This window comes from Lepidochelys kempii, chromosome 9 (genome assembly GCF_965140285.1).
Source record: "Lepidochelys kempii isolate rLepKem1 chromosome 9, rLepKem1.hap1, whole genome shotgun sequence".
Lineage (NCBI taxonomy): Eukaryota > Metazoa > Chordata > Testudines > Cheloniidae > Lepidochelys > Lepidochelys kempii.
In genome coordinates this window covers 27,707,621-27,845,939 of record NC_136388.1, presented here as the reverse complement: position 1 = coordinate 27,845,939, position 138,319 = coordinate 27,707,621, and the positions used below count along the sequence as shown (strand labels likewise).

The following is a 138,319-nucleotide window of genomic DNA, read 5'->3' as shown; positions in this document are numbered from 1 at the left end:
AAAAATTGACTCAGGTGTACCTTAAAGGGTCAAAACTTGGGCTGTTAATTAATCGCAGTTAACTCACATGATTAACTCAAAAAAATTAATCACGATTAATTGCACTTGTAACAATAGAATACCAAATGAAATTTATTAAATATTTTTGGATGTTTTTCCACATTTTCAGTATTGATTTCAATTACAACACAGAATACAAAGTGCAGTGCTCACTTTATTTTTGATTACAAATATATGCACTGTAAAAATGATAGACAAAAGAAATACTAATTTTCAATTCATGTCATACAAGTACTGAAGTGCAATCTCTTTATCGTGAAAGTGTAACAAATGCAGATTTTTTTTTTTTTGGTTGCGTAACTGCACTCAAAACCAAAACGGTGTAAAACTTTAGAGCCTACCAGTCCACGCAATTCTCCTACTTATTCTGCCTATCGCTAAGACAAACAAGTTTGTTTACATTAATGGGAGATGCTGCTTCCTGCTTCTTATTTACAATGTCACCTGAAAGTGAGAACAGGCGTTGCAAGATATACTAAACATTTGTATGCCCTTTCCATGCTTCAACCACCATTCCAGAGGCCATGGTTCCATGCTGATGCTCATTTAAAAAAAAAAAAAAGCTTCAATTAAATTTGTGACTGAACTCCTTGGGGGGAGAATTGTATGTCTCCTGCTCTGTTTTACCTGCATTCTGCCATATATTTCATGTTATAGTAGTCTCAGATGACAACCCAGCACAGGTTCGTTTCACAGCAGATTTGACAAAATGCAAAGAAGGTACCGATGTGAGATTTCTAAAAATAGCTACAGCACTCTACTCAAGGTTTATGAATCTGAATTGCCATCCAAAATCTGAGAGGGACGAGGTGTGGAGCATGCTTTTAGAAGTCTTAAAAAAGCAACACTGATGTGGACACTACAGAACCCAAACCACCAAAAAAGAAAATCAACCTTCTGCTGGTGGCATCTGACTCAGATGAGGAAAATGAACATGCATCGGTCCGCATTGCTTTGGATCGTTGTTGAGCAGAACCCATCATCAGCATGGAAGCATGCCTTCTAGAATGGTAGTTGAAGCATGAAGGGACATATGAATCTTTAGTGCATCTGGCACATAAATATCTTGCAACACCAGCTACAGCAGTGCCATGCAAAGGACTGTTCTGACTTTCAGGTGACATTGTAAACAAGAAGCAGGCAGCATTATCTCCTGCAAATTGTAACCAACTTTGTTTATCTGAGTGATTAGGTAGGACCAAGAAGTAGACTGAGTGGACTTGTAGGCTCTAAAATTTTAGATTTTTATTTTTAATGCAGGTTTTTTTGTACATAATTCTACATTGGTAAGTTCAAAAAAGATAGAGATTGCACCACAGTATTTCGTATTAGGTGAATTGAAAATGTTTGGGGTTTTTTTAGTACAAATATTTGTAATAAAAATAAATATAAAGTTAGCACTGTACACTTTGTATTCTGTGTTGTAATTTAAAATAATATATTTGAAAATGTAGTAAACATCCAAAAATATTTAAAATAAATGGTATTCTATTAACAGCACGATAAATCGTGATTACGTTTTTTTAATTGCTTGACAGCCCTAGTCAAAACCCAAAGGCAAATAAAAATTATTTTTTTTAAAATCATGTCTTTTATGGTCCCTGACTCATGATTTTTGAATACTTGGGATTGGAAATACTGGAGAAGCCTTAATGTGTGTTTCTGTATTGAGGTAGGGCTACCTAGGGGGAAAGAGGTTCCTTCTCCTCAGGTTGTAGTAAGCAGGAAAGGTCTCTGCTTTTAAATGTATTAATTACTTTGAATCTTGTGCATCATCTGTTTGTTAATATACCTGCTCTGAGATAAGGGACATGGAACTGACCTTGAGCATTTAGGTTTTATTTGGAATGCACTGGTTGGTGAATCTGCTGGTTCAAGGTATATCTGCACTGCAAAGAAAAGCCTGTGGTACCGAGTCTCAGAGCCCGGGTCATTTGACATGGGCTTGGGCTATGGGGCTAAAAATAGCAGGTCAGACATAGAATCATAGAATATCAGGGTTGGAAGGGACCTCAGGAGGTCATCTAGTCCAACTCCCGGCTCAAAGCAGGACCAATCCCCAACTAAATCATCCTAGCCAGGGCTTTGTCAAGCCTGACCTTAAACTTCTAAGGAAGGAGATTCCACCACCTTCCTGGGTAACGCATTCCAGTGTTTCACCACCCTCCTAGTGAAAAAGTTTTTCCTAATATCCAATCTAAACCTCCCCCACTGTAATTTGAGACCATTACTCCTCGTTCTGTCATCTGCTACCACTGAGAACAGTCTAGAGCCATCCTCTTTGGACACAGTACTCCAGATGAGGCCTCACCAATGTCGAATAGAGGGGAGCAATCACGTCCCTCGATCTGCTGGCAGTGCCCCTACTTATACGTCCCAAAATGCCATTGGCCTTCTTGGCAACAAGGGCACACTGTTGACTCATATCCAGCTTCTCATCCACTGTAACCCCTAGGTCCTTTTCTGCAGAACTGCTGCCGAGCCATTCAGTCCCTAGTCTGTAGCGGTTCATGGGATTCTTCTGTCCTAAGTGCAGGACTCTGCACTTGTCCTTGTTGAACCTAATCAGATTTCTTTTGGCCCAGTCCTCTACTTTGTCTAGGTCCCTCTGTATCCTATCCCTACCCTCCAGCGTATCTACCTCTCCTCCCAATTTAGTGTTCCCTGCTTGCTGGTTTCAGAGACCCATCTCCAGCCTCAGCCTGAATGTCTACACCACTAATTTTAGCCCTGCAGTCTGAGTCAATTGACCCAGACTCTGAGACTTGGTACCATAGGTTTTTCTTTGCAGAGTAGACATACCCTTACAGACCTGGAGTATATGCAGCCCATCACTAAGGTTAATCTCTGCATTGGAAGAGCCCTCAGGCCTGTGGTGGTATCACAATTATTTTTCTAAGGCTATAGTCATTTGGAGAGTTCATTGTCAAGTTCACATTTAGGGAATGCATTCCCCACTTCACTGGTTAAAACGTCATAAGGAGGCAAGAAACATGTTGGATTTAGTACAGGGAACACTGGAAATCCTAAGTGGGGATGAAGCATTTCAAATGCGGAAAGATGAGTTGAAATGATTCAGGGGGAAAAAAGCAATAATTAGTAGAATGTTCTGAAGGCCCCAAATAACAAGGGGAAGAGGGACCCCTATGATTGGCAGAAGCACTAACTGTGCCCTCAAGTGGGGATGTGAACTGTGGAGCTGATACTCGGGGCAGGAGGTGCAATACCACTGGACTTCTTCATGTACTCATGGCCAGAAGAATCTTTATAGGATCCGTGCTAGGTGTCCTCCAAAAAGGTGACTGTGGGCAAGGCTAAACACTGCCCTCTGATGCTTTTGTGGCACCAGGAGCTGTTGTACTTCCTGTCCCTGCATCACCCGGTACAGGAGATCCGTCTTGATCATGAAGTAGGGTCCTGGTGCCTGGGCTTTTCTGTCTATGGATACCCCATCTATTTCAGCCACCTCCTTCCTGATGTTATAATATCTCAGGTCTTCTGCCTGAAATTCTCCCTCCTGGGACTAGCCTGTCCAAGTTCCAGGGGGCCTGTCTCTGCCCTCTCTGCCAGTTCGGTGGCATTGTGATTGGGACCAGCCTCAGGTCCTTCTTGTGCCGTGACAGCCTCTGTATCCGCCGCCCATGTCTGCCTGCCTATGAGGGCGGCCTTCTGGCCCTGGGTCAGGATCCAGGTTTCCAAGGCCTTAGCTGGCCCTCCTTTCCCGCTTGGTCTTCCTGACCCTCCCAGGAATGGGGAACAGATCCTGAGATATTTCAGAGAAAGTTGGGAGGGGGGTGGCATTCTGCTGTGGACAACTCATTAACTTTGGGATCCTCCCTTTCTTCCTATCCCTCTGGTGGGAGCAAGCTTCCAAATCCCGGGAAATTCCTCCATGTGAGTATGAGGTATGGGAATTTAGGGACCACTCCTGCTGTTACCCCAGTAAAGTTCCCCTGTATCTCAATCTTCACCAGGATGGTGGGGTAATAATTGACCACCCCATGGATGCATGTTACCCCCAGTATGTTTGGGCTGCATTAGCTGGCTCTGGCTACTTTTTCACTAGCTTCCCCGAGATGAGTGTGATAGAATTCCCGGAGTCCACAAGTGCCATGGTCTCTACCCCATTCAGTCTCACTGGCCTTGTGTGTTTATGTGGAGTCACTGCCTCTTTGCCCAGGTTGCTCCATCCCTTCGTGGCTCCTGGCTGGTCCTTGGCTCCTCTCGACTTTCACCTAGACTTCCCTGGCTCAATCGTCCGAACACCCAGGATAGGGGCTGGTCGTTTGATTCAGATGTTGTGGTTGGGATAGTTCCTTGGTCATTATTCATCTTTCCACCAGCACGACCACCTCCATCGTCGTAGAAGGAGGGGTCATTCTAGCAAACCGATGCGCAAAGCTCTGGTGGCAGTTTCCTCATGTACTGGTCTGTAGCCAAAATATCCTCTGGTCTATGGGCCTTAGATCACAGCCGCTTCCATGCGAGGTTAGTAAGGTTAAATAGTTGGGACCACAGAGGCTTTGTTCTGTTGGTATCTCCACATGTGATACCTCTGGGGCTGCACTGCTGCAGTCACCCCTGATCGGGCCAGGATCTCCACTTTCAACTGGGGATAATCGGTTGCGGCTTCTGCAGACATGTCATGGTAAGCTTTCTGAGCCTCCCCACATAAAAAGGGGGTGAGGATGCTGGATCACTGGTCCTGGGGCCAGGCCTCGGACAACATGATCCTTTCAAATGTAAGGAGCTATGCCTCGACATTGTCTTCTGCAGCATCTTTGGTGGATAACCAGTAGCCCTCAGTGCTTGTGTCCCGTCAGGCCCATGGGCTAGGGGTGGTCAGAGCTTTTGGCTGGTCCATCACCTCTCACAGCAGGGCTAGGTCCTGGGTCGCCTGACTCATAAGTAATTGGTTGGTCTTGTGCTGCACTGCATTGATTCCTGCTGGGCTGTCACTTGGGCCCAAGTGGCCTCCTGCTGGGCCACCGGGGCCTGTTCTAGTGCCCTCACCACATCGTCAGTTGTGTTGAGGACAAGAAAAATTCCCTCCCCCCCTTTTTCTTTAGCTTAGTCCACTGAGCTGTCACAATCCCATCTCTCACACCAGTTGTGACAGAGCTCCTTCTCCACCTCGGTAGTTTCTGCACTTCCTCTTAGCAGCAAGCCAGGGTATTCCTCTCTCCCTCAGAATTTCCCCACGTCCCTGGGCTTACTGTCCACACCTTGCCTGAGCAGGGTTCCTCCCAGCCTCCTTGATGGGAAGGGGGAGGGGAGACCCTTAGTCTCTGTTAGCCCCTATGGGCATGGTGACAACAGGCCAGACATCCATTCAGTCTCTCACCTCTGGTGGGGTTTCTTCCCTCAGACCTTGGGACCCTGCTGGGCAGGGTTTCCCTTGCCCTTCGCCTCTGTACCTGTGGAGTTTCCCTTGCCCTTCGCCTCTGTACCTGTGGAGTTTCCCTCCTCGTGCTTGTCAGCATCTGCACTGCCCAGCTCTTCAGTAGCGCACCTTCCTCCCACAGCTCTTATCATGCCCTTATCTGGTTGGAAGGGAGGCTCTTAACAGGTTCTGGCAGGCCCCTTGATTGGCCCCAAGTGTCCTAATTAACCTGGAGTAACCCCTGTTCACTTACCAGGGTAAAAGGGACCTGCTTATCCTGGGGCTAATATACCTACTTTCTACCACTCTCCTGTAGCCATCTGGCCTGACCCCATCTCACACACACACTCTCTCTCTCTCTCTCTCTCTTTATATATATATATATATATATATATATATATATATATATATATATATATATATATGTGTGTGTGTGTAGACAAAGCTCTGTCCTTGCCTCCGTAGGTCCCGCATTCTTGGCGGATTTCGGTAGCCTCAGAGGCTCACTGTGATCCTCCATGTAACCCTTCTCTCTCTAGAGACGAGGGTCACAGTCTACTGAGCCATTTTCATCATGAGCCAGTGAGGGAGGTGAGGAGAAGTTATCCTTCCTTGCACAGTCTCTGTTGTCTCCCAGTCTCAGTGATTAATCAGGGGGCAAAGCATGGGGGAGCCCGGGCCTACCCTTTACTCTGGGCTCCAGCCCAGGGACCCTAATAGCATCAGCTATGGTAGCTGACCTTTTAGAAATATAACATGTACAATTCCCTGGGCTCCTTCCCCCACAGCAGCCCTCACTTTCTCAAGCTCCACTTCACCCTTACCTCAGGGCCTCCTTCCTTGTGCCTGATATGGTGTGTACTACTCAGTCTCTCCAACAGCGCAACTTCCTCCCACAGCTCCTGACATGCACGCCCACCTGACTAACTGGGAGGCTTTTAACTAGTTTCAGCCCACCCTTGACTGGATTCAGGTGTCCCAATCAACCTAGCATTCTCCCTGCCTTCTGGAAAGTTCTTAATTGGCCCCAGGTGTCTTAATTGACCTGGAGCAGCTGCCATTTCACTTATCCTGGTACCAGGGATTTGGTTAGCCTGGAGCTAATATATCTATCTCCCACTACTTTTCTATAGCCATCTGGCCTTGCCCCGTCACTAATATATATAGATCAGAACACACATTAACAGAAGGGTCAATTCTTCAATTTCTTATTTATGTGAAGCCAATGTGAAGCTTACATGACTAAATACCACTCACATGAATAAAGGATTACAGTATAGGGGCCTTAGAAAGATCACCAAAAGGAATTCTTTCTTTCTTACTCTGGCATTAGTTTATGCTAGATAAAGGAAATCAGAAAAATCTCTCTGCCTGATTGTTTGGGGGAAAGTAGCTCTTACAGAAGAAAATGTGTTCCAAACTAGATAGGATAACAGAGTTTGAATTACAGATTGTACAACTTTACATTGTTTATGGAAAAAATAAAATCTGACTCACTCATCTCAGTTTGTATCGTGCTGGGACCACACATAGCCTTTAGTTTCTGGGTCACTGTGTTAATTCAGAATAACCTAAGACTGCTGAGCAGAATATTTCTTGTTGGGTCAACTACACAGTTTGTACAAATGAATGTAATTAGCTGTCTCTGAATTAAACAGTTTTCAGATTAATTGCTGCCTCAGTTTATGTTTAATGCTCTGGATACATGGAATAAAAGCAACAGGGCCTCTGAAATGAAATAAATATACATACCTCTTTTTTGTTTTCTTACGGGTCATAGATTTTTACTACTCCAAGGCAGTGATTCTTTGGTTTGCACTAAAGTCAGTTTTCCCTCCTACACCTTTCATGTTAGGCTCCGCATCCCATTCTGCTTCTGTCATAGATGGATAGTTATACCTAAGTACCCATAACACATTGGCAGGTACATTAAAATATCATAGGGGATAGATTAGATTGCAGATACTGCACTCACCCTGAGAGTGACAAGCTCCTTTGCAGTTGCAATGCAACTTCATAACCAGCCATGTGATAGTACCGGAGAAAGTTTAATATGTGTTAACTAGTAAGTTTGAAGCAGCATTATTTGGGATTTGAAAATAGTTGTGAGGATGGATTCTTTAAAAAGGAGTCTATCTGGCTGATAGATTGGTAGTGTCATATACATGATGATCTCCGCTCCTTCCACACAGTGAAATGAGGCTCTCAACATTAACCCTTTATTATCAGCTGATACCCATCCACCTCCCTTCCCTTCAAATGTGCATTGACATAACTGAAATATAGCCTTAACTATAAAGGCACCACTGTTGCCTTTGTAATATATATAATGTATATTAGAAATGAAATAACTTCAGCACCTAAATGCTGTTATTTGCATAGAATCATAGAAATAGAGGGCTCGAAAAACCTCAAGAGGTCATCTAGTTCAGTCCCTGGCACTGAGGCAGGACCAAAGCATACCTATATCACCCTGACAGGTGTTTGTGTAACCTGTTCTTAAAAACCTCCAATAATGCAGATTCCACAACCTTCCTTGGAAGCCTATTTAACTACTCTTATAGTTAGAAAGTTTTTCCTAAATCTCTGTTGCTGCTGATTAAGTACATTACTACTTGTCCTACCTTCAGGGGACATGGAAACCATCTGAGCACCATCCTCTTTAAAACAGCCCTTAACAGCCATATTTGAAGACTGTTATCAGCTCCCCCCCTTCAGTGTTCTTTTCTCCAAACTAAATATGCCCATTTTTTTAATCTTTCCCCATAGGCCACGTTTTTAAGCCTTTTCTCACTTTTGTTGCTCTCCTCTGGTCTCTCTCCAATTTGTCCAGTTGTTTCCTAAAGTGTGGTGCCCAGCACGCACTACTCCAGCTGAGACCTCACTGGTGCTGAGTAGCATTGTACAAATTACCTCCCATGTCTTAAATGACACTCCTGTTAGTATAGTTCAAAATACTAGCCTTTTTCGCAACTGCATCATATTGTTGACTCATATTCAATTTGTGATCCTCTAGAACCCCTTTTCAGAAGAATATCATGTAGCCAGTAATTCCCCATTGTATAGTTGTGAATTTGATTGTTCCTTCCTAAGTGTAGGACTTTAAACTTGTCTATATTGAATTTCATCTTGTAATTTCAGACCACTTCTCCAATTTATCAAGGTCATTTTGAATGCTGATCCTGTACTCCAAAGTGCCAGCAACCTCTCCTAGCTTGGTCATCTACAAATGTTATAAGCATATTCTCCACGCCTGTATTTAAGTCATGAATGAAAATATTGAATAGTACCTGACCCACTTGATATGTCCTTTCAGTTTGAAAGAGAATCATTGATAACTTCTCTGTGTAGTTTTTCAGCCAGTTGTGCATGTATCTTATAGTAATTTAATCTAGACCATATTTCCCTAGTTTGCTTATGAGAACGTCATGTGGGACTGTGTCAGAAGGCTTAGTAAAATCAGGATCTATCACGTCTACCTCTGTCAAGGTTCCTTCCCCACTCTGAACGCTAGGGTACAGATGTGGGGACCTGCATGAAAACCTCCTAAGCTTATCTTTACCAGCTTAGGTCAAAACTTCCCCAAGGTACAAAATATTCCACCCTTTGTCCTTGGATTGGCCGCTACCACCACCAAACAAATACTGGTTACTGAGGAAGAGCTGTTTGGAAACGTCTTTCCCCCCAAATACTTCCCAAAACCTTGCACCCCACTTCCTGGACAAGGTTTGGTAAAAAGCCTCACCAATTTGCATAGGTGGCCACAGACCCAAACCCTGGGATCTGAGAACAATGAAAAAAGCATTCAGTTTTCTTACAAGAAGACTTTTAATAGAAATAGGAGTAAATAGAAGTAAAGAAATCCCCTCTGTAAAATCAGGATGGTAGATACCTTACAGGGTAATTAGATTCAAAACACAGAGAATCCCTCTAGGCAAAACCTTAAGTTACAAAAAAGATACACAGACAGAAATAGTTATTCTATTCAGCACAATTCTTTTCTCAGCCATTTAAAGAAATCATAATCGAACACATACCTAGCTAGATTACTTACTAAAAGTTCTAAGACTCCATTCCTGGTCTATCCCCGGCAAAAGCAGCATATAGACAGACAGAGACCCTTTGTTTCTCTCCCTCCTCCCAGCTTTTGAAAGTATCTTGTCTCCTCATTGGTCATTTTGGTCAGGTGCCAGCGAGGTTACCTTTAGCTTCTTAACCCTTTACAGGTGAGAGGAGTTTTCCTCTGGCCAGGAGGGATTTTAAAGGGGTTTACCCTTCCCTTTATATTTATGACAACCTCTTACCCCCATCCACTAGGCCAGTAACCCCTTCAAAAAAGGAAATTAGGTTGGTTTGACATGATTCGTTCTTGACAAATCCATACTGGCTATTGCTTATAAACCTATTATTCTCTAGGTACTTACAAATTGATTTGTTTAATAATTTGTTCCAGATATCAAAGTTAGGCTGACTGGGCTATAATTTCTTAGGTCTTCTTTGTTCCCCTTTTCATCATACTTGTCATATACTGATGAACCTCAAATATGCCTAAATTATTTTAACTGCCAGTGGTTAGAGCAAGGGCCTGTGAGACCAGACTTCTAGGTTCTGCAATGAGTAAAGTAATTTCTGAAAGGTATATAAATCTGTTTGTAAAGTTGATAGAGCACTTTGGGATCTCTGGAGGAAAGGCACTAAATAAGACCCCAATCCTGTGGAGACTTATGCACATGCTTAACTTTATGCACATGAGTATTCCTAAGAAGAGATTGAGTTCAATATGACTATTCACATACATAAGTCTTTACATGATAAGGTGCTAAGTGCTGTTTAACATCAGAGATGTAAATATGAATTCAACATCTCAGCCTTAACTTTGCCTTTTCTGTTTTTTATGGGGTGGGAATATATGGATTTATTTATGCACCATGAAATCCAAATAGGAGCCAAATCCTGCCACTGGAGCAATGTGGATTGCCCCCCAGTCTGTATGGAGTTCCTGTTCCCATGCAGAGTCCTATTGAAATCATTGCAGCTGTGCAAGTATTCAAAGATCTGCCTGTGTGCATGCAGTTGCAGTAACTGGCCCTAAATCTGTAGAAGTAGATGGGAAGTAGGGATGGGTAGCAAACCGTTTTGAAGGGGATGTAGTAACAGAGCCTTCTGTCACCTTTCATCTTATTAGCCAAATAGACGATAGCCAATTCCTATTCTATTTTTCGTGAGTGCATTATGCTCATGTTCCAGTCACTCCCCACACACATGGTTTATTGAAAGTAATGTAATCTGCTGATGGGGGCAAAACTGACAGATTCCAGGCTTGGCAAAGTTAAATTATGCTTGTGTTTGACAATAAAAAATAACTAAGGGCTTGCGCACAGCAGAAAATGTTTGTGGTCTTCTGAGCTGCACGAAGCCTACCAGGCAATGACAGGTGGCTCCACAGCAGGCCAGTCTCGTCAGGGAAAAGACTGATCTGCTATAGAAGCCCAAAAGGAAAACCTTGAGTGTAAGGTAGGGAGGTTCCATGGTGTGAGGTACTGAAACGTGTGAGAGAGCTCCCTCTGGTGATGTTTCTGTATATATTCCCACAGAATGCCCCCCTCCCCGCTTAATTTTGAGCTACAGTTGCTAGACTTCATATCCAAACAACCCAAACAATAATCAAAAGCAAATCAACAATCAGCACCCCCATCCTTCCACTCATTAGTTCCTCTTTTAAACCTAAAACTATCTCCTTCTCAATACTAGGGTTGCCAACTTTCTAATTGCACAAAACTGAACACCCTTTCCCTGCCTCTTTCATGAGGCCCCGCCCCCTGCTCACTGCATCCCCCCCTTACTCCATCGCTCGTTCTTCCCCACCCTCACTCATTTTCATTGGGCTGGTTCAGGGCACTGGGGCGCGGGAGGGGGTGCAGGCTCTGGCTGGGGGTGTGGGCTCTGGGGTGGGGCTGGGGATGAGGGGTTTAGGGTGCAGGAGAGGGCTCCAGGCTGGGACAGGGGGTCAGGGTGCAGAGGGATATAGGCTCTGGGCTGGGAGTGCAAGATCCAGGTGGGCAAGAAATGAGGGGTTCAGGGTGTGGGGGACGGCTCTGGGCTGGGGCAGGGGGTTGGAGGGTGGGGGGTTGAGGGCTCCTGCTGGCAGTGCTGTAGGGGGTTTTTCCTGTCATATTAGCCCCTATGTGCCATCTTGGATTTCCTGTAACAACAACCTGGAATCTGTGTTTGGTACCCTTCTTCCCCCTCCCCCTGTTGGGTTTGGCACACTTTTCCCTCAGAGGTGGGAAATTGGCAGGTCCCTGACTGGTAATCTGCCCAGCAACTGGGCAGTGTATAGGTCCAGGTTGTCAGGAAGCCAGGGCTGCCCATCTTGGAGGTAGCATATGCTGCTGTTCTAGGAAATAGCTAATGCTGCTGTCTGCATCAGAGGTAGGCCATAGCACCACACTAGGATTGTTGGAAGGGTAGCTTACCTTGCACGCGAGGATGGCTGCCATCCGCTGTCCTGATTCTTCAGCTCACATCCACCTACAATGACACAGGGAGGAAGACCTATAAAGGAGGAAGACAGAGTGATCATCTACCTGTCTGAGTTCCTGCTACCAGTACCTGACCGTGTCACCTGGATCCAGAGGTCAGCCAGTCGTGACAGTGGAGCTGCTCCTCAAGCTGCAAGAGATGGTAAAGAAGCAACATATTGTTCTTTACTGGACCTGATCTGGGTTTATTCTTGGGTCAGGGCTGCAAGCCCTCTACCTTGTCGTAGATAAAGCCTGTCATATTTGATCCCTTTTTCTGTTGCAGCCAGGGGTCCTTAGTGTTTTACCTATGTTTTTTACCTTGTTTATCTTACTTGTTTAACTGTTGTCTGTTAATAAATCTGTCCCTTTTTTTGCACCTTATCCCTTGTAAGTTTTCTTTGGGGGTAAAGACAAACCAGTTGAGAGATGTGGGGTAGGAGATGAACCTCAGACTGGTTCCCCTGGCCAAGATATAAAATCCAGTCAACAGTGTGGGCTCTGGGGTGTGGCTGGGGATGAGGGGTTTGGGGTGCAGGAGGGGACTCAGGGCTGGGGCAGGGGGTTGGGATGTGGTGGAGTGTGGGCTCCGGGAAGGAGTTTGGGTGTGGGAGGGGACTCCAGGTTGCAGTAGGGGTTGGCATGAAGGAGGGGGTTCGGGGTGCAGGGTCCCAGCGGCAGCTACTGTGGCTCCCAGGAAGCAGCCGCCAGGTCCCTGTGGCCCCTAGGTGCATGGATGGCCAGGGAGGCTCCACATGCTGCCCTCGCACCCGCAGGCGCTGTCCCCACAGCTCCCATTGGTTGCAATTCCCAGCCAATGGGAGCTGCGGAGCCAGCACTCAGGGTGGGGACCTGGCAGCCGCTTGCAGGAGTCATGTGGAGCCGGGGCAGGCAGGGAGCCTGCCTTAGCCCCAGACCCCCACTGCACTGCTTACCAGACTTTTAATGGCCCGGTCAGTGGTGCTGACTGGAGCCGCGAGGGTCCCTTTTCGACCGGGTGTTCCAGTCAAAAACCATATGCCTGGCAACCCTACTTAATACCAGAATATCTCTAGCATTATCCTGAACAACCAACAGGTTCCCTTGAAATATCTGAATAGATGATTTGTGCCTTCAGCAATTATTTTAGTGCTGCTATTTAATTTTTTTCGTAGAAATTATGGAAATGAAATCTGCATATATGTTAATCTGACTTTGAGTGGCATAACTCCACCTGAGAGAGGCTTATTTTGTTAAAACCCCCATCCTCCATATTGTGTATTTTTTTCCTCTAACAAACCCAAGTCCTGATACAGAGAAGCAGCCAGGAGATTAGGAGAAGGTAAGCAACTTAAACTTCTTCCTTAAAAATTAGATGGGAAAAAGGTGAGGGATTTGGTAGCTGCTGGACCAAAGGATTACTTGTCTTCTGCTTAGCCTGACTACTTTCAGGTGAGTATGAAGATTGTGTTGATTGTGACAAAATGGGAATTTTCTGTAATATATAATGCTGTGTGTGCTTTGGTTTCCCTCTGTAATTTGTAAAAGAGACCGTAGCCTAGGAAAGCAGCAGGCACTGCAAGTCAGTGCATCATATGTAGCAAACACAGATGCCTACTAGCATTGGAACCACAGCACTTCACTCCCATGCAGGGCACCAAACATTACTGGTGGCTTTCAGCATCAAATTGCTCTCTCAAGGCATCCCTAATCCTTACAGCCCCACGCTCGGCCCCTCTAATAGCCCTGCTCTCTGGCTGTTCAAATTCAGCTTCCAGGTGTTGAACCTCCGTGGTCCATGCCTGAGTGAAGCCTTAACCTCTCCTGTGACAAATGTTATGGAGGGTACAGCATCTGGCTATAACCGTGAGGATGTTGTCATCGGCCAGGTCCAGCTTCCCATACAGACAGTGCCAGCGGCCCTTTAAACAGCCAAAAGCACACTCAACAGTCATTTTGCACCGACTTGGCCTGTTGTTGATGGCCTGTTGTTGAACCGCTCCTTGCTGCTGTCAAGGCTCCCTGTGTAGGGTTTCATGAGCCACAGCATTAAAGGGTAAGCAGGGTCTCCAAGGATCACAATGGGCACTTTGACTTCCCCTACAGTGATCTTCTGGTCTGGAAAGAAAGTCCTGGCTTGCAGCTTCCTGAACAGGCCTGTGTTCCGAAAGATGCATGTGTCATGCATCTTTCCGGGCCAGCCTGCATTAATGTCCATGAAAAGCCCATGGTGATCCACAAGCGCCTGGAGAACCATAGAGAAATACCCCTTCCGATTTATGTACTCGGAGGCTAGGTGGTCAGGTGCCAGAATTGGAATATGCGTCCCATCTATCGCCCCTCTGCAGTTAGGGAAACCCATTTGTGCAAAGCCAGCCACAATCTCATGCACATTGCCCAGAGTCACAGTTCTTCTGAGCAGGATGAAATTAATGGCCCTGCAAACTTGCATCAACCTGATTCCAACGGTCGATTTTCCCACTCCAAATTGGTTAGCAACCGATCGGTAGCTGTCTGGAGTTTCCAGCTTCTAGATTGCAATAGCCTCTTCTCCACCGCAAGGCAGCTCTCAATGTCATGTCCTTGCGCCTCAGGGTGGGGGCGAGCTCAGCACACAGTCCCATGAAAGTGGCTTTTCTCATCCAAAAGTTCTGCAGCCACTGCTCATCATTCCAAACTTGCATAATGATGTGATCCCACCACTCAATGCTTGTTTCCTGAGCCCAAAAGCAGCGTTCCACTGTAGTGAGCATGTCCGTGAATGCCACAAGCAATCTTGTGTCATATGCATTATGCGAGTCGACATCATTGTCAGACTCCTCACTGTCACTTTGTAGCTTAAGGAGTAACTCGACTGCAATTCGTGACATGCTGGCGAGACCCATCAGCGTATTCCTCACAAGTTCAGGATCCATTCCTGCAGACCAAAAGGGAAGACAGAGCGTGCAGTATAAAAAACGTTGAAAGATGGCACCAAATGTGGACAGAAGCAGAGGGATTGCTGGGATGTGAAGCGGTGCATCACGGGGCATTGGGACAGGACCCAGAATGCCCCACACCCTTCCCTCCCCCTTCCCACAAGCCATGGTGCCAGAATGGGAAGATGTGCTCTGTGGGATAGCTGCCCATAATGCACCACTCCCAATGCTGCTGCAAGTGCTATAAACGTGGCCACGCCACTGCGCTTGCAGCTGACATTGTGAACACACAGCAGTGCTTTCCCTGCTGTGGTCTCCGAGGGCTGGGCTCTACATCTGCAAGTGTAGCCATGCCCCCATTGTTCCCTGTCTGGCTGCTGCAATTGCCTGTTGTCTCTTGGTTTAGATTGTAGGCTCTTCAGCTTCATTGACTGGCACCTTCTTTTGTTGGGTGTGTGGCTGGTGCGTGGCACACTGGGGCCATCAGCCACTACCCCAATCCACAGCAATAATAACCAATCCCGCCCTGAAGCGCCAGCGGGCAGCGCTCAGCCCTGCTGCAACTATCTCCTTGGCAAGCCTGCCCCAGGACTGCTGGCAAGCAGCAGAAGGTGCTGCTGGGTCATTTTTAGCGCCCTACCAAATTCACAGTCCATTTTGGTCAATTTCATGGTCATGGGATTTAAAAAATTGTAAATTTAATGATTTCAGCTATTTAAATCTGAAATTTCACAGTATTGCAATTGTAGGAGTCCTGACCCAAATAGGGTCGGGGTTGCAAGGTTATTGGGGGGGGGGGGCTGCAGTACTGCTACTTGTACTTCTGTACTGCTCCTGGCAGCAGCACTGCTTTCAGAGCTGGGCAGCTGGAGAGCGGCGGCTGTTGGCCAGGAGCCCAGTCTGAAGGCAGAACTGCAGCCAGCAGCAGCGCAGAAGTAAGGCTGACATGGCATGGAATTGCCACCCTTACTTCTGCACCGCGCTGCCTTCAGAGCTGGGCTCCTGGCCAACAGCTGCTGCTCTCCAGCCGCCCAGCTCTGGAGGCAGCACAGAAGTAAGGGTGGCAATACTGTGGCCCCCAAAAATAACCTTGCGACTCCCCCTGCAACTCCCTTTCTGGTCAGGACCCCCCCCCCCAGTTTGAGAAACGCTGGTTTCCCCGGTGAAATCTGGTCTTTTGTGTGCTCTTACCTTATACTATACAGATTTCACGAGGGGAGACCACACCAGATTCCACGGTCTGTGAGGCATTTTTCATGGCCATGAATTTGGTAGGGCCATTGTTTATGCACCAGACATGCTAGCCCCACCCCCACCGACCCCCCCCGTCCAGCAGTGGCTGGAGCAGAAACCTCTGGCCTCAGCCAGTTCTGTCCCAGCTCTGTGCGCAGAACGCCTCCCTCGCGCGCGCCCCCGCGCGGGCAGGGTCTCGCGCCCAGCGGCGTGTGTGAGAGAGAAGGGGGGGGGGCCTCCAGTGACTGTCACCTCACGTGTCCTGCCCTGCGCGTGCGCGCTTCGTTTCCTGCTCCCGTGACCTTGCGGTGGGGGTTCGCTCGCCTCGCGGCCGGTGCGTGCTCAGCCTCCATTTGCCGGTGCCGGGGCTGTTGCTGAGGGACGATGCGGGCGCTGGTGCTGCTGTTCCTCCTGGCGGCGGGGCTGGGCCGGGCCGCGGCGGAGCAGGGGGCCCTGCCGGCTAAGAAGCTGCGCATGGCCTACGCCACGGGGCCGCTGCTCAAGTTCCAGATCTGGTAAGTGCGCGCTCGCTCGCTCGCTCGGGCTGCGGCCGGCAGCGTCCGCCACCCCCGCCCCGGGCTCGGTTCCGGGAGCGCCGGTCCTCGGCGGGGCGCTGGCGCAGGGGCCTCCAGCCGCTTCTTCCCCCGCTCTGTACGCAGGCGGGGCTCCCTGTGCCAAGCCCGAGACCCGCTGGGGGCGAGCGCGGGCGGCGAATGGGCCTCACCTCCCTCCCCGAGAGTTTCCCGGGTCGTGCGGAGCCCTGGGCCCGGTGATTGAGCCCCGGTCCCGAAGGCGGGTGGCCGGAGAAGCCCTGCTCGCTGCGGCTCTAGGGGGCTGCAGACTGCGCCGGGCGGTCGCTGTCAGGGCGGGATTGCCAAGCTTTTTGGGTGGCCAGCCTGCTGCTGGGAAGGTTTGCCAGGCGGGGGCTAGTCAAACCGGACTCGGTCAGGCTCTCTTGTGTTGGGGGGGAGGGGTTGTGAGTTCCGTATCTCCCCCCCCCCCCCCGTGCTGAGGTTGCCGAATTGTGTAATATTTTAACTTGTGTTTGTGTGTAGCGTCTAATGTCTCCTTCCCGTTCTCGTTGTAGTTGTTCTTTACAGTAGTGAGACTCAAATAAGAACTTGGTTTAGATCATAACATGGATAAAGTTGAGATCTGCAGTGTAGTTTGTGTTGGGACCCAGAATGACTTGCATTTCTTTAATCAGGGTGTCAGTCATGGATTTGGGTAAGTGATACCTAGAAGAAATCAGAAGACTACAGAGAAGCAATTAATACTTTAGGTCTTAAAACCGTAGCAGTACCTCTTTTGAACATTAAATGTTTAATGATGAATTTTTCTGATAACCGAATCAGTGTTGAATACATTTTTGTCCTTACCTTTATGATCTCTGCTTCTTTAAAATATACCAGAGATTCATGTAACAAGGAAGAACTCGTATCTTTTAACGTGGGTTTTTTTGGTTAATCTTTAGTAGTAGTCTTTTAACCCCTTTCACAGCAAGTGTTAATTTAAAAAAAAATGTTTCTGCTTTTCAGGACTATTTTTAAGCTGCTCTTGTGTACTGTGGTTACATTCGCATAGCAACCCATCACAACTGGGACTCAGAGACAGAACAGTAAATAATTAAACAACAACAAAAAACCCCTTCCCAGCTGCCTTAGTGTTTTAAAATAACATAGAGGCACTTTCAGTTTTTTAATGCTATTGCTGGAACTTTATCATTTATAAAATTAATATTGAAAGGAGAAAATATCTTACTCTCTCTAGTCCTTGATAGAAATTGAGCAATAGTTTGGAAGTTACGTATGATATAATAGCTAACTTTTGGTTTAATAGAAGACACATTTCTCTAGAAAGGGTTCATAGGGCACTGTAAGGTTAAAACAGAGCTATTAAACAACCACCTCAAGGGGAGAATCCAGCCCCACTTCTTGGTTGTCATCTGTAGGGCATAACTGGATTCTGCAGGATCTGAGCTTTCATTTTTCAAAAGTAAGTTACTAGCCCTCATGATTGTGGAGAAAACCTTTCAAATATGAACAGAGTTTAGACAGCTGTGGTTTTGTCTTGAGTCTGCAGACAATGACTGTGAGGTGTGCACTTACCTGGCTCAATTATTCTTATTGGATGTAGGCTCTAAAGATTAATGATGACCCTTCATTTTAGTAACTGTCTAATTGCGGATCATTTTATCTGACGGGGAGGTGGGAATTGTGAGTTGATGCAGGAGAGAAAATGCTGAGTGAAGATAAGAGGGGGTACATAAAAACAGGGAATGAGGAGAAGTGTGAGGATGGGGAAAGTAGAGAAAGGGCAGAAGCAGTGGTGGTCCTGAAGGTGAGCATAGTTTCCTTCTGAGTGATGTTGAAGAAGGTTTAGCAAATAGCTAAAAGTTTAGTTACTACATAAAGGACATTATACCTTTGGGCTTATGTTATTAGGAGCTCTGCTGTGAATTGATGGTAGTATATAGCATATATGTAATACTAATGCTCATAGACAATAATTTTAAGGAGTCTGACCATTTCCAAAAAATGAGATTTCCGCCTTTGAAACTAACTTTTTATCCTATCGCTTTTTTGTACATACTGGGGACGTGTCATCAATTAATTGTTATATTTGATGAGCAGCTGAGTTTCTAGCCAAACTTCTTTTTTTAAAAAAGTCACATCATTAACAGAATATTTAGACTTAATTTTAACATGATATTGTGATGTATCTGTAAGTATTTGTAAAAGTGGTAGCTGTTGAAAGGGAAAACATGTCTTGACAGGATATCAAGGAATAATTTTGAAATACTTGGTTTTAAAACAGATGTGAAGTGTCTAAGTTTATACAACTTTGTGAAAGATACATTTTATCAGCATACAAAATGGTTTCCCACAAATCAGCAAAGGGTTAGTAACAGAAATAGTACTTCATCTAATATTTAAATAACAGATACATCTATTAAATACAGTATTCCATACTGATGTGTTCCATAGTGCTTCAAACCCAAACAAAAGCTATACTCGGGATCAGAAATAGAGCTGTCCTACATCACCACCAAAATTATGCAGGAAAGAGTGTATGTTACCTTTGTGTAGTATTGATCATCTCTGATAGGAGAAGATAAATCTAGCTACATGTCATAAGTTTTATCAGAACTAGTTATTTTGTCTGCTGTCTCTGGTATAATTTTCCACAAGTGCTGCCAGTCTTTGTGAACAATGTTCACAGCAGTAGACATCTGATGTCATTAGCATGGCGAGCATTCCCTACTGCGCAGTGGTCCCCAAACGTTTTGTTTTGTGCTCCCCACCCAGTAATAGAATGTGTCCACGCTCCCCTGGGCTGGGACCGGAGTGGCAGCTGGGGTGGGAGTGGGGGCTGAAGACCAAGAGTGGGGGCCTGGAGCAGAGCCAAGGCCGCAGCTTGGGGCTGGGTGGCACTGTCTTCCTGCCCCCTCGTGGGGGCTGGCCTAGGCCCCACCGCACCACCCCACCCCAACAGTCCTGTGTGCCCCACAGTTTGGGGACCACTGCCTGACTGAGACAGCGTGCAATGCCATTTCAGCAGGAAGAAAATATTCCATGTTGGAGCAAGAATGTGCACCCCAAGCCCATAAAAATTAATGGAGTCGTTTCATATTGGTACTAGTGATTCTATAAAACACTACAAGTAACAAACTTCAGTCAAGCTAATATAGCTCTTCATTTTCTTACTTACTATTTCTATATATTTTCATATATTAATGAGACATGCAATCAGATTTTACCTGAAACAGTTTTTACATTTACAAGACATAGGTGAGCATCTTCATAGTTTACTAGAATAAACTAGCATGTTTGACCCTGTATTCATTATCTAAATTCTTCTCTCCATAATAATTTTTAATGGACATTTGTTTTGACATCAGTCTATTCACTTTTAGAATAATATAACTAAAATTACCTATCCTTGACAGTCTGTGAAACGTGCTTAATTGAAATTACTGGAAATGCAACAGTATATCACAGTTCTATAGGAAAGTTCTTTTGTTCAAAGTAAAATCTCAGAGTAAAATTGTGTGCATGCAAATACAATTTTCCTGTTATGACAAATTTTCTTGGTTTGTCAAACAAATAGTTTAATTGCCTTTTTAAACTATTTTAAATAGTTACTTAGTTTTATGAAGCAAATACCATTAGACCTAGCTTATATATGTTTCAAGGCCAAATTGCAGTTCAAAATATTTAAAACTGTCGTTATTTCAATAATATGTTTTGAGTGCTCCTGCTAGCCAATGATTGGGGCATTCCATACAAGTAAAAATAGAGGGTCTTTCTACTTGGGTCCTGTGACTCCTTTACAGTGGCTCCATCTATGCTGTGACAGTTCAGAATGTCCGTGACAACTACTGTGGAAGCTTCCCCAACTCCCAACTTGGTGCTAGATTTAGAAAAGATCCTCTTTAATATATTTCATAGTGTTGTAACATTTATTTATTTCAAAGGATATAAAATGGGAAAACTTCATTTAAACATGCAGTACTGCATATTTTTTTTTAAAAGGAACTTCTGATTCCTTATGGGTTGATTCCATGCTCCAACAAGAGCATTTCTTGGCACCTGTGGTGTCTCAGGTGTGTGCTCTGGAGTGTTTCAGTGAACAAAAACAAACATAAAAGAGTCTAAAGTGTGTGTGTGGGAGGGGTGTCATAATTTGTGCTAAATAATCTCCTTACTATTTGATGAGGAGGCATTCATTGCATGTTTAATGAAGTTGATGTAATTTTTGTATTTTGTTGGCAGTTCACTGCTAAAAACATCTTTTTTCAGAGCTCCCCCCATACTGTCTGTCATCTTCATTTTCACTACTGTGTCTGAGCATAGATAATTTCATTTGTAGAAGGTACAGCTGTTTATAATAGGCTAGACTGTCCAAGACAATAACAAAACCATGGCCTTTCCAACAATGTTTGAGATTTAATGAGAATGATTGTAGTACACTTCTCACTAAAAAGAAACTTTATTGAGAGCACTTTCCTTCAAGTACTGTCAGTCAAAAAAAAAAAAAAGAAGTTGCTTATTTTTACCTCAGCAATGGATATTCTCTTTATGCTGGTAGTATGAAGCTCATGACTGTTAGAGATTGTAGTATTAAATAGCTAGACAGCTTTTTATAGATGTCTTCATTCAAGATTTTTGGCTGAAATCTGAAAGTAGAAAACAATCTTTGTCTTCCTTAACCCCTTTAACCATATTTCTGCTTAAATTGACTGATGAGAGCAGGATAAAGTATCAATTTAGGATTTTGCTGTAGCCTCAGCTGAATGAATGATAATTGTCTTGATTGGTATGACTGTCTGATGAAGGTGATCCAGTATAAGGCTCTTAAGTGAACGTTTAAGAACATTGATTTCTGAGTTCATTTGTAAGGTGTAAATACCTTTTTTGCTGTGGCGCAGTCTATTAATTGGTCAAAAATTGTTAAAGTAGTATTTCACTCTAAATGATCATGAGAACTTATGGAGAGTTTGTATATCTATATTACCAAAAAAAGAGATATCAAATCTATGCCTCACGATCTGTCAGTATAAACATTTGTCCAAAGTTACATTGTTGTTAATTTTTTTTTTTCCCTCTAGTGTTTCCTGAGGCTACAGGCGGGTGTTTGAGGAGTACATGCGGGTTATTAGCCAGCGGTACCCAGACATCCGCATTGAAGGGGAAAACTACCTTCCGCAACCTATATATAGGTAAGTATATGGCTTATCTGCTTATAAACTAGCAGAATGAACCTGTAATGGCTGTATGTGTAATTTGTACATATCTCTCAAAGTAGAACAACAGTTTAAAAAGTGTGGGTTAATTTTTTAAGGTATTAAAATAGTCTCTTGTAAAGTCTTTCAGTTTCCATATGAAGGTATTTCCCTTCTCATTTCTAAATCAGATTTAAAGAAAAGAAACGGAGATATATTTTCCCTTGGCAGATGATCCTTATGTGAATATTTGACAAAAACAAAAAAAATTACATCTGTCTGTATCATAATATTTGAGGGCAGGTTAAATTAATTGTAGCCAAAATTCACCTTTGTTCCCTGGACATTAGTTCACATCATCTATCTCTTTTGTAGCTCACTGTTCATATTTACATAATGTTGCATAATATATATATATATATATAAAGGCTACACTAGGAATGGAGAAGTAGATTTTAAAATTAGTTTTCTTGTGACTTGATCATAAACTGGAGAATTTCTTTAAACATAATTTAAAACCTGGTGATGAAGGGTGAGAAAATAAATGAAAATGGAATGATTTTTATTTTTGTATTCAGTAATTTACAGGCTAGAAAACTAATGTTGGTGTAAAGGTACTGCAGTGGTTACTGGACCACTTACTTGTCTAATTGCCTCTTGCAGAAATGTTACCAGTTGTAATGAGGCAAAATAAACATTGCAGAAGATTTTTAAAAGCTTTAGTGACTTTACACACAGAATTTTAAAGTTAAATTGTTCTCTGATGTGGGTTTAACCCCTTCATGATGAGTTATAGGGATTTATGTACTCACTGAGAGAACACAGTTCAAGTGGATGTATTTGCACATCGATCATTGAGGATATTATTCTGAAATACGATAAAAGACTGAGTACATTTGCAAGCCTAAGATATTAGGCAAAGTGTCAAATACAAATATCAGTTGTATTTATCCTTGTACTTTGTTAAATATATCTTTAAAATGACATCCAGACAGTATGCTATGTCTGTTTTATGTTTTTGTTAAATGAAAAACATTCTAATTCTGCTCTTCTGGATGATCTTAAAAGCCATATATTTTACAAATGGGTGTGGTATTACTTTCTATAAAATTTCTGATTATACAGTGTGAAAATAATTCTAATTGGAGTGATTTCGGCTCTAACATGGTGCGGTATTAACTAAAAATCTCCTTAGTGACTGTTATGTCTTTGCTTTTGATAGACACATAGCATCCTTCCTGTCAGTCTTCAAACTAGTATTAATAGGCTTAATAATTATCGGCAAGGATCCCTTCGCTTTCTTTGGCATGCAAGCTCCAAGTATCTGGCAGTGGGGCCAAGAAAATAAGGTACACCATTTCCTTTCCTTTAAAAGTAACTTTTTGGTGGTAGGGGCTGACTTTATTGTGACTTGTATAGAAACTGATGCAATATCTGTATTCAGAGTGTTTGTATACTGCTGGTGTTTTTTAAGATACAAATATCTAAAATCTTTATTAGGGAGTATCTAAATTTACTTGACAAATGGAAGGATATTCTAATTGCTCTTAACAATGGTGTCATAAATATAAAGGGAAGGGTAACCACCTTTCTGTATACAGTGCTATAAAATCCCTCCTGGCCAGAGGCAACATCCTGCTACCTGTAAAGGGTTAAGAAGCTTAGCTAACCTGGCTGGCACCTAACCCAAAGGACCAATAAGGGGACAAGATGCTTTCAAATCTTGGAGGGGTGGAGTTGGGGAAGGCTTTTGTTTGTGCTCTTTGTTTATGTGGTTGTTCTCTCTTGGGACTGAAAGAGGCCAGACAGAAATCCATCTTCTCCAACCCATCCTAATCCAAGTCTCCAATATTGCAACCAGTATACGTAAGCCAGGCAAGGCGGATTAGTTTTTTATTTTATGTGAATTTTCACTATGTTAAGAGGGAGGTTTATTCCTGTTTTCTGTAACTTTAAGGTTTTGCCAAGAGGGAGATCCTCTGTGTTTTGAATCTGAATACCCTGTAAAGTATTTTCCATCCTGATTTTACAGAGATGATTTTTACCTTTCTTTTTTTAATAAAATCTCTCTTTTAAGAACCTGAGTGATTTTTTTCCATTGTTCCAAGATCCAGGAGTTTGGGTCTTTGATGATTTTGTAACCAATTGGTTAGGATATTATTCTCAAGCCTCCCCAGGAAAGGGGGTGTGTAGGGCTTGGGGGGAAATTTTGGGAGGAAGATGTCTCCAAGTGGTCTCTTTCCCTGTTCTTTGTTTTAAAACTCCTGGTGGTAGCAGCATACTGTTCAAGGACAAGACAAAGTGTGTACCTTGTGGAAGTTTTTAACCTAAGCTGGTAAGAATAAGCTTAGGGGGTCTTTCTTGCGGGTCCCCCACCTCTGTACCCTAGAGTGCAGAGTGGGGAAGGAACCTTGACAAATGGTTACGGTCCTACCAAATTCACAGCCATGAAAAACGCATCACGGGTGGTGAAATCTGATCTTTTGTGTGCTTTTACCCCTTTCTGTACAGATTTAATGGGGAGACCAGCGTTTCTGAAATTGGGGGTCCTGACCCAAAAGGGAGTTGCAGGGGGGTCGCAAGGTTATTTTAGGGGGGTCGTGGAGTTGCCACCCTTACTTCTGTACTGCCTTCAGATCTGGGTGGCTGGAGAGCGGTGGCTGCTGACTGAGGGCCAAGTTCTGCAGGCAGCAGTGCAGAAGAAAGGGTGGCAATACCATACCATGCCATCCTTCTGCGCTGCTGCTGGCCGTGGCTCTGCCTTCAGAGCTGGGCTCCCAGCCAGCAGCCGCTGCTTTCCAGCTACTCAGCTCTGAAAGCAGTGCCACTGCCAGCACCAGCATAGAAGTAAGGGTAGCGCAACCCCCACTACAATAACCTTGCAGCCCATCCCCCACTCCTTTTTGGGTCAGGATCCCTACAATTACAGCACCGTGAAATTTCAGATTTAAGTAGCTGAAATCATGAAAATTATGATTTTAAAAATCCTATGACTGTTAAATTGACCAAAATGGACCATGAATTTGGTAGGGCCCTATCAATGGTGCTTGGGTTTTTTGTCATAGATCCAGATTTGATTGCTGGTCTTTTGCTTTCCAGACTGATAATATGGTAAAAGGAGCACCAAAAGATAAAGCTGTAGCATTGACGGGCTACAAAGGGAGTCTTTACCAGTCAGTAGGGAGTAATTTTTACATAGTCACTGAGAGTAGAGTCACAGTTTTTAAATGTATGGATTAATTTTTTTAAGGTGTTACTCCTGTCTTTCCTTTAGCATGAACTCCTGGCTATTTGTTAGTTATTTCTTATTAACCCTTTTATTCATTTTTTAGAAAAGCAAGATATCTATTTGAACTTCAGAATATTCTTTCTTCTTTTGTAGAATATGCCCTGCATGCCTTAAGGGAAACTTTCGTTACTGATGAGATGAATATCCCGTAAAATCAATCCTAAAATGACACTGTTCTTTTCGTAATAGTTCTGTTCTTAAACTGGCTGTTCTTGGAAGTGATTGATTAACTCCAACTCTGAAGAGTCCCTCTAATTTAAAAAAAATAATAATTGACAAACTTTATCTGGTTTATGCTTTTAAGGGCTAGTCTACACTGGCAACGCTAAAGTGTTGCCATAGCAGCTCTTTAACATGCCTTGTGTAGTCACGGCAGAGCGCTGGGAGGGAGCTCTCCCAGCACTTTAAAAAAACCACCTCCACGAGAGGCGTAGCTACCAGTGCTGAGAGCATGGCTCCCAGTGCTGGTGCACTGTTTATACTGGTGCTTTACAGTGCGGAAACTTGCTGTACCCAGGGGCATGTTTTTTCACACCCCTGAGTGAGAAAGTTGCAGCACTGTAAATTGCCAATGTAGACAAGCCCTAAGGCTGTTGTAATTTGACACATCTTTAAATATTGAGTTTATTATGGGTGCAGCAAACCTCAAACTTAACTACCTGTGAGGTAGGTGTGCATTAGCAGTCAATTGAAACATATGGAAATACTAGAGTACTTGATTGACAAAACAAGCTGAACCAACAAAGTAGTGGATACAGCTGTCCTGCACAATACCCTGACCTTGCTAATGACTTCACTAAGAAATGGCTGGGAGTTTTATTGGTCTGAATATTTCTCATGCTAAGTCCATTGGTTCCTGGATACCAATGTGAACAGACTGGTGTTTAATACTTAATATGAAAAGTTAAAACTATAAATAAATGTACTAGCTATGAAATCTCCAAATGCTATGTTACTGAAGATTGCATCACTTGATCCTTGGTGTATAATGCCATAAGAGAATTTAAAAGAATGGTGTGGAAGGAAAATGCTAGTAGGATTTGCCAGGGGGAAAAAAAGTACAATGACTAACTTACATTTATCAAAGGTACCATATATTTAGGCAGAGAATATTTGTTTCTGGCTACTCAGATTATTGTGGAGAGTACTTCGATAAATCCTTTCACTGGTTTTTCATGTAAACACTGTTAAAATTGTACATCTGCCTTCTGGCTCTGCAGAATGTGAATGGTTTTCTTAAAGTGGATACATCTTAGTTTACAGTATACTTGAAAATGAAACCTTAAGAATCAAGTGGTTCAATATTACTTCAATATTGAACAATATTGAACAGAGTAGCAAGAAAATGTTTTACAAACTACTGTTTAGATTAGGAAGCAAGGAAGATACTAAACAATTATGTGACTATAAACTTGTTTGAGAAAGTGCAAATTAACAATTGAAAAGGCTTTGATCACAATTGAAAAGATTTTAGTTTGTAAAGATGTAGCATGGTTCACAAGACCTCATTGTCTCTGAAATTCACACTAATTCTTAATTGGTTCTAGGTCTATGCTTGTATGATGGTTTTCTTCCTGAGCAATATGATTGAGAACCAGTGTATGTCAACAGGTGCATTTGAAATAACTTTGAATGGTGAGTTTTGAATGTTATTTGAAGGAATTGCTTTGTGTATGCTATACGTATGCTATATACTACAAGAGTTCTCCAAGGCTACCAGCCTCTCCTAAATGAACTAATGAGGGAGCAAATAAGATAAAGCAGTTACCTGTGAAATTTGTAGATGTTAACTCTTTGACATATTGGATAACTACTGTCTGTAGGTTGTATAAGGTGGTTCTTATTTGCCTTTCATCTTGAAGCTCACCTGGGGGAAACTTATTATTACTTAAAAGTGAACTAAATGCTGCTTATAACTAAACATAAAGAAGAGAGGTACTAGATTACTAACAAGACATACATGTAGACTTCAAACTGCTTATTTAAAAACACAATAATAAAAACTTAAGCTTTCCTTTAGTGGTGCCTCATTACTCTGAAATCCCCTTTGGGAGTGGTGAGTGCTCTTTCTTACGTAAGCACTGTGTCACAAGACATAGGTGATACTGGTCAGCCAAGGAAGAAATAGGGAGGGAGTTGTCTGCTTTCTCTTCTGTGGGTTTATGTCCCTTCTCTTGGCTAATATGTCTCAGAGCTGAGCTATTTCTACTTCTGGAATCTTAGCAACTACTACTGGATTAATAGTGCCAATTTTCATCTGCAGCAGTCCTGGAACTTGTAATCTTTCTTGTAATCTTTCCTTTCTGATTTGGACCTCCAAATAATTATCTATTCCTTTCTATTACATTAATCCAACCAGGAGGTGACATTCTACTGACAGCTGCCATTGCAGGCCTGCCACAAGCTTAATGCAGTGCAGAATGCAGTGGCCTGTTTCTTTTGTGGCTCTGGCCACTATAATCATGTAACTCAAGGCTGTGTGGTTTTATACTGGCTTTATAACTGCATCAGAATGAAGTTCGGGGTTATTTAAGTTTTGAGTGCACTGGAACATTTCTGCTTGAGACTGCTTACATGTAATGTATCATGATGGCTAAAATTGACTGTGTACTATTCTAGAATATTCTGTGTGGGACAGTCTGGGTGCAGGCAGCTCAGTTTGGGGGGGGGGTGTCTATGTGGGGGGGGGGGATCTGGGTGCTCAGAGGCTCATTGAGGGGGTTCCAGGTGCAGGGGCAATGGGATTCTGCAGGGGCTTCCAGGTGAAGGTTGTTGGGGTTCAGTGGAGTGGTCTGGGTATCGGGGTCTCAGCGGGGGGGACACGGGTGCAGCTAGTTGGCAGTCAGTGGCGTGGGGGTCTGGATGTGGTGGTGCAGGGGGTGGGGCATCAGGGTCAGAGTTTGAGTGCAGGGATCTCAGTGGAGGGCGGTCTGGGTGCAGGGGTGGGGGTCTGGAAGCAGGGTGTCTGGATGCAGGGGTTGAGATTCAGTGGGGTGGGGTCTGGGTATGGAGGGCTAGGGGGTTCTGGATGTACTGGGTTGGGCTTGGCTGTTATGGGAGGTCCAGATGTACAGGTGTTGGGTGGATGCGGGGAGCAGCTCTCTGTACAGTGACCTCTCCCCCCACAGCTAAGGAGTGATGGAAGCAGGGGAGGATGCTGAGCTTCGTGCAGCTGGGGGAGGTTTCTGGGGGTGGGTCTGGCACAGCACAGGCCTCTTCTTGCAGGGGAAGAGGAAGTCCTGTTCTCTCCAGCCCAGCAGGGACTAGTAGCTGATCCCAGCTCAGGGTACTTCACCCTGCAGTGATTTACCTCTCCACCAGCTGCTCTGGTATCTGTGCTGCTAGGGAGTGGTACGTGACTGCTCTTATCGCTTCCCTGTCAGAAAGTAATTTTTCTACGAGGAAGTAAAGAAATCTGTGGGGAACATGAATTCTGCACACGTGCAGTGGCGCAGAATTCCCCCCAGGAGTAAATATGAGGGCATTGCTGACCACGAAAACTATTCAGGAAATGTGCCAAGTGTTACAGGATAAACAGCCTTCTGTCTTGGTCTTGGCAAGTACAGACCTTTTTCATTCAGCCTTAAACAGATTACAGGTGGATAGAAATGAGTTGAAAGCTGATCAGACCAACAAGATTTAAGCCTTAGCTATGGTTAAAAGACCCAAAAATCTAGACTGCACCCATGTCTGGGGGAGGGAGGGAATCTGTTAGTAGCTGAGGACAGCAAGGGTATGGATATTTTTGACTCTGAATCCTTATGGTGCCTTTTAAGCAAGGAGCTTAGTGCTTACCCATAATCATTTGGGATGCAGGGTGCTGTACTTCATTTTAATACATTCAAAGGCTTGCAGAGATTCTTGTTCCAGATAACTTCCTGAATATAAGACCAAACTGTTGTTAAACTTCTTGGTTCTAATTAGATGACTACAGGTTTTCCTACTACACCTCTATCCCGATATAATGCTGTCCTTGGGAGCCAAAAAAATCTTACTGCGTTATAGGTGAAACAGTGTTATATCGAACTTGCTTTGATCCACTGGAGCGTGCAGCCTTCCCCCGCGCCCCCCCCTCCCCCCGAAGGACTGCTTTACCGCGTTACATCTGAATTCGTGTTACATTGGGGTAGAGGTGTACTTCTAATTGTGTGCTTTTTTCCTTTTTTGTGTTAGATGTTCCAGTGTGGTCTAAGCTGGAGTCTGGTCACCTTCCTTCCATGCAGCAGCTTGTCCAAATTCTTGATAATGAAATGAAACTCAATGTGCACATGGAGTCAATGCACCATCATCGATCATAGCCCCATCTAGCAGCACTGAAAACTTCTTGTAAGTGTGTGGGTGAATGGGAGGTGGTTTTTGTTTGCTTGTGCTGCAGTCACTAGCTACCGTATTAATTAGCAATGCAAAGGATTGTATGGTAAATGGCTGTTCAAGCCAAAGATCCAATTGAGCAGAATAGTCAGGCCACTGTTCAGGAGTTTCTGATCCAAAAACTATTTAGGTGAGTTGTAATTTAGCATTTAAGTAGAGCTGTCAAGCGATTAAAAAAATTAATCATGATTAATCCTGCTATTAAACAATACTAGAATACCATTTATTTAAATATTTTTGGATGTTTTCAACATTTTCAAATATATTGATTTCAATTATAACATAGAATACAAAGTGTACAGAGTTCATTTTATATTTTTGATTACAAATATTTGTGCTGTAAAAAACAAAATAAATAGTATTTTTAATTCACCTAATACAAGTACTGTAGTACAATCTCTTTATCGTGAAAGTTGAACTTACAAATGTAGAGTTATGTACAAAAAAATAACTGCATTCAGAAATACAACCATGTAAAACTGTAGAGCCTTCAAGTCCACTCAGTCTTATTTCTTGTTCAGCCAGTTGCTCAGACAAACAAGTTCGTTTATGTTTGCAGGAGATAATGCTGCCTGCTTCTTGTCCACAATCTCACCTGAAAGTGAGAACAGGCCTTTGCATGGCACTGCTGTAGCTGGTGTTGCAAGATATTTATGTGCCAGATGCACTAAAGATTCATATGTCCCTTCATGCTTCAACCGCCATTCCAGAGAACGTGTCCATGCTGATGACAGGTTCTGCTTGAAAACAGTCCAAAGCAGTGCAGACCAACGCATGTTCATTTTCATCTCCTGAGTCAGATGCCACCAACAGAAGGATGATTTTTATTTTTGGTAGTTTGGGTTCTGTAGTTTCCTCAGCGGAGTGTTGCTCTTTTAAGACTTCTGAAAGCATGTGCCATACCTCATCCCTCTCAGACTTCGGAAGGCACTTCAGGTTCTTAAATCTTGGGTTGAGTGCTGTAGCTGTCTTTAGAAATCTCACATTGGTACCTTCTTTGCGTTTTGTCAAATCTGCAGCGAAACTGTTCTTAAAATGAACAAGTGTTGAGTCATCATCCAAGACTGCTAGAACATGAAATTTATGGCAGAATGCGGGTAAAATAGAGCCAGAGACCTACAATTCTTCCCTAAGGAGTTCAGTCACAAATTTTAAAAATGTGTTAATTGAGTGTCATCAGCATGGAAGCATGTCCTTTGAAATGGTGGCCAAAGCATGAAGGGGCATACAAATGTTTAGTATATCTGGCACGCAAATACCTTGCAGTGCCAGCAACAAAAGTGCCATGCGAATACCTGTTCTCACTTTCTGGTGACATTGTAAATAACAAGTGAGCAGCATTCCTGTAAAAGTAAACAAACTTGTTTGTCTTAGCGATTGGCTGAACGAGAAGTAGGACTGAGTGGACTTTAAGTTTTTTGCATCGTTTTGTTAATGCAGTTATGTAACAAAAAGCCCCTCATTTGTAAGTTGCACTTTCATGATAAAGAGATTGCACTACAGTACTTGTATGAAGTGAATTGAAAAATACTGTTTCTTGTTTTTATAGTGCAAATATCTGTAATCAAAAACATAAAGTGAGCAGTGTACACATTGTATTCTGTGTTGTAATTAAAATCAATATATTTGAAAATGTAGAAAAACATCCAGAAATATTTAATACGTTTCAGTTGGTATTCTGTTTAACACGGCGATTAAAACTGTGATTAATTGCGATTAATTTTTTTCATAGCGATTAATTTTGAGTTAATCACGTGAGTTAACTGATTATTTGACAGCCCTACATTTTAGTGTAATATAACTTTTACATAACACTTCATGATAATGCAAGCTAAAGATTTACCTTATGACAGTATGTGGAAAAACGCCTATAAAATGAAGGAAATTACACAGACTCAGGAAATGTTGCCCTTGATGTGAAAATCATTGTCCATTTAAGTCTATTGCCAAAAGCTTTAGAGAGTACCTAGCACTCATTCAGTTTGGTGGTTGACCCAGGCCAACTCCATCTCCTCTTGCTATTGCACTGAGTGAATCCTGCCAGCCAGCCTATTGATCAGATCATGGTGGAGATCAAACTTCAAAGGGATTGACACCTCTATTTTTTATATGAAGCCATTGACTTAGGTTCTGCAAAACCACTTAAGCCTGACTTTAACCCATACTTATCCTTTAGCAAGCAACACAATAACCAGAGGGATACATAATGTTAAAAAAAAATCAGATATCTTCCACATTATTCAGAGACGCATCTTAATCCCTGTATAATGTTTTGCATATTGGATATGTGCTGCAGGATTCTGGAAAGTGTTCTCTTACTGCTGGGAACATAGATTGTAAACTTTGGTTTTGGAATAGCATAGAACTTTTTCTTTGTTGATTTAACATAACAGGATTCTAAATCTGATAATACAGTAAAACCTCCCAAGAACGACCACTCATGGGGGTTAGCAAAAGTGATTGCTTGTAAGAGATAATCGCTCTTCAAAGGTTTGTACAGCAACACTAATCTGGTGGTCCATGGCCTCTGCAGGTAGTTGCTCATGACAGGTGGTCTCTCTTCAGAGGTGGTCCCCAAGGGCTTGTCTACACTACAAAATTAGCTCGACTTAAATTAAGTTGGCCTACAGCTACTGCAGTAATTAAATCAGCTTGTTAGTATCCACAGTACCCTCCTTCTGCCAGTGGTGTATGTCCTCACCAGAAGTACTTGCACCGACTGCAGTGGGGCATTATGGGGCACTCACAGCTGGACTCCCTTCACACCAGGGCTGACCACCCTAGCTGTGAGCCAGGCACTAGGCTCAATTTCAGAGCAGGGAGCCTACCAGCCGTGAAAATGACATTCTTGTCAATTTAACGGCTGCTGCTATTTCACATTTCTTCTCTGGGTCCAGCCTGGGAGGGGTTCACAGCTGGAACCAGAGACCAAATGTGAAATAATAGCAGCCCTGAAACTGACAAGAACGAAATTTCATGCTGTGAAATTGGCTACGGCTGATTGTCAGCCCTCAGGAAGGGGAGGGTTCCCACTATGAACATGTGCGGGGGACTTGGGCTGTCGGGCATGGGGCTGACAGGAGCCCTGCCTCCTAGCTCAGGCTCTCCTTCATCACTGCCCCCCGATACGGTATGAAACTGCAGAAAAACCTGAGTGTCTCTGTATTAAGTTTAGAAGTGTGAGCAACAAGAGTGATGTAGTGGTGGGAGTCTGCTATAGATCACCGGACCAGGGGGATGAGGTGGATGAGGCTTTCTTCCGGCAGCTCGCAGAAGCAACTAGATCGCACGCCCTGGTTCTCATGGGTGACTAATTTTCCTGATATCTGCTGGGAGAGCAATACAGCGATGCATAGACAATCCAGGAAGTTTTTGGAAAGCGTAGGGGACAATTTCCTGGTGCAAGTGCTAGAGGAGCCGACTGGGGGGGAGCTTTTCTTGACCTGCTGCTCACAAACCAGGAAGAATTAGTAGGGGAAACAAAAGTGGATGGGAATCTGGGAGGCAGTGACCATGAGTTGGTTGAGTTCAGGATCCTGACACAGGGAAGAAAGGTAAGCAGCAGGATACGGACCCTGGACTTCAGGAAAGCAGACTTCGACTCCCTCAGGGAATAGATGGGTAGGATCCCCTGGGGGACTAACATGAAGGGGAAAGGAGTCCAGGAGAGCTGGCTGTATTGTAAGGAATCCCTGTTGAGGTTACAGGGACAAACCATCCTGATGTGTCAAAAGAATAGTAAATATGGCAGGCGACCAGCTTGGCTTAATGGTGAAATCCTAGCGGATCTTAAACATAAAAAAGAAGCTTACAAGAAGTGGAAGGTTGGACATATGACCAGAGAAGAGTATAAAAATATTGCTCGGGCATGTAGGAATGAAATCAGGAGGGCCAAATCGCACCTGGAGCTGCAGCTAGCGAGAGATGTCAAGAGTAACAAGAAGGGTTTCTTCAGGTTTGTTGGCAACAAGAAGAAAGCCAAGGAAAGTGTGGGCCCCTTAATGAATGAGGGAGGCAACCTAGTGACAGAGGATGTGGAAAAAGCTAATGTACTCAATGCTTTTTTTGCCTCTGTCTTCACGAACAAGGTCAGCTCCCAGACTGCTGCGCTGGGCATCACAACATGGGGAATAGATGGCCAGCCCTCTGTGGAGAAAGAGGTGGTTAGGGACTATTTAGAAAAGCTGGACGTGCACAAGTCCATGGGGCTGGACGAGTTGCATCCGAGAGTGCTGAAGGAATTGGCGGCTGTGATTGCAGAGCCTTTGGCCATTATCTTTGAAAACTTGTGGCGAATGGGGGAAGTCCCGGATGACTGGAAAAAGGCTAATGTAGTGCCAATCTTTAAAAAAGGGAAGGAGGAGGATCCTGGGAACTACAGGCCAGTCAGCCTCACCTCAGTCCCCGGAAAAATCATGGAGCAGGTCCTCAAAGAATCAATCCTGAAGCACTTACATGAGAGGAAAGTGATCAGGAACAGTCAGCATGGATTCACCAAGGGAAGGTCATGCCTGACTAATCTAATCGCCTTCTATGATGAGATTACTGGTTCTGTGGATGAAGGGAAAGCAGTGGATGTATTCTTTCCTGACTTTAGCAAAGCTTTTGACACGGTCTCCCACAGTATTCTTGTCAGCAAGTTAAAAAAGTATGGGCTGGATGAATGGACGATAAGGTGGATAGAACGCTGGCTAGATTGTTGGGCTCAACGGGTAGTGATCAATGGCTCCATGTCTAGTTGGCAGCCGGTGTCAAGTGGAGTGCACCAGGGGTCGGTCCTGGGGCCGATTTTGTTCAATATCTTCATAAATGATCTGGAGGATGGTGTGGATTGCACTCTCAGCAAATTTGCGGATGATACTAAACTGGGAGGAGTGGTAGATACGCTGGAGGGTAGGGATAGGATACAGAGGGACCTAGACAAATTGGAGGATTGGGCCAAAAGAAATCTGATGAGGTTCAATAAGGATAAGTGCAGGGTCCTGCACTTAGGATGGAAGAACCCAATGCACAGCTACAGACTAGGGACCGAATGGCTAGGCAGCAGTTCTGCGGAAAAGGACCTAGGGGTGACAGTGGACGAGAAGCTGGATATGAGTCAGCAGTGTGCCCTTGTTGCCAAGAAGGCCAATGGCATTTTGGGATGTATAAGTAGGGGCATAGCGAGCAGATCGAGGGACGTGATCGTCCCCCTCTATTCGACATTGGTGAGGCCTCATCTGGAGTACTGTGTCCAGTTTTGGGCCCCACACTACAAGAAGGATGTGGATAAATTGGAGAGAGTCCAGCGAAGGGCAACAAAAATGATTAGGGATCTGGAACACATGACTTATGAGGAGAGGCTGGGGGAACTGGGATTGTTTAGTCTGCAGAAGAGAAGAATGAGGGGGGATTTGATAGCTGCTTTCAACTACCTGTTAGCCGACGGCCAAGGATGTTTGGTGAGGTGCCAGCTATGCCCGTTTATACCATCCGTGACTTTAACCGCTAGGACGCACTGTCCCTTCGCGGCGGGCAGCCCGGGCTAGGCTGACGGATGCCCCAAAGTCCTAACCACCCGTGACTTTAACTGCTAGAGCTCAGAGCTCCTTCGCAGCGGGCAGTCAATACTGACTGACAGGTGCCCCAATGGCAGCACTAAGAGCCTCTCCACACCCGTGACTTTAACTGCTAGAGCTCAGAGCTCCTTCGCAGCGGGCAGCCAGGATTGACTGACAGGTGCCCCAAGAGTTTGCCCCGTGGAGGTGGCACAACTCAACGCTAGGCTCTTAGTACTCTCACCTAATGGCCAGGCTTTAGAGCCAAAACGGCTGAGGTTCTTTAATTGTGTTGGCTGCTTTACAGTAAACCAGAGAAAACAAGTCAGGCTTATGCATAAATGGTTACCAAAATTTATTAAGCTAGATTCTAATCATGTGGTTACAAAATTGCTAGTGCCTACTTATTTAAATGTAGAGATGTTACACACACAAACAAGTTACAAAACTGAAGCCACAATCCCAAAGAAAGAAAACAAAGTATAGAGCTCTATTTCAAAATATGTGTACACTAAAGATAGGAGATCAGGTGTGGGTGCTTCTTACCCTCCTTGCATCTCTCGATTCCAGCGGTGCCAAACCAGGATCGGTCACTCAATTCCGCGGAAAGACGAATAAGGGACAAGGCTTAGGGACCCTCTTAGCTGCACAAGCCTTGGGAGGCTGTCACTTATCTGACCAGCAGATAGATAGTGAAAAGCACTCAAAAATCATGGTGCTGTAGGTCCCATACTTATACCTCTGTACTCCTTTATTCTCTTTCTCCTTTCTTATGCCAAATTGGGGCTGGTCTGTCTGGGTGACGCCAGCTTTCACAAGAGTAGTTTACACTTGCAAGGGAGAGAAACAATAAGTTTCGACTACTGGACATTTCTTTTATCAGGGTAAATATTTTCCCACCTAGGATGTTGGTGCGTGTGCATCACGCTATTTAGTAGGGGCTAAGAGCCATGTCTGTCACAGGGCCTCTGCCTGCTGTGAGCTTAATCGTCGTATCTGTTCCCAGAGGCACATTGTAGCAGCACACCTGTGCTTTCACAGCTTCAAAGGCTGTGCTGGAATATATGTTAAGTGCCCTGTTCCGGCTTCCTCCTGTGTTTCCAGCAATGCTGGTCTGAGAGGGGGGGCGGTGTCTGTCTGGCTACACTACCTGAGAGGTGGTTCCAGAGAGCATGGTTCTAGACTGTTCTCAATGGTAGAAGAGGACAGGACAAGGAGTAATGGTCTCAAGTTGCAGTGGGGGAGGTTTAGGTTGGATATTAGGAAAAACTTTTTCATTAGGAGGGTGGTGAAACACTGGAATGCATTACCTAGGGAGGTGGTAGAATCTCCTTCCTTAGAAGTTTTTAAGATCAGGCTTGACAAAGCCCTGGCTGGGATGATTTGGTTGGGGATTGGTCCTGCATTAAGCAGGGGGTTGGACTAGATGACCTCCTGAGGTCCCTTCCAACCCTGATATTCTATGATTCTAATCCTTCACTGGGAGGTGGCAGCAGAGCTCCCAGCTGTCAGCCAACAGGTGATGTAAGTAACATGGTATCTACACAGAAACTGTCTCACCCTAGCTACGTTTACCTAAGCACTATGTTTCTCACCGAGGTGGAGTTAGGTCGATGTAGTGGGTGACCTGCATCGGCAGGAGCGCTATTGTAGTGTAGACACTTACATAGGTTGATGTAAGCTGCCTTCCGTCAATCTAACTCTTCTGTAGACCAGGCCGAAGGCAGGTTTTATTGTACTATACTGTTTCTGGCTATGCACTTTTTTTCGTCTAGTTCTTTAACTAGATTTTGGCTAAATGTCCCAATTAAAGATCTTCCATAACTACCCTCTGGAGATGATTCTGCAGCAAATTCCTCTGTTAGAAAGACTCTGCTTTTCAGCCGTAATTTTTCCTTTCCTCAACTTAATCCCAGTACTCCTAGTTATAGCTCCTGTACCTTCCTATGTAGTTCCTTTCCCTTTTTAGTGTTTACATGCATAATATATTTATGGACAATGTCCCCCTCACACCCATTAGTTGTCACTTAACTGAATTATACGTATATATTTCTAATATAGGTGGAGTAGGCTATGGAGTCACATAGGTTTTCTCCATAGTTCAGGATTGAAGATGTTCAGACTTGCAACAGTGTGTACAAATACATCATAGAAACAACTTACTGTGGTTTTTATTGTTTTGACCTAATTGTCCACTGATACAATGTTTTTGTCTCACTGTATTTTCAGCCATTAAGTGACACTTTCCCAAAGGCAGCGTGACTGAAACCTATGAAGGCCTGTACTGAAGACAGCAAGCTGTTAGTGCAGACTGGATGCTTTCTTTTCAGTCATGTTGTACCTCCTGAAAAAACCTTAATGCAAGACATCTTTCGGTGCTGGCATGTTTCCAAATACTGCACAGTCATGGAGTGCAATAATACTGTATAGTGGTTTTTTTAAGAGTTAAGTCAACCAGTTCATAGCTAAACAATGCAGGCATTACTAACTGTAACTTTTGTTTTATATTCATGTGTCACACAATGGAAGATTGAGTTGATATCTTTTTTTCTTGGAAAAAGTTTGTCTAATCTGTTGTAATTTTATATGAATTTGTTCTTTTTGTAGTTTAAAATAGAATTGTAGGAATACTGATTTATTCCCAAACTGTTTTAAAGAGACAATTGCCTATCAAACATCTCTAATTTGGTTATGTTAGATTTGTATATTTTTTAGAATATATTGCAGAGTGAACAGTGCATTATAAATTATATGAACAAAGCTATATGCAGAGTAATTACCACTTTTGTGATTTCAGGAAAAACTGAAAGACCAACTGCTTCTCAAATTGTATTGGCCAGCTCAAGAGCTTTCCCTTGACCAGTCTATAGAATTGAAAAGCTGGGCCTTTATATGTCCTAAATATAAAGTAAGCAAATTAATTTAAATAAAGAGTTTTCATTTACTGTGTAAAGTATTGGTGTACTTTTATTACTTGTGAAAGTATGACCACACAGAATAATCAAACTGGATTCTTCCAGTTAGAGCTGAAAACAAACCTAGAAGAGGTACACTTCACAGGAGCGCTATTAGTCTTGTATTGACTTCTTGTTACTATTCCATCTCAGTGAATTCTCAGAGATACAAGACTGTTATCCAAATATGTTTAACTTAGCCTTGGGAAGTTCATACTGTAATATGTGGTGTTTTTTTTAAAATTGCTGAGTGCTATGTGTTCTTGACATTTTGGACATATGAGGCATGTAGGAGAGGGGAGAGAATGCAGTGTCACAGTAGTTAAAAAAAAGTTATTGAACGTATTGTAAGATACGGATTTCAGGAAACAGGTGCAGTTTAACGAAGACATACAATAGTTCTGTCATATGGAAATGACTAGTGCAAAGGACTGTATGCCCAGTCAAGTTCTGTGAACGCTGACAAAGTGAATTCAGACTAGGTAAGGATGTGGATGTGCTCAGTTAGATGTAAGTGGATGATAAGCCAATTCTAAGGTTCTTTGGGTGCCATGCTGAGGAGAAAGGTAGCATTATAGCTGTTGCAACATGACCACTTCTACCTGAAGGGAGTCCTGTGTTTTCTGTTTGCTTGTCTCAGGAGCTACTCCTTTACTTAGATGACAGTCTCCGTGACCACTGGATACCAGCACCTGCATTAGTTACAGAATCCTGACTGAGGTTGGCGTAGTGGCATATGCACTGGAATTCACAGCCATAAAGTCCAGAGCAAGCAGTACACAGAAGACCAAGAAAGCTCTTAACAGGTGTTGCTTAGCTACATGGGACACCTCTTCAAATGGTCATAACAGGTGCAGGGAGAAGGGTAGGAAGTGGGAGGAAGGTTTATTCAAATAGTTCCCTCCCCACTTTCTGGAATAGAGTTCTTCTAGGAGGGAAATTTAGGGGTCAATAGGCTCTCACTCTTTTGTGCTCAGTGAACTTCCTGAGAGAGATTTATCTAAGGGTTTTTTCAAGATGACATTGTAGATCACCAAAGTTTGCCTTTAAGACGTATGGGAGCTGGCCTTTGGGATCTGGACCAAACATAACGGTAGATCTCTTTGAGAAGACCCCAGATCGGTTCACAGCTATAGAGAGTAATGCCCCAACCCTCCTTCTGATGGCTTTACGGCCACTATTTCCTCCTTAGCTCAGTCACAGGAAGGCAGTTATATCCAGTGCTGAGATGTGATTGAAACTACTGGCTACAAAGATGCAGAAGTTCAGTAATGTGCCTGGCCCTTGTCACATCCAAAAATCCAGAATTGTCAAACTTAAAATTGGACACCTAACTCCCAGAGTGCTGAGCACCTGCAGGTCCTGTTGCCTTCATATGTTACCACTGGATATTAAGACCTGGTGCTTCTGACACTATTTAACAGTTTGGCAGTCTGAATAGAAACAAAGTGAGTTCCATAATCAACTGGAGGCATCTGTCACCTTAAATAGGAATTATTTTAGGCCCTTCCTCAAAGATTTTTAGGGACTAATTTGAATAGTGCAGTAACATCAAGACATTCCACCCAGCCACTCTTCAGTGAAACCACATGTATGCCTTTCAGCATACAATAACCTGAATTTGAAATTCTCCTTGCTTGCTTTTTAAAGGATAGCTATGTATTTCTGATGATCCATAAGCATGGCCACCCCATAGCATCCCATGTGAAACACAATTTCATGTGAAATAGATGAATCAAAATGTTTTCTAGTGTCATTACTTACATATTTCAGCCAGGTTTGGTGAAATTACTTGTTTTCCATCTATGTATATGACTGCTTAGGTGTGTTGCTAGGCTATGAATTTCCATACACCGTTATCAAGCAAAAAAATTCTGATATTTACCTAGTCTTCCCACTTTGATATTAAAATAATTGTTGATCTCTTTCCAAAGAGAATCTTAGAGCTCAGCAGTTTTCTTATCAGATCAAGACTATAAACAATGTTAGGTAAAGTGTATGGGTAACTATGCTGGTGTTTATTAAGTATGCAAAGAGTATAACCCTCTTTTACTGGCTTTTGTTATGGGACACACAGCTTTTCCATTGCCTCAATCCTGTATTTAATTTTGGGTCATAGAGTTCACCACATAGGTTTCAGTATAAATCATAAAAACAAAACTATTAAACAGTAATTCTATAGAATGTTTTCAATCAGAAAAAGGTGGTTGAAAAGAGATGTTGGCAGTCATTTAAAGGAAGTGTCACATGCACACCCTCTTAAGAGACAGTTGTACAGTGTTATCAGAATCCTTAATAGTTTGTGGTACTTTAATCAGGGTGACTTGTTTTACTCAGAAGATAGTTCTGTGAAACGGTTCTAATTTTCAGTCATATCTTCAGTTTTTGTGGTGGTCTTTGCAGTATTTTCCCCCCTACAGATCCTAATTATTTGCTGTCAAAAACATGAACACTCAATATGGTTTATCTATGCGTTATCTTAACATTGGAACTACAGTTTTAGTTCATCTTTCATGTGAAACCGGTTATTCTGACATAATGTTTCTCCAAAATGTTCAATTTTATAGGATCTAATTTTTAGTTCTCCTAGAAATCTTTATCAGTTATCATGAATCCACATGCAAAGAGCATGTAGAATTCTAATAGCACTATAAGAGGCAAACTCTAATTTCGTAATCTTTTTACTCGGTGTTCACTTAGCACAAGTGTAAATGAGGATACAAAACATCACATAGTGGTGAATCAGGCCCATTTATTCTAATGTTATGTGGATGTAGCTTCACTGACTTATGGGAGTTACTCTGGATTTATACCAGTGTGAATATCAGAAGCTGGCACTTATTGTGTAAACTGCTTGAGGTACAAATCAAGTCTCATTCTCATCTCAGAATGGTGTAAATCAGGAGTAAATCCATTGAAGTCAAAGTTGCAGTACTGAGTGAAATCTTTGTCTCTGTCTCTGAAACACCAAGGCCCAGATTTTCAAAGGTATTTACATGAATCTTTTCCAATTCTAATATCTTTTTTGAGATGGAGTGGCCGCATCTGCATGCAGTATTCAAGATGTGGGCATATGATGGTTTTATATAGAGGCAATATGATCTTTTCTGTCTCATTATCTATCCCTTTCTTAATGATTCCCGACATTCTGTTTGCTTTTTTTGACTGCCACTGCACACTGCGTCGATGTTTTCAGAGAATTATCCACAATGACTTCCAAGATCTTTCTTGAGTGGTAACAGTTAATTTAGACCCCATCATTTTATATGCATAGTTGGGATTGTTTTCCAATGTGCATTACTTTTGCATTTGTCAACATTGAATTTCATCTGCCATTTTGTTACCCAGTTTTGAGAGATCCTTTTGTAGCTCTTCACAGTCTGCCTGGGACATACAAAACACCTCAAGATAGTTATCTGCAAATTTTGCCACCTCACTGTTTGCCCCTTTTTCCAGATCATTTGTGAATATGTTGAATAGCACTGGTACCAAGTACAGACCCCTGAGGGACACCGCTATTCAACTCTCTCCATTCTGAAAACTGGCCATTTATTCCTACCCTTTGTTTCCTTTATTTTAACCAGTTACGAGTCCATGAGGACCTTGCCTCTTATCCCATGACAGCTTACTTTGCTTAAGAGTCTTTGGTGATGAACCTTGTCAAAGGCTTTCTGAAAAGCCTTTTGTGCCTTTAAATACGTCTCCATCCCAATTCTTATCTGTGCCTGGTTTTTGCCCAAATCATGGGAGCTGTAACCCCTGAGGGAGCAAGCGACTGAGATGGATCATGTGCTAGGAGACTGATAGCAGGGCCTGGTGTGAAAGCAGTAACCTTAGAGGGAAGAGACTGGGGGTGAGGGAAGACCTGAGGTCTGACTTGGCTCTGTAGGGTGATCTGGGGAAAAGACTACTGTAAAGTGATTAGGGAGAAGGCCTCAATATAGAGATTTTGGGGGGAGGGTGGCGGAATGTTATCCTGTGAAATGGGAAGACACACATTCTGGGAAGAAGGTGGTAGTCCTTGAGAGTTTAGTGTCCCAGAGCTGCAGTCTGTAGCAGAGGGAGGACTTATAATGCATTTTGAGGGTTGGTGTGGAACCTCTGTAACTCAGAGGAGAAGGGCTTATGATGCTAGCACTGAGGAATAAAAGAACAAGGATCTAACTAACCTGGGAAAGGCCAAGCAACTGTTTAGCGTGGTGAAAGCAACTGGTGAAGCCACAGAGATAAAGTTCCATGGCCTAAGGAGGGTCAAGGATGTATTTTGCTTTTGGGACTCTTATTACCCTGAAAATGGGGGGTGGAGGGCATTGTTGTAACAGAAGAGCTAAAGTATTAAAATTACCCAACCACCAAGAGAAGGAACTGTGAGTGGATGCATCCTGATGCTGTATCAGGTAAGCCACTTCTACTGCTTTTAGTATGTGATGGTGCTCTATGGATTACATGGTAGATAAATATTTGGCTCAGATTCATATCTCAATTAAACTGCTGAAAATTTGGATTTACTTCCATTACTTCAGTATTCAGAGTAGCAGCCGTGTTAGTCTGTATTCGCAAAAGGAAAAGGAGTACTTGTATTCGATGAAGTGACCTGTAGCTCACGAAAGCTTATGCTCAAATAAATTTGTTAGTCTCTAAGGTGCCACAGGTACTCCTTTTCTTATTACTTCAGTAATTTCTCCTGATTTACATCATTGTAAATGAAATCCAAATCAGATCCTTTATCTTAGTTTATTGAACGTGAACAATACTTAGTTTAACCATGAAAAAGCAATACTATTTTCTCAAGATAGATAGAAGCTTTAGTCCCTAAAAGGTTGACAAACACTGTATGTGAACTACCTAGATAAAATGGAACGGTACAAATCCCATTAAAACGGTGTTTGCAAAGCTGTTAGTGGATCTCTCATACTGGTCATTAACAAGGGCTGAAAATAATATCTTTCTTGGATTGGTTGACTTAGCATCAAAATCTGTAATAAAGGCGAGCTAAATGATTATAGAATGTTTGGCAAGAGGCTTAATTGACTAATTATTGGATTTTTTTTAGGTGAACCAGTTCACTCTGTGAAGGTGAAGTATAGGCATACAGAAGTGAAGATGACTATATATAAAATGATTTCTAATCCATAACAAGATATGAACCTCGTATAAATGATTTGATGAGTGCAAACTGTTCAGTAAATGAGGCCACAACTTTAATGAACATCACAACTAATCAACTCTAGCAAATTGCTAATAGTCCTTCAGCCAACCTGGGACCACACCTGCACTTGTCCCCTGCGCTGTTATAAATGAATACTCCCCATTTCCTTCTAGTCTCTACCATATTAAGAAATTGCCACATGTGGTTATTGCGGGTATATATGCACTGAAGCAAACAGCCAGATACTGCTTCTAATTCCCCCTGCAAATATTAAAGATACCTTCACCTGATGTCACAGATGTATGTTAGCTAGAGCATGGGAAGGAGCTGAACCCAGTCCTATCTCTTGCCCCTACGGCTCTTGTAATTAAGCCCCCTGGTATCTAGACCAAAGCCCATCTGTGACCCATGATTGGTGCCAGCTACATCAACCAGAGTGAAAACCAGGCCCCTCTGAGGTTGGGCACACACAGGATCAGAGGTGTAGCTTGGGCAAGTTCCAGCAGGTGAGGAAGTGGTGAAAGAAGGGATACAAATTCTGTCTCCCTCAGGGATCTTTCCTGCCACCCTGGTTAAAGTACAGGTGCAGAATTGGGTATCTCATGCAGAGGGAAAAGGAAGGTTTTCACACAGGTTTCATTCAGGCACATACATCTTCATCCATCACTTTCTTACCTCACATGACCAGACTGCAGTCCAGACTCCAGTATTACAAAATACTGGTTTATGTAAGAACCAAACAGGTGTGCTCCTAATTTCTGGGGACAGATAGCAGGAACCATCCTTTTGTTCTGTGTTTGTACAGCATCTAGCACAATGGAATCCTGGTCCATGACTAGGGCTTCTAAGCACGAGAGTAATACAAATAATACATCATAATACTCTCAGCTGTTCTATTCCTAGCTTAATGCATGCTGCTGGATAGCTATGCAGATCTGAAAGCAATGATTTAGGCAATGAGAGTCCTAGGAAGAGAGGTGCTGTGGCTGATTAATTTACTGGGCCAGAGGAAGCATAGCACTTTGGAGCTCAATAAAAATGTGTTTTTTTTTCCTGTATAAAAAGAAAACAAGGTTCAGTTAACTATGACATGACTGGGAGCATCCTGCAGCCACATTTCTTATTCTGAAGGTGATTCAAAATACTGTGAATTTGGAGTGTTCGAAAGTGTGTGGGCCAGAGTCAGGAAAGCTGTAAACAAAACCAGCTGCCAGGGTTATGCAGTACACATGCTGACAATGTTTGCTTGAGGCATGGGGCAAAAGGGTTTCTGTAAATGATACCATGTCACATCTGTGACACATGTATCAGACATATGGCCCATTCCTTGTCTCAGGCCAAAATACCATATGTTTTCATGGAGATTTCAAAATGCTTTTATATCTTAACTGCACTGGAGGGGATATTTGTTTAATTTCCTTCTCTGAGTTGTTTCCCTATAAATAAGGTCATTTTCTGTAATCTCACTGTGCAAAAACATTAAATGAGGACAATTTGGCTTCTGTTCATTGATTTTATAGTTCGTTCTAAGAGGTCACCCTGCATTTATACATATATATATATATTATAGTGCAGGTGATACATAATGCTGTTTCCTTGCTTGCATCTATATATAACCATGAATATTCATATGCTAGTTCTGATTTAGTACGGGGATAAATCACAATGCAATTATACATACCCCTCAGATGTGGTATGCTGGTGATGGTTGTGATAGGTATTTATCACCTGATTCCACTATTTATCCTGTTCTTTTAATCACTGCTCCTGCACTCTGGCTACCAACTCTTCTCCCCTAGCAATGATTTTACCAATCAGACCTTCTGAGCAGGTACCCCAGAAATGCTTTCTCTTCCCCTCCAATTGTGGAATTCCTCACAACTTCAGAGGTTCTCTTTCCCCCTGCCACCTGTAGGAATCTTCAGTCCTGAGTTAGCCACCTGGGCTCCTCATATAACATGTGGAGAGAGCGAGAAAGGGATCCCCAGATGCCAGCAAGCCAAGTGTGGAGCTGCCAAAGCTAGCCAGGAACTAAATGCCAAGGAGAGGGGAATTGGAGCCTACGCAGCTAACCTGGCTGAGCCGTCTGCTCAGGATCCTTAGCTGCAAATGCTCTCCTGCAGTTAGGCATCTAAGCTAGGTCAGACACTTTAGGTAGCACATGCCCTAGCAGTTGAAACAGTCTTATCTCCTGATCACACTCAATACCTTTCTCATATTTGCCCTACATTTCCCTGTGCCTACTGTGTGAGTGCTGGTCTGCCCCCTGTGACGGGTTGGACCCCCTGGGATGTCACCTGGTTTGCTGGGATGCCCCTGAGGCAGACTATTCTGCCAGCCTGAGCCCCCTTTTACCTGGTCTTGCTGGACTAGGCTCCCCTGCCTTTTCCAGCTAAGCACACAGGCAGGGCCACACCCAGTTTCACAGAGAGACAGAGATCCTCTCTGAGAAGGCTCACCTTAAGGGGCTTGCCACAGCACCCAGATGACCACCTACCACACACACACACACACGGAGTATAAACCCAAAATTATATGAAATTCATCTCCTCCCTCAATGTGGAGGAGGGTATGCACAACTTCTCTTCCTGCCCCCAACCCCATTAGAAATCGCATAAACTGGGTTATATTGTAAACCATAAATACATTTCTGAGCTATAACAGGTGTATTTTAAGTAGTTGAGGTAGCAGACAGAACAAGACTGATTACTAAGAAACTAGAGCACGCAAACTCAGCTTAATACACTAAAGAAACTGGTTACATGAAAGTTCTTATCCTAAATGTGGTTCTAATAATCTTCACAGGTCAGTCGCCCTTCCAACCTGGGTCCAGTTCTTTCCCCCAGTTCAGTCTTAGTTGTTTCCAGCAGTCATTTTGGGTGGGATAGCAGGGGAGAATTGATGACCTGGATTACCTCACTCCCCACCCTTAAACAGGATTTGCATGAGGTGGGAGTCCTTTGTTTCCTAGTTGCCCCTCCCCCCAACTTCTCATGGAAAAGTACAGAATTCAAGATGGGTTCCAGTATCAGGTGACGTGGTCACATGCCTCTGTAGGGCCCCTGTAGCCATTCTTCACAGGCTGACCCACATGTTCACGGGGAGACTAGGCTCTTTTACAGTCCATTGTCTCTCGCTGATGGGCCATCAGCACTATTGGGCTTTTCATTGTTGTACCTGAAGGGTTAGCAGGGGGTGTCACCCAAAGTAACATATTTGAAACATAGTCAATATTCCTAATTTCAGATACAGAAATGATATATGCATACAAATAGGATAATCACATTCAGTAAATCATAGCCTTTCCAATGATATCTCACATGATCCTCTTGCATGAAGTATATCTCAGTTATGGCATATTCATATCATAAGCATGTTGTCATAAAGAATATGGAATGACATGTCAGACCCCTCACTGGTGGCCTGCATCCAGGCCTTTGGGTGTGGGGTCTGACAGGTCTCTGTGCTCCGAGCACACCTACAGGATGGGGCCTGTGGGTGAGATAAGTGTTACTCATCCTTGTTTGAAAAGCCTGCTTTGGGGCCTCCATGATTTCCACTTGAACTAGGGCTCTGTGCTGCACATCAGCTGTGGGGTGGGATTAGGGGCATGTGGGGCATTAGGACTTTCGTGGCTTTGTGAATGGTGATCAGCAGAAACCTAGGTGCCTGGAGTCCTATTCGGTTAAGTGGCACAAAAATGTCAATGGTGAATGGTGAATTCAAGAGTCCTAGCGTGCGGTAGTGCAGCCTAGCTGATAGATCACTGGACTGGGCCTCAGGAGACCTAAGTTCTAGTCCTGGCTCTACCACTGGCCTGTTGGGTGGCCTTGAGCAAGTCTCTTCCCCTTGTTGTGCCTCAGTTTCCCCATCAGTAAAATGGTGATGATATCGATCTCCTTTGTAAAGCACTTTGAGATCTAGTGATGAGTTAGGGATTATTACTAGTGATTAGTCTCATTGCTAGATAACACTTTCCTGTTACTTGGCTAAAATTAGCCTGCTATACAAAGGTGAATTATTTTACACTGAAGCTTCTTTTTATCATTCCAGTCAGTGTTACATGCAAGATCTGAAACAACAATATGCTGTGCTGGGCACTTCTTCCTAGTGCTAGGCTGCTGTCCTTGGTGTTTTTAGCTGGGATTTTGGTGCTGTGTCTCAATTTAGAAGCACTGTGTTTAATGTTCATTGGTTACCATAGTTCCAAGAGTTTCTCACAGTCGATAGAAGAGAGATTTCTGAGAAAGCCATTTAACTGATAACCTTAGTCTGGTGTTCGGCACATAGCACTCACTGAGCATATTTTGTGAGTCTCTGTAGTAACTGAGATACATTTCCCTCTTTGGAACAAATCCTGGTCTCTCTATTATTAGCACTGTGTGTTTAACAATAGCAGTTATACATGGGGGATCATTTCCTGTATGGGTCAGGAGACTCTTCTAGTTTGCACTTATTCTAGACACCTGTCAGGGGTTATAATTTATCTTTGCTTTATTTGATAAAGACCTTTCTTATCTTTCTGCGTCAAAGACACATACAGGAACTGATTGAACAAGCAAACATCCCCAATCACTTTCTCTTCCCACCCACTGAGTTTATTCTGCCAGTAGCCTCCTGCTGCCAGCAGCTGAGGACTTCGGGTTTTTTTTTCACTCCCAGCACATCTCTGCCAGCAAAGAGAAAAATCTGAAAGATCTGGAAACTGCAGCAGACTGATGGCGGCTTGAAGAACAGAGTATGGCCATTCCAAGAGAACAACCTGTCTCTTGAAGAATCAGCCAAGAGTTAAAGGCACCAGGTCTTATTTTTTTTCTGCTGAAACCCCAGAAAGCATTGGGTCCTGCTCTTTTAGTCCAGACTTCAGCTGCACATTTCCTTCCAGCTTGGCTTTCTCTGTGATGGAGTCAATATAGACTGTGGAGTCAGTTACGCCTCTTGGAGCCAATGTGTCTCCCATCCTCACCTCCTAAGGAAGATGAGCCACATCTTTTATGCAGTGTTACATTCTCTCCTGGGCTTCTTCATCCCCTCAGCCAACCTGCTGGTAATCGTGATTGTCTACAGACTAATGAAGAAGCAGCAGGGAAGAAGCTACATCTTCATCCTCAACCTGGCTGCTGCAGACCTGCTAGTGGGAGTGATGTGCATTGCAGAGGCACTTGATGATATTCTGGATGGAGACTTTGACAAGAATTTATCCTTTTGTCTCTTGCGGACCTGCATGAGCATGACACCTTGCATTGGCTCCATTCTCACCTTGCTTTTGATTTCCCTGGATAGATACTTGGCAGTGAAGCGCCCCCTTTATTATCCTACCCTCTTGAACAAAAAACCTGTGGTCTTCTCTCTCACCATCCTGTGGGCCGTCTCCATCTTGTTTGGGCACATGCCTTTGATTTCTTCCTCCCTGCAGCAAAGCAACTACACAGGTTACTGTGGGCTCCTGTATGCAGCCAAGAGTGACTACCTATATGTGACCTGCTTTGGGATCTTCATCCCTTCCTTGTTGGTCATGATCTGCCTGCACATCTCAATGGGGAGGATTGCCTACTCGCAGCACAAGCGAATCAGGCGCATCTGCCTGCAAGCAGAACCCTTCACTGCTCACCTCCGCCACTTCAAGGCACTGCGGACAGTACTTATAATGATTGTCAGCTTCACCACCTGCTGGGGACCTTATTACCTGGCAGGCTTTGTGCAAGCTACTTGTGACTCCTGCAACCTGGCTGACCCGATTACAGATGTCTTATTCCTGCTGGGAGAAATCAACTCCCTCATCAACCCCCTCATCTATGCTCTGTACTGCAAAGATATAAGAAGCCAGCTGCCCAAACTGATGAAGTTCAAGAAGAAAGGCCAAGTAAAGCCTCTGGCTGTGGTTCACTTTAATATCCAAGCCCTTGATGGTTTATCCAATGGAGAGGCTAAAAGACCCAATTCATCTGGGGTTCAAGTCCCCAGTACTACTTCCTTCAACAGTTCTAGCCCCTGCAAAATAGTCTTCTCAGTGTCATGATCCAAAGCAGAAGAGAAGTTCTGCATGAACCACCAGTGAAGTGGAATGTGAGACTGACAGTTTTCTAGCGTAACAACCAACCAACCACCTGGACCTGGAGCACGTTGACTGGTATCCAGATTTACTACTTTCCCTTTTGTCCTTCTCTGTGTAAAAGGTAGCTGAGCTGGCTGGGAAAAAAAATCAAAACTTTGACACAAAATGGTGGGGGTATTGTTTTTTAAAAATAGCCTGTAACAGTTCTGTTTGGACAATTAAACTCTGCAATACTTTACTACCAGTTTTGTAAACCTGAACATACTCTGAGCTGCTGTGCACTCTTGCTCAGACCTGGGTAAATCAGGAGTAACTTCTTTTGAAGTTATGTATTCATCAAGGGCAGTTACGCACAGGATCATTTCCTGTGTGGGCCAAAGAGACTCTATCTGCACTTGTTTAGAAACCCAGCGGCAGCAGGTTATTACTTTATCTTTACTTTGTTTGGTGAAGTCCTTTCGTATCTTTCTGTGCCAGCCACATTCTGTGAATGAGTGAACCCGTCATCCTACCCAGCTGCTGTCACCAAGTGAAAGCCAGATCAGTCAGGCTCTGTATTTCCTCTGTATCAAAATATATTGTGCATTAGCTAAACAACACAATTCTGCTTTACCATATGTAAATATATATTCCTGAGCTTTTAAAATATAGCGGTGGTCAGAGGGCAGTGGCCCAAAGTTGCGGCCACCTATCAAGTGACTGGCTGATGGTTTATGTGACTTCAGCTTGAGCCAAGTAGTGCTCAGTGGATTGGTGTCCATATCACACAGGCCACCAGAATGAATACCATTTGGCAATCTTTGTTGGTCATCTCAGCAGTGGGAGCAAGAATCAGGTGGATATGGAGTTTGAACCATCCCTATAAGAAATCCCTTCTAGTTAAGGGTAGGAATGCACTTGAAGGACAAAATAGGAAAGCCTGCAGTGTTGCTAGCGGTGTGCAGAGAATGTGGTTAAGGCACTGGACTAGAACTTAAGGGAGCTGGATTCAGTTCCTTGCTCTTTCATTGACATTTTGTGTACAAGAGACCTTGGTCAAGTCACTTAATCTCTCTGTGCCTCATTCCCCAGCTGTAAAATGGGGATATTAATGCTTCCCTTCTGCATGCTGCTGATAGGGGAGTGAAGATAAGTCCACAAAATCCTTGTGTGGATTCAGCCACTACAGTGAGGAGGGAACAAAACAAACAAGACCTCTAGCCCCGGCCAACTTTTCTCTTTTTAACACAAGGTGAGTGTAATTCCTACTCAATACAGCACACTTATGTGCGCCTCTCTACTAATACTGATGTTAACTAGTCACAACCTTGAACATACACTGTATTGTTTGCACACCTCCTTCTAGTTGTGACTTAGCATTAAATATACTATTCTAATATAGGCGACACACACACTGGAATTTTACATTTCTGAAAATGAACAGATTAAAAACATTATTTTTATAGTTTGGGGGCAGTTGTTCTTTTTTTAAATATAGATCAAATGGTTCTACTCTCAACCACTATTAGAAATGAGCAAAGGCAGCATCTCTGACTCATGCCCCAATAGTGCATGCTTTGACTCAGTTAACATAAATCAGTGCATCCCGAAGGGCACCATTCCATAACCACTTACCACTAGGTATAATGCATGAATAATCCCACTTATACTAATGGGACTACTAAAGGTAGAAAGCACTGTCTTTGGTGGACGGTGGGTTACTGGCCTCCTGGATAGGTGTTGAAGTAAGAGAAGGAAAAAAACTACTTTTTTTGAATGTGTATCAACAATGCAATTCTTCAATACACACACAGCTGCAAATATTTCTCAGAATAATTAAACTAATATTGTCTTTATGCAACACACACACTGCTAGAGACTTCAGACAGGTGCATTTATTACAGCTCTTATTGAACAGTCAACATCATCACTTACATCAGAATTCTTACAAAGGTACATTAATTTTAAAGCCTGTGTTGCAAGGTAGGAAGGGGGTTTGATTTTGTCCCACTGCTCAGTAGAAGGGAAGTTTAAACATCCATGTAGTCTATCAAACAGACGCTGAATCTTTATTTTGCATGCAAACAGCAGCAGGTCTTCTTCGCGTACATGTTTTGGTGGTGGACGTTCATCAGGCTGCCTTACCTTTGAAGGAAAGAAGGTGTGGGGGAAGAGTTATAAAATGTTTATATTTAGAACAGCAATCAACAGTTCCTCGAGGATCAAAACTCACAGGAGCAGAGAGAAACACGAGAGCAAAACTTGCAAGCTACAGGTGCCCATAAGCAAAGCTACACCCAGCAATGGGAGCATAAGCCTGGTTCTCCCATCCAAACCTGTGAGGGGGAGGTGCTCTCTTTCTCGTAGTAGTAGGTTGCATGTCCGGTACTCCTGCTAATTAAAGATTTAATTTGCTGTTCTCATTGCTGGCTTGTGATATTAGAAACAATGTGAACCAGGTAAAATGCTCAGTGATTGAAATAAAATATTTGAAATAAATTAAGATGGAGATGCCCCTCTGCATGCATCTTTCCTGACTCCAACAAACAAGGTGCTCTGAAGAATTTAATCCATTCCCCATCTCTCTACAATCTAAATAGCTCCCAGTGCAGATTACTGGTGCTTCTGACAGGAATAATCTGTACAGAGGGGCTGCGTTTGGCTGCTGCAGATCAATATATTGACTATTGACAAACTTGCAGACAGACTAATTTCTGCATAGAGGGACAGAATGATCTCTATTTTGAAACATATCACATGTCCCTTTGAGTTCAATCTCCTTCTCTGAAATTGTAAGTTTCATTTTATATAAAGATGTTTGCTGAAAGTTGTAAGGCTATTTGTAAAGAGCAGGGCCAACAGGGTCCAGATCAATTACTTCCTGAGAAGAAGAAGAAATCTAAAAAATGTGAGAGACTGTAAAGTGATCCTAAGAGAGAACATTGCAGAGCAACACAGATTGCTTGTAATGGATTCCTGTGTGAAAAGGCTAGTGCGGAACAGAAGCTGAGTTGTTGCGGTTTGTGGACAGGGAAGATAGTTTGACACTTAAGGATGAGGTTCTACGGAGGTTCGACAACGAACAAATTGACCATGATGATACCAGTGAGGTGTGGGGGAAATGGCCAAACATATTACAGAAAATGCCCAAGCTGCCTGTGGCCAAACAAAAGGAGACAAGTTTAAGGGCAAGGCGACGTGCGGGTGATCCAATGGGGATGGGGGGGTGTGTGTATGCTAAAGTACCTGCACTTTTGTTCCCACGTTGAATTTGGCTTGTTCCCCCTTGGCAAGAAAAGAAACCGCAATCTTGTCTTGTCCAACTATCCTGACACCAACATATTGGTTCAAGGATATAAATATGGGTTTAAATGAAACGCGGGGTACAGAGTCCATCAAACTGCTTGGCCAGGTCCACATTCGCACCCTGTTGCCTGCTTGGTCTGAATAATGTCCTCCCTGAATATTTATGTTTATCCTAAACAAGAAGGAAATAAATTAGTGCTTTACATAACAGATCATGCCTTGCTGTTACTAATACAATGTAGACCCACTCCTGCAAACTTTTTACTGTCCTGCAATCAAGGGACTACTCACGAGTAATGGTCTGGAGGTACAGGCCCTTACTAAACCTAGTCCACAGTCAGTGGGAGTCTTTCTCCTGCTGAGGTAGGTCATAAAACAGAGCCCTAAGGGCTTGACTTCACACAGTGTTGAAAGCACTCAGCACCTCTAAGCCCTGGTCTACACTAGGACTTTAGGTCAAATTTAGCAGCGTTAAATCGATGTAATCCTGCACCCGTCCACACGATGAAGCCCTTTTTTTCGACTTAAAGGGCTCTTAAAATCGATTTCCTTACTCCACCCCTGACAAGTGGATTAGCGCTTAAATCGGCCTTGCCGGGTCGAATTTGGGGTACTGTGGACACAATTCGACGGTATTGGCCTCCAGGAGCTATCCCAGAGTGCTCTATTGTGACCGCTCTGGACAGCACTCTCAACTCAAATGCACTGGCCAGGTAGACAGAAAAAGAACCGCGAACTTTTGAATCTCATTTCCGGAGACTGCGGGAACTGTGGGATAGCTACCCACAGTGCAACACTCCAGAAGTCGACGCTTGCCTCAGTACTGTGGAAGCACTCCGCCGAGTTAATGCACTTAGAGCATTTTCTGTGGGGACACACACACTTGAATATATAAAACCGATTTCTAAAAAACTGACTTCTATAAATTCGACCTTATTCCATAGTGTAGACATACCCTAAGAGATGCTCAACTCCTATTCAAGTCAAAAGTTGCTCACGGGGGTTTTGGTCCCTTGCAGAGTTGAAACCCAAATACCCAGAAGTAGAAAAAGGAGAGGCTTTCACCCCACTGTTTTCTCTTCTCTTTAATTCACTGCAAAGTTTCCAGGGCTTTACAGTTACTGACTTTGCTGTATGGTATTTTAGGCAAATTTATTGCTTGTGTGGGTGGGGAGTAAAAAGTGGAATTGGTGTTAACCGTTTCCCCCACACATCATCCCCCTCGAAGGCTTCTCAGCTCCCAGGGAAGAGTCCCCGGTGCACAAAATGCAGCTCTGCAAATACTGTACATTTCAGGGGTTGTTACACGTCTAGTTCAGAGGGATTTACAGTTTTCATCTTAAGTCTTCACCTGTGATTTAGGTTGGCTTTGTATGTTTTACAACAATGGGCCCTGATCCTGCAAACATTTCATATGTGCTTAACTTTAAGCATAAGAGTGGTTCCATTCACCTCAATGGGCTTGCTTATGCACAACATTACTGGGCTGCATGATCATGGCCTCGGAACATAAATAAAACTTCAAGTTGGAAAGCACCCAACCTATGCTATAGCTTGGCATTTGAATTTATTTAAAAGGTGCTATTAAAATGCTCATTTTTAAACAAAGGGGGAAAATAACCCTGCTGAGCTACAGCTGTGTCAGCACATGCTAACCAGACAACCAGGGTGATGTGATTTACATGGACATACCATACAGTTCCGTTTGGATGATAGCAAGTACCTTTGCCACTGGACTCAAACACTGCTTGGATGTCTGCATTTTTTGGTTTGTCTTCCTGTACTATACAAATATAACCTCTCCGCTTTTGCACAATGATAATGGCCAGATTGCCAGATGGATAGCTGTGCTCAGATAAGGTGTTCAAAGCCTCATTGTTTGGCGAGTAGAACTGCCCTTTTATCAAGCATTCAATAGTTTTGATAAGTGTTTTATAATACAAAAGTTATCACATCAGCTAGAATATTGTTTAAAGCCTGTGAGACTGAGCTGCCAACATTTTAACCAAAGGGCTCTGTCTCAGGCTGGCCTTTTAAGGTAAGCTGGGCTCAGCCTTGCCTGGGCCCTGGCAGCTATCCCCCAGCTGAGTATGATGATGACTTAATTATAACAACTGACCCCAGCTGTAAGGGGGTGAGAGACAACTGCTTACACAGAACTGTCAGCTCAACAGAGGGAGACCTAGGAGAGGTGTTTTCTTTCGGGGAAGGCCCTGGGGGAGTTAGGTTGCAAGAGATCCCCAAGGAAAAGGTAAGGCTCCTGTGGGGGCAGTCCTGAGACAGGGCCTGTTGAAGCAGGGCTATCCTTGGGGGAAGCTACCACACTTCCTAGGGAAGGGAAGGAGTGGAGGGAAAACTTACTGGGCGGAAGCCAGCCTGGGAGATGCTTTTCAGGACCTGGGCTTAGTGGCCAAGAAGAGAGAACTCCAGTGCAACCCAACTGGGCAAAATAATTATTAGTTTCAATATTTATGTGGAATTATAGTTGGGAGAGGACTGAACTTTTAAGTGGCTTTTAACCTGGGGATACGACCATGTTAGGAAGAAGACTCTGACAGAGAGAGGCCATTTTTGGGCCAAGGAAATGGCCACCAGGGGGTGTTAGAGGCCAAGTCCCTTGCAACAATGTGTCTTGATGTCAGAGGATGAATGGTGGTAAGAGCAATTGCTTACAGGTTTCCAGAAAAATGTCTCGCTGTAGCCTGTGAGGAGTCCTGTGTACAGGTGGTCTGTATGCAACCAGCAAGGAGTGGTGAGGGATGGAGGACTCTATTAACGTGTTCCCTCATTTAAACAGAAATGATTCCTTACAACAGTAACCAAAGAGGCAGGTAATGCCATTTAACAAATATACACTAAAAACACATACATGGGCACCGACTCCGGGACTGGAGCACCCATGGGAATAAAATAGTGGGTGCTCAGCACCCACCTGCCACAGCTGTTCAGCAGCACCCCAATCAGATAGGCTGGGGGCACCGCCAAACAGCTGATTGGCTGCTGAGGCAGGGGTTTGGGGGAGGGTGGAGAGCAGCAAGTGGCAGGTGGGCAGGGCCTTGGGGAGGGGGTGGAGCAGGGGTGGGAAGAGGCAGAGCGAGGGCAAGGTCGAGAGGGGCTGGAGCACCTCCAGAGGAAAATAAAAGTCAGTGCTTATGGACACATCTGGAAAAATGTTCTGGGTATACTGAATCAACTTGTGTAATTGTAATGGAAGCAGTGAAACCCTGTAAGGAAATCTGGGTCAGGATGTATCCTCCCCATAGAAATAATCATGCAAATAAAAAACCAACCCCCCCCCCCCCAAAAAAAAAACAACAACAACAACCCCAAACACTTGGTGCAATCTGAAAACACTTGCTCTTTAGGAGTATCTTTATGAGCCCAGGGATAAGCTATCTCTGGTAGACTTGATTTAACATGCATCATACACATTTATGGCATCTTGTCATTTGACAATATTAATTAATAGCTCTATCCCTGGAACTGAGTAGGCGTGGGGGTGGTAGCAAAGGCAGGGAAGTTATCTCAAACCCATGTTCACTTTGGGAGCAGTATTTTAATAAATCCTCTCTGGTGTGTCACTGAGTCAGAAAAATGTTACTGCAAAGGAAAAACAACAAGAGGATCTTAGAGGTAACAATGGACAATGGCAAAGCTAGTTTCAGGACTAGACAGTCACTTGGAGATGTTCTATTTCTGTTGGGTTTAAACAGGTCTTGATGTCTTGTAAATTCATGGCTTGTAACTGTCTCTAGTATCTTTTACATGCTCCTTCTTAAACATAGGACACTTTTCCAAAAGGTTAATCTTAGATCTACCATTTGAAAGTCATTTTCAAGAATGGACACCCATGGGTGGGGGTATATCAGCATAGCTCAGGTTATAAAGTGCTTGCGCCTCCTGAAGAAGCTTGCGGGTGAACTTGGCCACACATTGCTCCAAATGATTGACACTCCAGTGCTACGCGGGCGGGGCAGGCTGTTTCACTGTGAGAGGTGCAACTCCATTTGAGGTTGTTAGACCGAAGCTCCAGCTGCAGGTAAATGATCTCCCAGTGCTCTTTCCAAGAGAGTGGCAGATCTACCTGGTGCCCTGGCCAACCGTCAGTACAGTACAAAGGTTCTAATCGCTGAGCCTCTGTGTGACATGCTGCAGGGCGCCCACTGGGAGCCTCAGTGCAGCACGACCAGCGTCCAGCTTGTGGCTTTGCAAAGTGCTCTAGGATACTTAAGGGTATTAAAGGTATTGTTATTTCGAACCAAGCTCTGTTCTGTTTTGAATGCATATGCTTTAAAATAGAGTATGCCCTGAAGCAAGCCAGTTTCATTACAGTGTGGCAGTAACCCCACTATCATTAAGGATTAGGAGCTTACTGTGTCTGTTCTTGATATCTCTGTAGCAATCAACCCAGTGACAGCTAAGACTTCAGGGTAGGTTTTGTCCTTTGCCATTCCCAGGTTTGGGGAAGCTTTGCTTCCCCATCCCCCACTGATTCTAAATTAGTATTTCCATGCCTTCTGTTACTGCAGGGGCGGGGGCAAATGAGCGGCTCCTATTATTGTGTTGCCCTGCCACCCTCTTACATAGAAATCCAGTCTAGTTCTCCAAACAGACATCCTCTTGTCATGAAATATTACCAGGCACTGCTCAGTCAAGAACGCATGGTGTTCAATTCTTGAACCGATCACAGCAGTTACACTTAGTACTTCTAGAGCAGCTGGAGTTCCTTGGCGAAAAGAGAAGTTATTCCGGTAATCAGAAACAGCCTTCTCAGATTGAGACTGGCGTCGTTTGTAGAACATGCCTTTATCATCATACAATACTAGTTAAGATTTAAAGCCTAAATTGTCACATAAGCAGTAATTTTTGGGTGCCTAACTTGAGACATTAGGAAGGGATCTGACTTTCACAGGGCAGATGTTCAGTCCTTCCTGAAAATCAGGGGCCATTTAAGGAGTCACTAGTTGGTCTTAAAAATCTAAATCATTTTGTTTGGGTGGCGATAGCAAAAGCGAGTGAGACATCAAGTTATTCTGAGGTAAAAAGGAACTAATCTTTTAAAATGTGATTAAATTTCTCGACTGCTCAGGTAAATGAGCCTTGTGAAGGATACAATAATTGTGCTGTGCCGTCTGGGAATATGGTAAGGAACTTTCCTCCTTGTTTGTAGGATTTTTCCAAGAACTGTTGCTTCACGAGCTACATATTAAAAAGAAGGAAAAAAAATGATGAGTTGGATCTTCACATCAACCTCACTATGAATGGCACAATTTCCCAGTTGTTCATGTGTTTATCTTGTTAAGAGCTTAGTGCCTTATTACACCCACTGCAGCAAAGCCTGGCTCCTAGCTTGGAGTTAAAACATTTGATGTTGATTTTTTTTTTCCCTCTCACTCACCCTCCACCTGTTACTTGGATCTGTGCCCTGAAGACCCTTACAGTCTAAGGCCATGGCTACACTTCCACTTTTGTCTTTATAACTGATGTTGCTCAGGAGTATAGAAAAAAATACCCCTGAGTGACATAAGTTACACCAACAGACGTACAGCGCTCATGGAGGTGGTTTTATTATGTTGACAGGAGAGCTCTCTCCCATTGGTGTAGAGTGGCTACACAAGCAATCCTACAGCGACACAGCTGCTTCGGTACAGCTGTGCGACTGTAAGTTCGCTAGTATAGACATCTTCTAAGTCTACAAGATGACTGTGGTCATGGTGGTCATACAATTACTTTAGACAGGCACAGAGAGGTTTGAAGGGCTAGGATTAGAACACTGATCTCATGAACCGCTTGTCTAGTGCTTTCATTACTAGATCATACTCCCCTGCTACGTGTTACAGCTCATTTTGTTCCTCAACAAAAGGACTTCACTGTATTCCCATTTCAGGCATAAGCTAAAATGGAGAGGACTACCAGGTAAAGGCAAAAAGAAAAGGAAATTAGCAAGACTCTGACTGTCAAGAAACACTATAAGCTTACGTTGCTAAAAGTGTCTCAATGGCTGCAGGCAAAGCAGCAAATGGATGAAGCTCCTTTGCTGGCCATGACCTCTGATAAAGCAACTGACACAGAACTGTGGGTCAGAATATGGTGGAGGGTGGAGAGACCAGCTCTCTAAACTCCTCGGTGTTGTGAGTTGCTGGCCTATTGCACACTGGGGGGTGAAACTCACCCCAATGACCAGAGGCAGTGAAAGTCCTACACATCATTTAAGTCCCACTAAGGCCCTTCTTAAGTGGTGCATGGCCTTGTGCACAGAGGTGAATGTCACCCTGGAAGGGTCAGACCCAAGAGTGGGGATCTATCACAGAGAAAGTACAGGAGCTGTTACCTTTCCACCCGCAATGGTAAAGTCACAGCAAGTAGTACTGTAGTTAATTCCCTCTTTCTCTACTCTTTCAAGTGTCTCATAAGGCATGAGAGTCCAACCTCCAGGGGAGGGTGGCTCATGGGAGAGCTGGTAGGAAATGGTTTTGAGTTGCTTTGAATCTATAGAGAAAAGAAAAGAGTTACATATTTATAGGTGGAGCAATAGTAGCACCATGTATTATTAAGTTTGCCCAACATTTCCCATTAGAAGACCCTGTTTTCAGTTGCTTATAACTTGCAAACTTCAACTTTTTGGAGCAGAAATTTTCCATGGTGGGTGTCTGCCACGGCTTGAAAATTTTTTGGAATATTTCAGCCAAAACAGATTAGCGATTTCAGAGAAGGTGGCTATGAAAAACTAAGTTGTTAAATTCTTGAGACCTTTTCTCTGAAACGCTCTGTCACCTACCCGCTTTGCAGCAGGGACTTGAAAGTTGGCAGAGGGATGGCCTTTGTGTCAAGGATGTGCATTTTGCCATCCCTGTGGAAATCTGCCCAAGTTATAAGCATTTGAAAAATTCACACAGTCTCTTTAGAGACTTGCTAAAGCTTAACAGCTAAAAATCTCTGAAAATTCTGTCCTCACTGGGCATGCTCCCTTCTCCGAGCTGTTCTCTTCTTTATTTACTACTCCCCCAATTTCTGTGTCTTCTGCAAGCTCTCAGTGATGATTTTATGTTTTCTTCCAGAACATTGATAAAAAATGTTAAATAGTGTAGGGCCCAGAACAGATCCCTGCGGCACCACACTAGAAACACACTCGCTCAATGACAATTCACCATTTACAATTACATTTTGAGACCTAACCGTTAGCCAGTCTTTAATCTATTTACTATGTGCTGTGTTAATTTTATATCATTCTAGTTTTAAATCAAAATATCATTCAATACCAAGTCAAATGCCTTACAGAAGTCTAAGTATATTACATCAATGCTATTCCCTTTATCAATCAAACTTGTAATCTCAACAAAAACAGATATCAAGTTAGTCTGACAGGATTTATTTTCCATAAATGCATGTTGATTTGCGTTTACTACATTACCCACCCTCTTTTAATTATTAGTGGCTCCATTATCTTGCCCAGGATCAATGTTGACAGGCCTATAATTCCCAGGTCATCCTGTTTACCCTTTTCAAAAATGGCACATTAGCTTTCTTCCAGTCTTCTGGAACTTCCCCAGTGCTCCAACACTTATTGAAAAGCATTATTAATAATCCAGTGAGCTCTCAACTTGCATCCAGGAATTTCAAAGGAGCTGGCTATCTGGACCTAACTTTAGTAGCTTCTGTGTAACATGCTCCAGAGATACAAATGGAATGGAAAGAGTGTTATCACCGGATGTGATTAAATCATTTTTTTTCCCGAAGTACAGAACAAAAATATTTATTGAATACTTCTGCCTTTTCTGCATTATTATTGATAATTCTTCCATTTCCATCTAGTAATGGACCAATACCATTGTCAGGATTCTTTTTGTTCCTAACATTTTAAAAACTAATTCTTATTGTCCTTAACTGTACTCTTCTGGCCACAGATTTCTCCTTGTGTCTGTTTGCTTCCCTTATCAATATTCTACAATTCCTAACTTCTGATTTATTTCATTCCTATCTATTTCCCTTTCTTTGTTATACATAATTTTTTCATAGCTGTCTTTACTTCTCCTCTAAACCAGGTCAGTTTTTTTTACCAGCACGGTCTTCTTCCTCAATTGTAGGATTTTGGGCACCTAGTAAGGTGTTCTTAAATGATTCCCAATTATCATTCAAGGGGAGATACAGATTAGAAAGGACTGGCTGGGCAAGAAGACAAACTCGGATGATGGAGCAGAGGAATGGAGACTAGGACTGGGTAGGAAAGCAGAACGGGATTGGGACAAGGAGTCAGTGGTGGGCAAGAGAAGACAGAGGCAGAGGGCAGAAGGGTCTGTGCACACTGGTACACAGTCACTTCCAGAGCCCAGAATGAAACTCAGGATTCCTGAATCTCACCATTCCTCTATCAATGAATTTCTGTGAAACCCACTGGTAATGGGCATATCCTATATGCTTCTGTGCTGGTTTGCATAGAGGATGACAAACCTCAATACTATCAGTTACTCAGCTCAAGTGACAGAGGTCTGTGCAGTGAATCCAAAGGTTCTAACCCTGCTGATGACCCATATGGGTGACAATATGATGCCACATGATGGAATTTTTTTCAGTTTGCTTTTTTCAAAACCTAGGACATTACACACAACCTACATTAAAAGATTATTATTAAGATTGCAAAGTCAAGCACTACAAAGTTAGGAAATGCCAGAATTAAGGTTAATTTGCCCCCCTTGTGTATATGTATTATGATACAGTCTTTAATTACATGATCACATGTTTTTTTCCCCACAGGACCCCTGTCTCATTCAGTGCACAGGCTAGACCTGCTTTGAGGATAAATCAGGGTTATGCAGTGAAGGAGACTGTTCTTTGTAGGACCCCTACTTCTTCTCTCCTCCCCCTGCCCCGAAATTGGAAGCTGTTTAGTGAACGAGGTTGGGGATTGCAGGAAGAGGAAGGATGGTCTCATGATTAAGGCAGTTGAATGTGGTCCTGGAGAACTGGATTCTATTCCTGCCTCTGCCACAGCATTCCTAGGTGATCCTGGGCAAGTCACTTAAATCAAACTTTTCACAGTTGGTCACTAATTGTGTGTTCTTCCTTTCACCCTGAGACCATGGGGCTCAATTTGCAGAGGTGCTGAGCACTCACAACTGCAACTGAAGTCAATGGGAGTTGTGCTTGAATACATAAAGTGCTACATAATAAATACACTGAAAAACCATGACCCAAATAAGTATATACTTTTTACCTTAATCTCTGTGCCTCAGTTCCCCATCTGTAAAATGGGGATAATACCAACCCTCATGTCACAGGGGTTTTGTGAAGATAAGTTAATATTTGTGAAGCACTTAGACACTGCAGTGATGAGCCCATTAAGAAATTAGTAATTCTCTCTTCAGGAGAGGCTTTGAATAATGTGCAGCAAAAAGGGCCCAGGACCACACATTGAACAATGAAGATAAAACAAAATGTTTGAATAGCTTCTCATAAACTGAGCACCACCCATCCTGTGCACTGAATGAAGCATGGTCCTGTGGAAGAACCAGTATGTGCTCACGTAATTACAGACTGTCATCATGCATACGTGCAAAGGGGCCAAATGAAGATTGCACAGGCAACCTTAATTCTGGCATTTCCTAACTTTTCAGGGCTTGACTTTGCAACCTTCATGTTCTATTAAGGTAGCTTGTGTGTGTGTAAAATTGTATATTAAAGCAAACAGTTCAAGCATAAGCCTTTGATGTCTGAATGAGAGAACCCACCTGGTGTAACACAACTGTGCCTATTTCTTTTTTCATGCTAGGAGCCACCTTAACGTAAAAGGCATGGCACACTTGATAATAAATTTGAGAGGAGGCACTGAAATCCACATTCCGTGAGAAAACCCGTTCCAACTCTGGCACAAATTTTCAGTTGAAGTTCGTAACAATAAAAAAAATCCAACTCACATTCAACAAAGCTGGCCTGCTCTGCAGCCATGAAGGCAAATTGTTTTGCTATTTGTCTTTCCTGTTGCCTATAAAGCAAAAACATACAGGACATAAATTCCAAACATCTTGCTTTGAAAGGTACAAGTACAATTCAGATGTCCTTGCAACAGTAATGCAAGTTAGCTGCTGTTTGATGGCTATTTGGGCCTGATTCTCCTCTTACTTATGCAACTGCAAGTAACTCCATTGGCTCCAGTAGAATGATGCCACTATGAAATCTGTGCACAAAAGGAGAATTGGGCCCATGTATAGATTACTGTATGATGTAAAATTTGACTGTTACTTGATTGTTTGACCAACTCTGCATACATTACAGTTTTTAGCTCATTAGTAAATATGCATCTTATATAGAAGAGATTTGACATCTTGCAAGATTCTGTAATTGATATTCTGTAACTGATATTCTGACAGAACGTAAGAGAAAGTACAGAATATGGAGTTATGGTGGCAGAGTTGGAAATTTCCTCTCTTGCTTATGATGATACTCACTGTGGTGATAAAATAACAAAAATTCTGCCAGTAACTCTGAGCTGGAAAACAAAGAAAGAATTCCTAAGCTCAGAATGGCTGAGATCCAATAAAAGATTGAGTCAGAAGATCTGGTTTTATTTCACTGAATGGCTGTGAAGTCTCATGAGACCTAAATTAACAGACTGTGTGCCAGATTTTATTTCACGGTGAAGACTCCTACCCTGCCATCAGTTATCTTGACAAGCTGACCCAGCCTTTGAATGTGCAACATCTTTTGAAACAGCTAGGGCAGTGGGAATACTGGATTTCAAGATGGAATTTATCCAGACTATGCAGATTTCTTAATACAGAAAATAATGGCCTCTCTCTTGCAGTTTTGTATCCAGCACAGCTTCAGGTATGTTACGCTGGCTAAACATACTTCTAAAGTCTGCTCGAGAATCTGTCCTAATAGCCAATGCTGGGCAAGCCGTGGCAAGAATGGATTAGGAAGAAACAAAACACATAATTGGGGGGCTGCTATTTAATGCTATTGTGAGGTTATTCTCTTTATCTAAGTTTATAATGTATTTGTCTTAATTTTAAATTTGGTACATAGTGCAGCATACTTACATTACAGGAGTGCATGGAACTCCTACTGTAACTGAGTGTTCAGGGACAGAAATGTTCTTAACATTTCCCCTGCCACTTTATTTTTGTTCTTTAAGTTTATGGAGTAGGCGCAGATATTTGCACGGGCTTTTGGCTTCCTTTTAAGGGCCAAGAAACTGGACATGCACAGTAAGATGAGCAGTAAAATGGGTGACCAGCCCATACTGCCGTGGGGATACCACTATCCAGCTAATCTCTTTTTATAACTCATTAGTTGTGCAGAGGGCTAGAATTCATTTATCTGGTTATTAGCCTTCAGCTTGGACAGGAAAAAGGCTCTACCAATGCCTTCTCCAAGGGCATAGCTACACTTGCAAGTTAGAGCGCATTAAATCAACCCAGTGCGCTCTAACTCACGACACAGCCGCACTGGCAAGGCACGTAGAGCGCTGCGTGGCTAGAACGCTCCTGGTACTCCACCCTAGCGAGTGGAATAATGTTTGATGCACCTCTGCTGGAGTGGCATGGCACCAGTGTGGATGCCCTGGTCTGTTCGTGCGCTCTGATCAGCCTGCAGAAGTGTCCCACAATGCCTGTTCTAGCCACTCTGGTCATCACTTTGAACTCTACTGCCCTGCCCTCAGGTGACCAGCCGTCAGACCCGCCCTTTAAATTCTCTGGGAATTTTGAAAATCCCCTTCCTGTTTGCTCAGCCAGGTGTGCAGTGCTCTCAGCGAATCTTTCCAGGTGACCATGCCTCCACGCGCCAGGCGAGCCCCAGTATGGAGCAATGGCGAGTTGCTGGATCTCATCAGTGTTTGGGGGGAGGAAGCTGTCCAGTCCCAGCTGCGCTCCAGCTGTAGGAATTACGATACCTTTGGGCAGATATCAAGGGACATCATGGAAAGGGGCCATGACCGGGACACACTGCAGTGCAGGATTAAAGTGAAGGAGCTGCAGAATGCCTACCGCAAAGCCTGCGAGGCAAACAGCCGCTCTGATGCTGCGTCCACGACCTGCTGTTTCTACAAGGAGCTGGACACGATACTTAGGGGTGACCCCACCTCCACTCTGGGGACCACCATGGACACTTCAGAGCCCAGTTAAACAAGGCAGGAGGAGGAGGAGCAAAGCAGGAGTGAGGGTGCTGAGGAGGAGGAAGACACTCCAGCATCCCTAGATGCATGCAGCCAGGAGGAAGGTAACCAGTCATGGCAGTCACGGTGCTTGGGGAAGGACAAACACCAGAGGTAAGTGGCTTTTATTTTGGGAAGGAAGTTATTTGGTGCGGGCTCTTGGGGCGAGGAGGGTTAGGGCTGCATACATGCCTAGATGCGGAATAGGGCGATGATGTACTCTCTCACATCGTAGTAATCGGCCTCAGTGATCTCTTCAAAGGTCTCAGCCAGAACTTGGCAATGCGCTTGTGCAGGTTTCGTGGGAGAGCCACTGTGGTCCTTGTCCCAGTCAGGCTAACTTGTCCGTGCCACTGTGCCATGAGGGGCGGGGAGACCATTGCTGCATACAGGCAAGCTGCATATGGGCCAGGGCGGAAGCCGCATTGCAGTAGAAAACCCTCCCTTGCTTCCCAGGTCACCCATAGCAGCGAGATATCTTCCAGGACGAACTCCCGTGGAAAATGTGGGGACAGTGTTCAGTGTAGGGGCACCCTGCAGCTGTTGGCTCTCCCCAAGGCACAGAAACCCAGAGGACAGTACAGCCATGAAACAATCAGTCCCCCTTGACCCTGTGCTTATTCACCATTTTGGAGCTCCCTGGGGTTATGTGCGCTCGCTTTGGGACAGGCAAATTATGCAATTGTGTAGACTGTGCTTGCCCTCCTTAAGTACGGGGGAATCATTGCTCTGTCTGGTGTGAACAATGCTGCCTCTGTTAAGTGTTGCATTTTGCCTTTACAGATGCAACCTCGAGATCTCAGCCATACGTGTTAGCACCGGCCGAGAGGCTGCAAAGAATCAGGAAGAGCCCACGTAGAAGCAAAGAGGACATGCTACATGAAGTCATGCAGCACTCCCTTAATGAAAATCAAAAAGTGCAGGAGTGGCGGGAGAGTGAAAGGAGGGTCCGCCAGCAGAATGTGTATCGCCAGCACCAAAGCACAGAGCGGCTGATAAGCATCATGGAGCACCAAGCGGACTAGATCCAGGTGCTCGTAGCCATGCAGGCGGAGCACCACCGCACCTGCCCCCGCAGCCCTCGTCCCAAAACTCTTTCCCTTGTGCCACCATGTCACCTCCAACCCACTTTCCTCAACATCCAGGTTCTTATCGCCACCAGCTGCCTCCAACACCTGTAGCTTCACCACCCAGCCCTGAAAACTACGACACTTACCCGCTGTGCTCAACCCCCATCACCATGCAGTATAACCATCCTGAAGAGCAGCACTCATTGCACAGCACTCCCAACAGGAAGGCTGAGTATGATAACAGGACATATGCAAACCTGTGATTGTACTGTTTCCCAAGCAGTTGTGTTTCTTTTCAATAAATGCATTTTCTTTTCATTAAATGGATTTTTTTGCTTTGAAAACATTCTTTATTATTGCATAACAATAATATACCTTAGCCCAGGAAAACAGCAGGCACTGCAAGTCAGTGCATCATACGTAGCAAACACAGATGCCTACTAACATTGGAACCACTGCACTTCACTCCCGTGCAGGGCACCAGACACTACTGGTGGCTTTCAGCCTCAAATTGCTCCCTCAAGGCATCCCTAATCCTTGCAGCCCTGTATGGGCCCCTCTAATACTCCTGCTCTTTGGCTGTTCAAATTCAGCCTCCAGGTGTTGAACCTCCGAGTTCCATGCCTGAGTGAATTTTTCACCCTTCCCCTCACAAATGTTTTATGGAGGGTACAGCACGCGGATATAACTGTGTGGATGCTGTTATCGGCCAGGTCCAGCTTCCCATTCAGAGAGCACCAGCGGCCCTTTAGATGGCCAAAAGCACACTCCACAGTCATTCTGCACCGGCTCAGCCTGTTGTTTAACCACTCCTTGCTTCTGTCAAGGCTCCCTGTGTAGGGTTTCATGAGCCACAGCATTAAAGGGTAAGCAGGGTCTCCGAGGATTACAATGGGCATTTTGACTTCCCCTACGGTGATCTTCTGGTCTGGGAAGAAAGTCCCGGCTTGCAGCTTTCTGAACAGGCCTGTGTTCCGAAAGATGTGGGAGTCATGCACCTTTCCAGGCCAGCCTGCGTTAATGTCAATGAAACGCCCCCTGTGATCCACAAGCGCCTAGAGAACCATAGAGAAATAACCCTTCCAATCAACGTACTCGGAGGCTAGGTGGGCTGGTGCCAAAATTGGAATATGTGTCCCATCTATCGCCCCTCTGCAGTTTGGGAAACCCATTTGTGCAAAGCCATCCACAATGTCATGCACATTACCTGGAGTCCCGGTTCTTCTGAGCAGGATGCAATTAATGGCCCTGCAAACTTGCATCAACACGATTCCAACGGTCGACTTCCCCACTCCAAACTTGTTAGCGACCGATCGGTAGCTATCTGGAGTTGCCAGCTTCCAGATTGCAATAGCCACCCGCTTCTCCACCATCAGGGCAGCTCTCAATCTTGTGTCCTTGTGCCGCAGGGTGGGGGCGAGCTCCTCACAGTCCCATGAAAGTGGCTTTTCTCATCCGAAAGTTCTGTAGCCACTGCTTGTCATCCCAGACTTGCATGACTATGTGATCCCACCACTCAGTGCTTGTTTCCCGAGCCCAAAAGCGCCGTTCCACACTAGTTAGCATGTCCATGAATGCCACAAGCAATCTCGTGTCTTATGCATTACTCTCATCGATATCATTGTCAGAGTCCTCACTGTCACTTTGGATCTTAAGGAGTAACTTGACTGCCAAACGTGATGTGCTGGCGAGACTCATCAGCATATTCCTCAGCAGTTCGAGCTTCATTCCCGCAGACTGAAAGGGAAGACAGAGCATGCAGTACAAAAAAAGTAGAAACATGGCGCCAATTGTGGATGGAAGCAGAGGGATTGCTGGGATGCAAACCGATGCATCATGGGGCATTGGGATAGGACCCAGAATGCCCCCGCGTAAGCCACAGTGCCAGAATGGGAAGAGGTCCTCTGTGGGATAGCTGTCCACAATGCACCGCTCCCAGTGCCGCAAATGTCAACACACCAGTGCGCTTGTAGCTGTCAGTGTGGACAGACTGCAGCACTTTCCCTACTGCTCTCTATGAGGGCTGGTTTAACTCAAAGCGCTCTACATTTGCAAGTGTAGCCATGCCCTAAGAATAAAATTTGTACTGCTAAGTACTGGCATTAACCTATTTCTACCACTCCCTGTAGCTCCATCCTATTTTGCTTTTCTCTTTCTTTAAGGAAGGTGAGATTTCTATAAAGTCACCAATTCATTTCATTGATGGTACTGGAAAGTGTTGCTACTGTAGGTAGAGATGGAGTTTGGAGAGAACAGACAAACCTTTTACTGTTTTCTCATTATCTTGCGGTCTTGCACACCTGAAAGGTTTGGGCTTTTTTCTGTATTGCTACTGCTAGAAGTATCACTTGTTGCTAAAACAATCTAATACATCCCTCTAAACAGACTTCTCTAAGTAGTAATAATGTGGGATTGCAGGGTAGTTGCCATTGATCTTGAGTGCCACCTTAATACCAAGGACCTGGCCTGCTATATATGCATTACATACGCATACCAAATATAACTTTTAAGAAGTGCTGAGCACTCACAACCCAAATTCATGTCAATGTCGCGAGTATTCAGCACCTTTGACAAGTGGGTTCGAAGTGTCTCTCAGTTTGGTTACCCCAAAAACCAAAGGCATCCAAAATCAGTGTCTCACTGAAAGAATAAATGGACACAAATCTGAGATCAGGAATCATAACATTCAAAAACCGGTAGGAGAACACTTCAACCTCTCTGGTCACTCAATAAAAGACTTAAAGGTGGCAATTTTGCAACAGAAAAGCTTCAGAAACAGACTCCAAGGAGAAACTGCTGAGCTTTAATTAATATGCAAACTAGATACCATTAACTTGGGTTTGAACAGAGACTGGGAGTGGCTGGGTCATTACACATATTGAATTTATTTCCCCATGTTAAGTATCCTCACACCTTCTTGTCAACTGTCTAAATGGGCCACCTTGATTATCACTACAAATTTTTTTTCTCCTGCTGATAATAGCTCATCTTAATTAATTAGCCTCTTACAGTTGGTATGGCTACTTCCACCTTTTCATGTTCTCTGTATGTATATATATATCTTCTTACTATATGTTCCATTCTATGCATCTGATGAAGTGGGCTGTAGCCCACAAAAGCTTATGCTCAAATAAATTTGTTAGTCTCTAAGGTGCCATAAGTACTCCTGTTCTTTTCACTGAAAAATATGGCTTAGGCATTTGGGGCTTAACGCTGTCAGTTTGTGATTATGAGTCTGGCTTCACTTACTTTCTGGAGATTACTAAAGCCAAAAATGTCATATCACTAATATCAATGAGAAGACAGTTCAAGTGGGGCATGTGCTAACACATACTGACCAGGTCCTCTGTGGACTTTTCCTGACATATATTCCTCCTGTTTGGTGCAGATTCTTTTTTTTAATCCCATTTGCTATATTTTGAATTTCTCTGCATTGTCTCCCCCAGGTTAGAATGTTGCTACCAAAAAGAACTAACTGCACAGTTCACTATATTTTACCGGCAAATGGTACCTCTGATATTCTTTCTCCCTTGCTTTCTGCCTGTCCACTTCACTGCCGTGGGCTGCATGAGGGTGAATGGAGATTGACTCATTTCTAGCATTCTCATAAATCTTTTTTTCAGTAATGATGTACTCATAGAGATCCTGATTTTGCTCACAACAGAAAAACTGAAAAGCAAAGCAGTGGTGTTACTCCAGTAGGGGGTGATTCATGGAGAAGCTCTGTTAACTCTTTGCAATCGCTTACTGATTCATAATCTTCAGAGGCTGGGTCAAGCTCTTCATAGGAAGGAAATAATTTCAGCAAGCTGCCACAGTACTCACATGTTGCAAGAGATTCCTCTTCTATCTACAATGGGGGGGGTCGGAGAGGAAAACAAGGATTTGCACGTTGATGTAATGTTTCTATAATCCTCCTATTCTAGGAAAAGGAGGCACCTTCAAAAACGCCATGTTTTAAAGTCCTTTATTTCAGTCTATGCATGCACAACCAAGCTTCTGAGATGATTAGCATGACAGTTTGAAGACTATTGGCTCACTTTTACTTTCTAAGGCGATTGCCAAACACTGTAAGTTATCCAACTTATTTCATCAGGGATCTTGAAGAGCTGTCTAGCTTCTGCAAAGTGGTGACAGAGGAGCCTGGGCAGTGCTGCAAACTTTTTGTTGCCTGGGTTCCTGGCAAAAAGTATTTTCAGAGACTGTTTTTCCTCCTTCCCCTGTGGCTTATTTATTTATTTCACAGGGTGTTTCTTAGTCCCAGCACCCTGGATCAAATTCAGATAAATGATCAGGTGTGTTTCAAGGGCAGCTCTGGACAGTGGAACACTGTCTGCTTCCGGCTCCCAGCCTTACAGAATGATATTTAGATTGCTTGGCCACTGTCTCATTTCTGAAGCAGTGTTAGATAAACTCTAATAGACTCTATTAGATAAACACATACCACTTTGGGCTAACCAGAACTATGTACTACCAAGAACATTATACATAAACCAAAATAAGATTGTATATCTCAGTTTTAGTGAAAGAACTAGATTTTGCCCTAGAAATGTATCCTCAGCATGAAATAGTGTGGGATGCTTGCACAGTCTTAATGTATTTTGGTATGTGGATTACACATTTCAATGCCCTAGTGAATGACAACCTCTCACTGCTAATGAAACCCTTGCAAGTTGAGTTTGACAGATGGCAGCATCTTACAGAGATTTCATTTTTCCCTCCTGCAGCTCTTGGGGGTTAATACAAACACATTACCATGTAGCAGAAAGAAACATCACCTGTATCTCCACGTCTTCTCTTGATGATTCTGGCCTATATGCTAGAATAGTTGGTGGCCCAATATGGGACAGTGTGCGCAGAGATTCCTCAAACAGTCTTATGAAGTCTTCATTAAACTTAAATTTGAAAACAGCAAATTCAATGTAGAGTCAGCTCTTTTTCAGAGGGAAAATTGTTAAGAATAAAATGTATAATTGTAGGGACCAGAGAACCATACCTCCATGTCGCACAAAATGCCTAAACTGCTGAGGTCTTGTGACAGCACTGCATGTATATCTGAATAGCAGCAATGAGAATTAATTAGGGAAGGCGTTGTGTTCTAGGAGAGCATTTCTTCCTAGCATCTTGGGAGGAATTCCCTCCCTGGCTTTTCAACACCCCTTCTCCCCCTTCCCTTTCCTTAACACACGCCAGCTAGCTGGAACATCTTTGGAGTTTATCAACTCGCTGCTCCTAAACCATTGGTAGGGTTGCTGTCCACCAGTGTGGAGCCCTTCCCCGCTTTGGTGTGGGAAGGGACATATGGGCCCTGATCCCATACTGTACTTAAGCATGTGCAGTAAAGCATGGGCTTAATTTTAAACAAGGAATAGTCCCATTGAAGTCAACAGGACAGCTCACTGCTTAAAGTTAAGCATTTAAGTGAAGTGTTGGATCAGGGCTACAGTGTCTAAAGCAGTTCCCACCTCTGCTGTCTTGAGAAGCAAGAGACTGGAAGCTAGATATGGGGAAACTCCTATTAAGTCTTCTAATCCGTCCACTGCCAATGCAAGACTGTTTCCTATATTTAGTCCACACATAAATATCCCAAGTGAAGGGGTTTGCACCACTCCCCTCAGACAGCTATTCCCAATCCAATAGAAATGGTTGGCCAAAAGCTTTTCCTGATATCCAATCACAATGAATCCCATTACTCAGTTATATTTCCGTGTGCCATAATTCACCTTCCACCTTACTATTTACTTCCTTCACAACCTTGCAACAAGCCATATCCCCCAGTTATGGCTCAGAGAAGCCACACTTCTAGTTCTTTTAATCTTGCCAGTCCTTCTAATCCCAAACCATTTTTATTTCTCTTTTCTGAGTTCCCTGCCCTTTGTCACTATCCGATAGGTACTGGTGTGTGCAGAATAGAATGCAGCCCTCCAAGACGGAAAGCAGAAGCAGCTCCTCTGGGTATCAGTTTACCATTTTCATCAGCAGAAGCAATGTGAATGCTGTCTTTCTTGAGCTCTTCAGTCTTTCTCTGAACTAGAATTAAAATACACAGTCAACATAGGCAGTAGCCAAGCTTTGACAATGTGTTTGATCTCATCAAAGAAAAGAGCGGCAGGGAATGCACAGCTGGAGGAGAGGAAACACCAGGGAGGGATACCAAAATACATTGAGTGCTACTCTGTGGATGGGCCTCTCTTTAATATAGCGGTGTGGTGCTGTGAGACTAAAAGCCCCCGACATTCAGTGCTCCGTCTTGTCTCCAGTATTTCCTCTTGCGAAGTGTTTGTATTGGATTTTACAAATAAGTATCCGTTAAAGTCTAATTGAGCAGCCCTTTTGCACACGATACCCCAATCAACAGTGGTTGTCCAGATAACATTTGGATGATGCAGTGTAGTTGTAGCTCTGTTGGTCCTAGGATATTAGAGACACAAGGTGGGTAGGTAATATCTTTTATATAGAGACAAGCTTTTGAGCCAGTTTCCTTCAGGACACAACCAACTTTCTCTATAAATTCTGCAACATTAACCACCTGCCTCAGAACACTGTCCTCGCCACCATGGATGTCACTTCCCTATACACCAACATCCCTCACAATAACAGCAGAGCTGCCTGCCTCAAATATTTACAAGACAATAGACAACCCTCAGATATCCACCCCAAACACATTGCCAAACTCATCCATTTCATCCTCCCCCCTAACAATTTTACATTCAACAACAAACACTTTGTCCAAACCATGGGGACAGCCGTGGGTACTAGGATGGCTCCCCAATGTATCAACCTCTTCATTGGCCACCTTGAAGAAGAATTTCTGGACAAATGTACCACAAAACCAATGATATACCTGAGATACATCAATGATATTTTCATCCTCTGGACAGATGGCTTGAACTCCCTCATAGATTTTCATCACAACTTCAACAATTACTACCCATCCATTAAACTCTCTCTAGAACACTCCTACACCAGCATCAGCTTCCTGGATGCCACAATCAGCTTCAACAATGGAACCCTACAGATATCTATATACAAGAAACCCATGGATCACCCCACTTATCTTCACAGATCCAGTAATTATCCCAAACAAACCAAGAAATCGATCTACAGCCAAACACTCAGATACCACAGAATATGCTCAGAGGAGAAAGTCTGGGATATACACCTTAACACACTCAAAATCACCTTCACCAAACAAGGACACTCCACCAGAGAAGTAGATTGGATCATGGAATGGGCCACCCAAATACCTCAAGAGAACCTGCTTCAATACATAAACCCGCTCCAACCGCACACTCCTAGTTATCACCTACCACCCCACATTGGAACCCATATGGGATATTATCAAACCCATATTTGATGGGGACCCCATCCTGAAAGAAATCTTTCCTGAACCCTGACTTCTGGCCTTCAAACAACCCCCCATCCATCACCTCTCCAAGCTTATCATCAGAAGCAAGCCCCTGACAGACCAGGACACACCATCTCAAATCAGCACCAGACCTGCCAGAACAACGATGCAAAACCTGCAGACATATATCCACTGATCAACATTCCCCACAACATACCTTTCAAGATCCATGGATCCTGCACATACATATCACAACATCTGGGGTACTGTCATCCAGTGCATTAAATGTTCCAATAACGACGTGAGTAAAACCAGACAATCCCTATGTTCTCAAATGAACTCAAACAGGAAAATGATAAAAGATAAAAACACCCTATCACACTTTTCACATAGGTCGGATATAGAGTGATCGCTATCAGTCCTCATCCTCAATGGAAACCTGCACAATACTTTCAAAAGATGAGCCTGGGAGCTTAAATTCATTACTTTGCTAGACACTAAAAATCACGGACCGAACAAAGATCTGTAATTCACTAACCCCCTCTTTTTGTCCTGTGACTGCAGAGTGTTAATGGGCCACTCTATCTTGAGTGGTCCCTTACAATATGTGCTAACTATTTATGCTAAACAATCTTGTCCACCTTGCATTTAGCTGTGATGCTCTGAGTACCTTTCCCAGATATCAGAGTAGCAGCCATGTTAGTCTGTATCCGCTAAAAGAAAAGGAGTACTTGTGGCACCTTGGAGACTAACAAATTTATTTGAGCATAAGCTTTCGTGAGCTACAGCTCACTTCATTGGATGCATGAAGGGTCTGTCTGCCTGTGTGATGCTTTTGCAGGGAACAGAACAGGAATGGAGTATTAGAACTTGTTAGTAAGTAATCTGGCTAAAAACGCATCAGATTTCGTTTTGTTTAAATGGCTGGTAAATGGTAAATAAGCTGTGCTGAATGGAACGTATATTCCTGTTTTTGTGTCTTTTTGTAACTTTAAGGTTTTGCCTAGAGGGATTCTCTATGTTTTGAATCTGATTACCCTGTAAGCTATTTACCATCCTGACTTTACAGAGGTGATTCTTTTACTTTTTCTTTAATTAAAATTCTTCTTTTAAGACCCTGATTGCTTTTTCATTGTTCTTAAGATCCAAGGGTTTGGGTCTGTGTTCACCTATGCAAATTGGTGAGGATTTGTATCAAGCCTTCCCCAGGAAAGGGGGTGTAGGGCTTGGGGGGATATTTTGGGGGGAAGTAGTCTCCAAGTGGGCTCTTTCCCTGTTCTTTGTTTAACACGCTTGGTGGTGGCAGCATAGGGTTAAAGGACAAGGCAAAGTTTGTACCTTGAGGAAGTTTTTAACCTAAGCTGGTAAGAATAAGCTTAGGGGGTCTTTCATGCAGGTCCCCACATCTATACCCTAGAGTTCAGAGTGGGGAGCTGTAGCTCACGAAAGCTTATGCTCAAATAAATTTGTTAGTCTCGTTAGTGCCACAAGTCCTCCTTTTCTTTTTCCCAGATATGAAAAAGAGCTCTGTGTGGCTCGAAAGCTTGTCTCTCTCACCAACAGGAGTTGGTCCAGTGAAAGAACAGATTTAAAAATTTTATTAAGATATTTTAAAAAAGTGAATGGTACAGAGTTTAAGCGTAGAAGTTTCTGGTAATCAGGGAATAACGTACCGATTATCAAGGGGTGTGAAGTTCGGTTTAGGATCGGATGGCGTAAGGAATACATAATCTGCAATATCCCCGATTGGGGGTAAAAGGTTGACGGGTCAAAGTACAGACATGGAGATATGAGGGTATGTTCATATAATGGCTATGCTCAGGTGTGGAGTCTAATGAGCGGATACGATGATGAGGATGGATTGACCCTCATTTGGTGAGATTATTACCTCAGTCATCCACCTCTCTAAGGGCCAGTCCACACTGGCAATGCTAAAGCACTGCTGCAGCACCACGTTAACGTGGCTTGTGTGGTCGCAGCGCTGGGAGGGAGCTCTCCCAGGGCTCCAAAAAACCATCTCAACAAGGGGCGTAGCTTCCAGCGCTGGGGGCATAGCTACCAGTGCTGGGGCACTGTTTACACTGGTTCTTTACAGCGCTGCAACTTGCTGTGTTCCGGCGGGTGTTTTTTCACACCCCTGAACGAGAAAGTTGCAGTGCTGTTAATTGCCAGTGTGGACAAGCCCTGACATTTGGTCCAATTTGGATGACTCAGTTGAGCAGCAGAAGGAAAGAGGCCATATATTTTCAACTCTATTTAGAGGCTTTGAAAGTTACCTTCCATAGGGATATGATACACAACTAGGTCTGTCATCTGTTGAGCATTCCCCCACAGACTGCTGTATATTCTTCTTACTAGCTAAACATTCTGTCACGTGTTTAATAATAGTTGTATTTAGAAGAAGTGCTAGCTAGTAGTTATAGCAAGGAGCTCTCCTGGGTTCTGTTCCCAAGTCTGACATTGACTTGCTGTAGAACCTTGCACTTGACTTCTGTGTCAAGTTTACCCTTGTGTAAAATAAGGAATTACACAAATCCTTGGTTACTAGGCACCTTATATAAAAAATATTATAAATGTGCAATTACTACTATACATGTTGGCTCTTATACAGTAAGCATCAGATATTTGAACTAGCAAAGCCATTTCTTACCGGTTTTTCTGTAGATATGTTCATAAATCCAGCTTGTTTCTGTCTGCATTGACACTGAAATTCCTAAAGATTTCTCATGAGTTGAGTGATCAACGTTATCAGATGTTTTTCTTTCACTACATATAAAACACAAATTGCAAATTAATCATGTATGGTAGCTGCAAAGAAGTTGCTTTTGAAAATCTATTCAAGCAGGAGGTTTTTCCAACTTGAGTATTTAATACACTATTAGAACTGAGAGTCACACATGTATGTAGGAAGGAATAAAGGCCTAGAAACATATTTTTGCTATCTCTAAGATTTATAGACTTACTCTCAATCAAGTCAGTCTCTGAAGGTCTCCAATGGACTAGACAATGAAAATGTCCTTAAAAAGGCCTTTGAGATTAAACTATGAAAATCTCAGACCAGTTTCTCTCTCAAAGCATTAAGTAGTAAATGAACACTAGGTTTGTTTTATACATTAAATACTTTAACACACACATTCTTGTCTTCCATGGTAAGAACTGAGATGAAAGATGTCAAGTCTGGGAAACCAGGATTAATCAAACCAGCGTTTAAAATTCCTGTGCTCCACCATCAAGGCTGACTGTTCCAATATTTGACATTTCTCTTCTTGTGTCTGATCGCAAAGACCCTGTTAAGTATCTAAGGCTTTTTGATTTATAAATCAATGCCAAGGGACCAAGACTCATGAGCAAACTTAAAAACAGCAAAAAAATAGATGCAGGCACGGGGAAGGAAAAAACGTTCAGTAGGTGAAGCATGATCAACTTTAAGTATCGTCTATTTTAAACAGCAGTGAGTTAAAATTTGCAAATCTACTTGCATATCCCCTTAATTTCCAACACCTTTCATATGCAGAAGATTATAATCCACATCAGCTGTATCATCCAATTTATAGTTAAAGCATAACATCATGTCTAAAATTAGGGCTGATCTACACTAGAAAATTAGATCGACTCAGCAACGTTGCTCAGGTGTGAAAAATCCACCCTCCCATCTCCTGAGTGACATAGTTAAAATGACCTCAGTCCCCATGTAGATAACACTAGGTTGATAGAACAATTCTTCCATTAACCTAGCTACCGCCTCTTGGGGAGATGGATTTATTACGGGGATGGGAAAACTCCTTTTTGCTGCAGTAAGTGTCTACACCAGTGGTTCTCAGGCTATTTACCACTGTGGGCTGCATATGCAGCTCTCTATTCAGTATATGGGCCGCATCCACATAATATATATACTACCTGTATGGCCCTGAGGATGTCACATGGGCCCCAGCTGTGTGCTGATTGGGCTGCAAGAGGCCCACGAGCCGTGAGTTGAGAACCACTCGTCCACACTCAAGAGCTATAGTGGTGCAGCTGCAGCTGGACCACTGTAGCATTTTAAGTGTAGACGTAGCCTTACAGACTAAAAGCATCATAGAGCCCTTCCCTTTTCCACTACATAGTGCAGCTGTCCTACTACCTTGGAGAGGTGAATTCAACAGTTGAGTTGAAAGCTTTAGCCTGCTCAAAGCTGTGAACAAGTAATGTATATGAAATATGTTGGTGGTCCTAGTACAGATCCTAGTGAACAGGCATTGCAAAAACAACCACCGGACAGACGTAGCACAAATAATCGGCACCCTTGTTGGTTATTTAAGTAGAAGCCAAAACAGGATGGACATAGAGAATGAACTACCCTTTCACTCGCAGATACTTTCCCTCCAAATCCAGGCTGAAGCTTATTCAAAAAGTAGCCCATGCTACCATGGCCCATGCTGTACCAGCTTTGTGGATAAATAGAAGACAGCAGTCTCTGTGGCTGTCAGACACCTTTTGAGAAGGCCTACATCTTAAAAGCAGGCGTGAACTATATTCAGGAAAAACAATGAAAGCAATGGAGATTTGTAAGTAGCTTTCTTCACTGGTTCTAAGTTTCCCAGCTCATGATCCTGTTTGACCACCACCAAGTCATATTAAGTTCTGTGGTAATTTTGCATGTGCTTACCAGCTTAACTTGTGTAACGAGGGAGAGGAAGTTTCTCTTCTAATTCCACCTAATATTGTAGGAAGGCCTTTTGTACCTGTTGAACACAACAAACTAGTCAATGCATACAATACAAACAATACTAAATGATTAAACACACAGACTCTTCAGTGCATCTGCTGGTCTAGGTACATGAGAGAGAATGTTAAAATCCAAACTCAAACATATCCTATTTTTAAATGGTAGTTCCATAGCAAGGTGCTTCTTAAAAGCAGAAATTTGTTACCTTAGTTCAAAAAGATGAAGTGTTGAGGACTAACTCCTGAATCGGTTTTGAGGGATTATTATTGCTGCATGCAGTCTAAACCTACTGTAAACCTATCCTCACTGGGCTTCCCAGGCTTCTGACCTGGAGATTCCAATCCCAGCAGAATTCAGCTACTCAGGGGCTCCTTTTGTCTAGCACTGAGGGTCACTTATGCCCACCCTTCTCACAGTGCCCTGCCTGCCAATATGCTATGTGTCTGTTTATAAAGCCCATCCAAATCAAGGACGTAAATACTTCAATGATCATCTTTTGCCCTAAACCCCTCCTTGGCTGTGTTGGGTCTGCTCTCATTCCCTGTGTTCTTTTTGGTTGATCATAGAGCACAAGTTTCTCAGTCAAAGACTTGCTTGTGGAACTAAGTCTTGGAAGAGGTTGACAAAATTTCTTCCTTAGTTGCCTTCGGACACATGGTAAGACACATTCACTGTGGTTAGCTAGTTCTAGATAGCTTGTTGCCCCCCTCCCTGCTTTATTGAATCTACTAACCCTTCCCCTCTTGCTCCCTTTTGTAATAATTGCACCTACAACTTTATCCTAACTGTGAGCTTACCTGTGAAAAGCAACTGAAAGGTCATTAAATGTTCCCGTAACCTATAATAATAATAATAATCTATTTGTGGGAAAATGTACAAAAGAAAGACAGACTACATTAATCTAAACAAGAAGGCCTATTGATAAAACTGAAGGACTATGTTAAAATCATGCTTAGTAAACAAGGGGAGTGTGGAACTGGAAATTAGGCCTAATTGCTGGACAAAATAATGAGGGGAGGAGTTATTTCAGCCAATCACCCCTTTTTGGGGCCCTTAAAAACAAATTTTGGGAGGGCAGGGAAGGACTACCACCACCACTACTACAGTCACTGCCATGAAATTTTTCATCATGATACCCAGATGTTGGCACATAGTAGGGACATGTGACCATCACCGCTGCACCAGCAAGGACTCTAGTCTGCTACATGAGAGATCCTGCTCTGTCTTCCTCTCCCTTTTGTCTCTCTTTCTATCCCCCAATCTCTTGGCTTTTCACTTGAGCCTAAATAAAACTGCGCAGCACAGCTGGAGCACAATGAGATGAGACAGCCCAAGCAGCTCTGCTCAGCCTGAGAAGGACGAGTGAAGGAGAGGGACCTGACCACATCAGATGTCCCTGACAGGGGAGGCAAGCCAAGGTCCACAGCAACAGCTGTTGTGGGTGATGTGCCAGCCCAAAGCACCTATTTATGACCCACTAGCCCCCTGTTTCCTGAGAACATCAACAAAAGCCATATTTCCCCATCTTATCTCTCTTCTCTCCCTTCTAGGTCCATCTGTTTTGTCAAAAGCAGGAAAGTGACTATCATTCCTGACTCAGGATTAAACAGAACTAGCCACTTTCTTCCTCATCAAGGAGGACTGTTTGATAGAATAAGACTCACTGTGGTGTCCCAGGACTTGAAGTTTCCAATGTTCGCTGAAACCTGGTGGGCTGAGAAGCTGATTGGAGGAGCGCCCAGTCTCCACCGATTGGTCCAACCACGCTATTTAAGCCAGACGGTGGTACAAGAAGTTGTTTGAGCAACAAGGTGATTTCCTGTTGCGGCTCCATGGGACCCTGTTTCCTGCACCCAACCCTGTTTCCAATTCCCGCTCTGCTCCTGGCTTCTGCCTCACCCCTGCTTTCACTCCTGTTCCCACCGGGCTCATGCACCATGCTTGATTCTTGCCTTTCCTCCATTTCCTGCCCTTACCTCGCTTCCACCATCACTTACTAGTCCTGTCTCTGACTTGATCCCTAGCTCTAGCATTTGGTTTCTGACCTCGGCTCTGACCCTCAGCTTCGATTCCTGACTCTGACTTGATTCCTGGCTTTGGTAATTAGCAGTTGACCATGGTGCTGACCCTCGGCTTTGTTTCCCCAACCTGGGTGCCTGCTAGGCCTCTAGACCTGACTCCTGCTCTGACTACTAGACAAGACTGCCTACATCCCAGTCCACAGCACTCGAACCAATATTCCCTCTCTAAAAAGACTAACTTTGTTTTGCATAATCACTCAGTTTCAATTTTTTTTGCCTTCTTTTAATTCTTTTCTTTTTTGTGTGTTTCAATCAATAAATTTCTGACCTTTGGTATAAATTTCCTAGTGTGTTTTCCATGGTACTGATCTGGCTAAAGTCTCATATAACAAACTTTGTTTAGAACTGTTTACTGTGGAACAGTTACAGGTTATGTTAATACCTCTAACTTGTTGGGCCCATATACTCCATCATAATTAATACAACATCCCCTTTATTTATATAGGTGGGACACTGATCCCTTTTGTTGATGGGTGCTTCCCTGAATGTTTTTAGATTTCCACTTTCATAGATTCCAAGGCCAGAAGGAACCACTGTGGTCATCTAATCTGATCTCCTACAGGGTTATATCCAGATGACTTTTAATTTAAGCCTGGTCAACACTAGAAACTTCTGCCAGTACAGTAATGTCACTTAGGGATTTGAGGTTTTTTTATGACATTTTTATATCAGGAAAAGCCCGAGTCTGGACACAATTATATTGGGGAAAAATATGTTTTTGCTGGCATAGCTTGTTTTCTTTGGGGAACTATGATAAGCTACAGCAGTAAAAATGCTCTTTTTAAGCTACAGCAGTAAAAAAGCTGTGCCTACACTAGAAAGTGTTTTTGTTCTAAATGGGAAGTAGATACTTTGCAGGTGACCTTATAAACTACATAAAATAGGTTTCAGAGTAACAGCCGTGTTAGTCTGTATTCGCAAAAAGAAAAGGAGGACTTGTGGCATCTTAGAGACTAACCAATTTATTTGAGCATAAGCTTTCGTGAGCTACAGCTCACTTCATCGCATGCATACTGTGGAAACTGCAGAAGACATTATATACACAGAAACCATGAAACATAAAATAGGGTTACTATTAAACTGAATAGCCTAGTTGGGCCTGAAATCACTGTGGAAGGGAGGAACACTGTTCTTTTTAAGGTTGCAATTGTATTAGATTTTCCAACTATCTAATGAGACACCACCTCTCAGAGGGCAGATAACTAGGCAGGCAGGACACGTCTCTCCGGAATCAGATTGTGAAGGGTGGGAAATCCAGTAGTTACACTGTGCATATGCAATATGCATCTGGCTTTTATTCTCTGACCAATGCTTATTCTTAATCCTTTCTATGCAAGGAAAAATGATGCGCTTTGATACTGCCAGTTTTGGTGCTTTTTCAAGATGATGTGCCAGCTTCCAGTATGATTCTAAGGAAAGGAAGGCGTGAGAGCAGTAGAATAAGGACAGTGGACTTCAAAAAAGCAGACTTTAATAAACTCAGAGGACTGATAAGTTAAGGTCCCATGGGAAGAAAATCTAAGGGAAAAGAGTTCAGGAGAGCTGGCAGTTTCTCAAGGTGGCACTAGTAAAGGTACAACTGCACACTATCCTGATTCTAAGGAAAGATGGGAAGAACAGTAAGAGGGAAATATGGCTCTAGGAGCTTTTTAATGACCTGAAAATAAAAAAGGAATCCTACAAAAAGTGGAAACATGGGCAAATTGCTAATGAGTACAAAAGGATAGAAAAGCATGTAGGGACAAAATCAGAGAGGCTAAGGCACAATATGAGTTACATTTAGCAAGGTAAATAAAAGGCAATAAGATGAAGTTCTTTCAGTACATTAGAAGCAAAAGAAAGACAAAGAAAAGTGTAGGTCCTCTACTTAGCAGAGAAGGAGAGTTAATAACTGATGACAAGAAGAAAGCTGAGGTATTTAATGCCTATTTCTCTTCAGTCTTCATTAAAAAGATTAATGGTGATCAGCTACTCAACACAATTAATATTAACAACAAGGGGGAAGGAATTCAAAGCTGGGAAAGAACAGATTAAAGAATATTTAGATAAATTAGAGACAGTCAAGTCGGCAAGGCCTGATGAAATTCATGGGTACTTAACGAAGTAATCTCTGAACTGTTAGCAATTATCTTTGAGAACTCCTGGAGGATGGCTGAGGTCCCAGAAGACTGGAAAAGTGCAAACATAGTACCTAGCTTTGAAAAGAGGAACAAAGATGACCTTGGGAATTATAGACCAGTCAACCTAAATTTGATACCTGGAAAGATACTGGAACAAATTATTAAACAATCAATTTGTAAGCACCCGAAGGATAACAGGGTTATCAGGAATAGCCAACATGGATTTGTCAAGAACAAATCATGCCAAAGCAACCTAATTTCCTTTTCTGAGAGGGTCACTGGCACAGTGAATAGGAGGGAAGCAGTAGATATGATATATCTTGATTTTTAGTAAGGCTTTTGACCAGGCCCGCCAACAAGGGGGGCAAAGAGGGCAATTGCCCAGGGGCCCAGGCAATTTAAAAGGGCCCAGGGGCTCCTGGCTGCCGCCACCGGCAACAAAGCAGGGCTAAGGCAGGCTTCCTGCCTGCCCTCACATCCATAGGCGCCGATTCCGTGGGTGCTGCGGGGATGGAGCACCCACAGGGAAAAATTAGTGGGTGCTCCGCACCCACCGTCAGCCAAGCTCCTCCCACCCCCACCCCGTCCTTCTCCCCTGAGCGCGATGTCCCCACTCCTTCCCCTCCCAGCGCTTCCCGCCTGCCGCCTAACAGCTGTTTGGCGGTGCTTAGGACTTTCCAGGAGGGAGCGGGAGGAGTGGGGATGTGGCATGCTTGGGGGAGGAGGTGGTAAAGAGGCGGGGCAGGGGCAGGGACTTGGGGAAAGGGAGTGGAATTGGGGCAGAGCAAGGGTGGTGCAGGGGAAGGGCCAGGGGCGTGGCCAGGGGCGAGGGGGGGGGTTGAGCACCCACGGGGCAGAGGGGAAATCAGCGCCTATGGTCGCTCCGCACTGCTCCCGGAAGCGGCCGGCATGACCCTGAGCCCCTGGGGGAAAAGGGGGTCTCCATGCGCTGCCCCGAGCACTGACACCGCACCTCCCACTGGCCGGGAACTGTGGCCAATGGGAGCGGTGCATGCGGGCAGCGGTGTGCAGAGACCCCCTGGACCCCCCGCCTAGGAGCCACTGCCAGAGGGATGTGCCTATAGCTTTCGGGAGCCACCTGAGGTAAGCGTAAATCCCCTGCCCCGCCCCCCTGCCCCCCAACCCCCTGCCCCAGCCTAGAGTCCACACCCCCTCCCACCCTAAACTCCCTCCCACAGCTTGCACCCTATACCCAAACTTCCTCCAAAAGCCCGCACCCCAACTACCTCCCAGACCCTGCTACCCAACTCCCTCTCAGAGCCTGCACCCCTCACCCCTCCTGCACCCAAACTCCCTCCCAGAGCCTGCATCCCACCAGGGCCATCCCTAGCTATTTGGGTGCCCTACACAGCCCCAGGCCTCCGAGGGGAGGGGGGCACCTGCTCTCCCCCACCCAGGGTCTAGACTGTGCTCAAGGCCTGTGGGGCCTGGGAGGCAGGAGCTGTGAGGAGGCACTTTGGGGGGCCGCACAGGCCCACAGTGGCTCAGGGGATTAGTGGGGGGCCAGGAGCAGCCCGCTCCGCTTCTCTCACCTTAGCCCCAGCTGTGTCGCTTGGAGAAGGGTGCTTGGGGAAGGGGTCCCCCGTCCCCTCACACTCACCGGCAGCAGTGGGAAGTGGAGCAGCCCGGCCCCAGCCTGCATAGGCGCCAACTTTTCCCGGCACTGGTGGGTGCTCGAGCCTCATTAAATACCCCAGGCCCACCCCAACTCCACCCCTGCCCCACCCCATTCCAACGCCTTCCCCAAATCCCCGCCCCAGCCCCACCTCTTCCCCGAGAGTGCGGCGTTCACCCTCCTCCCCCCTCCCTCCCAGCGCTTGCTGTGCAAAACAGCTTTTTTGAGGCAGCAAGTGCTGGGAGTTAGGGGGAGAAGGAGTCGCGGCGCGCTCAGGGGAGGAGGTGGAGGTGAGCTGGGGTGGGGGTGCGGGGCAGGGAGCTGCTGGTGGGTGCAGAGCACCCACCAATTTTTCCCTGTGGGTGCTCCAGTCCCGGAGCACCCATGAAGTCGGCACCTATGCCAGCCCGCTTTACTCCACCAGCTCTGAGCCACGGCGCTCCGCTTCCTGCCGCCGGTGAGTGCGGGGGGCAGTCCTTTCCCCGACCTGACTGACACGGCTGGGACCGGGGTTGGGGGAGTGGAGCGGGCTGGGGCCGTGTTGCTCCGCTTCCCGCTGCCAGTGCGTGCGGGGCCCGGTCCTTTCCCCACAATCACCAGCGGTGGGAAGCGGAGTGCCGCGGCTGGGAGCTGGCGGAGGGGAGCAGGCTGGGGCTGGGTTGTTCCGCTTCCTGCCACTGCCGGTGAGCGTGGGGTCGCTGGGGGAAGAGCTGGAGTGGGGGCAGGGTGGACCGGGGGGAAGGCTAACAGGCGGGGTTGAGGGAGTTGTCCGGGGCCCCACACTCCCCTAGGGATGGCCCTGCCCCTTGAAGTGGGCGCAGCCCGCAGGGGGCCGGCCAAGGGATAGGGCTGGTTGCTGGAGCTGGTGCTGCCGCATATGCGGCACGCAGCTGCCTAGGGCACCATGAAATTTGGGGCAATTTGGTGCCCCAAATTTCATGGTGGCCTATGCAGCTGCATATTCTGCATAGGGACTTAGAGACGGCCCTGCATCCCCTCCCACCCACAATCCCCTGCCCCAGCCTGGTGAAAGTGAGTGAGGATGAGGGAGAGCGAGCGACGGAGGGAGGGGGGGATGGAGTGAGCAGGTGGCGGGGCCTCGGAGAAGGGGTGGGACAGAGGCATAGTCTCAGGAAAGGGGCGGGGCAGGAGATGGGGCAAGGGTCTTTGGGTTTGCACAATTAGACAGTTGGCAACCCTACCAGGCAGGCATGTGGAAGCCCTGTCTGTGCTGGAAGAGCGCACCCAGCAGCGCAGCCGGCAGCTTAATGGGCACCAGCCAGCACAGGAGCAGCACCACCCAAGCGTCAGGTGGACCGCGTCCGTGCAGGCGCGGGGTTTACTTGCGTGGGGGCCCATTGATTGTTCTGCCCTGGGGCCCGGAATTGCTGTCAGCGGGCCTGCTTTTGTCATAGTCCTACATGGCATTCTCATAAGAAAATTAGGGATATGCAGCCGAGGTGAAATTACTAAAAGGTAGGTGCACAACTAGTTGAAACACTGTACTCAAAGAGTAGTTATCAATGTGTCGCTTTCAAACTGAGTGCACAGGTCAGTCCTGGGTCTAGTACTAGTCAATATTTTCATTAATGACTTGGATAATGGAGTGGAGAGTATGCTTATAAAACCTGTAGATGACATCAAACTAGGAGGGGTTGCAAGCACTCTGGAGGATAGGATTAGAATTCAAAATTACTGTGACAAATCAGAGAATTGGTCTGAAATCAACAAGATGAAATTCAATAAAGACAAGTGCAAAGTACTACACTTATGAGGAAAAGAATCAAATGCACAGCAATAGAATGGGAAATAACTGGACAGACCATAGTACTTCTGAAAAGGATCTGGGGGTTATAGTGGATAACAAATTGAGTACGAGTCTTCACTGTGATGCAGCTGCAAAAATATCATTCTGGGGTGTATTAACAGGAGTATGTAAGATACGGGAGGCAAGTGTCCCAGTCTACTTGGCACTCATGAGGCCTCAGCTGGAGCACTGTGTTCAATTCAAGGGCACCACACTTTAGGAAAGATGTGGACAAATTGGAGAGTCCAGAGGAGAACAATCAAAATGATAAAAGGTTTAGAAAACGTTGACCTATGTAGAAAAGTTAAAAAACTGGTTATGTTTAGTCTTGAGAAAAGAAGACTGACAGGAGACCCGATAATAGTCTTCAAATATGTGAAGGGTTGCAATACAGAGGATTATGATCAATTGTTCTCCATGTCCACTGAAGGTAGGAGAAGTAGTAATGGTCTTAATCTGTAGCAAGGGAGATTTAGGTTAAATATTAGGAAAAACTTTACCCTGATAGTTGGAGTTATGCTCTGGAATAGGCTTCTGGGGAAGTTGTGGAATGCCCATCATTGGAGGCTTTTAAAAACCGTTTGGACAACCACCTGTCAGGCATGGGCGGCGGGTATAATAGGCTAGGGAGGTTAAGTCTCCCCTAAACCAAGCCCTGGCTCTGCCCATGCTCTGCCCTCCCCCTGCAGGTGCCCAAGCCAGCAGGAACTCAGCTATGCAGCCAGCTGGAGGCCAGTGGGCTGGCACTGGGGGCAGTTTGGCTGTGGCTCCTCTGGCTGCAGGGGTGGGGGGACACTTAGGGCTCTGGTAGACAGGGTGGGGTGGACACTCAGGGCTCCCACGGACATGAGGTAGGGGTGGGGCCTTGGGCAGAAGGGGCAGGGCTGTGTGGCTAGCCTCCCCAAAGGGGGAGCTCATGCGCCGCTAATGCTATCAGGTCTAAGTTTACTCGGTCCTGCCTCATTCAGGGGGCTGGACTCATTAACTTCTTGAGGTCCCTTCCAGTCCTACATTTATTTGATTCTACAATACCTATGTTGGGAGCTGGTTGCTGTGTGGCCCTCTTCTGGAGGCTGGTCTCGGCTCTGGGTTCTGTGGCCCCATCAGACTTTTCTGCTGAACTCTTGTCTTGAGGTGATCTAAGCAGGTGAAAGGCAATATGATCAGACTTTAGGGTAAAGGCTTTTTACCCACAGTGCCTTACTAATAGCCATGGTTAAGTCAGATGGCTTGCCATCTCCCAAGGAATTTAGATTCCCTGTTGTTAAAGACAAAATGCTACACTTAGCTGGCTGTTTAATGATTTAGATGAAATAAATGGGTACTCCTAATGTAGTTCCTAGTGGATAGGTATCCATATTCTAACAGCCCCATAACTGTCCTCATTAATCAACAGGAACAGAACACACAGTAATAGGCTTATACTGTAGCAGGGAAAACTTAAGTTAAATATTAGAAAAAATCTTTCTCATATAAGGGCCTAATTCTGCCCTGTGATACATGTGCAGAACTTTCACTAAAGGCAAGAAAAGTTGCACACAAGTTATCAGGGACAGAATTTCACCACTGTGAAGTTTCACAATGAAATATGTGAGTAAGGAAAGCTGTGGAATCATCATCACTGGGAATATTAATATGTAGGTACCCCTCCTGATGAATAACCAATTTTGCTGTGAAATTAGGGTGAGAGAAATCTACATGACTGATCATGGTGCTTTCCAACAAAATGATCATAATATAATGAAGGACCAACATCTGGAGAAGAGTGAAAGCAAAGAAGACAGTTAATTGTACTGATTGCATTGACTTCCTGATTGTACAGTCCCCATGTCAGGAATGGTTACAGCGTGCCACAGCTCAGACAATAATACAAACAAATTAAGTTTTATGTTGAAGTAATAGTTCAGCTAGAGCCTCATCTAACTCCCGTTGAAATCAATGCAAATAATTCCACTGAGTTCAAATGGGAGTTGGAGTGGGTCCTTCCTTACCTGCTTAATGTATCTAATGATGTGGAAATTTCTCTTCTAATTTCTTCTAGTACTCTGGAACCTGTAGCATACAAAAATCACTAGTATTTACACTAGATTGTATCTGTAAACTAGTAATAAGCATAATTCTGACCTGCTATAAAAGACTAAAGAATTATGTATTCACATGAATGTAAATTAAAAACAAAACTTGTTTTTTACTGAATTAAATACAACCAACAGAGCAAATGCCCCTTCTTAAATGAGAATGATAGTGAACTCCTTTTTCTGGCTTCAGAGAAGGGTGACCACCTTCCCTTCCCCACCTGAGCAGTGATTTTATGCTCCAGATTACTGAGGCAAAAGTGCTCAAATTTGGGTGCCTATAGCCAGGGCCATCCATAGGGGGGTGCAGGGCCCGGGACAACCCCCACCCCTCCAGCCCAGGCCCTGCCCCCATTCCACCCCTTCCTCCAAGCCTCCCACCTCTTCCCTCCCCTGCTCCCTGCCCCACTCCCCGTCCCTATTGCACCCCTTCCCCCAAGCCCCCGCCCCGCCTCTTTCTGGCTTCTGCCCCCTCCCCTGAGCGACACTGGGAGCTGGCGGGCGGGCTGGGGCTGGGTTGCTTGCTGCTGCCGGCGCCAGGTCTCCCGCTAGTCCCCCAGAACCCCGCATCCCAAAGTGTGGGGCCCTGCAAAGCACGGAGCCTGGGGTGGTTGCCCCAGTCCATCCAATGTCTAAAGCTAGGCACCTAAATCTGTAGCTAGGTACCTAAATGAAGTTAATAGAGAATGTGTGTGCTCAGCACCTCTGGAAAATCAGGCTACATATTTAGGAGCATAAATATAGATTTAGGTGTCAAAGTTTAGGCATCTAAAACTGAAAATATTGCTCTGACCCTATACCCCATTTCTCAGTGCACCTCTCCTTCTTGCCCCAAGGTATTTACTTCCTTTTCCTACATGCTCCAGATCACTGCCTCCTCCCTTTTTGTGTGCACTGATTTTTCTCTTCCCTCTATATGCCCAAGGCATTATAATCCCAGTCTCTAGCAAGGATGGAATTACATCATAGTTGTACCTGGGCCTGGAGCTGGCTGTTCTGTGGCCCCATCTTGGAGGCTGCTCTCTGATTCCATCTCTGTGGAACTCCTGTCTTCAGATGAGCTAAGGAAGTTGAAAAGACAGTATGTTCAGCTTACAGGGGAAAGACATCTCTGCAAAGCATTATTGTCTCACTAATGACCGCTGTTTATAATAGATGGCTTTATCGCTAAAGGAATTCAATTTCCCTCTCCTTGCACAAAGAAAATGACACATTAGGAAGAACATTAGTGTACTCTGTCTTGTTCCTAGTAGACATATTCATACAGTCCCTCCTCCTCCACTGGCACCTCTGCTGATCGTCTCAGCAGAGGCTCAAGGACTGAATAAGCACAAAGACTGAAATAAGGCTAACCTAGGAAAAATGGATACAGCTAGGTTTATTCAATCTGGGAGTGGGGAACTGGAGGGAGGAGGACAGTAACTAAAGATAAGGAGACAATCAATGAGGAAAGAACAAGTCATAACAGATGTAAAGTGCTATGCTAAGAAAGGTTTCAGAGTAACAGCCGTGTTAGTCTGTATTTGCAAAAAGAAAAGGAGTACTTGTGGCACCTTAGAGACTAACCAATTTATTTGAGCATGAGCTTTCGTGAGCTACAGCTCACTTCATCGGATGCATACCGTGGAAACTGCAGCAGACTTTATATACACACAGAGAATATGAAACAACACCTCCTCCCAGCCCACTGTCCTGCTGGTAATAGCTTATCTAAAGTGATCATCAGGTTGGGCCATTTCCAGCACAAATCCAGGTTTTCTCACCCTCCACCCCCCCACACAAATTCACTCTCCTGCTGGTGATAGCCCATCCAAAGTGACAACTCTTTACACAATGTGCATGATAATCAAGTTGGGCCATTTCCTGCACAAATCCAGGTTCTCTCACCCCCTCACCCCCCTCCCAAAAACCTTTACACATTGTGTAAAGAGTTGTCACTTTGGATGGGCTATCACCAGCAGGAGAGTGAATTTGTGTGGGGGGGTGGAGGGTGAGAAAACCTGGATTTGTGCTGGAAATGGCCCAACCTGATGATCACTTTAGATAAGCTATTATCAGCAGGACAGTGGGCTGGGAGGAGGTGTTGTTTCATATTCTCTGTGTGTATATAAAGTCTGCTGCAGTTTCCACGGTATGCATCCGATGAAGTGAGCTGTAGCTCACGAAAGCTCATGCTCAAATAAATTGGTTAGTCTCTAAGGTGCCACAAGTCCTCCTTTTCTTTATGCTAAGAAAGTTATACAGGCCATTTGGTAGGTGTAACCTAGGTTACAAAATCATCTTGGCTACATTAGATGCTAGACATCTTCCTATCAAGGATGGTTTTGGGGAAAAACCTCAATATTGCCATGATGCAAGGAATGATGGACTAGTTGACCCACTGGAGAGCTGCATAAACACCCAATGTTTCTAAGGTGATATAAGTAAGGACGGGTGGTGCATGAGGGAAGCCAGTGAAAGCAAAGAAGATTCCCAAGTAGAATATTGTGCTGAATATTGTATTGCTAGCTCTAAGATCACGTATGGCAACTGCGTAACACTGCTCAGCCCAGAATAAAGCAAATCAAAGTTATATTTCCATTTTCTTACCTGCTTCGCCCCTCATAGGATGAAGATGAAGTTTCTTTTCTATTTTCCTTGGCATCTGTTGAATGCAAATATATACAGACTAGTTGGACTGCAAGATATGCATCCGAACATGCAAGCATAACTCCCCAGTATGTGAGCTGGACTAGAGGAAAGGTAAAGAATTTTAAGGTAGGGTATTAAGGCTGTGTATACAGCATCTCCCATTCTCTTTATTGTCCCCACAGCAGGGGTGGAGGGGAGAGAAAGGCTACTCCATGTGAAGGACTCAAAGGGTTAAGTTTTGCCAAGAAGCCAGGTTCTTATAACTCTTTGGCTTCAGCTATCAACGGCATGGCCCCAACATGTGCTTTCTCCCAATTCACTCTCCAGTCACTATGCTTTACTCTAGAGCTGCTCAGAACATTTCAACACAAGTGAAATTTCCAACCAGCTCCCACCCCAGATGATGTCGTAAGTGATAAAACAAATGAGGCAATGGCTACAGCATCAGGGGCAGAAGTCTTATGCCCCACGTCTGAACAGAAATTATTTTGACACATTCCGCCATTGCGGTGCAAAAAGCAAAACATTTATTTTTCTCCACCCTGGGCATCAACAGTATCACACAGCAGGACTGGTCAGGATAGATGATAATCTTGTTAATCTCAGCTGCCCCCACTCAGTTACAGAGTTAGGGTTTTCTTCTCTATGAAGAAATTTCAAATTACTTTGCAGGTACCAGGTTGGATCTGGACTGAGAGGTCTGCCTCTGTGGCAACAGAGTGATGTCTTGAGGGGACAAATACTGAGTGCTCTCTTCTTGACTTTCAGAGGGTTATGAGTTCAATCCTTGAGGGGGCCATTTAGGGATCTGGGGCAAAAATTGGGGATTGGCCCTGCTTTGAGCAGGGGGTTGGACTAGATGACCTCCTGAGGTCCCTTCCAACACTGATATTCTATGATTCTATGATGTGGGTTTGCTTTGGGTCACAACCTGTATGTTCTTCTTGGCTGGGTGGAAGACCTGTGGGAAGTACTGAGCTTGTTGATTAAGACTGTCATTTTCCTACAAGGAGAGAAGTGCAGAGTGCCTGGAGTCCTTAAGGAGGCTCTTGCTAACCATTGACTCGTATCTCGTTTTTCTGTTTTGGGAGATCATTGAAAAGGAGGTGGCAGGGCAACTCTGGTACTTTCTGCAGTTCTTGTATTTCATTATCTTAGTCTATCACACTTTAGACCCTATCACAGACTGGACTGCCCTTTTAAGAGGAAACTGCTCCACCCCACCTATGCCTCATTAACAGTCTCTTGATTGGGTGTGACAGAGGAACTGATCTCTATAAAGAGTTAGAGGAGTGAGGACTCTCTGATAGAGGTTGCAATGAGTTGGAGGCTTCTGCAGGATACTGTTGACCAAGGGGAAGAGTTTGGGCCAGAAAGCCAGAGCAAGCTATAGAGAACCTGCAGGGACAGACCTTCAAACTAGGGGAGCTGCTTCAGCTAGGCTAGGCTAGGCTAGGCTGGGCCGGGTGTGGTATGCCAACGTAGAGAAGATGCTGAGATACCAGAGGAGGTTTGAGACCATACCTCAGGTAGGAGGGGCTATGTCCAGCATAAGATATTTTTGTGTTTATTTTTATGCAAATAAAAATAGTCTCTAAGCTAGTCACTGAACAGAGAAAAGTCTTTCTGTAAGTTATTGAGATAGTGTGACAGGCACCCTTGACCACAAGAGGGTGCTCAGGAGGCAGCTGATGTAACAGGCCCAAATACCTGTCTATATGCACTTGTTTCTGTGGCTGTCTTAGCAATGGATAAAGACTGAATATCCATGGTGCTTTCTTAAAATCTCAAAGTCCTTGATGCTTGTGGCCATGAGGTTTTGCTGGTACTGCTGTGGTTGCTAGTAGGGATCTTTGGGGAAAGTCCTAAAGGGTAGTTTTAGAAAATCGCTCTTCCAGCCAAAGGACTCTCTGTGAGCCAGGCTACTCTGAGGTTTTTCTTGTAAATTTTTGCTGATACAGACTAACACGGCTACCCCTCTGAAACCTGTCTTTTGTAAACGTCACTGTCTCTATGGCCATTGGAAATGTTAATGAGGAGATATGGGCTGGCTGCAGTGTGCTGGTGGCACCCACTGCTCCATCCCCACCTACCTGACCCAGCTGATGCAGCAGAAAGAATAAGCCAGGCTCTTTATGAGACACGGGTGTAAACAAAGGGAAGCTAGCTCGGGCTCAGTCTTACAGATGAGATGATGTTGGTAAAGGGGAGGTGCAGCTGGAAAATGGGAAAGGCGGATCTCCCCTCTGCCGGCCCAACAAGGGACTCCACACTGCTGTCAGGAGGAGAGTCAAGCGCAGAGGTCATTGGATCTAGAGTAGCTCGAGGAGCAGCTGTAGCTAAAGGCCTTTAAAAACCTGCTTCTGCTGGGAAGCCCCGGTTGGCCTGTGACCCCCTGCCCCAGAGCACAGCGCAGGGCCCAGCGCCCTAGTTCCGCTACGGCCACCTCCAGACACACAACCCGCCGGCAGTCCCCGCTGAGGCGTGTCACGCTGGGCCGCGCCATCCCCGTGACCCCGCTGCCCCGGGGGCCACGTACCCGTCCCTGCTCCCCGCAAGGCCGGCTGTTCTCCGGGCCCCGGCTCGGCGGACCCACCGCGCTTCCGCCCCGCACTGCCCGCTGCCTCCATGGTGCGCTGCTGCCCGCGGGGCTGCGGCCCCTTTGCACGCGGGGGGCCCCTTCCCGGGTCCTTGTGACGCCAACGGTGGTGCGTTCTAATCGCTAGGGAGACGGCGTCGCGGGGCGGGGCGCTCAGAGCCCGCCCCGCCCCGAGATTTAAAGGGGCCGGCTGCTGCCTGCCCCCGGGGTCCAGGCGCCCCTCCCCGCTGCGGAGCAGCCGGGCCGCTCCACGGCCGCGCGTGCCCGCGGGCCGGATGCACTTGGCCCGTGTACAGGGGTCTGGCTTATTCTGGGGTGTGGCAGGGGAGGTGTTTGGGCGCGGGGCGCGGGGATGCTGCGTCTCCTGCTTTGCTGTCCCAGGGGCGCGGGGCCGAGGCGATCTCGCGTTTGTGAAAGCGGTGGCAGGTCTCCAGCCCAGCAACCCTTGGCGGCAACCAGCTGCCTCGCTGCACCCGCCCCACCGGTGTTTCCGCCAAAAGAACCAATAATGAAGTAGGTTTTAGGCCATTAAAGATCCCCTTGCATTTTCTGTAAGAGATCTCTGGACTGTTGGCACCTGTTTACCACCCTCGCCTTTCCCCTAGAAGTGGCGGCTTCGCAGTGGTGCTGGACAAGTGTATGTGACGTTTGTAAGTGCTTCGAAGTGTCCACCAGAGCCCGGCTTTATAAAGCTTGTGGTCTTTGCAGTATGCTCAGCATTTTGGGGAGGGGTATGGATTAGTGCTCTGGAGGAGGGGAGGGGGCTGTTTGAAAAGTTACTTGAGGGTTTTCTCTGGCAGTTAGAGCCATGACTTCAATATTCATTTTGAAAATCTCCAAAGGTATGAAAAAAAATCTAAATAGTCAATATTCTAGCCTCCTGAGATACAGGTGGGGGTGGTTGTTTTAAGAGATCAGGTGGGAATTTAAAAACAGTTCAGTACAACACAATGTACTGTAATCTGTACTCAATCTAATGTGGCAGGTAAAATTGAGCAGAGATAATTTCACTTCAGTTTACACTAACTCAGCTTCTTAATAGCTTTGGTTTGTCAAATTTGAAAATAAAAAACTACAGGAATTCTAGTCTGCGATAGGATGTCACGCTGTAGGTGGCGGCTAGGGGGAGATGTTGAATAATCTTTGTCAGACTGTTTTGTTAAACCTCTACGACTAAATTCATCCTTGGTGTAACTCCACAGACGTCAATGGAATTGTGTGTGTGAATGCTGTAATACAGAACTCTGCTCTGGCTGGCATTGTTGGGTAATGCTGTTAAGCTTCCTTGGGTGTGGACAACAGTGTAAAAAGAAAAGGAGTACTTGTGGCACCTTAGAGACTAACCAATTTATTTGAGCATAAGCTTTCGTGAGCTACAGCTCACTTCAGCGGATGCATATTGGTTAGTCTGTAAGGTGCCACAAGTACTCCTTTTCTTTTTGTGAATACAGACTAACACGGTTGTTACTCTGACAACAGTGTAGTTTGCACTGCTCTTTTGCACTCCCTTGCAGTCTCTGAGAAGGCTGCCTAATTGTTAGTCTCGAGATGGGTGGCAAATTCTGAAGGAGGGGGAGATGCCATACTGATTGAGGGGAGCCGGAAAACAGTCTCAAAGGAAGTGCATTACAGTCTTACAACTAGAGCTGGTTGAATAATGAAACTTGTCTAAATGTTCCTGTGAAATTTTTAGATTGGGAAAATAGGGTCAACGTTTTCACAAGTTTTCAACCAGCTCTAGTTACAACTCTTAGAGGAAGGATGTTCCAATGTTTAAAACACTAGCCAGGGTTATGGGAGACCCCAGTTCAATTCCCTGCTCTGCTATACACTTTTTGTTTGTCCCCGGAAAAGGCACTTAGACCCAGATTTTTAAATGTATGTAGGCATGTAAGGCTACATCTCCACAGCCCATGATAGCAAGTCTCAGAGCCTGGGTTGACAAACTCAGTTTTGCATTAACATGCTAAAAATAGCTGTGTAGATGGTGAGAGTCAGGCCGGAGCTTGGGCTCTGAAGCCCCATCTCTAGGCTTCAGAGCCTCAGCCTGAACCTGTACATACCTGTTTTTAGCACGATAACATGAGTTTGAATCTGTTGGTCCTGGGGTCTAAACATAAACTTTGTCAGTTAGGCATTGCAACGCAGACTAGAGCAGTGCCTAAATGCCTCTAAAAATCAGTGTCTTTTTGTGCCTCAGTTCTTCTGTAAAATGGGGCTAATAACATTTCCCTTACAGGGGTATTTGAGGATAAATACAATAAAGACTGTGAGACCACAGAGACTATGAGAGAACTCCTTTCATAGAAAGGCTAACATTCTCTGTTTCTACCCATGTGATGGGTTGGATCACCGAAACCCCTTTGGAACTCCCATCTGATGTGCCTAGACTACCTCTGAGCCCCTTTTCCCTGCCAGCTTGGGACTTCAGTACCTAGCCTTGTTTGAGCCAGATAGGCTTGCCTGCTGCAAACACAGGTCCAAGTCTGAACCACATCCTTCACAAGCTGCAGGCTTAACTGAAAACCGCTTAAGAAGTGGTCCTGCTCCAGTATTCAGATACCCAGCTCCCAATGGTATCCAAACCCCAAATAAATCTGTTTGACCCTGTATAAAGCTTATGCAGGGTAACTCATAAATTGGTCGCCCTCTATAATACTGATAGAGAGATATGCACAACTGTTTGCCCACCCCCCAAGTTGTTAATACTTACTCTGGGTTAATTAATAAGTAAAAATTGATTTTAGTAAATACAAAGAGTAGGATTTAAGTGGTTCCAAGTAACGACAGACAGAACAAAGAGAATTACCAAGCAAAATAACACATGCAAGTCTAAGCCTAATACAGTAAGAAAGTGATTACAGATGAAATCTCACCCTCAGATGTTCTAATAAGCTTCTTTGACAGACTAGACTCCTTTCTAGTCTGGGCCCAATCCTTTCCCCTGGTACAGTCCTTGTTCCAGTTCAGGTGGTAGCTGGGAGATTTCTCAGGACTGGAGCCCCCTTTGTTCTGTTCCACCCCCTTATATAGCTTTTGCACAAGGTGGGAATTCTTTGTCCCTCTCTGGGTTCCCACCTCTCCTTCTAAATGGAAAAGCACCAGGTTAAAGATGGATTTTAGTTCAGGTGACATGATCACATATCACTGTAAGACTTCATTACCTACTTGCCAGCACACATGTATACAGGAAGACTTACAAGTAAACAGAGCCATTTACAACCAATTGTTCTTGTTAATGGGAGCCATCAAGATTCCAAGCCACCATTAATCACCCACACTTTGCATAATTACAGTAGGACCTCAGAGTTATATTTCATATTTCTAGTTTCAGATAAAAGGATGATACATTTATACAAACAGGATGACCACACTCAGATTTTAAACTTTGTAATGATACCTTACAAGAGACCTTTTGCATGAACCATATTCCAGTGACATTATATTCAAACTCATTCGCACATTTTCATAACATCATATGGAGTGCACCATGACAGCCCACACTAAGCATACTATAACTGGGACTGACTGTGTGAACTTGAACTCTTGAAATTTCTGTCTGTCTCTTATACGTGCATACACTCACAACTCTTATATATTAAAGAATAGATTGGAAAGAAAAGTAAATTACATTTATTGTATCTATAAGTACCTTTTGCTTGCTTAGTCCTCTGTAGGTACAGGGAGCACTTAGACGCCAAACAGTTTATCTGTGGCACTGCCTGAGTGTTGGTGCATGCGATTACCTAACAGTCTTCTTCCAGACTGATGGATAACAGTCGTACGGTGGACTCTTCGGTATTATTAGGAACATTCATACATGGTACATATAACATGTTTCTCATTTTATCTTACCTTTTTATCCCAACCCCTCTTTTTTAACATATAGCTAAGTCTGTTATCTGGTTAAATATGGACATTAGCTATTGTGGCAAGGCACCTTCTCAGTCTCGCTAGCCTGCACTGTTTTTAGCCTTGGTGAGATGGGTTTGGGGAAAAACAGTCCTGTTTGGCTGCACAGGGGCAGTCCGTCCTTCTCTCAGCCAGTGTTTTGGGCTTGTTTTTCTCCCTTATGGAAGGGAATACAGCCTCCTATCTTGCTACTCACCTACTGGTAACTTGACTCCTTTCCCCTTGCACCTAGGGGAGGGTTTAAAAAGGTCTCAGGCAGCCCTTAGTTGGAATCAGATGATCCTAACTGACCTCAGGTAACTCCCTCTCAGCTGAACTTGATTGACCTGTAGTCACCCCTCCCCAGTTTGATAGGGAGGAAGGCCTTTTAACCACCTGGGACTGTTTTCTACAATCCCGCCCCCCCCCCACCCCTGTGGCCATTTGTCTGAGTTTATCACACAATGGATATCAATGTTAATTTAAAATATCCTAGCAGGATCAGCTTTAATTTTTTTTTAATTTAGCATATTTTTGGATTAGGAAGGTGATATTTTGTTTGTCTGGTTGGTGTCCTTTTGAGGTTTAAAGTGTAAACCTATATTAAGTCATTTTAAAGAAGTAACCTCTTCCCCCTACTAAACAATACTGGATGTTATACCTCAGAACTCTTTTGCCAATCTGTGTAGTATGGGTGGGTCACAATGGTAATGTGTTTGTTATGTCCTAAGTTGTTTGTATGCACTAGGCTGCATTGTCTTGCAACCCTGAAAAATGGTGGTGGTGTTATGATGTATTATGGCAACGATAGCAAGTACCATTGGAATGCATCTCCAGTAGTTTCTCTGCAGTTTATGGAGACTAAGGCTTACTCTACGCTGGAAAAGATTTGCTGGTGTAGCTAATATAGATCGTTTCTACCAGCAGAAATGTCCTTTTTTATTGTATAGCTTATACCAGTTCCCTAAACAAAATAAGTGATAGTGGCAAAAGCACCTTTTTTGGCTGGTATAACTGCATCTGCACTAACAACAAAAGCTTCATAAAAACCCCAACCTCCCACCCCCGCAACACCCCGTTAACTGACGCTATCATATTGGCAAGTTTCTAGTGTAGATCTATCCTATGAAATGTTTTATGTGCAAATTTCATGGGCCTCCACATAACTCAGCATGTGTATATAAATCTATATCTATATCTATCTATCATGTGGAAAAAGATAATGTACTCAATGCTTTTTTTTGCCTCTGTCTTCACGAACAAGGTCAGCTCCCAGACTGCTACACTGGGCAGCACAGCATGGTGAGGAGGTGACCAGCCCTCTGTGGAGAAAGAAATGGTTCGGGACTATTTAGAAAAGCTGGACGAGCACAGGTCCATTGGGCCAGATGCGCTGCATCCGAGAGTGCTAAAGGAGTTGGCGGATGTGACTGCAGAGCCATTGGCCATTATCTTTGAAAACTCATGGCGATCCGGGGAAGTCCCGGATGACTGGAAAAAGGCTAATGTAGTGCCCATCTTTAAAAAAGGGAAGAAGGAGGATCCTGGGAACTACAGGCCAGTCAGCCTCACCTCAGTCCCTGGAAAAATCATAGAGCAGGTCCTCAAGGAATTGATTCTGAAGCACTTAGAGAAGAGGAAAGTGATCAGGAACAGTCAGCATGGATTCACCAAGGGCAAGTCATGCCTGACTAATCTAATTGCCTTCTATGACGAGATAACTGGCTCTGTGGATGAGGGGAAAGCAGTGGACGTGTTGTTCCTTGACTTTAGCAAAGCTTTTGACACGGTCTCCCACAGTATTCTTGCCAGTAAGTTAAAGAAGTATGGGCTGGATGAATGGACAATAAGGTGGATAGAACGCTGGCTAGATTGTCGGCTCAACGGGTAGTGATCAATGGTTCCACGTCTAGTTGGCAGCCGGTATCAAGTGGCGTGCCCCAAGGGTCGGTCCTTGGGCCAGTTTTGTTCAATATCTTCATAAATGATCTGGAGGATGGTGTGGATTGCACCCTCAGCAAGTTTGCAGATGACACTAAACTGGGAGGAGAGGTAGATACGCTGGAGGGCAGGGATAGGATACAGAGGGACCTAGACAAATTAGAGGATTGGGCCAAAAGAAATCTGATGAGGTTCAACAAGGACAAGTGCAGAGTCCTGCACTTAGGACGGAAGAATCCCATGCACCGCTACAGACTAGGGACCGAATGGCTAGGCAGCAGTTCTGCAGAAAAGGACCTAGGGGTTACAGTGGACGAGAAGCTGGATATGAGTCAACAGTGTGCCGTTGTTGCCAGGAAGGCCAATGGCATTTTGGGATGTATAAGTAGGCGCATTGCCAGCAGATCGAGGGACGTGATCGTCCCCCTCTATTCGACATTGGTGAGGCCTCATCTGGAGTACTGTGTCCAGTTTTGGGCCCCACACTACAAGAAGGATGTGGAAAAATTGGAGAGAGTCCAGCGGAGGGCAACAAAAATGATTAGGGGACTGGAACACATGACTTATGAGGAGAGGCTGAGGGAACTGGGCTTGTTTAGTCTGCCGAAGAGAAGAATGAGGGGGGATTGGATAGCTGCTTTCAACTACCTGAAAGGGGGTTCCAAAGAGGATGGCTATAGACTGTTCTCAGTGGTAACAGATGACAGAATGAGGAGTAATGGTCTCAAGTTGCAGTGGGGGAGGTTTAGGTTGGATATTAGGAAAAACTTTTTCACTAGGAAGGTGGTGAAACACTGGAATGCGTTACCTAGGGAGGTGGTGGAATCTCCTTCCTTAGAAGTTTTTAAGGTCAGGCTTGACAAAGGCCTGGCTGGGATGATTTAGTTGGGGATTGGTCCTGCTTTGAGCAGGGGGTTGGACTAGATGACCTCCTGAGGTCCCTTCCAACCCTGATATTCTATGATTCTGTGTTTACCAAGGGCTGTTGCTGCCAGTGCAAAAAATGTCCAGGATATATCTCATTAACATTTCTCCATCACAGTCAAGTCTGGCCTAGGAATTGATTACACAATATAACTGGGGCAGAGCTTTCCCTTGAAATCCATGTGTGATCACTCTACTTGCTCTGTAGCAAGCTTTATTAAATGACAAACACTTTAATCATATCTGTGCACCATATGCAATCAGTTTTCATTTAAAAGCATTTAGCTTCTGCTGGAAAATGATTGTACAGCCCTAGCTGACAAATGAATGAGAATTTAAACACCGGCACACAGTATTCCTCTACATTAGCTCATTGCCATACGGGAGCAACTTCAATTACCTCCAGTCAATGGAGCTGTGCTATTTTGGGGTTACCTCATTACCTTTATTAGTATGGCAGCCTAACCAAATGATGTCAAAGTTAATCCAGCAAGTATGTGATTGAGTTGGCTAGACACGAGTAGTAGAGTTTATGCTGGTGAATTCCTTACAGGGAATATCAGAAGGCTAGATTTAATGACCTGTTGTCCCCCTGAGTTTGCAGTGCTCCAGTATCCTTCCTGTTACTCTCATAACAGCAGAGGGGGTGCAACTCCACCCCAGTCAGCTCCTCTTCTGCAAGCTACTCTCTTCCCTTGGTCAGCTGTACTTTGTCTTGGCCAGCACACTCCTCAATCCCCTGCTCAATTCCTGCCTGCTGCTTTCTCATAAGCTTGGCAACCTGCTGCCTCCACTTGCCCCAGTTCGCCACACTTTCTCCTGCTCTTCAATTTCCGCACTTTCTCTGGCTCCCTCTGTTGCTTACGAACCCTCAGCACAGTGCCACTATGTATCTGACCACCACCACCCCTTTGGCCAGTGAAGCTGTCGGTAATTCCCCATTGCTACCAGGGTCAGAATAAGACATCAGAACTATAGGCCCATGTGTAGGGCGCCAGCTCCAGGAATCAGATGATCAGGTGAGAATCTTAGCTGTCATTTTGAAAAATGAGTAAGCCCTCTAGCCCTCATGGGTTGTGAAGAAAAGCTTGAAAAGGTGACCTAAATGTAACTGATGCATGGTTCTAGATAGCATGAAACAACAGCACGGAGAGATATGAACAGGGCCATCCTCTGGGATGTTAACTCCATGACCCACTGCAGCAGGAGGTCCCACCAACAACACCCCAGCCTAGGACTTTGTGCAGCAGGACAGCCTACCCATGCAGATACTTACACGATAGCTGTTGGGATATTTGGAAGCTGCTCTCCTGTTACCCCATTTCTCCAAGGGAGAGAGAAGGCCCCATCATGCTCTCTCTGCCTTTCTGGGAGGTTGTGGGCATTCCAAGTCAGGGTGGAGCCATGGGAGCATTTCTTGGTGTGAAGGACCCTTCTGGATTGCCTTAATCTGGCCCTGAACACCACCCCAGGCTTTTCCAAATAAACACTGAGGAATGAAGTGTTCAGTCTCCTACAGCATTCCAGAGAATATGTTTGGAGGGGGCAGTTCATAACCTACCTTATTACAGATTTTACTTCCGAAAAATCACAAGTGGGAAACCAAATATTAGTAAGGGAGAACCATTCCAAGAACAGACACTTTTAATAACCCTGGGTTCTCAATTTGCACTGAGGAAAGTGTTCGGAACCCATCTGTAGGCCTGGCTGTTTTCCCCATCTGCTCAGATAGTTTAAATTCCAGTCCGCATGTGTCATTCCAGTTTAAATTCCAGTCCACATGTGGCCCTGAGGAAGTTGCAAAATTCCTTGCCCAAGCAGTAGGTTGCACTCAGTTGTCATTAAAGGAGCAACTTCCATGATATGATCAAAAGGTAATGTATGTCCATTGGCACCTCAGTGTAAGTGTCCCCACAGAGATGTAGAAACACCATCCTGGGAACTGACTAAGAAGGACAGGTGCAATCCATTCTGTGTGACTGTGAATGAGGTAGCTTCTGGAATGTTGAGTAGCTATTCTTAGTACCTGTCTCACTTTTTAGAGAGGACTTGAAACAACCCTAGGTGATTTAGGAAATGGGTGTTTGTACCTGGGCAATGATGCTTGGCTACAAAGAGACTACCCAAGAACAGGCACACAGGAGTAAAATAATACATTAAAAGAGGGGGAAATGGCTGACAGCAGCAGCTGCTTTGGAATCATTAGTGGCAGTGCACAGTTGCTATTCAATCTCTGCTATTTGTATCGTGTGAAAAATTCAGAACAGTGTTAAGAGCATGAGCAGTGTTGTCAGATTATGTAAGTGTGTCCACATTTTTCTGTTTTAAAATCACACTGCTTATCAAATCAGATAAATGACTTGCTAAGGACTCACTTGTCATATTCTAGAAGGGTTGGTGTAGGCAGGCATTTCTCAGTCATTTCCCCTCCCGCTTTCCCTCCCTCATGTGAGGTCTGAATTTGGTTTGTGAGTACAGAGTTGGCAGTGAGTATGATTTGATGGGAGGCACCTGGAGACTGAAGTGCTGTGAAAAGTAACTCTGCATAAAGCCTTCCCCCAGAGCCACAGTGGAAGACAAGTGAAGAAAATTCATACAATCCAGACCATCAAAACTAAAAAAATTCTTGACTTAATTAAAATAAGTATATGTAAGTATAGTGATCAAAGATCCTGTCTAGTAATTCGGGCCCATAAAGCCCACTTTTGTAAATACAGCAAAAACAACTAATATCCCTAAAAGCTAGTTTCAGGCCTATGCACAGCTTCACAGACCATACATGCGATGCTGGTGCACTAACAGAGATAAATTGGATCCCTATTCCTTTCTGCTTATGTAAGTGGCTTGAGGCAGGTTCTGCACTTTGTTTGCTGCACTTAGTACAGTGGGGGCCCTTGATCCTGGCTAAAGGCTCTTGATACTATTGTAACACAAACAACAAATAACAATTAGAAATATGGGACAGGGGAAGGGGTGCCTACTAAATAAAAAAGGATTTTCTTCTGAGAGGCCAAAAAACCTTAAAACAAATCTCAACCCCTTGTCCCCCACAACCCAGCACCATTTAATGGTTGGACTCTGAGTAACCAAGACAAAGAAATTCAGTCTTCCCTTGAGGGCCTGACTTGCAATTAGCTCAGCTAAACCAATTTAAAAACCAGTTAGGGGCATAGGCTGAGATTTTTTTGAAGCCCCCTAGGATGCCCACTTCCCATTAATTTCAGTAGGAGATTTGGACATCCAATTCCCATGAGGTTCTGAAAATCTGTTAATGTAGACCCTGTTTTAGGGGTGGGGTGGTTTAAGGCAGCATCACATTTTTACTGAACCTAGTGGTCTCAAAGCCAATTCAGTATAAAAAGCTCTACACAACAATTTAAACCAGCTTTGAGATCTGGGTAGTTGAATCAAGTAGGTTTTTTTACTCAATTTTTTTTATTGATTTGTCATAACGAAAGAGACAATGAAAAAACACAAAACTGTAAATAACCTACAGCTTGTCTATGTTTCCAAATACCACATGCTTCACAGGGTTGCTAATAGAATAACAAAAGTTTGGTCTAGCAGCTTTGACAAGTTGTAAGACAACGCTACACAGACATGTTAGGGTGGTGGTAATAGTAATAAAATAGGCATACATGAATAAGGAGGGGAAAAGAGGCAGGGTTAGGTGGAATGTAGGTCTAGTATTCTTTGAGCAATCTCTTCTTTTTTATCCAAATGTATCTAGAACTAGTTTTAAACCACTTAGAAAATGTCCCCAAAGTAGGCTGGCCCTAAGTGACATCTAAGGCCTGGTCTACACTACGGGGTTAGGTTGAATTTAACTGCGTTAGATCGAATTAAAAATGACTGTGTCCACACAACCAACCCCCTTCCGTCGACCTAAAGGGCTCTTAAAATCAACTTCTGTACTCCTCCCCGATGAGGGGAGTAGTGCTAAAATCGACCTTGCTGGGTCGAATTTGGGGTAGTGTGGACGCAAATCAACGGTATTGGCCTCCAGGAGCTATCCCAGAGTGCTCCATTGTGATTGCTCTGGACAGCACTTTGAACTCCGATGTACTCGCCAGGTACACAGGAAAAGCCCTGGGAACTTTTGAATTTCATTTCCTGTTTTGTCAGCGTGGCGAGCTCAGCAGCACTCAGCAGCACAGGTGACCATGCAGTCCCCCCAGAATCTTAGAGCATAGAATGTTTCTACGCTCCCCCTATCATCTCTGTCCCTGAGGTTATTGCAGATTAGAAGGTGAAAAAAATGCACTCGCAATTACATGTTTTCTGAGCTCATGCAGTCCTCCAGCACTGATAGGGCACAGCTTAATGCATGGAGGCATTCAGTGGCAGAGGCCAGGAAAGAATTTAAGTGAGCACAAAGAGCGGAGGCAGGATGCGATGCTGAGGCTAATGGGGGAGCAAACGGACATGATGAAGCATCTGTTGGAGCTGCAGGAAAGCCAACAAGAGCACAGACCCCCGGCTGCATCCACTGCCTATCCTCCTACCCATGTTCCATAGCCTCCTCACCCAGATGTCCAAGAACGTGGGGGGTGGGAGGAGGCTCCGGGCACCCAGCCACTCCACTCCAGAGTATGGCCCAAGCAACAGAAGGCTGCCATTCAAACAGTTTGATTTTTAGTGTGGCTACAGTAAGAAATGTGGCCTTTTCTTTCCCACTTCCCCCACTCCACCTGGGCTACCTTGTCTGTTATCTCATTTTTAAAAAATTAATAAAGAAAGAATGCATTGTTTCAAAACAATAGTTGCTTTATTTCGAAGGGGGGAGGGTGGTTGGCTTACAGGGAATTAAAATCAACAAAGGGGGTTGGTTTGTGCTCTTCTAATAGCCCTGGCTGCTGGTGTCTGGCTGCTCAAAATCGGACGCCAGGTGATTTGCCTCAACATCCCACCCCGCCATAAACGTCTCCCCCTTACTCTCACAGATATTATGGCGCACACATCAAGCAGCAATAACAATGAGAATGTTGGTTGTGCTGAGGTCTGACCTAGTCAGCAAACAGCACCAGTGAGCTTTTAAATGTCCAAAGACACATTCTACCACCATTCTGCACTTGCTCAGCCTATAGTTGAACTGCTCTTTACTACTGTCCAGGCTTCATGAGCCATGGGAGCAAGGGGTAGGTGCAACTGCGCGGTGCTGCCAGCTGGGAGAGCAGCCTGAGGCAGAAGCCTCCAGCTCACATGATATTCCAGGCAGGACTGAATTTCCATGAGATGAAACTTAAAGAAGAGAATGACCTGGAGTTTCCGGCTCCCATTTGGTGCTCTAAGAGGAGAATAGCCATGTCTGACCAGGCGTCCCTGATCAACCTCACTGAGGTCTGCCAGGAGCACCCAGGAGATATACGATGGCTATCAGTCCTACTACACCATCTGCCGTGAAGGCAAGGAGCTGCTGCTGTGTAGCAATGCAGTACCACGTCTGCCAGCAGCACCCAGGAGACGTAGGGTGACAGTGAGCTGAGTGGGCTCCATGCTTGCCATGGTATGGTGCCTGCATGGGTAACCCAGGAAAAAAGGCATGAAACGATTGTCTGCCATTGCTTTCACGGAGAGAGGGAGGGAGGGAGGGGCACCTGACGACATGTACCCAAAACCACCCGCGACAATGTTTTTGCCCCATCAGGCATTGGAAGCTTAACCCAGAATTCCAACGGACAGCGGCGACTGCGGGAACTGTGGGATAGCTACCCACAGTGCACCGCTCCGTAAGTCGATGTTAGCCACGGTAATGAGGACTCACTTTGCCGACTTAATGCGCTTAGTGTGGTCATACGCAATTGACTGTATAAAACCAGTTTCTAAAAATTTACTTCTGTAAAATCGACCTAATTTCATAGTGTAGACATACCCTAAATATTGCTTCAATTGGACAGTGCTAAGTGGTATAAGTTTAAACCAATACCCATACACAAAATTGTGCTTATTTAGAATTAAGGTTGTTAGTTCTTTGCTTTTTACATTAGGTATGATGGCCAAGCAGTTACATCATTTAAAACTCCATCTGCACTCCATTCATTTGTTCTCTTTCTAAACCTCCACCACACCTCCCTTGCAACCACAGCCCACCCTCATCATAAACAGACCAGCAGTCTTAACTCTGACCATATGTATTGGTTAGACGTTACTGTGTTCTGTACAGCGACGTGTAGTGTCAGATTGCAAACAGCAGTTGCCAGTGGTTTTCCTGTAATGTTTAGGAAAACTTATGTGAATGGATATCTATGTATGTTGTAAATTTGGTAGACGTAGAAATTACAGGTTCTGGGGTATACACTGGTAATTATAATTGGGATTAAGACTATTTTATTGATTCAAGATGAACTGTGATATAGGGTAGGGGAGACCTGATTGGGAGGGAAGGATGAGGTAGTATGGAGGAACATGAGGAAAATCGGTGGGAGCATGGCAGCTGTGCTAGCAATCTGGAAATGGCACACATTTATGGGAGGGAATTATGGATTACAAGAGGAGTTTGTGCTAGCAGAGGGGAGGTACATTTCTGATGTGTACATGCAAAAGTAACACTTACCCCATTAGGGAGCCCAAAGTTCCATAAATAAAGTCACTGATGCAGAGTTTACTTTGGTAACTTATTGGCATTAAGACAACCTTAAAGGTAAAATAGAATCAAACCTGCAAGAGATTTTCCCCTAGAGAGTCACAGCCTAGAAAACCACTGCTCATTTAGAGCTCCTTCCTTGGAAGCAATGGTTACAGTAGTGAAGTAGTAACAATTACCAGCAATTAATTTTATTGAGCCTCATTAGGGATGCCTTCATGGCTTTGGGGTCATAATTTTGATCAATTTGATAATAATTATTGAATCACTGCAATGTCCTAAATTCACTACTGTATTATTAATATGCAGTCTGCTAATGATGCCAAATTCCATGATCAGCTTCAGTATAAATGTAACATGCATTTCCTCACAAAATAATCAGAGTCTCCTGGATATGGTAAAAATGGCCACCAACCAAGCTGAAAATACACTTAGAAGACCAGCTGCAATGCTTTAAAAAAAACTATTCATGAGCTCTTCACTAACAGAATACAACACAGAGAAGAGCTGAGGATTAGAGGTTTGTACAGTATGATGGGGTTCACTGCAACAGTCGTCAATTACCTCGACTTACTCCACTTGAACCAGCCTCACTGGAGTGAGTGATTGTACTGCAAAACAACACTTGGCCTACACAGAGTGACTGGGTTAGCAGCTGTTCCATCCCCATTGCATTACTATCTAGTGTCAGCAGCACTTGAGATTCAATCTCCCCTCTTCCACAGGCCAGCTAGCTGGATCTTAAATCTCTTGAACTAGAATGTGTGTGTGGATGGGAAATGGGTTGCTACAAAACTTGATTTATAGCTCAAGCTAACAATGAAGGGAAGACAAGCCCATATACATGCTAAATATTAGACACATTATATATGTTGACTTGTTACAAATAAAAACACCATATGAAAAGTTTTACATGAATTTAACTGTTATTCACCCTCTAAGACAGAGGTGGGCAAACTACGGCCCGCGGGACCGTCCTGCCCGGCCTCTGAGCTCCTCCCCCGCTGTTCCCCAGCAGCCAAGCCGCTGTGAGGGCAGCTCTCTGGGCGGCGGGGCTGCATGCTCATGCAGGGCAGAGTGGCAGCATGTCTGGCTCTGGCTGGGCAGCTCAGCAGCCAGATATGCTGCTCTGAGCAGCATGGTAAGGGGGCTGGGGGGTTGGATATGGGGCAGGGAGTCCCAGGGGGCAGTCAGTGGACAGAAGGCGGTTGGATGGAGTGGAGGTTCAGTGGGGGGGGGTTGGTCAGGGGATGGGGAACAGGGGGCAGTTGGATAGGGCAGAGGTTCGCGGGGGCAGTCAGGGGACAGGGAGCAGGGGGTTAGATAGGGGGCGGGATCCCAGGGGGCAGGGGATCCTGGGAGGGGGTGGTCAGGGGACAAGGAGCAGGGGGGGTTGGATGGGTTTGGGGTTCTGAGGGGGGCAGTTAAGGGGCAGGAAGTTGGAGGGGTCAGATAGGGGGCGGGGGCCAGGCTATTTGGGGAACCACAGCCTTCCCCACCTGGCCCTCCATACAGTTTCGCACCCCAATGTGGCCCTCAGGCCAAAAAGTTTGCCCACCCCTGCTCTAAGAGATGAATTCATGACAGTGTGGATTTGACTGATTACAGAAGTCTAACATCTCTTTATCTATTGTTTTAGGTGACTGCGATAGGATCAGCTCTGACAGGAGATACCAAAGAACCTGAATTCAGAACCTGGCAAGTAAGTGAATGAAAACTACTTTTAAAATTATATGGTTTTGAAATGTAAGTTTCTTAGAAATTTAAGACTGCTTAAATCAGGGGTGGCCAACCTGTGGCTCCGGAGCCACATGCGGCTCTTCAGAAGCTAATATGCGGCTCCTTGTATAGGCACCGACTCCGGGCTGAAGCTACAGCTGCCAAGTTTCCAATGTGCCGGGGGGTGCTCACTGCTCAACCCCTGGCTCTACCACAAACCCTGCCCCCACTCCACCCCTTTCTACCCCCTCCTCTGAACCTGCCTTCTCCTTCTCCCCCACCCCCAGAGTCTCCCACATGCCACAAAATAGCTGATTGGGACGTGCGGGGAGAGCGGGGGAGGTGCTGACTGGTGGGGCTGCTGGTGGGTGGGAGGCGCTGCTCCTTCTCAGGCTCAGGTTGGCCACCTCTGGTTTAAATATCAATTTATAAAAGTTAGCCATTATTTGTTTTTAGGCAGCACCTTTCATATGATTATCAGTTGCTTTACAAACACTACTTAAGCCCCATAACAAAAAGACGCAAGCATTATTCCTATTTAAAGATGGGGAAACTGAGGCACAGGGAGACTAAATGACTTGCCTACCTGCACACAGCATGACCATGGCACAGCCAAGAATGGACCATAGAATTCTGGCTCCCTGTTTACTGCTTTAGCCTCTACACGTTTGTAGTGTGAAGCCAATCCCTACAAGTCTTTTCAACTCATTTGTCTTTAAAATGGAAATAATTCCATTTCAGGGGGAGTTGCCAGCAGGATAAGGGTTAAACTAAAAAAAAAAAAAAAAGCTTCATAAGCAGATAAATACTCTGTTACCAGTATTATCTTCTGCGGCTGGAATTAACTAACTCTTTAAGAATATGCCATAGCGGAGCAGCAAGTATGATCAGTTTTGTTGGTCTGTAAAGTATTTCTCTGTCAGTTGTCAAAATGCTGGACAGACAAGAAGTATGATCAGAGACGTCCGAAGACGTGGTTCTAGGACTTGTTTCCAATTCCATACTACATAGCTTCTCTTCTTACTGGTCACTTCTTTAATAAAAAGTTCACTTGGCTTCCGTGGGGTTATCTAATATACTCCAGAACAGGACATGACCTTGCACCTATGCTACTTTCTTTTTTCTTGACGCACTACTGCATGGCTAGCGTGTTCTTTTTGTAACCCTGAGCTATAGCCATCAGAGAGTCACACCAGTAAAACGGTCTCCAAGAATATGTTTCAGGTTTGCTTCCTTAAGAAGTTAATCTGGTTTTTGGATCAAGTATCAGCTATCTGAGTTTATTGTCTAAATGGATTACACTTCTAACTTCTTGGCAGCAGGGGTTACGTATTCTGTATTCGAAGCAATAGATACAGCAAAACACCAAAACCAGGCACCGTAAAATCCAGAGTGAAAGGACCTCCCCCACAACTAATTTAACAAGAACTAAATGATGTCTCAGGTCTTAACTATGTGAGTAAATTGGTATACCAAGTCTTCATAAAATACACTTACTTCCAGTGAACCTTCATTTCTCCAACAAAGGTGTTAAATCATCTACCATGAATTGTGCAGTGTGATTTACAAAGAGTGTTAGGGAAATTTAATCTGGATTCATGAATACTGTTACAAACCAGGACTTTGTTTTCACTTTACATTTTAGTTCTGTTTAAATTATTGTTGTGATTCTGTCATGCTTAAACTAAGGGCCTTCTGCAGCAAAATTTGGAAAACGTGCCATTTTTCATTGTAAGCATTGCTAGGCTATTGGAATGTGAATTGCTTTTGAGAATTCTTGGTTAACTGGTCCTACGCAGAGCCTAGGCATTACCTTCTGAAGACCCAGAGCCTAAGTCTGATCTTGCGACAGCAGTGTAAATCAGTTCAATGAAGTCACTGGAGTTATGGAGTTATTGGAGTCATGAGTTGAAGTCATTGGAGTTACGCTAGTGTGAGATCCACCAATAGGACCCTGAACTATACTGTGTCATTAATAATAGTTCCAGGGAGTTCTTTCCATGATCTCACAAACCCTCATTTCCACAAAACAAACTAATACATATCCTACTATTGGTTCTGGTGGATTATTTGGGAGTACTAGCTTGCATTCTCAAGAAGTTGTACAGAAGCCCCCCTCCTCATATGAACTAGATCACAGAAAGGAAGGAAACATTTTGCCTGGAATATCAGATTCTTCTTCCATTTTGGAGCACATAGTATATTGTCCCATATGGTCACAGACACTGCTACACTATTAAAGGGAAGTCAGATTTCTACTATTCTCTAAGAAGGTGATGTGCTAGATCTCAGACCCTTTCTGGAGGAAGAAGCAGCATGTGTAAAGACCTAAATCTGCTTATTTTCTGTTTTTTTCTCTATATAGCCTAACTGGATAATAAAACTGTCGTCCCAATCCTGCAAACCTTCTACATGTGGAACTCTCACTGATGTCTATGGAAGTTCTGCATGTGGAGAGCTTACAGAATCAGGCCATAATGTGGTATCCTTTCCTCTGATTTGATTCAGATTAAAAGTTGATGTAAATGACACTTAAGAGTGAGAATGTGGTCTCAATTCACAGTAGCACAAGAGAAAATTTACATGTACAGAGAGTAAAACAACTTTGAAAACAACAGCTGCCACCATAATTTCACACAATTAAACTTTAATATGTGGGCACCTCTATCAATTAAACACGCCACACAATGTTGTTTTTGCAAAATATTTATTAAAAAACTAAAGTAAATATGGCAACAAAAACTTAAATAGCAAATGACATGACACTGGCCATAAAGCTTTTACTATATTATTCTAATCAGTCTCTGACAATATCAATAATCAAGTATGTCTCCAGGGGAAGCCACATGTAAACAACCTGAATGCACCTCTATATGGTCAACTGCTAGCTGTTTGAGAACTATTAGATATGCGCCTCTTACTTTACTAGCACCTGTTCCAGGGCCCTTGTAAAATGTTCCAGGCATACTCAACTTTAAACGAAGTGAATGGGAGCAGAAGATGCTCAACACTTTGCAGGATCAGGCCTGGTTCATTTTTAAAGACACAGCAAGTGATCCAACACAACTGTTTTTTTTTTCTTTTTCTTTTCTTTTTTTAAAATAAAGAAAAGGGAATCAGAGCAGCAAGGGAACCTACACCAAAGTACCTTTTGTTCCTCTCTGAGTCACAGTAACCTCTCATGGGTACCACACTTGAAGCTATTTGTTTATTCTCTTTTTAAAAGCCCAGCAGGGGGAGTAAGTCAAGAGGTGTCTGTTTTCTCCTTGGATAACTCCTCTTAAGGGGAGCTTTGGGTGCACATCAAAGAGAAAAACAGACCCTCAAGTCTATTAAAGACATATGTCTAATGGAAGCTCTGTTGTTTTTAAAAAGCGGTAAAAAATCTTCAAAAAGCATTCAAGAATTCTAAAAAAAACCCTTTTCCGGTTCAGATGATTGACAGGACACGCACTCATTTTGTCCGGTTAGCCATGACTTAAAACCCAAAGAGAAAGTTGTTACAAAATGTTGGCTAAATTAGGAATCCTAAGAGATATATATGAAGACATAGTTGAAGATCATTTTAAAAAACCCTTAAGAATGTAAAGCACTATGCCCAGACAACCCCAGGTTTCACTAATGACACAGATATAATCACGGACAACACGTAGAAATAGTCACATTGATGCCAAGGTTTCCATTGTCTGCAAAAAGATGTGCTATAGCTGTATCGAAAACTAGACAGTCGCTGTTCATGATGGCAGCAGCCACCCCATCGTGAATGGAGCGGGGCGTTGCCTCCCAGGTCAGCCTGCGCCGGTTACCATTCAGCTCCAGTCGATAAGCAAAGTTTTCTGCTTGTTTGCGAGTGCCAATGAGCAACACAATAGCAAAAAACTGCTGGTGACCCTCATACTTCTCCTGTTTCTCCAACACCAGCATGAAATGGTGGCCAAAGCAAGACTGCATCATGACCCAGTCGACGGCACCTGGCAGGTTAATGTCCGTGGCGAGAAAGACTATGTCTTCTCCCTGAAGGGTGGTAATGCTTTTGTGGGCGTGCATGAGGTGGGACATCACAGCTTCCAAAGAGCCCTGCCATTTACAGGAGGCACCAGGACATGGACAGGAGTAGGGACGGTATTCACAGATATCTTCATGCTCCGGCTTTTCTGTATGGTGGAGTGTCAGGGAACAGCCTGTAGTGGCATACTGGAAGGAGACAAAACACAGGCCATCAAGATATACACGCAGATTTAATGTTCTAAAGCTCCCAGCTGTGAACTGCAAAATGCAGCATCAGTAAGAGCCCTCATTTCATTCTAAATTTTACATTATATTTTTAAGTGCTCTGGATTCAGAGCTGAGATTTATTTTACCCCCAAATGGATTCCTGCTTCATATGCTTTTAAATGGGAATTGCAAGCCGTTAGATAAACACGAATATTTTATTAGAACACACACTTAGAAAGTGCAGCATTACTAGAATTTATGTCCCATTCAATGAAAGATTTTATTTTAATTTAAATGTTTGCAGTCTCACTCTGCCACTGCATGAGAATCAAAGGGAGTGAAACTGACTATTTTCACCATACAAGTAAGGTGAAAGCCTAAATAAGTGAGATTTTTGTTTAAAGCTCTGTTTTAATAGTCCCTGAGTCACACAGGTAAAGACATGTATTTATTTGTTTTAAATCAGAAAGTGCACCTTTACATTCTTATAGCAAATTCAACATTCCTTAAACAAAGCACATACTTCTGCATCCTTACACAGCAACAGTCCCTTAATGGGAAAGCTTTTCCCCTTCATCCCAGCACCTGATTATCACCATTGTCACAGCTGTGAGACAAGCCAGAGCACTTTCTACACTGACAGCAATAAGCCCTCCACAATACGTACATCCACAATTCAAAAGAAAAAGGATTAAGCAAGAGTTTTCACTCTCCACCTGGCTAAAGAATAACAGTGTCTCAGACCGGAGCATAACAGGGGAGGCAAACTTCTTTTCTCAACCTCATCCCTTATCTTTTTCATGCACTGATTTATTTAGAGTCATTTTATTCCCAGTCTCTAGTTAGGGACAAGTCCAAAAACAACCACTAGCTGAGTCACTTTCCTGGAATACACAATGTTATATATTAAGTTTCTATGCAACACAGTTAGGAAATGTCAAGTGACCATTCTCATAGCAACCAGTACTTGGCCCTTGTGTAAGGGCCTCATGAAAAGTGCATCATGGAGTTTCCTGACTTTGTATCATCTAGTGTTTCCACTGATGTGCTGGTGTGGTGGTTTTTGTGTATGTATAACATGAGGGGGAAACGAGTCCAGGAGAGCTGGCTGTATTTTAAAGAATCCTTATTGAGGTTACAGGGACAAACCATTCCAATGTGTAGAAAGAATAGTAAATATGGCAGGCGACCAGCTCGGCTTAATAGTGAAATCCTTGCTGATCTTAAATACAAAAAAGAAGCTTACAAGAAGTGGCAGATTAGACAAATGACCAGGGATGAGTAAAAAAATATTGCTCGGGCATGCAGGAGTGATATCAGGAAGGCCAAATCACACCTGGAGTTGCAGCTAGCAAGAGATGTTAAGAGTAACAAGAAGGGTTTCTTCAGGTATGTCAGCAACAAGAAGAAAGTCAAGGAAAGTGTGGGTCCCTTACTGAATGAGGGAGGCAACCTAGTGACAGAGGATGTGGAAAAAGCTAATGTACTCAATGCTTTTTTGCCTCTCTCTTCACGAACAAGGTCAGCTCCCAGACTACTGCACTGGACAGCACAGCATGGGGAGAAGGTGATCAGCCCTCTGTGGAGAAAGAAGTGGTTCGGGACTATTTAGAAAAGCTGGACGTGCACAAGTCCATGGGGCCGGATGCGTTGCATCCAAGAGTGCTAAAGGAGGTGGCGGATGTGATTGCTGAGCCATTGGCCATTATCTTTGAAAACTCATGGTGATCGGGGGAAGACCCGGACGACTGGAAAAAGGCTAACGTCGTACCCATCTTTAAAAAAGGGAAGGAGGATGATCCTGGGAACTACAGGCCAGTCAGCCTCACCTCAGTCCCTGGAAAAATCATGGAGCAGGTCCTCAAGGAATCAATTCTGAAGCACTTGGAGGAGAGGAAAGTGATCAGGAACAGTCAGCATGGATTCACCAAGGGCAAGTTATGCCTGACCAATCTAATTGCCTTCTATGACGAGATAACAGGTTCTGTGGATGAAGGGAAAGCAGTGGACATGTTGTTCCTTGACTTGGAGAAAGCAGTGGACATGTTGTTCCTTGACTTTAGCAAAGCTTTTGACACGGTCTCCCACAGTATTCTTGCCAGTAAGTTAAAGAAGTATGGGCTGGATGAATGGACGATAAGGTGGATAGAAAGCTGGCTAGATTGTTGGGCTCAACGGGTAGTGATCAATGGCTCCATGTCTAGTTGGCAGCCGGTATCAAGTGGAGTGCCCCAAGGGTCGGTCCTTGGGCTGGTTTTGTTCAATATCTTCATAAATGATCTGGAGGATGGTGTGAATTGCACCATCAGCAAGTTTGCAGATGACACTAAACTGGGAGGAGAGGTAGATACGCTGGAGGTAGGGATAGGATACAGAGGGCCCTAGAAATATTGGAGGATTGGGCCAAAAGAAATCTGATGAGGTTCAACAAGGACAAGGGCAGAGTCCTGCAGAAAAGGACCTAGGGATTACAGTGGACAAGAAGCTGGATATGAGTCAACAGTGTGCCCTTGTTGCCAAGAAGGCCAATGGCATTTTGGGATGTATAAGTAGGGGCATTGCCAGCAGATCGAGGGACGTGATCGTTCCCCTCTATTCAACATTGGTGAGGCCTCATCTGGAGTACTGTGTCCAGTTTTGGGCCCCACACTACAAGAAGGATGTGGAAAAATTGGAGAGAGTCCAGCGGAGGGCAACAAAAATGATTAGGGGACTAGAACACATGACTTATGAGGAGAGGCTGAGGGAACTGGGGATGTTTAGTCTACAGAAGAGAAGAATGAGGGGGAATTTGACAGCTGCTTTCAACTACCTGAAAGGGGGTTCCAAAGAGGATGGATCTAGACTGTTCTCAGTGGTTGCAGATGACAGAACAAGGAGTAATGGTCTCAAGTTGCAGTGGGGGAGATTTAGGTTGGATATTGTGAAAAAGTTTTTCACGAGGAGGGTGGTGAAACACTGGAATGCGTTACCTAGGGAGATGGTGGAATCTCCTTCCTTAGAAATTTTTAAGGTCAGGCTTGACAAAGGCCTGGCTGGGATGATTTAATTGGGTGTTGGATCATATTAAAGAAGTTCTGTATTAAAATCACAAATGAATTTGATTCCCCATAGTTTAAATTCCAGGGTATTACTAATTAAGAGGTCTCTTGGCTTTTGGTACTGTTTCTCTCCCTCTATGTGTGAAACCTGCAAGCTGCTAATTGCATTAGTACATTCTAGACAAAGTCTAGACAGAGTCTGTTCTCAAAGCAATTCACACAGAGAGAGACTCAAAGCAATACTCTGTAACAACAGAAACAGCATCCAGAGACTCCCCGCCTTTTGTTGTATTAACAATTGTGATTAAAATAGAGATAGAGGATGTATGTGGATGGATGCTTGGTGTGGATAATAACTGAATGATCAGGGAGGTGCCAGCCTAAGAATCCAGTGTCCATCGGCTGAAGAAGGCGTCAAGTGGAAATAACCAGAGGACCCCCTGGAGGGCAGACTGGAATCCACCCAACAGCCTCAAGAATGGGAGAACCAAAGAACAAGATAACATTTGGCAGCACGGAGCCGTCAGGAATGTGCCATCTGCTGATTGATTCAGCAACAGCATGATGAAGCAATTCCCATAGACTGGCATAGGAAGAAATTCCTATAAAAATGGACTCTAGAAAGGGAGAACTTTGGGGTCTGATTCTGCAAACCAACTTCCAGGAGCATCAGACAAGGCCCTGCTCCCTCCTCATGTCCAGGCCAGCTGGCCAGTGGCTTGGCATGAGCAACTCTAAGGCTGGTAACTATGATAACAACCTTGCAGAACGTGTGTGTGTGTGTGTGTATGAATGTGTGAATAAATATGAGATTGAATGGAATGTTATAGCTATAACTAACTGCTTACTATGATTCTTTCTGTATTCACAATAAATGTGAAAAGAAAAGGAGTACTTGTGGCACCTTAGAGACTAACCAATTTATTTGAGCATAAGCTTGCGTGAGCTACATCGGATGCATCCGATGAAGTGAGCTGTAGCTCACAAAAGCTTATGCTCAAATAAATTGGTTAGTCTCTAAGGTGCCACAAGTACTCCTTTTCTTTTTGCAAATACAGACTAACACGGCTGTTACTCTGAAACCTGACAATAAATGTGGTATTTTGCCTTTTTCCCTTTAATAAGATCCTGCTGGTTTTTAACTTATTGGTATAACATGAGGATCAGTCCTGCTTTGAGCAGGGGGTTGGACTAGATGACCTCCTGAGGTCCCTTCCAACCCTGATATTCTATGATTCTATGAGTGGAGGGGGAAATGGTTACACTTCCTTCAGAAGGAAGAGAAAAATATACTTAGTTGTGCAGTCAGAACTCTAGAAATCATACATTCAAAGAGGAACTTCACATAAAGAATAGAAACAGCTGATCAGGGAAGATTCACAGTGGACAAGGTTAATGCTGACCCCCAAAAGTTTGTTTTGTTTTTTAAATTGGATTTGCACCCTTTGTTTATACTTTATACAAAGGAGGCCCCAAAGGATGTTTTTATTTAAGTTAGCAATATCAGGAATGTCAAGATCTGATGGAGGACCTTAGATGTTTATTAGAACATCTTACATGTGAACAGAGGACAGGTGAGTTGAATCTTTAAACACAATACCCTTTATCCAAAATGTTCCCCAATCCTTGGAGTTAAGAGGTGATACCAAAATGAAGCAAAAATAATAATAAATAGTAATAATAAAAAAAAAGGCCCCTTTCCCAAGGAATGGGACAGAGGACTAAGCTACCAGCTTTAGGTGTAAGAATGGCAAAAACTCAGTGATCTAGAAGCTGAATTAAATACCAAATACGAAAATACGAACAAGTCTGGAGAGAGTTTCTGGTGATATGAACAAGTAAAAAAAGGGTTGTTTCTTAATAATTATCTGACCAATTTTTTAAAAAATCAAGGTTAAATGCAATTTTTCCAAATGTTTAAAAAAGAAACAGCTATTTCTGAGTCAGAACAAGCACAAGGAATTTCAGTTCCGAGGGTTAAATGCCTGAGAAACAAGGGCTTAGATTCAATATCATCTCAGTTATTATACATATCATGCTGCTAACGTGTATAGTGGAAGAACACGAGAGTACAGACTTCTGTTTCAGATGTCACTAAAGAGTTAATGCATTTACTGTATCCACCCCTCCCCCCCACTAATTAATCCTCTGCTAAGAGATTTGTTTAGGTATGCCAGTGAGCAGACAAGCCATGAGTTCTGCACCACCACAGTGACAGTAGAAAGAAGTGGTCCGAGTGTCAAAAGGGGGGGTGCGCCACAATTGAGGCCAAATGCTGCAATTTGTCAGGATTGCAGCACTGCTGTTTGCACACGCATGTATGCAACAGAAGATTGTCCCAGACACACAATGATAGGTGCAGGCAGACGTGAAACAAGTCAGTCTTAAGCCTAAGCATTCTTCCCAGGAAGAGATTTTAGCCCTATTGCTGCTCATGGTGCAAATAAGTCTTTATGATAGTGACACACTTGTTTAGAAGTTAAAACAAAACAGAGAGAGAACTAAAGTTCAAGTATATTGATGCTCGTGGCACAGAAAAGGCAATGTTTTAGAGAAAGTCCAAGTGAAGGGACAGTTAGAAGAACCATCACTCTAAGTACTTTACATTTCTTTTAAAAAACATAGCCTATCACTTACCAAATTTTTTAAAAACCAACTTTCAACAATCCCCAAACACTGCACTTTGTTGCTGGAAAGCTGCTCTCGTGGCATAACACTCTTACTTGTCATTTAAGGACAGTGCCCCAAAGGGTTAAATAGGAGTTTCCGGATGGATGTTCAGTATTTGAAAAGTGTGAGCTCTGGTGATGTGGATAAGCCTTGCCCAAAATTATATGGTATGTGAGAGTGCTGCTTTAGCTTTTGACCTCATCCCTGCCACGTGAAGCATTCAGTTAAATATAGATTTAGATCCCCAACCCACAATGATATTTTTCTAAGCCTGTTACATAGAGTGTCACAGCCCTGAATCCCAACCGTCTCTTGTATGCTCCAGTACCTTCCATTTGTTAGCAGGCTTCTTAGTTAGAAGTAGCTAGCCCTATAGCACCCTTCGCAAACCTCTGCTTCTCTAGCAAAGCTGCATTTTCTGCTACTGCTAAACTAGGCTGAGGCCAAACAATTTTATGTAAAATGAAGCCAAGTAACTTCACTCAGAACGATCAACCTCAATTCAGCACAGTGCAAACAATGCAGAGGGGCTCCACTATAGAAGCGAGGTCTACATATTAAAAAACAAAACATAAGAACAATAAAATATCAGAAGGGTAAATACTGGGAAAATAAACATCCATCAGGAAAAGATAGAGAATGAAAGCAGAATTGGAACTATTGATAAAAATGTCAAAACATCATCTACTTCTTTCACAGCCTTGTGTCCTGCAAGCCTTAAAAGAACCTGTTATGCCTCAAAATTAGAAAGTATAATCTGATGTTAGACTCTTGTTAGATCTTGGACAAATGGAATAAGTAATTCAAATCAGAATCATAAAGCATAAGGACAGAAGGGACCACCAAACCACCTATATCACAGGCCACCAACTCCATCTCGCATGCACACACTACCCCAACAACTGAAATTAGACCGAAGTATCACAGCCCACAGGATGCTAAAGTATTATGCACCACAGTGAGAAAATAGAAGGGACTGACATGCACTTTTGCCTGAGATGCCTACAATGACAGTAAAATGGTTGAGATAATCCTGGCAAGTGCACCACACCCACACGCTGCAGAGGAAGGCAAAAACCCCCCCCGCCCCCTAAAGTCACTGCCAATCTGCCCTGGTGGAAATTCCTGTCTAACCTCATCCACATATGCCTATCAGTTAGACATGTGAGCATGTGAGCAAGAACCAGCCAACCATGCACTTGAGAGCGAGAGAATGCTTGTTTTACCTTTCTAGTTTTGGAAGACTTAAATTAAGGTTTGAAGTCATGGGACACAATCAGTGCTAGATTACCGGGAAGAGAGTAAATAATATGCATCACATAAATATGAAATGCCAAACAACTGGCATAATATTTACCTGACTGGGAAAGCTGCCATTCTACCACCCTATGTGATGTGTTTATTTCTGTCTGGACAATTAAAATTAAGGGTCGCATATCTGTCTATGTATGTTAACAGTCAGACTTAGTTTGCCTTGTTTATGTAAACTTCTGATAAAGTTGCGAGGTAACCGTGAAGCACAGAAGGAAGTTCAATTTTTTTCTCAAGTCAAAAGTTAATTACACAATACTGTGAGTTTATCAGGTTTTCTTGTAATAAGTACACTTGTCTTTAGAGGGCTTAGAAGCATCTGATTATCTGGTGGTAGAGTTGGCTGGAAGGCAAGATGTGCAACTGGCGTATTTCTTGAAATGACATCTCTATATCTAATGTACCTGTGGTCTAACTTCATAAAGTGCTGAGCACCACCGTTCCCAGTGATGTCGGGAAATGTGGGTTTAAAACCCCTGAAAAAAAAATCAAGCCACTTACTTCCCTGAGACTCCTGGAATATATGCATAACGAAAAATACAGAAATCTGACTATTTCCTTCCTAATTTGCAAAATGTATTCTTATATCAAATTACTCACATCACTAAGAACCTATTTATTTGGCAATGGGGGGAAATCCTAAAACATTTTCAAATATATATATTTGTATTAAATGTAACTGAGCACATTCCATGTAGTTGCCCATTAGCAAGTTTGCTACAAATGTATAGGTTTCAGAGTAGCAGCTGTGTTAGTCTGTATCCGCAAAAAGAAAAGGAGTACTTGTGGCTCCTTAGAGACTAACAAATTTATTTGAGCATCAGCTTTCGTGATCTACAGCTCACTTCATATCCGATAAATAAATAAATAAAATAAATAAATTTGTTAGTAGTCTCCAAGGGACCACAAGTACTCCTTTTCTTTTTACAAATGTATAGAAGACATTCCCCCCAGTGGAGTCCTCAAAGCTAATACAAGGGGACTAAGTTTATGGCTGTGTAAATCTGAAGCAAATTCTATTAAACTAAAACACAAGCAGGCAGTAGCATGTGTTTTAACACTATCAGGAGTGCAGTTCTGCACAGGGTTCTGTCATTTCTGTGGCCACAGCAATGATCACTCAGGCATGAATGGTTCTGTTTGTGAAGTACTATCATGAAAGGTAATGCTAAAATATTGCAGAATAGACAAATATTGGTTAACGTGTAAATATATGAAGTCTCTGCAGTTTTATAGCTCAAAGTAAACAGCAGCATTTAAAACTCTAATTATTTCACTGCAAATTTCTGAATAAGTAGTTCATCTATAAAAGCACATTGCACCACTCAGTTCGCTAGGCCACATTGCAGTAGTTCAGTTGCTTAGGAAGATGAAATTTGGCAATAATTAATTAGATTTAATAGCCCTTCATACATCTGTGCGTTCACAAGGTTTATTTTCTCCAATCTACAGCATCCTTACAAAGACACCTGAGGCCACAAGAGAAGCTAAATCCATATAAAAAAGCCTCCCTGACTAAACAGCGCTTTTCTACAGCTAACCAGTTCCATATTTATTTAAAAGAGGAAAGGTAGTAAGATGATATTTCAGCATGTCTTTAACGAGGATTTTGAGTCAGAGGATGATGTGCATTTCTAGTTTTGAAAGTGTGCCTAGAGCATTCCGTAAGTATTTTAAAATTTCAGTGACTTAACACTTATCTCCTGTAAGACTCACCTCTTTCATAATGCCTATAAGAAGCACATAGATAATTATACAATGCTATATATATTTTCAAAAAGCCTTTGTAACCCATCCAAACGGGCACAGAGAAAAGTAAGAAACCACATGACCCCATTCCTATAAACCTTTCTGTTTTCTCTATTGTACACTTTTGGGCACTGTAAAACCAATAAATAGATGCTTTCTAAGCATGGAAGACAAATGCCAGTGAAAAATACCCCGGTTAATGTCACTTTGTTGCTGTTTGGGAGGAGTATGTGCAGCAGCATAGAAATTACTCGTGGTAAAGAAAGACACCCCCTCTCCCCCATAAAAAGAGAGGTTGGGAGAGGAGTAGAAAGTAGAAGAGATTCTTAGTATTTCCACCCCTTTTCCATCCATGAGAGGCAGAAAGCTCCTTCTACTTCCCAACAGCTAGCAGGAAGTAGGATTTCCAATTTAGCAGATTCCTACCAGCTGGAGCCTGAGGCGAAGGATGGAGCTCCAAAGATCAGAAACATCAGCCCGGGAAAACCCCAGCCGTCTCCCCATTCTCCAACAGTTAGGGAAGATAGAAGAGTAGTTAGTTGCCACTCCATCTTTCATATCCACCTCTGGCATGCTCTTCAGACCCTGTACTAACTGGTGCCTATATATGGCAATGACCCAATTCTATGTTTTCTATAGGCCTCCTGTGGGAGACTTGGATGCATAAAGAAATGCAAGATCAGGTCCCAGCCTGTTTCACACAGGCAACTGAACACTATCAGCATTAACAGCTTTCAGTCACTCAGGCTACATCTGAACTCATAAGACAGAGATGAAAAGCTCCAAATCCCATCACCAAGTAAGTCTCTGAGCTATCCAGTCCCCATGCCCCCCCCCTCAATTATTCCATCTTCCAATCTAAGCTACATCCCTCCCCCTTTCTCAGTCAGTGTTAATGGTATCAGAGTAGCTCTGCAGGGTCAGAACATACCAAGCAAGATAAGTTAATTGCAAAGGTAATATTGGAAAGAATTTTGGAAAAATGGTTTCCTCAACTGCAACAGAAGTAAAGGCTCCAAAATGCAAATTTAAGCTTTGTAATTAATGTTGTGCTATCTACACCTCCACAAATGTTTCAAGCAACAATTGAACACTTTAACGAATATGTGGACTCAATTCACCATAGCTGGCGTCCTTCCCAAATGTATACTGACACAGCACTTAAACTATTAGTTTGGAACTTCCTGTGAATTGAATTGCCTTGCATCTGCACTGAAGATCAACAGTGGATCTGCTGGGACTCACTGCCCAGAAATAGACCAAAGAGAAAGTCTGAGACAATTCTAGAGACGAGGGGAACGATATAAGTGCCCAACAGACAGTAAGATTATTTCTACTTGTTTTCTTCCACTCCTTATTTTATATTGTCTCTGTCTCACAATTAGTAGTAGTTTGCAGGAAAGTTTTTTTCCAATTAAACTATTAAGGTCCATGTACTTAATGTTTCCCATGACCCTACCCAAAACAAGATAACTGAGCTGCAAAAGGGAGTGGGGTGGAAAGGGTGTGTGGGTACATTTTCTTGCTTCTTTACGATGTTTAAAGAAGGCACAAAAAAAATTCCGCTTAGTTTTATTTACATTAGTCAGTCAGGGTTTATCTGTGCCGAGAGCTTCTGGCCAACTGGAGAACTGACAGGTTAATAACAGATATACCAAAGAGGAGAAACTTGACTCAGAAAGAGAAGAGGTGCTTTTTATTCAAACTGTTTAAATCTTTTTAGGTTTTATTGGTTACACCTTTTTATTTAAAGAACAGGAGAGAAAAGAACTTGGTTAAAGAATCAACAAGCCAATCTTTTGTTTTATCCTGTAAAGTGAACTGGTTTAATGTATTTGCTTTGCTAAAAATATCACTATAAAATGGAGAAAATAGCTTGATTAAAGGAAAGCCTGAGCAGAGGGAGCTGTTTTCACCAAGGTTTGTAATCGCTTGTAAGTATTTCCTACCACTAGCAGTGAGGCTAGGAGACATGTAAGTAAGTGTTTTTGAACTTGGGGGGAAAAAAAATCATCCTTTCAGGTAAGGTCTCAGAAAGCTTTCTGTGCCCATTTCTGAGTCATCCAAGATGCTCTCCAACAACAAAGACAAGTCTTGACATTTCCAGTATTTAACATCTACATTCACACACCCCTTTCAGGCCTCCTTTAATCATCATAAAGCAGCAATAAATAAATAAATAAATACAATAAAGCATAAGTCCAACCTGTCAATGGCAGGTTTTCAGCCTAGATGGACCTCTAGTCAGTTTCAATACAAAATGAACTGTAATTTGTGATCAGAATAGTTGCTTTGGGGAGTGATGCATTGATTTTGTTAAGGGCAACTAGGAAATACTAACTGTCACTGAAGATTAAGACAGGACACTTTAAAAAATGAAAACTAGGCAAGCAAGCATATCTGAAAAGAATGCATGGAACGTTTCGGTCTTTTTAGGCCAAGAATGCATCACAGTGGGGCATCTGACTCGCTGAACTTCTTCCTATATTGGATTTAAAAAGAAAAGCTGTGTTTTAGTTCTACATTCCATGTTATTACAATCATGAGATTAATTCTCATTTGAAAATGGAATAGAGAGAAACAGACTCCTATGTTCCTAAAAACTCAATAAAACACCTAAACTCATCCCACCTTGTCCTGTGATCTAGTTCACAAGCTAAATAGGTGTCCCAACCAAGGACTGTCACTGAACTTAAAATGTTGAAGTAAGTGGCACTGATGATTCATTCAGGAGGTGTCATTCTTTCCTCTGAGTCAGTAATGAATCTTGCAGATTGTTATGGGGCACTATATGGCTATGGACTGGCTTTCAGAGGTTATACAGAATTAATGACCATAAATATCCCATGGCACCCTTCGTCAGTGAATGCATCCGAGGAAGTGAGCTGTAGCTCATGAAAGCTTATGCTCAAATAAATTGGTTAGTCTCTAAGGTGCCACAAGTCCTCCTTTTCTTTTTGTGAATACAGACTAACACGGCTGCTACTCTGAAACCTGATCTTAGCAAGTGTTCTGTTCAACCTGGGTCATTATGTTCTGCCTCCTTCTGTTATCAAGCATTCTCTCTCACGTCTTGTCATGAAGTTACATTCAACAGCAAAGAGAAGCAACACCATTCGGTGTCACAACCACTATTGGCTTCAGCCATTATTGTTGTGAGGCTTAGCTGTCCTGTCAGGTGCTTTGAGACATTATGAAAGTAAAAAGGGTTAAAGGATATCTAGCTAAAGTTTTAAGAATAATTGAATTACATTTGCAGCTCCAAAACCTATATTGGGAAAGATATGTACTTCAGAACAGTTCACTAAGTTTTAAAAAGAAAACAGTTTAAAAATGCAGTAAGATTTAAATATTTAATCTGCCTACCTGAAAAACTGTGAAGTTCTGAATTAAATCTAAAGATGTCAACTATAATTAGTGACAGGACAGCTTGTTCATCCCTCTCTCTCTCTCTGAAGGACTACAGAAAATTGGCTGAAGAGATGTAACAGATGCCCCATTCCCATGGCTAAATAGTTCTTTTAAAAACAGAATGAAGCTACCTCGCAAAACACTTCTAACTTCATAAAGGCAGGATGACTGTGCCAAATAGTAAGAACAAAAGAGACATTCTGCATCCAATTTACTGCAAACTAGAACGAAAGTAGTCAATTTAAAAAAAAAAATTAGTGAAATTCATTTAATGCTAGTGATGTATGATGCTCCACACTGCTGAAGCATGTAGCTGGCCTATGGAGTGTCAGGTAAATGCCCTCTTCTTAGTACAGCGTGTGTTCTGTTTGCAAAGCTTTAAAACTAGGAACTGGAGACTTAGCAGAGCCGTACATACACTGTACTACAAAGGGCATTTACCAGATTCTTCACAGGTACAGCAGTGGAGTTCCACTGTGAGAATTACTTCACCTCCTTAATGTACACTGGGGCATTGCATGGAGCAGCAGCCGGAGACTCACAACTTCAGGCCTTGAAAGAAGGAAAAGCTCACAGTAAATATTATTTAAATTGAAAACCAACAGAGCATCTACCCCTACAAACTGCCAAACAAACCTGCCATTGTTTGTTTTTGATTAATCTGAGAAAAATCCTGGAAATCCTCCCGTAACTGCAAACTATCATATCTCTTGGTCTTGCTAGCAATGGGAATTTAATATAAACTCACTTATATTATAGTTCAATTAAGTGCTGATTATCAGAACTCTTGTGCATCAATCTCCCTGTGGTAATTTAAAATCATTCTTGAAGGAAATCCAGCAATAGTAATGTTTATTACAACTTTAGATTTCCAAACAATGCAGTTGGCTGAGAGTCACACAACCAAATACTCATGCATTCTTGCTTCACTCACCGATTCAGAGGGTCTGGTCTTTGCCCTGTAGCCTATGACCAGTCCCCTGGGAGTGACTCTTAAGCATATCAAATCCCCCGGGGTCACAGAGTTCCACAGAGACAGGCCCATGGCCTCCAAGACTGAGTATTTGTCTCTCTCTGTCGCTCCCTGTAAGGAATCTAGCCAAGCCAGACTCCTGCAGGAGGCTTGTACCCTTTGGACGCAATGGTCACAGTGAGCATTTGCTGTGATATGGGAAGCCTTTTCTAAACAAGGTAACAATTTATTAGTCACTTGGCACACAGAACCAGAACGTCCTTGGGTTAGCAAAGAGAGAAAAGTTCTGTCAATTCTGGTCAAACCAGTGCCATGAGCAAGCCAAGCTCTAATCTAATGGATTCCATCTCAGGCTCTCTCTCTCTCTCTTTGTCCACCCATATGACAGCAGCCATCCTCTTCCAGAAGCAAACTCTTTAACTCAGTGGTGGGCAAACTACGGCCTGGGGGCCTCATCCGGCCCTTCAGATGTTTTAATCTGGCCCTTGAGCTCCTGCTGGGGAGTGGGGTGGGGGGGGGGCTTGCTCTGCACAGCTCCCTGAAGCAGTGGCATGTCCCGCCTCTGGCTCCTACAGTTCCACACACTGCCCTGCCCCAAATGCCTCCCTCGCAGCTCCCATTGGCTAGCAAAAGGAGCCAGAGCGGGGACATGCTGCTGCTTCTGGGAACTGTTTGAGGTAAGCACAGCTGAGAGCCTGCACCCTTGACCCCCTCCCACACCCCAACCCCCTGCTCCAGCCCGGAGTCCCCTCCCACACTTTGAACTCCTAATTTCTGGGCCCACCCCAGAACCTGTATCGCCAGCCGGAACCCTCACTCCCTCCCACACCCCAGTCCCCAATTGTGTGTGCATTCATGGCCCACCATACAATTTTGATACCCAGATGCAGCCCTCGGGCCAAAAAGTTTGCCCACCCCTGCCTTAACTCCTTTCTGTCCCAGATCAGTTCTTTGTTCTCAAGCTGGGGTCTCTTCTCAACTTCCCTGCTGAGAGGTGGGGAGAAAACCACCTTCCTCCTGGCCATTGTTTCCTAGGTGTCAATGTTCTGGCCCCTGAGGCTTTCCATTGTCTCTTTTGGACTCTGCATTAATAGGGGTTGCTTTCAGCAGGTTTCAGCCAGTTCCTCAACAACCCTATTCATTGCAGCCCAGACAGCAAGACAACACCCACACCTCATGTCCTGTGTGCTGCTCCCAAGAGCAGGCTTAACTCTTTTTCCTCCTCTGGGTAGCAATGCAAAGTACACAGGTGTTTCATAAAAATATTACAGAAAATCCTAACTTCCTCACAGCTTCTCTAGACGGTTAATAGCTTTTTGGAATTGATTGGCAAGACACTGGCCAAAAGAAGAGTCTGACCTGTCCTTAAAGACTTCTCAGCACCAGGCAACAAGGCTGGCCTGAAAGAGACTTCTCAGCACAAGGCAACTTTTATGCTGCAACAGCTAATATTCTGCTGATATCCCCACAATGTTCCCAGCCAGGTTTTAAGAACACCCTAACAGATCATGATCATACAATCCACCTCAGGTTTTACACTGAGACCAGTGCATAGGTGGAACAGGAGTTACTGACTCTCCACCCAGCACTGACTTAACTCCTCTAGTGAAAGAAAACAACATCAGTAACACTTGTTTATGTAAAAGCAGCAAAGAGTCCTGCGGCACCTTATAGACTAACAGACGTATTGGAGCATAAGCTTTCGTGGGTGAATATCTACATGTCTACATGCATCCGAGGGAGTGGGTATGCCACAGGACTCTTTGCTGCTTTTACAGATCCAGACTAACACGGCTACCCCTCTGATACTTATTTATGTATCTTGCTATCAAGTCTCAGGGCCTTGCCTAAAAGAGCTCTCACTTTTTTCGGGGGTGGGTGGGATACTTTTGATTGGACACATTATGCATTAGAACTTGAGCCCAATGAGTAAGAATTCCAGGTAAGAATAAAATGTTTTAAAAAACAGGTGATGACAGACACTAAGAACTGAAGTAAATATCACTCCTGGAGCGCTGCTGTTGGCTGCATGTGACCCTGCAAACTAAACTACAGAACCTTAAATATTGGCAGGACACGAGGAAAAAAAATACTCAAAAAGGAATATGTAAAACAAACTGGAGTTTTAAGGACAAGCCTCACTTTGGAAAATCAGAGTGAACAAAAAATACTCTTAGCTGTAGAACACAGGACATATAGGGGGGTGGAAAATGAGCAGCCATTAATGGCCTGCTGTCACTTTTTTCAACCAGAAGGAAAATTCACTATAAGCATCAACTCCAGTCAAGGCTCTACATTAACGCAATGGAGTAAAACAGTCTATTCCTTTTGTAACATTTCCTATTGCCCCAGTTCTTCAAGTAGATGTGATAATATGAACTCTTGAGCTTGTGTGCAGGCTAACTGCAGGATCTGGGGTTGTTTGTAAAAATCAAAGTTCTGCTAGATGTAGCAAGAATCTGTATAATACACCTTGTATGCTTATTTCCATAAGGAAATATTTTAAGATATATTTCACACAATCTACTTTCAATGAAGAGACACACCAAAGAAAACCAAAGCTCTTAAATTCAAATGAAACTTTTCTAAATATTCTTTGGGGCTTATTTTGGAGTGATCAACACTTTATTTAAAAGGACACTGACAATTTGAAATCTAATCAATTACAGAAGTGAATGAACAGTAGTCTCAGGTACTACATCTGTCTCTGATTCCCTTGGTCTATCAATCACATTACCTATTTTTTAAAATATATTTTTCTGTCCCTTGGTACTGTAAGAGAGACCCACCCAAACTACAGAGAACTATGCCAGGGGAAAGATGTGAAACTGATTAAATACGAAAGTGCTGTCTATAGGCATAAAGTAAGCAAACTGAAAATGAGAGGACAGGTTTTTTCTCTCTGATCTCTTGGAATTATAATAGTGTTCTAAACAAATAGGTAAAATGTATTCAGTGATCATGACTTTTAAAATATATTGTGTCCCTCTTAGTACAAAATTAAATCACAGGCCTACTTATATAAACCTTAACCCCCTACTTCTTTCCAGTGATTTAATTAGAGATGGCCATTTGTCCTACAAAAGAAGCAGTATATTGCATGAAGAATAATACAGTAGAGTGGTCTAAACCCTCTGCAACAGTGAAAGAGGTCTCTGCAAGAGTCTAAGTGTGTGAGATATTACTTTTAAAAATTAGATGCTTATGTAATTTTTAATCGTTGATTGTTTTAAAAGCCTTAATGGTGTAGTTACGCATTATGCCACTGTGTAGCAGCATGGCTATCAAACAGGATTAAGGCAAGACAGCAGCTCTAAATTGTAAACAGGTATGCAGAAGAGCCACGCTGTCGGTATCTTTAAGACAAAGAACAATAGGATATATATTCTATGTATTCTTATTGCTCATGGGGGTCCCCCCCCAAAGTTCTCCTGGGTAAAGGAACTGTGCTCCTAGCAAGAGGCCATATGTCTATTGACCGGGCTAGGAGTGGAAGACCCTCTGTGTTTCTGCTGGAAGGGGGTGAGACAGGCTGCTACTGGGGTTCCTCAGGCTCCTACTGATGTGGGGAGCTTCTTCTGCTTCTGCTGGGAAAGGGGGCAGGGATTTGTTTAAAAGCCATATAAATAACTAGGACAGGAGCCTCCCTCTGGTATGGCGGAGAGGTGCAGAATGTTTCTGTTGACTGGAATCTGGAAAGGAGAGGCGAAACTTTCACGATCTCGCCTCTCTGCAAAATTCTGCGACATCTCGGGAGTTGAGAGGGCAGGTCCCCTTCTTAGTGACCCAGGGGGCAAGGGCTCCCTACTGGCAGCTCTTGGAGGAGCCTTTGCTTTGTGGCTCTGCAGAAGTGACAGCAGCATTCCGGTCCAGAGGCGATCAGAGGCACAAGGAGTTTAGCTCCATCCAGGCACCCCCGGGACCGTGTCGGCCGGAGCAGGCAAAGGGCTTGGAGGATGCTCTTACCTTGCAGGGGAAGAGGACAGCCGAGGCCACTTTCTCCATGGCCAGGTTCCTGATGCTTGGGGTCAGGGATCCCCTGCACGTGGGGCAGCAGCTCAGTTTCTGCCGGCATTGATTGCACACCAGATGCCCGGCCTGGCACTGCAGGATCGGGGGCAGCACATAGTCGAAGCAGACGGGGCACTCGAACAGCGAGGTCAGCTCGTGGTGCTGAGGCGAGACCGGCCCGCCGCCGCCGCCGCCTCCTCCGGGGCCTGAGATCACAGCGGCCGCGGCGGGTAGCGCGGAGGAGCCGGGGCCGGCAGCCGAGATGGTGGCGGCGGCAGTGGGGGCAGCAGCGGGGGACGGGGCGTGCTGCTGCTTGCCGCAGGGTTTGTTAGCACTGGGTCCGGCGGAGGACGGGCGGCTCATCGCGGTCCGAACCAACCATCGAACTGCGGGCACCTGGGTGGCCACTCACCGAAACCCGGCGGGACCCGCGCGACGGACCGGCTCCGGGGCCGCTGTCGGGAGCGGGCCGCCGCCAGCAGCCGATGGGCCGCCGCGGACGTTCCAAAGTGTAGCAGCGTTCCAGAGGGCTGTCCCAGCGTTCCGAGAGCGGCCCCGCCAACCGCCGCGCTTCCCGGGCCGAGCGCGCCACGCGCGGGTCCTCAGCCCAGCGTCTGCACCATTGGTCTGACGCAAGCGAGAGAGGCAGGAAGAGGGTGTAGCGCCGAAGCCTGCTCCCCGGCGGGTTCTGCTCCCAGTGCCTGGCTCTTACTGAGCATGCCCCAGCCGCCCAGGCTGCTGTCCCTCCTCGTCCTAGTCCGCTCTGGGATCCGCCCGGCGAGACGGCGAAAGGGAGAGGAGACGCGGGGGTGGGCGAGGAAATGGGGTAGGAGTTGCACGAGCAGAAGAGGAAGGCGTTTGCTGACACTCCACTGGGGGAGGCAGGCCCACACTGGCATGTCTGACGTGTAGGAGCCCCCTTCCACCGCCCGGGGGTGGTGGGGTGAGGGCCGCCTCTGCCTGTCTCCATGGGACTGCGTGGCTGCTGACATGGCTGGCGCAATCCAGTGGGGGAAACGGCACAGAAAGCGCCAGCAGGCACCGAGCTTGCACCAAGGGAGCTGCGATCTACTATGCATCCATCACCATAGCACTTTGCAGCAATAAAGGGTGGTGGAGGGGCTGCCACGCGGTGAGGTTCATGGGTAGGGTGACTAATTGCGATTCACGGTAGCAGGCCGAGCTAGTGTTTTTGCAGCGCACAGGTATGGTAGTTATTCTAAAAAATGGCCTGTGGCTGCAGGAGGGTACGCCAAGGCTCCTGCTGCCCAAGAGCTTCTTTGCGACGAGTCTCCGCCTCTTCGGAATCTCGTGCACGCTGTGGGATGCATTTAGTCCAAGAACAGATTTTTTTAATGATGTCATGCACCCATGTTTTGCGCTGAAACATGTATGTTGCTGATTTGACACACGAGTACTATGTGCGTTACAAAGAGACTGATCCTGATAAGGAGCGCACGTTGTGGGAGACCTGATCCATTTTTATGTGAGATGTGGTTGCAGTTCAGCAGATCCACTCATGTGCGGCTCATCAACTGGAGGCTTGATGTAAAAGCCACGTCTTATTGCTCTGCTGGAGTGCACACGTAGGTGGGGGCGGAGGCTAAAGTTTCCCATGCATTCCCTTCGCTCGGAGATGACGACCGGGTGTGTGGCATGTGGCTTTTTTAGACACAACAAATCCTGCATCTTGGCAGGGGCGGGGGTTAGACTGGATGACCCTTGTAGTCCCTTCTAACCCTACGATTCTATGTCTGCTGGAATTGCAAGTGTGTGTGTGTGAGAGAGAGAGGGCAAATAGAGTAAAGGCACCCTCCCGCATAGTGGATTATTGGTGCTGTGCACCGTGGCACATTTAGCACACTTTTAATACGTAAATTAATCTCAAATCATGTTACACAAGTCTTTTATGACTACCAGTCACACCATATATTTTAACTTTACATGAACACGTGACATAATCACTTCAAAAATTCCTTTGGCAGATTTTAAGATAATGTAAAATTCAGAGGGCTTTTTCAATATTTTCTATGGTTAACATCAGGGATGTGAAAGTTAGAAACCCTTGTTTGGCAAACACTAATGCATATACAGAATTTTGATACTAATCACTTGACTAAAGTAATGCACATGCCTAAGAGTTCGCAGGACCAGGGCCAAAGCAAGTGTAATTAAGCGTCAGAGAAAAACACAGTTCTCACTCTTCGGGTTGAGTGCAGCAAGTCAGATACACTTTATTTTCTCAAGCAATTGCACAGAGGGAGAGAGTGCACAAGGACACAGGGTTTCCCCCACCTAGGCAGATCTCTCAAGAGATAAACAATTGGAGCAAGCATTTATACCTTTATTACAGACAATAATAAGCAACAGCTGCATATTGTTTATACATATTCCTTCATGATATCTTATTTTTCTCACCAATTTCTCTTATAGTATACATTCTATTCTTATCTAATACAAGGTCACAACAGCCTCTCTCACGGTTCTTTTCCCACTCGCTTCGCACAATCCCTGCTTCTACAAATCCCACGTTATTAAAACTAGAGTTAGTCTGACTCCTGCTCATTTCAGAGGCCTGAATCCAAAGTCCCTTTATCTACTTCCACACTTCCCCCTTTTTGTGCTTCCAGCAAAACTATCAATTTTAAACTTCCATTCTCATTAAATTTTGTATTTCAGATTCTACATCAAATACTTCAACCTTCAGGGTTTTAATTGGATACAATGACAATGCATGGTTAGTATGGACATGGAGAGTATTATTATTACATCCTTTACAACAATAATAACATAACCCTAAACTAAAGAACAACAATACAAGCAATAACATGCCCCCAATGATAATATAATGGGGTTGTTGCACAGTTTTAGTCACAAAATACAATACATCATACTTAGTATATAAAGTAGATACTCTATGAGCGGTATGAAGGGCATACTTTTCAACTTGATACATATTTTGAAGCATATGAATTTGCCCTTTCAGAGTAGCTGCCGTGTTAGTCTGTATTCGCAAAAAGAAAAGGAGTACTTGTGGCACCTTAGAGACTAACCAATTTATTTAAGCATAAGCTTTCGTGAGCTACATGCATCCGATGAAGTGAGCTGTAGCTCACGAAAGCTTATGCTCAAATAAATTGGTTAGTTTCTAAGGGGCCACAAGTACTCCTCTTCCTTTTGCGAATTTGCCCTTGTAATTCAGAAATTTTCTGAATCTCTGGTAGGAGTAAAAGTAAATTTTGGAATCAATCAGGTACTAGGGTGGTCCAATTAAAGGGTATCTGAAACTTAAGGGCTGATTGTAAAATTCTATCCGCAGGTCAGTAAATAATATGATTGCCTGCAGCAGTGGTGAGATTAAAATGGATATCTTGTAACATGGTGGCCTGAACATGCACACAGCTATCATTAGCTTGGAAGAGTAGGTGTCCTGTCAGGGTAGTTCCTTGTCCCATACCCTCCCAACAAACATTGTCATGAATAGTTACAACTTCCCCTGGCTTCAGTTTACATACACACTGAAGCTGTGGGGCTTCTAATAGCCAGAATGTCCATTGTATCCCTATCCAAATGTTGGGTGTTATTCCAGGAGCACTGACTAAAAATCGATTAGGCATACTAGGTAGTCTAAGTTCCCAAATGTCTCAGTGAATTACCCAGTCCCACCTGCATCCTCCCCACGGACCTGGCAGGATTCGGTATGTGGGAGCCCACATCCCTCCAACTGGTCCGTATGCTTGGAAGGAACGCTGCGAACGTCTGCACCTCCACGCAGAAAATCTCCAAGTGTGTCTCCATGGCCATAGATCAGATGATACTCCTGACGTCTCTGTAAGGGCAGTAGGCCAGGCCTGATGCTCTAGAGTACTCTGAATGGCCGTCAGCTGGTCATTCAGGAAATCATGGATTTCTGAGCAAGCCAGATCCCACTGCAATGATTTCCCAGCCTCAGTGATATTCAGTACCATCTCTGTTAACAGCTTCTGGGTCATTGAACTAAGGGCGGAGATAACACGTAATTCACCCACTGCAGCCTGAACCTGCTCCAGTTATAAGGCCAGTGGCTTTTTCCAACTCTCCTAATTTCTCTTCATGTTCTTGGTTTCTATAAATATTCCAAATTGCTGCTGCACTATTGGCCCCATCCCATAGGGATCCAGCTAAGTCCCTCTTCCTTCTAGAGGAAACCTAGGACCTTTGTTGTGCTAACCTAACGGCAGCCCCTCTTGAGCAATTTGGATAGGTAGAGGTGATCTGAAAACTGGACAAGGGCAGAGTGAATTTTATAGTCCCTAGTGTAGTACTTTACCACATCTGTTGGCTAAACACTTTCACTTTCAACACGAGAGGCATTAGCATTAATGGTATAAGAAAGGGTATATTGCAATATGGTACAGGTTAAATTATTAGTTACTGCACTAACTTCAGTACAGGTAAAATTTCCAGTGACAGAACAAACTCTTTGGGTATACGTTTGGTTATTCACTAATTGGGTGACAAATAACAATAAGGGCCTCTTTCATCTAACATTTTACAAACTCCAGGAATGACCATCATCTCTACCTTGCTATAGAACCCACTAATCTCAATTTCTGATTCTTGGGGTTCATCTGTAGTGATATCATATGTTTCTATTTCCACTAGTCCATTTGTTTTCCATTCAGTTGTTCTCTCATATGAACTATTCAGAACCTTAAAAAATAGGTTTTCTGAACAAAATTTCAATAAATCACTTAGAAGAGTGAGAACTGTGTTTTTCTCTGACAATTTGGGGGCTTGTCCGGGATGGCAACGCCTGCGGAGACAACAGCAGCTGCTGCGGACTGTTCCCCTTCGAACCCCATGGCACCACAATTGAGGTAAGAGACCTTTCGAAATCTCTGTTGGGGTATCGGAGAAGGACTCCCGTGAGGCCATCTGTCCCTTTTGGGCTTATGCCATCTGAACTTATTGATTGTGCAGCAAGATCAGATGCAGAGTGGTACTGGGGATTTGTTTGCTTCCCTGAATAAGGTTAATTTGAAGTGGTACTGGGGATTTAGTTTTGCCACCCCAATAAGGTTAATGCATAAGGTTAATGCATTAGGTTATTGTACTGGTGCTGAGGGGTTGTTACTGCCTTAAAGGTTGTATTAAGTCCGGACATAAAGCATTAAGGTTACTGTACAGGAGATGCATCGTGGTGTGAAGATACAAGAGCCTTGGTGTGTGTGTGTGTATTTGTGGGAATGAGGGCCACCGATGTTGTACCAATAAAATAAAAACCAGCAGGATCTTATTAAAGGGAAAAGGGCAAAATACCACATTTATTGTGAATACAGAAAGAATCATAGTAAGCAGTTAGTTATAGCTATAACATTCCATTCAATCTCATATTTATTCACACATTCATTCATACAAACACACACCCACACACACAGGTTCTGCAAGGTTGTTATCATAGTTACCAGCCTTAGAGTTGCTCATGCCAAGCCACTGGCCAGGTGGCCTGGACATGAGGAGGGAGCAGGGCCTTGTCAGATGCTCATCTGGTGCTCCTGGAAGTTGGTTTGCAGAATCAGACCCCAAAGTTCTCACTTTTTAGAGTCTATTTTTATAGGAATTTCTTCCTATGCCAGTCTATGGGAATTGCTTCATCATGCTGTTGCTGAATCAATCAGCAGATAGCACATTCCTGACGGCTCCAAGATGTTATCTTGTTCTTTGGTTCTCCCATTCTTGAGGCTGTTGGGTGGATTCCAGTCTGCCCACCGGGGGGGGGGGGGGGGGATCCTCTGATTATTTCCACTTGACGCCTTCTTCAGCCGATGGACACTGGATTCTTAGGCTGGCACCTCCCTGATCATTCAGTTATTATCCACACCAAGCATCCATCCACATACATCCTCTATCTCTATTTTAATCACAATTGTTAATACAACAAAAGGGTGGGGAGTCTCTGGGTGCTGTTTCTGTTGTTACAGAGTATTGCTTTGAGTCTCTCTCTCTGTGAATTGCTTTGAGAACAGACTCCGTCTTAGAATGTACTAATGCAATTAGCAGCTTGCAAGTTTCACACATAGAGGGAGAGAAACAGTACCAAAAACCAAGAGACCTCTTAATTAGTAATACCCTGGAATTTAAACTCTGGGGAATCAAACTCATTTGTGATTTTAATACAGAACTTCTTTAATATGATCCAACATAATCCCCCTTTTGACACTAAGATTTATAATCGTCAGTGTCACTTTCTATGTAGCCTATTCAAGAGAAAGTACTGTGAGGCAATTTGAGTTTGTGATTCCAATTCATGCCACATACATGATCCTAGTGATGTATCTTTACTACAAGGTTCTGGGGCAACAGGCAAGGTGAGGCACACCCACTTTTGAGGAGTCCATTCGGTACAACCTCTAGTGTCCAATAGCTTCCCTCCCTCCCCAGCCCACTGGCTCAAGGTCCAGGGTAGCCAAAAGGATCCCATGTGTAATATGGGGAGTGGGTTAACCTTCAATACCTTTGCCTCCAGGGACTGTTGGTGTGCAATTTTGACAACAATTTCTCCCATTAACAAGTCTGGTTTACAATAGTGGAAACATATTGCATCCATTCATATTGATAAGTGTCAAACAATGATCTCTTTCTTTTTTAACAAATGCATCAAACCCTTAATATTTCCCAATAGGACCCAGAACATTTTGTGTTCCAAAGTAGCTAGTGCAAGTATCTGCATTTCAGTGCATCCCATAGTTATGGCTGTGTAGTTTCCTATTTCTAATATTTTTTTTTTCTTATGGATAAGCCATGTGGTAGTATTAAGCCATTACTAAAGATTCCATTGGCCTTTTAGGTTACCCAGACCAATTTGGACCAAGTCTACATTGGCATGTACTTGTTTTTGTATCAGGCTGTCCTGTAGCTGGGACAGAAAGCTTAATTTATTTTTAAGTTCCTGCAGGTCTTCAGTATTTTTTTTTTTAAACACACAACAGTGCGAGCAACAACACAAAACACAAGACAAAACATAGAACACAGAACACAATTTCTATTGTGACAGTAGATTCATGGTATTGGGTTGCTTTTCAGCTGGCAGCTTTTCCTGATTTTCTGAAAGACAAAAAGAACATGTTTCTACCCCTTTTGGGGTGGCAGATTATTGCTTAAAATATTTCTTTTAGAAATACCCTTGCTGATTGCAGGCAAAACAGAGAAATTGCCCCCATATTTTCCTGTTTTTGTTCTATAGGCAGGCCAGGTTTCAAAGGCTTTTATCTTTTAAGGGTTATGGGGAAATTATCCCACTGTTTAGTCATTAAATCCCTGAGTTTTCCTTCTTATACAGCAGACCAAGTTTATAATGTTTTTCCTGCTGTGTTAAGCTTTAAGTTGTATTTACAGGTAATAACTGAGAAGCATCATTACCATACGACCTTAAAGGATTTTTCCAAAAATCATACACACTATACGTTGTTACAGGGATACTTATTATCATTAAATGTATTAAAATTATCTTGTTATCCCATGCCTTTTATTTAGACAATTTGTTTGCTGACCAGGTATGTCCTTTATCTGCAGCTCCTTTGTGCTGCTAGTTCTTTCCTTCCTTTATCATTTAGGTAATTTGCATTTTCACAGAAACTTCCTGCTTTTGGATTTAAAGCCATCAGCAGCTCAGAGACTCGTCTGCTGCAGTTTCCACGGTAAACATCTGATGAAGTGAGCTGTAGCTCACGAAAGCTCATGCTCAAATAAATTGGTTAGTCTCTAAGGTGCCACAAGTACTCCTTTTCTTTTTGCGAATACAGACTAACACGGCTGTTCCTCTGAAACCTATCTTAAAAGGGACACAATCAACTTTCACCAGAGTTTTGATTACTTTTAACTTCTGCTTCCAAAACACACAGCAATCTGAAAAAGAAAACCCAACCTATTGTGGCTCCCTTTGGAGCCCTAATAGCATTTTAATTAAGTAGCATGGTATGTTTGCATTTCTTTTGCCCCTTCTACAATATACCCTGCACATGTTCTGGGGCAAATGCACATTTCTTCCATAGTTTAACTTCTATAACATTATCCAGATCCATTTTTACATAAGGTGTCACTATTTCTTTTTTTTGCTTACAGAGTTTTCATGTACCTTTATCAAAGTGACAGTCTGATTACTCAGAGCCATTTTAAGACTCAGTGTTTCTAACATTGCTTCTTTTTGTTTTGTGCACCTCACCCCTGCTGTTGCTTCAGAGAGGCACTGTCTTTTTTTATTTTTTTTTTTTTACTACAACTCTCATCTGCTATTTTGTTACAAAAAACAAACAAAAAGAATCCAATTTTTTTTTATATATATTCTCCTGATTTTGACTGCCCTGCTGCAGCCACAACTTAAAAGCATTTTAAATTTTGTAAAGCATTGAGTTACCTTTTAAGGGTTAAATGCCAAATCCCAAAGCCAAACAACACTAATTACCTGTGTCTAGCAAAAAGGTCTGTCAGTTTTGCAACTTTGAATTAAAGAGTCAAATGGATTTTTAGTGGCATTAACAAAAACAAAACTAACTGGTCCTTAGAACTTTACATATTTACACACACACAGACAGATACATACACATTTTCTTTTCCTTCAACATCCCTTCCACACTGCTCTGTTTTTTACATCTTACATTCCCTTTATACATTTGACGCAGTTAAGTTCCAATAGAACCCTCTTATGTTCTTTTAGCAAATTTGACTAAATTGTCCAGTCAAATGATTTTAATCAGATAGTTTATTTTTGCCTGGCTAATTTACAGACATTCCTTTGGAAAAGGGCCCATTTTTCTTTCAGAATGGCTGCAAAGAAACCAAGAATGCTCTAACACTTTTCCTTTTTAACATTTTCGGTTAAAAGTTGTTTGGGTGAAATACAAAGTTTAACTGCTTAATTCCCTCCAGCCTCTGCAGAGTTAACTTTTTTTTTTTTTTTTTACTCTCTTTTCTCTTTGTAATTATGCCTGGGGGTGCCGTACATAGGACCTTCTCCCCCTTTACCTGCCTCCCTCCAGCCTCTGCAGAGTTAACTTTTTCACTCTTTTTGTATTCCTGGAGTGCCTCTTTCACTATTTTCAGCTGGCTTTGGATATTTGTAGCCAGCACCTTCCAATTGTCTGCTCCCTTTTCCATTTGTGCCTTTTCCTCTTTACATGAAGACAAGCGGAGAGAAGAATCCTTACATGCCTCCCACAA

The 138,319-nt window shown here is 44.0% G+C and overlaps 4 protein-coding genes across 5 annotated transcripts; 2 read left to right on the top strand and 2 right to left on the bottom strand.

The window, feature by feature from the left end:
- The first annotated feature begins 16,360 nt into the window (after positions 1-16,360).
- SELENOT (selenoprotein T) lies at positions 16,361-37,969 on the top strand. Its single transcript, XM_073359696.1, has 6 exons — positions 16,361-16,609; positions 21,706-21,816; positions 23,042-23,168; positions 26,656-26,743; positions 29,282-29,434; positions 37,246-37,969. Exons 1-5 carry the CDS (start codon positions 16,479-16,481, stop codon positions 29,404-29,406), a joined length of 582 nt encoding a protein of 193 aa, XP_073215797.1. The 5' UTR covers positions 16,361-16,478; the 3' UTR covers positions 29,407-29,434; positions 37,246-37,969.
- Positions 37,970-48,097: 10,128 nt separating this feature from the next.
- LOC140916880 (glucose-dependent insulinotropic receptor) lies at positions 48,098-49,440 on the top strand. The gene has a single exon (XM_073358770.1). The coding sequence runs from the start codon at positions 48,098-48,100 to the stop codon at positions 49,136-49,138; it is 1,041 nt and encodes a 346-aa protein (XP_073214871.1). The 3' UTR covers positions 49,139-49,440.
- A 1,586-nt stretch (positions 49,441-51,026) lies between these two features.
- Positions 51,027-92,812, bottom strand: ERICH6 (glutamate rich 6). Of its 2 annotated transcripts, none has more exons than XM_073359692.1 (18): positions 92,623-92,812; positions 90,042-90,096; positions 88,428-88,513; positions 87,369-87,429; positions 86,410-86,516; positions 77,674-77,749; positions 75,679-75,794; positions 71,648-71,710; positions 70,677-70,735; positions 70,459-70,575; positions 69,429-69,530; positions 69,192-69,349; positions 62,371-62,438; positions 58,791-58,948; positions 57,573-57,658; positions 54,152-54,304; positions 52,400-52,631; positions 51,027-51,298 (listed from the first exon to the last, which is right to left on the bottom strand). In XM_073359692.1, exons 1-18 carry the CDS (start codon positions 92,711-92,713, stop codon positions 51,035-51,037), a joined length of 2,052 nt encoding a protein of 683 aa, XP_073215793.1. In that variant the 5' UTR covers positions 92,714-92,812; the 3' UTR covers positions 51,027-51,034. The 2 variants fall into 2 exon arrangements, with proteins under 2 accessions (XP_073215793.1, XP_073215794.1); XM_073359693.1 differs by having other exon boundaries at positions 92,680-92,812.
- A 17,618-nt stretch (positions 92,813-110,430) lies between these two features.
- On the bottom strand, positions 110,431-130,042 carry SIAH2 (siah E3 ubiquitin protein ligase 2). The gene is made up of 2 exons (XM_073359691.2): positions 129,077-130,042; positions 110,431-111,934 (listed from the first exon to the last, which is right to left on the bottom strand). Exons 1-2 carry the CDS (start codon positions 129,482-129,484, stop codon positions 111,377-111,379), a joined length of 966 nt encoding a protein of 321 aa, XP_073215792.1. The 5' UTR covers positions 129,485-130,042; the 3' UTR covers positions 110,431-111,376.
- Positions 130,043-138,319: the final 8,277 nt, after the last annotated feature.

Bases quoted from the DNA above. Each gene is read 5' to 3' on its own strand.
- LOC140916880 (XM_073358770.1), top strand. From the start codon at position 48,098: ATGAGCCACATCTTTTATGCAGTGTTACATTCTCTCCTGGGCTTCTTC.
- ERICH6 (XM_073359692.1), bottom strand. From the start codon at position 92,713: ATGGAGGCAGCGGGCAGTGCGGGGCGGAAGCGCGGTGGGTCCGCCGAG. The intron at 70,736-71,647 runs GTAAACTGATAC...GCTGCTATTCAG, and splicing joins TGCTTCTGCTGATGAAAATG to ATATACATGCAGTGCTGTCA. The intron at 52,632-54,151 runs GTATGTCCATGT...CTTCTTGTTTAG, and splicing joins CATCCAAACGGAACTGTATG to GATAAACATAAATATTCAGG.
- SIAH2 (XM_073359691.2), bottom strand. From the start codon at position 129,484: ATGAGCCGCCCGTCCTCCGCCGGACCCAGTGCTAACAAACCCTGCGGC. The intron at 111,935-129,076 runs GTAAGAGCATCC...GTCTCCTTCCAG, and splicing joins CTGTCCTCTTCCCCTGCAAG to TATGCCACTACAGGCTGTTC.